Consider the following 142,840-nt stretch of genomic DNA (forward strand, 5'->3'; position numbering starts at 1 on the left):
ATGTCAGAGATTTTCAACATGAGATTACAAAAATACAAAGAAACAGGAAGTGACAACCCAGGCAAAGGAAAAGATTAAAGCATTAGAAACCAGCATTGAGGAGGATAAGACCTAGAGCATACCAAACAAAGACTTTAAAGACTTTTAAAAAATCATCCTAAATATACTCAAAGAGCAAAAGGAAAACATGGGCAAAGAACTAAAGGAAATTAGGAAAACAGCAGATGAATACAAAGAATATCAATTGGAAATTGGAAATTATAACAAGGAACCAAAAATAGAGGTGAAGACCACAGTAACTGAAATTACAAATTGCCTAGAGAGGTACAACAGCAGATTGGAACTGGCAGAATAAAGAATCGGTGAATTTGATGATAAAACCATTGAAATCATTCAGTCTGAGGAGCAGAAAGAAGAAAGAATGAAGAAAAATGAACAGAGCCTGAGGAGCCTGTGGGACCATCAAGATAACAACATTTGCATTGTGGGAATCCCTAAAGGAGAATATTTACTTGTTCAAAACTTCTGAATCAGAATGAGTGAGGAATGAAATAGCTTCCCATTCTCTCACATATATAGATATAAAATTTATATTTCATTATGGCAATATATATATAACATAGAAATCATTTTAACCATTTTAGTGGACAATTCTTTGACATTAAGCACACTGCCATTTCTGTGTGACTTTCCCACTATTTCCAGACTATTTTCATTGTCCCAAACCAAAGCTCATATTCATTTAGCAATACCACCCTATCCTCCTCTTCCCCCACCGCTGGTAACCACTATTCTGTTTTCTGTCTCTTTGAATTTGCTTATTCTAAGATTTCATTGAAAAGAAATCATGTAATATTTGTCTTTTGTGTCTGACTTATCTCACTCAAAATGATCTCTTCCAGGTTCATCCATGTAGCATATAGCAGCACTTATTTTTTTTATGGCTGAATAATATTGCATTGTATGGATACACGACATTTTGTTTATCCATTCGTCTGATGATAGACACTTGGGTTGCTTCCATTTTTGGCTATTGGGAATAATGCTGCGATGAACATTGGTGTAGGAATAACTGTGTCCCAAGTCCCTGTTTTCAGTTTGGGTGTATACCTTGAAGTAGTATTGTCAGTCATATACGGTAATTGACTTTCTGAGAAACCACCAATTTTTTCTGTAATGGTGGCACTATTTTCTGTTTCCATGAATAATGTTTGAGGGTTCCTATTTCTCTGCATCCTTACCAATAGTTGTTATTTTTCAGGTTTTTAAAATAATTGCTATCCTTGTGACTTTAAATTGTATCTCACTCTAGTGTTAATTTGCATTTCTCTAATAAGTAATGACATTGAGCATCTTTTCATATACTTAATGGCATTTGAATATCTTCTTTGGGGAAATTTCTATTCAAATCCTTGGCCTATTTTTTAATTGGGTGGTTTGTCTTTTTGTTGTTTTGGATTCTTTATATATGCTGGGTATTAAACCTTTATTTGAAACATGGTTTCCAAATATTTTCTCTAATTCTATAGGTTTTCTTCCCCCTCCCACTTAATCTTCTATTTATTTTTATTAATACACTTTTTAAATTAAAGGTAATAGATCACATAGAACCTTACATTAAAAAAACTTGAGGTTCCCATATAACCCACTCACCACTCCCCACCCCCATCATTTTTGTAAATTGTATTTTTTTGAAGATACATCACAAAAATTATAAAACATCACGCATTATAAAAAACATAAGAGGTTCTTGTATACCCCCATCCCCCCACCCCACTCTTCCCACACCAACAACCTTCCCCATCATTGTGGCACACTCATCACACTTGGCAAACACATTTTGGAGCACTGCTGTACCACGTGGATAATAGTTTACCTTGTAGTTCACACTCTCCCCCAGTACATTCAGGGGGTTATGGCAGGATATATAATGTCCAGCATCTGACTCTTTAATATCATTTAGGACAACTCCAAGTTCCAAAAATGTCCCCTCATCACATGTCTTCTTCCCACTCCCTGCCCTTAGCAACTACTGTGGCCACTTTCTCCACGTCAATGATAAAATTTCTTCTATTACTAGTTACAATAGTTTTATAGTAGAATATCAGTAAGTCCACTCTAATCCATATTTTATTCCTCCACCTCTATATCAAGAGGGGGCTTAGATTCCATATGGCTGATGGATGCAATTCTCCTGCTTGCAGTTGTAGGCACTCTTGGTTCCCTGGTGTGATAGTTGACCATCTGTACCTCCCTGTTAGCTGACCTGGATAAGTCCAATGAACCAAAGAGTAGGGGTTGCGACTCTGCTGAGGCTCAGGGCCCAGTTGGTACATGGGCAGTCCAGAGATTAAAGTCCCCTGAGTATACACCATCCCTAGCGCCAACCACAGGTTCAGTGAAAGTGACAGAAAAGGCATGTGTAGAAAGGTCACATCTGAGTCCAGCTCTCAGGAGCACAAATTCCAAAGTAGGGCCCATTGACATGGCACAGAACTCAAAATCCATCTCCCATGACCATATACCCTGTGGGTCTCCGTAGCTTTCAGAAGAACCAGTACCTAGGGTTGTATCTACTTAAACTGTTTCTGGGGTCCTGCTGAGGTGTGCATAAGCATGACCCCTCTGGTGACTTCCTGACTCTTTTTTGAAGACTCTTAGCTATATAAACACATTTCTCTTTGCCGCTTCCCCCTTTTATTCAAGGTCAAAAAGCTGTTTGTAACACATGATCGTACATGTAGGCTGAGATATTCTGCTGATCTGAGTTGACCCTTTTATTCTAGCTGCATCATCAGTTAGTGATTGGTAGTAATCCCTCGGCACCAGGGAAGCTGGTCCCTGGGAGTCATGTTCCACGCTGTGGGGCAGGTATTGCATTTACATGCTGAGTTTGGCTTAGAGAGTGTCCACATATGAACAACATGGAGGCTCTCAGGAAGTAACTCTTAGGCATCCTGCAGTTCTAGGCCTAGTTCATATTTTAGGCACATAGCCTCATAAGCATAATCATCAGTATCAAGGGCTCAGTCATTGGACTGTCCTTCCTTATTGGTCTTTGCTGTTGTACTTGAGGGATTATTGTTGTTCCATTGGGGAATGTGACAGAGCTCCCCTGAGTAGGAACTCAGCACTCTCTCAGTTGTCATTTGTAACTGTAACTACTATGAAAATACCCAACATACATCAGAACATTTTTATGTCCCCTATATACATACCTTGGAGAACTCCTTCCCAACTCTGTGCCCTCCCCTCCCCCCATCAATAACACCTCACACCAGTGTCTCCCCTGCCGTAATTGAACCTCTCTGTGGTCCAAAACTTCTTCAACAATGAAGCCTAATATATTGCCAAATTCAATTAATAGGAAAATGAAATATAGTGATGGGTTTAAAGATTAGAAATATACATACTAATTTAGAAATACTAAGATAAAATAAAAATAAATTGGTGTATTAATAAAAATGAAAAATATTATAAAGCTTTGCCTTTCATCACTGTAATAGTACAGTGTATGTACAGTGGCAAGGCACTTTCTTTGATTTCTTCCTCAGTGTCTACCTCCATTTTTTTTTTTTTTTATTTTGTCTTCCAAAAAGTTTTAGATCACAGTAATTCACATATACAACATAGGGAACTCCCATATATCCAATATCAAACCCTTTCCCCCTTCCTCAGCAGTGAGCTTTTTACATGTTCATGTTGCATTTGCTGCAGCTGATGTACAGATTTTGAAACATAGCTTTCATGCATGGTTCCATTTTGGTTTACATTATGATTTATATTTTATTTTATTCCCCCCTCCCGCCCCCCCCCCATGTCCATTCGCTGTGTGTATTCTTCTGCGTCCGGTTGGATTCTTGTCAAGCAGCACCGGGAATCTGTGTCTCTTTTTGTTGCGTCATCTTGCTGCATCAGCTCTCCATGTGTGCGTCGCCACTCCTGGGCAGGCTGTGCTTTTTTTGCACAGGGTGGCTCTCTGAGGAGTGCACTCCTTGCACGTGGGGCTCCCCTACATGGGGGACACCCCTTCATGGTATGGCACTCCTTGCACGCATCAGCACTGCGCGTGGGCCAGCTCACTACACGGGTCAGGAGGCCCTGGGTTTGAACCCTGGACCTCCCGTGTGGTAGGCAGATGTCTATCCATTGAGCCAAATCCACTTCCCAATGATTTATATTTTAGACTATACAAATTTCTAAGGTTTTAGTTTCCTTATGGTTTACATTTTGGCTTGTAGACTTGTGTACGTTTTTGGTGTACGTTAACATGTCCTATATCCATCATTACATGATCTTGTGGAGCATTTCCATTGCCCCCTAGTTACCTTGCTTCCATCTCTTTTATACCTCTCTCCCCCTCCCCTCTGGGTCCAGAGTGACAATCAATCTTCACTACTTGAAGGACCAGATTTACAGATAATTGCAACAATGCTGAGGGCTTGACATACTAGACTGTCCTAACCCATTGGGAGCCACCGATTCTCTCGAGGGACATGATTTTCTCTGTTTGAGAACATCAGGTCTCCCCAGGATGTGGGTATACCTTCACACTCATTGTATGGTCTTCACCCAATGATTTAACACACTATGACAAACTGAGCACTCACACACTCCCTAGCAGCCTGTCCCTATACCAGATGCCCCCCTCTAAACAACTTAAACATATAATCCTTCCTTATTATATTTTCTTAAGAGTTTTCCCAACCTTATAGTTTCAGCTATAAACCTGACAGTTTCCCATATTCAACTGTTCCCCCTCAGCCTTCCTCCTAATTCCTTGGGCCATCTGAGCCATCCTCCCAACCCTAACCCCCCTCAGGCCCGCAAAGCTCCTCCCAAAGGTATCCTTATGCCCCCATCTTATCCTTTCCCTATACAGATGCATACCTCCAGCTTATCATAGACTTCACCCATGTATGCATCAGCATGCAACCTTCCTCTTGGAGTTCTTTGTACAAAAGTTTTTAATTTTGACGAAGTCCATTTTATCTATTTTTTCCTTTTGTTGCTTATACTTTTGGTGTAAAAATTCAAAAATTCATTGCATACAATCTGCTAATCTCTGCCTTTTAATAGAGAAGTTTAATCCATTGACATTTAAGGTAATAACTGAGAAGGAAGGATTTAGTGCTGCCATTTGTTTTTTCTATATGTCCTGTATGTTTTTTGGTCTTCATTTATTCCACTTCTGCCTCTTTTTTGTACTTAGTTCCTATTTTGTAGTGTACAATTTTGATTCCCTTTCTCTATATTTTTTAGTTATATACAAGTTCACTTTTAATTATAATGAATATCTTAAACAACAGCCTACTTGGACTATTACCAACTTAGCTTCATAGTATATAAACTCTCTACTCTCTTCTTGCACATTCTTCTTTTCCTGTGAATGGATCATGCTTTCCTGTTTCTTTGTATATTTTGTAATTTTTTGTTAGGAACCTGGACATTTTGAGTATTATAACTTTGGAAATGTAGTTCTCCCCACTTCTCTAGGATTCTTAGGTTTTGTTGTTGTTTAGGGCTGGAACCATCAATCTGTGTCTTTTCCGTACTATTTTTCTGTTTTCCATGGGAGAAAAGAGAGAGGGAAAATAGGTTCTGTTTCTTTAAGGTTCTGATTCCTCTGCACTTTTCCTGGAGGGGTCTGGAACAATGCTTCTGCCTCAGAGCTAGCTGCAGCAATCTGAAGTAGCTGATCTAAAGCTGTGATGAGCAATCAGACCACACATCCCTGTGTTTTGGATTACCCTGGCACCAGCAAGTAGTACCAGGAGCCGGGCTGCAGTCTTCCCTGCTTCCTGCTCTGAGGTTGGGGGTTGGGGGTGGTAGTGGTAATGTGGAAGGGTGAAATTCACTGGTATTTACCATAATTTACCACAGTGTTTCACTAGACTCCAATTTCCAAACGGTCGTTTCAGACATTTCCTGTTTGTTCAGTACTTGTATGGGTGGGGGTACTGATTCTTGGGGCTTATTACTCTGACATTTTTCCTCAGTCCTCTGGTTCTGCTTCTTCGGAGATTCAATGTTAGTGGGGTTTAAAGAATACTTCAGCCTGACTGAGGCATGTGAAGTCAAAGGTCCTGGAGAAAGCCCTGGGGGGTGGGCGCCTCATCCCATCTCGAGACCCCAATGGAGAACCTTCTCCATTCCCTCTTGAGTGAATGATTCTGATAATTTCCATAATCTTCGTTCATGTTTCCAAAAATAAGATCACAATATTAGCCACTAAAAATTGCCTTCTAAAAGTTAAACATAACCTCACATTTTTGTGGATCGAAAATTACAGAAGGAGATAGGTTTCCTAGTACTGAATTCTAGAACATTTGATGATTGAACTCAACAGAAAATGTAGAATTACTACTTCAGGCAGAGTGCAGTCATGGAATTGAAGCCTCATACACAGGAAGAAACACATTAATAGTCTATTAAGAAGTACATTTTTGTGGCCCTAAGTTGGTTCTCCTGTCAACTCAGAAACAAAGCTTGAGGTGTAGGTGGGATAAGGATTTAAAGGAATTTATATAGAACAATATGGATTTTAATTGTGCCGTGTTTAGATTGAATCATACTAAGAAAACTTACAAAGAACGAAGCCTACATTTCCACTGTGAAATTGGCGATGAATAGTTAGGAGCTAATTGAATATATGCCGCTCAATTTAAGAAGTATGTGAACCTGTAGGAGAAATCACAGCAGGGATACCACTCTGGATGTGTTCACCCAGCTCTCCAGCAACGAGAGCAGAGCAAGCAGTGGACTTCTACCAATGTCCCAAGAGCAGTGTTGCTTCTCTGGGAATCCTCCGAAAACAGACTGGGCTGCTCCAGTGAAAATGAGTTCCCCAACTCTGGGCTCTAGGTCATTTTCACCCAAATCATGAAATTGCTGAAAAGTATTACAGTTCCTTAATCTGCTCCTTCTAGGAAGGCTGTTTAGTCGCATTGATGGCAGGGTGAGGGAGGGATCGTTGCAGTGAGGGTGGAGAAATCTAAAACTAGGGGATGAAATTTCACTAATTTAGCAATTTAGTCTTTGTCAAATTGTTAAATTGCTTATGACATATTAGCCTGCCTTCATGACTTTGAAGAGAGCAAAAGGATGGGATGGAGGATTATAAAGAACCTGGAGAGAGAGGTAGAAGAAAATTTTAAATAGGTAACCACTAAGATCCTTTTTAATGCTGAGAGTCTAGTCTCTTACATCATTATCTAGGGTGTCTTTTTTTTTTTTTTTTTAATCCAAATGAGGGTTTTCCTAAGTGGAAAAAAAATTGGTACCAAGGGAGCTTCTTAAAAGGCAAATTTTGATTATCTTAGATAAAATTTTTATTATCTCTTGGATCTATACTAACCACTTTGTGACAGCATTAATAGATGTTCAATAAATATTTTGATTAATTTGCTTTCAGTTTAGTCTGCTTATTTATAGGCTTAAGAATTTAACTACTTGAATGGTATCTCTCTGCACATCTGGGACATATCCTATCAACTACACCTGTTCCCTGTTATTGCCCACCACTCATTCATAGCAGTAGTTTTTTTTCTCTCCCCTTCCCTCCCACCCCTGTTGTCTGTTCTCTGTGTCTGTTTGCTGCGTCTTGTTTCTTTGTCTGCTGCTGTTGTTGTCAGGAGCATGGGGATCCGTGTCTCTTTTTGTTGCGTTATCTTGTTGTTATGTCAGCTCTCTGTGTGGATGGCGCCATTCTTAGGCAGACTGCACTTTCTTTCGCTCTGGGTGGCTCTCCTTACGGGGCACACTCCTTGCGCGTGGAGCTCCCCTGCGCGTGGAGCTCCCCTACGCGGGGACACCCCTGCATGGCAGGGCACTCCCTGTGCGCATCAGCACTGCGCATGGGCCAGCTCCACACGGGTCAGGGAGGCCCGGGGTTTGAACCGCAGACCTTCCATGTGGTAGACGGACACGCTAACCACTGGGCCAAGCCTGCCGCCATAGCTGTAGTTTTGATTCTCTAAATTTGTCTCTTTTCAGGCTCTGGATGGTATCTACACCGGTGCAGGTCCTAACACACAACGTAGTCTTATGTAATTTACTTATTGTACAACTGGCATTATTACCTACTTATAAGTGCTATTTTATAAATCATTTTAGCATATTTTATCTCATTTGGTCCTAAAGCAAAATATAGACATTGAGTGCTGACAGAGCAAGGCACAGCACCAGCCCTACTTTAGATATGTTCTCAGTCCGTAGGCTTACAAGCTTATAAAATAGGTTTTATTTCCATTTTACAAGAAAATTAGACTCAGAGAGATTTAGTAGCTTGACCAAAATCACTACAGAGGCATTACAGCCTAGTGGTTAAGTGCCCCAGACTCTAGGTCCAGACTGCTTAGGTTTGAATGCCATTCTCTTATCTACTAGTTACATCACCCTGGGCAAACTTGGTCAACACATCTCTGCCTCAGTTTTTTCATCTGTAAAAGGGGAATAATAGTGTCTACTGCACAGGGTTATTGTAAGGAGTAAATGAATGCATATACCTGTAGCTCTTAGGATGCCGGTACATGCTAAGTGTTATTATGAGGCTAGCAATTATTATAGTCAGTAATGTATTCAGATTCAAATTCAGATCTAACTAAAAACAATACCATGAAGTTTAAAAAAAAAAAACAGTTGTTTCCATTTCAGAGGTTAGCTGAAGTGCAAAGTAAAGTAATTTAAATGGCAAAATACAGTGTTTTTCACACTGTAATACATTAAATGAGTTAAGAAGTAGTAAGTAATATTAGATCTATAAAAAATATAAAATCTAATTCAGCAATAAATAAAAAAGAATAACATCACAACCAACTGGGGTTTATCCCAGGCATGCAAGGCTGATTCAGCATTCAAAAATCAATCAGTATAATTCAGCATTTTAGTGAATAAACAAGAAAAACCACATGATCCCATCAATAGATTTATAAGAGGTATTTGACAGAATTCAACATCCATTCATGATAAAAATGTTAAGTCAACTAGGCATATAAAGAAACCTCCTCACTCTGATAAAGGGAATCTGCCAAAAACAAGGAAACAAACCCTATAGCTAGTGTTATATTTAATGGTGAAAGACTACATGCTTTCCTCTTAGATCAGGAGCAAGGCAAAGATGTCCACTCATACTATATTCAGTATCCTACTGGAAGTCTTAGCAAGTGCAGGAAGACAAGAAAAGAAAAGGCATTCAGACCAGAAGGAAAAATAAAATGGTCTTTCTTCATAAATGGCATTGTTGTCTCTGCAGAATTCCCAATGAGTCTACCAAAAAAGCTCCTAAGACTAATAAGTCAGTATAGCAGCTTATAGGATCCACTTTTTAAAAAAAGTTACTAATGAACAATTGGAAACCAAAAAAATCTTAAAGTACCATCCTTATTGAACGCCCCCCAATAAAAAACGACTACCAAGGTATCAGTCTAACAAAATATGTACATGATCTATAAGCTAAAAACTACAAAGCCCTGATGAAAGAAATCTAAATCCTAAATAAATGGAGAGACATACTCTGTTAGTGAATCAGAAGACTGAATATAGTTATGGTGTCAGTTCTTCCCAGTTGATCTGTACATTTAAAGTGGCCCCATTCAAAATCTTGGCTAGATTCATTATAGCTAGAGGCAAGCTGATTCTTAAATTTACATGGAAAGGTAATGGAATACTATTAAGCAAAAAGGGAAACTTTTTTATGCATGTGAAAAAAAATGGATGACTCTCAGGTGCATAAGCTAAATGAAAGAAACCAGTTTCATATTTACATACTGTGTGAATTCATGTGTATGACATTCTGGAAAAAGCTAGCTCTAGGAAGAGAAAACAAACACATCCCATGGGGTGCCAGGGGTTAGGAGGCAGGGGGAGGGTCTGGCTCCAAAGGGCCACCCTGAGGGACTGCTTTGGGGTGTTGAAGTTGTTCTGTATCCTCTTTGTGGAGGTGCTTACAAGATTTTATGCATATGCTAAAACGTTGTATCTAAATTTTTAAAATTAGTCAAAATACGCAGCTTTTATGCACTTGTCAATATTTGTCTAATGCAGGAGTTCTTAACCTTTTTTGTTCCATGGACCCCTTTGCTAGTCAGGTGAAAACCACAGGCCCCTTCTCAGAATGTAGTGGCAGATAGTTTTATGAGTCAACGATGACAAGTCTTTAAACTAAATTTTAGGATTATTCAAAATTACATTTTACAATTTCCCTAGAATATCAGTACCTGATACCCTAACATGGTTCAACATCTGTTCAGTCATTTTTGGCAATTAGAAATTTGACGGTGTCATACATCCGTCTGTATTAGTCAGCCAAAGGGGTGCTGATGCAAAATAACAGAAATTGGTTGGTTTTTATAAAGAGTATTTATTTGGGGTAGGAGTTTACAGATACCAAGCCATAAACATAAGTTACTTCCCTCACCAAAGTCTATTTTCACATGTTGGAACAAAATGGCTGCTGACGTCTGTGAGGCTCAGGCTTCCTGGGTTCCTCTGGGCTCAGCTCCTCTGTTTTCTCCACAAGGTCAGCTGTAGACTATCAGGGGAACGGCTCTGTCTCTCTCCCTGGGGCTCCAGCTTCAGCATCAAACTCCAAAACTCCAATATTAAAAGCCCCCAACTCTGTCCTTTGCCATGCCTTTTATCTATGAGTCCCCACCCTCACTCGAACACCCTACTGGCACAAGAGGTTTACACAATTACTTGATCAAGGAAACCTCTGAATCCAATATAATCTAATATGCCCAGAGGAAAAGATGAGTTTACAAACATAATCCAATATTTCTTTTTGGAATTCATCAATAATATCAAACTGCTACACCATCTTTGCCACCCTTACCAACCTTTTTGCAGGCAGTTATCCACTGCACTCAGAACATGCTATATCAAAATAAAAATCTTACTAAGTTCACACTATACTGTGCATTATTTAATAAATATATCACACCTACACCAAAACACATCCCCACAAGAATGTTTTTTTTTAAAGATTATTTATTTCTCTCCCTTCCCCTCCCCCTCCCCCGTCCCCACCCCAGTTGTCTGTTCTCTGTGTCTATTTGCTTTATGTTCTTCTTTGTCTGCTTCTGTTGTCAGTGCACGGGAATCTGTGTTTCTTTTTGTTGCGTCATCTTGCTGCATCAGCTCTCCGTGTGTGCAGCACCATTCCTGGGCAGGCTGAACTTTCTTTCGCTTTGGGTGGCTCTCCTTATGGGGAGCACTCCTTGCGCCTGGGGCTCCCCTATGCGGGGATACTCCTGCATGGCACGGCACTCCTTGAGTGCATAAGCACTGCTCATGGGCCAGCTGCACACGGGTCAAGGAGGCCCGGGGTTTGAACCGCAGACCTCCCATGTGGTAGACGGACGCCCTAACCACTGGGCCAAGTCCGCTTCCCACAAGAATGTTTTTAAATGCATAAAATAAAATTGCAAAGGAAATCAGGTTCATATATTGAAATACAGTTACTAAAATTAAAAAAAAAACCATGATATAGTACTATATATATGTGCTTCTTTCTTAACACATTACTTGGCCCAGTGGTTAGGGCGTCCGTCTACCACATGGGAGATTCAAACCCCAGGCTCCTTGACCCGTGTGGAGCTGGCCCACGTGCAGTGCTGATGCACACAAGGAGTGCCGTGGACGCAGGGGTGTCCCCCACATAGGGTAGCCCCATGTGCAAGGAATGCACCCCATAAGGAGAGACACCCAGCGCAAAAGAAAGTGCAGCCTGCCTAAGAATGGCGCCGCCCACACGGAGAGCTGACACACAAGATGATGCAACAAAAAAAGAAACACGGATTCCCATGCCACTGACAACAACAGAAGCAGACAGAAGAACACGCAGCAAATAGACACAGAACAGACAACCGGGGTGGGGGGCAAGGGGAGAGAAATAAATCTTCAAAAAAATATATAGGAAAGTTATATTTTATTTTTTAAAGACATGTCAGTATGCAAACTATTGTTGTTTATCTTTAATGAGAACATTAAACTGTGGTGTAGTATTTGACAAAGCAGCACACATATCATGTGGACAGCTAATCGAGTTGATTTTTTTCAATTCAAGCTCACAGACCCCCAAGGAGTCTGTGGACCCCTGGTTAAGGAGTTGTGGTGTAAAGGTACACTTAACATTTGTGCATTTCACTATGTCTAACGTTTGCCTCCTCTAAAAAAAAAAAAAAAAATTGTAAATCAACCAAAAGAAGTGTTTAGAGGACAGGAGAAAGACACTTAGGTGTTCTAATTAGAAAAACTGTACCCTAAAGTGAGAAAAAATAAGTATATTTCTTATGGCAAAGATCCATTTATTTTTGTTTCAGCAGAGAACCATGCTGTTTTCTTGATAATTTTTGATTGATTCACTAATTGTTTCTTCCTAATAATGAGGGCTAGTTTCTGGCCACAAGCTAGATAAGAACTCTTTTGTAATTTTTTTCCTACTCTGTCAATTCAGATCCATCCCATCTACCTGCTCTTTGCCTTTTACTGACAATTCTTTCTCTCTTCTCATCTCCTGATTGGGGGTGGGGGTGTCAAGTTAGGGAAATATCTGATCTGAATGTTTTCCATGAATATTTCACATTTAAGATTTAATCATTCATAAATCAGTTCTTGACTAGCAGGAACAATTCACACTGTGTTGGTTGTGATCATCCTTGGGCCTTATAAAAACAAACTAACAGGAGTTTTGTCTTAAACTTTATAGACCATTTGCCATTCTGTGGAAAGAATGGGTGTACTTTAGCACTGTGCAATGGGTGACAGTAGATGATGTCAGATTAAATTTAAATTGATCTCCTTCAGTGTTTATCTCTGGTGCATGTGCAATTACTTCAGCACCAGAGAACCTTTCAGAGGCGTTCTGTCAATACAGCTACCTGACAGTCATTTGTATTTGTAAACTGTGCATTTGGCACCTGCTGGTCTCTGTTGCATTGCAGCTAGTGGGGAGCCAAAGTGGGTATACAATGAAGTTATTGGTTAGCACATCTCAGTGGGAGTTATTGAAGGGAAGAAACAGCACTTGCAGGACCTCAGGAAAGGATAAAAAGAAACTGGTAATACTAACACAGTCTACCTCTTCTTTGCTACCAAAAAATGATGATTTTAAAATCCAAGGAATTAAGGTGTTTATGAAACTGCCTATTATTTCTTTGAAAAATAAGATAATGCGAGAATTTAAAAATATATAACAAACCTGACAGGACTAAAACACAGGCAGATGTCTTTTGTAATAAATATGTAAACAAAGGTGGTCTATTTAAAACATGATAATGAATTTTAAAAATACCAAGGTCTTGATAGAAGGCAAAGTCATATGAGCAGAAATGAAAATTAAAGCAGACAATAGGAAAAAGTCTTGATTTCTGAAATGTAAATGTAAATACAGGTGTCTTTTACTTATCAAATTAGCAAAACAAAAGAGACAAATGTGTTGGCTAGACTCAGAAGAACAAGCAGGTAGACAAGTAGCAGCAAAAAGTGACCGGTGTTTTAATGGTGTATCAGCGACACTATGTCAAAAGTTCTTATTCTTTAACATAATAATCCTACTTCAGGGTATACAACTCAGGGAAATAGTTACAAAGAAGAAAGCTGGATTTGTAAATCTGTTTAGCTCAATCTGTTAAATGCACATCTCTGTACTGCAGATTAGCTCATTAGTGACTGGTTATTAGGAGGACAGTGGCAATACAAAGGGGAAGTTGTGTGGGTTCCTCTATCATTTTCCTCCAAATGTATGCAGGCCATCAGAGTATGCTTTTTCACAATTGAAAAGAATGCCTTGGAGAACCAGCAAGATGGTGGCGGAGTAAGGAGCTCCTAGAGTCAGCTCCTGCTACAGCGCAGTTATTAAACACCCAAGCTATCTGGAGCTAGTTGAAGCACCTGTTTGGGAGCTCCAGGAGACCAGAAGAGCATCCTGCCACATCCTTGAAGGAATGGGAGGAGGAGACTGCCCATCTGCAAAGTCTCATAAGTAGAGTGCACCATGCCCTGGAGACCGGTGCCCATCCTCCACTGGAGGCATAAGCCTCCTTGGGAGCTGTTTCATGGCTGGAATTAAAGCTTCACTTCCCAAAAACGGGGGAGGAAGAGACGGTTGGGCACCAATTTCAGCTACTGGTGAGTAAATTCAGCGGGCTAAAGTATAATCCTGAAAACACCTAAAGTTGGAGCCTGTCCAAGCCAGAACAAAGATGGGATCTGCCATCTTAACTCTACACGTGGCCTGAGGGTTATCAGGGCGGACTGAAAATCCCAATGCTGGTGGGGACCAGCTTCTTTTCATCTGGGTCAGATTGTAGCTCCAGCCTAGGCCCCCGTGCCACCTCCAGCAAGGAAGAAGCTTCAGGGACCTGCGCCAGCCTCTCTGGTAAATTACTGGCCAAGCTGTGGAGGCTGGTGATTGTCTTCCTCTGGTGGCACGAGCCACCCCAGGAGCTATTCTGTGGACTGGAATTGGAAGCTCTATTTCCCAAAAACAGGGGAGGAGGAGAAGGTTGGCTGCCAATTTCAGCTACTGATTAGTAGACTCAGCTGTCTAAGACATAACTCTGGGAACAGCTGGGGTATGAATCTGTCTAAGTCAGAAAGAGGCCAGTGGCCACCATTTTGACTCTGCCCCTAGTCTGAGGGGAAGCCAAGACCAAAAATCACAGCCGTGGTAGGAACCAGTTTCTTTCACCCAGATCGGCCTGCAGCCCTAGCCTAGGCTTCAGCCGTACCTCTGGCAGGGAGGAGGCTGGCAGGCCCTACACCAGCCTATCCAGGTAACTGCAGGTACCTTTGGCTGGCACAGACTGAAAACCGGACATCTACCAGGGCAACTGTGGTCATCTTAGACCCATACTGCATAGATTGATGCCTACACCAGCAGCTCCAACCCTACCCCAGGCAGGGGAGAAAGGGGCATGAAGCCTCATCAGTCTCTCTGGGTAACTACAGTCTAGCAATGCATGACATGGATTATTCCACACAGCTGTGACTTTGTCCCTAGCCCTGGCACAGGAGAAAGTTGGGAAAAGTGTCATTGGTCCCTGGAGCAATGAGGGCAGCTTGAGCCTCCACAGCTTACAGCACCAAACACATCCTTGGCTCCTACTGCCCAACAGCAAGGGAGAAAGGGCTGGAAGCCCTAAACTAAAGAGAAAAACTGCACCCAGAATAAATACTCTAGTAAGCCAGATGCCAAGACACCAACAAAAGATTACAATCTACACCAAGAAACAGGAAGTTATGGCCCAGTCAGAGGAACAAGATAAACCTCCAGATGACATAAAGGAGTTGAGACAACCAATCATAGATGTTCAGACAAATCTTAATAAATTCAATGAGTTGGCTAAAGAGAATAAGGATATTAAGATGATACTGGATGAGCACAAAGAAGAATTTGAAAGTATACATAGAAAAATAGATCTTATGGGAATGAAAGGTGCAATAAATGAAATTTTAAAACATTGGAATCGTTTAATAGCAGATTTGAGGAGGCAGAAGAAAGGATTGTGAACTTGAAGAAATGGCATCTGAAAGTGAACATACAAAAGAACAGATGAAGAAAAGAATGGAAAAGATTAAACAAGATCTCAGGGAACTAAATGACAGCAAAAGGCGTGCAAACATACATGTCATGGGTGTCACAGAAGGAAAAGAGAAAGGAAAAGGGGCAGAAGGAATACTTGAAGAAATAATGGTAGAAAATTTCCCAACCCTACTGAAGGACATACATATCCATGTCCAAGAAGGAGAATGTACTCCCATCCAAAAAAATCCAAATAGACCAATTCCAACACACATTCTCATCAGAATGTCAAATGCCAAAGACAGAGAGAATCCCGAGAACAGCAAGAGAAAAGCAATGCATAAGATATAAGGACTATCCAATAAGATTTAGTGCTGATTTCTCACCCAAAACCATGGAGACAAGAAGACAGTGATTTGATATATTTAAGATACTAAAAAAGAAAAACTTCCAGCCAAGAACTTTATATCCAGCAAGACTGTCTTTCAAAAATTAGGGCAAGATTAGAAGATTCACAGATAAACAGGAACTTAGAGTATTTCTAAGCAAGAGACCAGATTTTCAGGAAATACTAAAGGGTATGCTAGAGCCTGAGAAGAAAAGACAGGAGAGGGAAGTCTGGAAGAGAGTTTAGAAATGAAGATTATATCAATAAAAGTAACTGAAAGTGTCAAAAGAGTGATGAAACTAAAATATGACAGATAAAACTCAAATAGGAATAAACTTAACCAAAAATGTAAAGCACTTGTATTCAGAAAACTGCCACTCAGTGTTAAAAGAAATCAAAAAAGCCCTAAATAACTGGAAGAACATTCCATACTCATGGATTGGAAGACTAAATATCATTAAGATGTCAGTTCTACTCAAATGGATATATTCAATGCAATCCCAGTAAAAATTCCACCAGCATTAAAAAATTGAAAACACTATCATCAAATTTATTTGGAAGGGTAAGGGGTACTGAATAGCCAGAAACATCATAAAAAGGAAAAGCGAACCCTCATCTCCAGACTTTAAATCATATTACCTAGCTATAGTGGTAGAAACAGCATGGTACTGGCCTAAAGACAGACACATAGAACAGTGGAACCAAATTTATGATTCAGAAACAGGTCCTCACATATATGATCAAGTGATTTTTGACTAGCCTGTCAAACCCACATAGCTCAGGCATAACAATCCATTCATCAAATGGTGCTGAAAAGTTTGGATATCCATAGCCGAAAGAAGGAAAGAGGACCCTTATCTCTCACCTTATCCAAAAATTAACTCAAAATGGATCAAAAACCTAAGAATAAAAGCACAAACCATAAAACTTCTAGAAGAAATTGTAGGAAAATATCTTCAAGACCTGGTGGTAGGTAGTGGATTCTTAAAGGAGATAGGAGGAGGACTGAGATGGACTACTTATGTTTAATGTATGTAGAAGTTTAATTAGCTTTACTGTAAAAGTGTAGAAATGTATAGAGTGGATGGTAACACATAGTAACAGCTGGTTTATAAATGGGGATGTGGCTGAAAATGGTAGTCTAGGTATGTACATGTCAATTGACAGAATGCTAGAGAACAATCTAGAAACTGAATAACACAGTAAACCAAGAGGTGGATGAGAATTGTGGTTGATGGTACAGATGCAAGAGTGTCCTTTGTGAGCTAGACAAATGTACATCACTACTGCAAGGTGTTGGGAATGTGGAGAAGCATGGGAAAAATACAGCTGGAGTGACCTATGGACTGTGGTTAGTAGTAATATAATATTCTTGCATCTATGCGAAAGATGTACTATATTGATAATGAGGCAGTATGGAAAATGTGAGCCATATGCACACTATGGTAACAATCAGATGATGATATCTGTAGCAAGTGTTCCACCACAGTGTGGTATGTTGATGGAGGGGTGTTGTTTGGGAATTCTGCACATGTGCATGATTGTTTTATAAGTTTACAACTTCTGTCATAAAAAGTATACTTGAAAAACAATAGGGTGGGTTGGGGGGAAAACACACCACATGTAAGATAAGGACTATGATTAATAGTAAGATTTTGACAATAATCTTCCATAATTTGTAATAAACATCTCACTATAATGGAAGGTGTTTGTGGAGGGTTGATGTATGGGACCCCTGTATGATGTTATGTATGTTTGCTTTGTAAGTTCCCAGCTTTTACTATATACTTAATTGTTTATGTATGTTCATATATAAATGATATAATAGGATTGGTTGGGGGAAAATTCTTTGGTTAGTAGTAATATTTTGACAATGCTGTTTAATCATTAGTTTAAAAGGTTTAATAACAATGCAAGTTATTGGTGGTAGGATGAGTTATTAGAGTCCTGTATGATGTTATATGTTTGTTTTGTAAGTTCACAACTATTATTATTATAGCAGTTTGATATGGATATTAATTCCAAAAATAGATATTGGATTATGTTTGTAATCTGATCTGTACCTGGGCATGATTGAGTTATGATTAGGGCATTGAGTCCCCTTGGTGGGTGGGGACTCACAGATAAAGGGCATGGTAAAGAACAGAGTTGAGGGTTTCTTTTTTTCCTTTTTTTTAAGATTTATTTATTTATTTAATTCCCCCCCCCTTCCCTGGTTGTCTGCTCTCTGTGTCCGTTCGCTACGTCTTGTTTCCCTGTCCACCTCCGTTGTCCCCAGCGGCACGGGAAGTGTGGGCGGCGCCATTCCTGGGCAGGCTGCACCCTCCTTCGCGCTGGGCGGCTCTCCCTACGGGGCGCACTCCCTGGGGCGCACTCCCTACGTGGGGGACACCCCTGCATGGCACGGCACTCCCTGCATGCATCAGCACTGCGCATGGGCCAGCTCCACACGGGTCAAGGAGGCCCGGGGCTTGAACCACGGACCTCCCATGCGGTAGACGGACGCCCCAACCACCGGGCCAAGTCCGTTTCCCGAGTTGAGGGTTTCTGATGTTGGAGTTTTGTTGTTAAGAGTTCGATGCTGAAGCTGGAGCCCCAGAGAAAGAGACACAGCCATTTGCCTGATAGTCTACAGCTGACCTTGTGGAGAAAACAGAGGAGCTGAGCCCAGAGAAACCCAGGAAGCCTGACCCCTTGCAGATGTGAGCAGCCATCTTGCTCCAACATGTGGAAATAGACTTTGTTGAGGGAAGTAACTGTAAGCTCCTACCCCAAATTAATACCCTTTATAAAAACCAACCAATTTCTGGTATTTTGCATCAGCACCCCTTTGGCTAATACAATTACACACTTATTGTTTATGTGTGTTTATGTATGAGTGATATACTTCAATGAATTTAAAAAGAAAATGCTTTAGTCATATATGAAAACCTCAAAAAACAAAACAAATCCTGCAGAGGTATCTACCTTTGGCATAAATAAAGGTTACTTTAGTTACTTTGAGAAAGTGTTAGGTCGTTTACAATGTCAGGCTCTCCAGTGAAGCTGTATGTGTGGTTGAAGAAGTTGTGAAGACATTTTCTCATGTGTATGGTTGAAAGTATGAGAAGGCTGCACCCCAGTTCAGATTGATTTGATGAAGGTGGTTCTTATGGGCAGTGAATGCCCTCAAGGACCCACACCTCAGAGGCCTCACAGCTCCAGGTCAAGGCTACAAAGGACCCCCTGGCAGGCCTGGATGTTAATACTTTTTTGTGGTTTGTAAGAGTGCTCTGGCTTCAGGGCCCCCAATACTGTTTTGCCCCTGAGCCCTGTTACTGTCCATGTGAATTTGTAGAACATAAGTTTTTCAGTTACATACATGTACTTAGGAAAAATATGTAAATGCCTGACAACATGGGATGGTGAAGTATGTTTCAGACAGCATCTTGGTAGACTGTGATTATCTGTTAAAATGTCAGGCATGGGAAATTTCAAATAAAAGTGCAAGCAGCAGTAGAACACTAAACTGGATATTTAGATACCATGACTACAGCTGTGTAAAAATGTTCAAATATACCTGGTCTGTAATAGATACTGTAGGATGGTGGGATTGTGGGTAAAATTTTTTAAAAAATTAATGTTGTGGGAAGCCAGTGCAGTTCGACCGATTGGGCTCCCGTCTACCTTATGGGAGGCCCTGGATTCACTTCCCAGGGCCTCCTTGTGAAGGCAAGGTGGCCCGCACCCACGGAGAGCTGATAGCCCGCACCTGTGGAGAGCTGGCGCAGCAAGATGATGCAACAAAGGGAGACACGCATGACACAGAACGCACAGTGAATGGACACAGAGAGCAGACAGCGAGCAAGTTGCAAGTGGGAGGATAAATAAAATCTAAAAAAAAATTTAATGTTGTAAAGTTGTTAAAATAGACCTAAGTAAATTTTAGGAGCTTAAGCTAATTTAATTATTTGACTTTTGGTTTTAGAATTCCTGGAAAACTCAAGCAGTTTGTATTTGACTTACATTCTGGAAAACTACATCGAGAATTCCATCATGGGCCTGACCCAACCGATACAGCCCCAGGACAGGTAGGACTCTTGTCTGTGTTTCAGTGGGAACTTCTGTTCTTTTTCTCTTAGCTTCGAACTAACACGTAGGCCTGTGTTTCACTCTGGAATGTCTTTGTAGAGAAATTCTGAGCAGACTCTTAAAAGATACAAATTGCACTGCTTTGATATAAATTTGCAAAATTTTAGAGCTTCAGAGAAGTTGCAAAAATGTTACAATATAGTTTCCTGCCTGTATAAACTCAGGTGTTCTGAGTATGTGGAATATGGCTGTGAAAGGTTTAAATACATTGGCTTCATATAGAAGTGGCAGGTGGATGTCAGTGAGATCAGCAGCTTCCATTAGTTGTTCATGCCCCTGGGTGGCTGGAAGATTGCCCTCATTGTAAACAGTCAAGGATTTGTTGACTTGCTAAATCCTCCTTAGGGCCCTCATGAATCCAGTATTCATAATGCTCAAAACTTAGGCTGTAATGCAGCTTTCCCATTTGGGATTTAGGATACTTGGAATTCCTAAAATTTCATGCATGTTTTTTATTTTTTCTTTTTGTGGCTTTTTAACCTTAATTTTCCTCTTTTAACTTCTGTTACATTTTATTTTTATTAAATGCTCCAAAGTTTGCATTTTATTTGTAATTAATTATTTATATCATGTCTATTCCCATGATACTGAGAGGGAAGATGATACATACTCAAACTATTTCATATGCCCAGAACTTGAATCCACTATATTGCCCAAAGAATTTCCATTTATAAAAGAAAAATAAAAACAGCAAATTTTTCTTTACCCTATTTAAGATTTGAATTATGTTCACAGTCCAGAGTTCTGTTTAGGAATGTGACAGCATGCTTTTTTCTTGAAATCTAAGGTCAGATTTTTCCTGCATAATTAAGCAGCTAATGACACAGGCAAACTTTGGTGAAGAGAAGGGCTGCTTCACTTCTTACCAGATTAAGAAAAGATGCAGTTTGTCATTTTGTACTATCCTTGTCTCATTTCCCCACTAGGCAATGAATTCCTTGTGTTTTATTTACTCATCTCTGCATAACAAGACACAGTAGGCACCAAATACATGTTTGTTTTTTAGTAATACAATTTCAGCGTAATAATCCAGAAATTGTCTCACGCACACACACACAAAAAGCGTTTTCGGGAAAGGGAACATGACAAATTAAAATGCAAAGTGTCAGCACATTGCTTCCCATGTCACAGTGGGAATGCCCCATGGTATCCATGTATAACACACACACTGTGTGCCTCTCTGTTAATTATGGGGCCATTGGAACAACCACAGTCCTCTCCTGTCTGCCAGTGGGGCGCTCACAGGGTGGAGATAGACAGGATGGACTGCCTTTTCTTTAAAATTCTTGGAAGTCACGCTCATTTCACTGTGCTACTGAGCGTGCACAAATAAAATACGACAGAAATTCACTTCTTGCAGTATTGTAGTTTTTGTTTTTCTCCTTATTTTAGTTAAGTTCAAAATAATTTCTGGCATCCAGGTAATTGATAAGTAAGAGCTGTATCTACTGAGTAAGTGTCTTTCATTCTCTCGGCAGTCATTTGGGGGAGGCAGGGTTTGGGCTGCCTTAGCTAGGGTTGCGCTGCCTCACTGAATGGTGTAGGGAAGCACCCAGGTGCCGGGCAGATGGTTTCTTCCACCTCGCCTGAGCAAAGATCAGCAGGTCCTCGGCTGTGGAGTCCCCGTGGTAACCTGCCCTGGAGCATCTGAGCCAGGGCATACGCCACAGAGGAAAGTACGATTATACCCAGTTGCTGTTTTTAATTGATGACTCAGTAAATACTTATAGGGCAACTACTATTCATCTGATACTCCTAACATATTATAACTCTATAAAATATATTGATGTGAAAATGTTCTGTTTTTTTTTTCTTGTAGCAAGTCCAAGATGTAGCAAGCAGTCCACCTGAGAGCTCCTTCCAGAAACTAGCACCCAGCGAATATAGATATACCTTATTGAGGGATCGAGATGAGCTTTAAAAACTTAAAAAACAATTTGCAAGCCTTTCAACAGCAGCATCCACTTACGTGGTGGAAATAGTAAACCTATATTTTCATAATTCTATGTGTATTTTTATTTTGAATAAACTGAAAGAAGTTTTGGGTTTTTAATTTTTTTTTCTCCCCCTGACTCAAAATGCATTGTCATTTAACATAGTCTCATTTTAAACATCTGCTAGGGTTTTTAAAAAAAGGCCTCTCTTTGCTTCAGATCTGTCCTGTAAAACTTTTATAAATCAAGTAGGAGGTGGCATTGCCGCAGCAGACCATCCACTTGCACTTCTAGGTTAGGGAGGACTTTGGGATGCTTCCTGTGTGGTATGTGCTTTTCTCTTTTTTTCATGATCGATTCTGTTAGTATTTCCAGTGTCACATCTCTCAAAGCCAAGGGGGGGTATATATTCTGGACACTTGGGAGGGGAATAAATTGAAATTTTCACACTGTGTACTGTGTTTTACTGATTGGTTGGAAATTGCTATGAAAATTTCCTTGTTTTTTTTTTATTCTCAATGTGTAACTTAAACATACTATGAAGAGGAGGAGAGCCATACGCCAGAGCATTTGGCAGGAATTGTCCTTATGAATTGAGAAAAAGAAAATGAAAAGTGTTATTAAATTTCTATGTGTTTAAAAATGTGGCATATGGATGGCATTTAAAACTTTGAATGAATTTTACCTAAATCTGGGAAAGGGAGATGCTAGCAGAGCAGGTTACCAGTAATGAACCAAATGACTTTTAAGGCTCCTCCTACCATGAGATTAAATTTCCAAAGAGATAAACCAGCAAAGAAAAATGTATTTCATAATTTCTAGCCTCCTCCTGTGTTGTACAGTCTTATTATAGTTGTATAGATAAAAAACAAAGACAAGGAACATAAGCTTTTATTGTTTTCCAATATAATACTGTCAGAGGACCCTACCCCTCTGGAGTCCCTGATTTCCCAGGCCTGCAGCACGCGGTCAGCTGGGTCCCTGTGCCAGGCCTTCATACTGCTGGGGAACAAATCCAGAGGAGGGGCCCGTTGGTGTCATTTCAGGAAGCCCAAAGCCAGAGGACAGAGAGGTTCAAAATTGGCTTTCCTCTGGGCTTGGGTTGGTGCTAAAGGCCAAGAGGCATTTTATACTTGGGGCATAAATCAATCCCAATTTGGGGAAAGATTATTTTTAACCTTAAAAGGCTGACATGTGCCATTATATGTAGTATGTAATAATATATGTAACATCTTCTAATCCTTTTAAAAATAAAATGAGTATTAATGGGTATTTGATTGTTCTTAAAAACTCAGCCTAGAATTCTTAGTTATGCATGATTTATCCATAGTTTTTTGTTGAGAAAAATAAATGTTAAGATGGTAAAGGACATGTTTAGTCTGTTTTATCAGAGGGTGAACTAGAAAAGCAGGCCAGAGCCCCCTAAAGGTTGGTTCTTGGTCCTGTTGTCTTTATTGCTTTTAATCAGTAATTTGCATGAACTCAGAATGGACCACAGCTGAGCAGGTTAGAATGAAAATTCACATTCAGCAAAGTAGTGCACAAGACCAAAAGCAGCACATGCAATTAACTGAAAGAAATTTGTAATCTTGTAATTGAGTTAATAAAAAAACAGCTATCACTATTGGATTGCAGGGCCCTGGTTTGAGAGTAGTTCTTAGGAGCCTCATGGAGCACATACTCAGTGTGATCTGAGAGAATGCAGTGATGGATAAAAAGTGGATGGATAATGAGAATACATTATTTGGTTTTGTGCTTATTGAGAATTGGGCTCTAGGCCTGCCGCTGTCATGGTTGTCTCTAGACAGTGAAGCCACTGAAGGCAGGCACTGAATTTTTTCCCCAGTGCTTAGCATTTCTGTACACTCAGTAGCTGTCATCAAATGTTTATTGAAGGAATGAGAACCAGCACGAACTTGGGCAGTTGTTGCATCCAGCACCTCATCTGAACTTGCTGCCCAATCTTAAAAAAGGTCATTGACAAGTCACATGCATTCCATGAAAAGACAGCTAGGATACTAAGACGTTTGGAAACACAGGAGTTCAGGCTGTTTTACTTGGAGAAGACTAGTCTGATGGCAGTCTTTAGGTACTTGAAGGGCTGGCATTTATCTTACTGGACTCAGGGATGGAGCTAGGATTGGATGGCTATCATGGAGGGGCAGCTCCCAGCCTGCCATTTTTTCACATCTGTTAGTGCTGCACTTTATGATAAAGGATATAAGGATGAATAGTGCATAATTTCTCCCTCAGGCAGGTGGATGTCAAGACAGAAGAACAGAGGCTAATGGGAGCGTAGAGGAGCAATGGGTACCAGAAGCTTTGTTGTGAAGATTACTTTGTATGCTGAGTTCTATAAAAACAAATGGGTGTTCTTCAGGAGGTTGGGATCTGGGCAGAGGGAAATAATCTGAGCAAAGGTAGCAATCAGGGTAAAGCATCAGGGAAAAGAAGTCCTTGCAGTAGGATGGTGCATGGGTGGAGGCCTGTGGCAAAATGAAAAAGGAGGTTGGAGGAAGAAAAGGGAGCTGCTGGTACAAGGCTCGATCTGCCCAGTTAAGGGCTTGTACTGTGTCTTGGAGAAAGCAGAGAGCCACTGACAGATTTTAAGCTGGGAAGTATGTTCATATTTAAGTTTTGGAAAGAATATGGTGGAAGCAGGTCTAGATATAAAGAACAAGGTCAGCAGATGATGATGGCCAGAGATGATGGCCAGAACTAAGACAGTGACAGTGGGACACACGAGATGGCAATGATGCAGAGTGCACAGGGATTTGTCACCAGCTGGGTGTACAGTGAGAAATTCTAGGACTCTGCATAAATTCAGTAAGAACTCACCATTTGGGACATTTTTACCTTGGAATCATGAATGGGAGAACATTGTGGGAAGTCTCCTTAGTCTGCTGTGAGCCTTGTGCCCCCCATCTGTGAATACAGGGGGTGCAAGTCCAGACTGAAGATCATAGTTCAGGTATAAAACCAAAACTAGAAGCAGGCCTTTTTGCTTCCTAGCCCACTGCCTCTTCGATTGTTCCAGTAGTGGGGGGGTGGGGTGGGGCTATAAAAGGATAAAAACTTTCTTTACATGAAATTCTGAAAAAATTTTAAAAGTTAAATGAACCTACAGAGAAGGTAGCAAATGGGCATCTGAAGCCTCCAGGGCACTTGCTTACTGAACACTGAAGAAGACTGTTGAAGATGACATACCAAGGCCCAGAAGTGGAGAGTGGAATATCATAAAACCATGTTTGGAATGTTAAAGTTCAGAATGAGCTTAAATTTGCAGAAGATACATCTCTAACAAGACTTTTAAAAGAAAAAAACGGCAAAACAAAGACTAAATGAAGTAATGTAATAGATTGAGAGAATTAGGAAAAGCAGAATGGCTCAAGTTTCCTTTTCTCTGACAAAGAGATCTAGTCTGACTAGAAAAAGATAAAATGGCATAAACAATTGCAAAATCGAGGAGTACAAATGCATCTTGCCACCTTAAATGATTTCAAGGTTCTTAGGGCCCAGACTTCCATATACCTTGACAGCTATGCTGCAGAGGTGCAAATGCTTTCTGCTAACTACTGTTGGGAATTTTGAGAAACCATGGAGAGTGAAAGGTGACAGAAGATTGCAAAGGGCCAAATAGTATCCCAGCTTCGAAAATATACTGCAATGTTAGTCTGTATTTGAGGGAAAGATTTAAATAAATGTAAAGGAAAAAAAAAAAGCCAATTTTTAAACTCTTTTAAACCTAATGTTTAAAGACCCTGAAGACAGTAAGTTGTTTAAGGACTTAAGTTTTTTTTTATGCTGATTCTGTTTTATCTGTTCATTAAAACAGGCTGGATAGAACCTCTGCTTGACAAATGTTTTAAGCTGTGTTTGAATTTTTGTATATATTTCCCAGTAATAAAACTATATTTATAAAATATTTATGTGAGACTTTTTTAATCCACTTTGTCATGACTAATATTGCATAGTGAACATTTTACTCAGAATTCAGATGATCAGGGTCTCAGCTTTTCCAGGTTTAGTTATTCTCTGGATCCTGCCATTGTGCATGAGTTAGAATGGGCAGCTAGGAAGCTGTGTTGCTAACTCAAAGGAGCCTTCAGCTCCAACAGCAGGTTCCTCTTAAGACTGCAGTGGCGAAGGACCCTTAGGGGAAAGGCTTTGGGGTCATTGGAAGGACAAAAAAATGCACCTTACAAATTACTTCTCTGAAATGCCCTTTTCTTCCCCCACTGCACCTTGTCAATTCCTCCTATTCACACGTCAGTGCCCAGGACAATTACCACCCCTGCAAGTTCCACAGCACTTTTTTGGAAGCACACATACCCGTTTTCCTTTTCACCCAAGTGAATGCCCTCAAAGCAGGAACCCCTCCATCTTTGTATTTCCTGCTCCTTGGTGCACTGAAGGTGCTCAGTATGTTGCTGACGAAAAAAAAAAAAAGCAAAATAAGTGAACAAGTGAATGAATAAAAGAAAGAAAGCATCACCATAACTGGAATGGACTCTGCCTTCTTATTTACAAATCCCAATTATCTGATGACTGTCAGGGTTTGGGTGAATCCAGTCACCTTCAAGCCTATATCCTAAACTGGCTTTGGGGTCCTAAGAGCCTCTAAGTAGATGAACATCTGATAGCGTGCCCCTACTCAGAATGCCACCAGAGTGCCCACTGGGCCGTCAGTCCTGTGGAGGTGCTGGGGACTTCCCCAGGAGCTCTGCAGGGTGTCTGTGCAGTAGACCTGACAGTTACTCTGCCTTGTGGAAGGACTATGGTGAGTGTGTTTTTTTTAAAAAAAATTTACATACACCATACATTTACCATTCAGCAAGGCTTAGTGACTGACAATGAACGAGATCGCCCCTCCTCTCATGGAGTTCAGAGTTGTGTGAGGGAGCACGAAAGATGCAGAAAAGCTGTTTACTAGAGAATGCTGTAGGCACTAGGGGCTGGGCGAACCACAGGGACACAGAGACTTCTGTGCAGGCTGGAGGATCAGGCTTCCTTCTGAAAGAGGAGGTAACTTCTTAGCTAGGATACTAACACAAAAGAGCTATATTCTCTTAACACACCGGGCTCCCTTCCCCTCAAAGAGAATTTCATTAGTAGAGAATGTCATACATTATTCTATTAGTATCTTACTATAATAGCAACGTTATACAAAGGGGAGGGCAGATAAAATCAGTGAAAAATGAATTATTTGTATGTGACAAAGTATTTTAAAACAATACATGTAAAGATTAAGGGACTGTGGAGTGGGTAGTACTGATTAGAAGGGGAATAAATAATTTGGAAGAGAGGAAGGCATCAAGACTAGTTGATAGAAAGGGAATGTATACAGGTCACCAAGATCTAGTGGAAAGACCTGCTAGGTATTGCTGACCTGCTGCTTCTCAACTCTGGTCCACCCAGATGAAAGATCACACACTTGCATGTCTACGTTGTGTTTCATGTGTTTTGCTTCTTGGGATGGCTGTCAGGAAGGAAGCTAGCCGCCCACTCTGGGTGCCCAGGCAGGATCAGACCAAACTTAGGAGCCGATATTTATTTTGTTTTCTTGCCCTAAACACTGCCCAGCAAAGGGGCATAGAACAGAGCACTATCAACACAACTTCAGAATGAGCATGGCTTTCTGATTTAAACATCGTTTAATAATCCATTTCAGAAATTTCCTAGGATTTGAAGGCAAATTCCCTGGCTTCTAGAACCTAACTTAACCACTTAAACTTTAGATTTTTGCCCAATGTGTCCATGTTTTTCTGTTTTCTGGTTCCTCAAAGATTATTGATTGTTCTTTCACAATCACATCTACAAGTTCCCACTAACCTTAGGATTTTCTTTTATCTGAGCCTAGAAACATAAATTCTTTTAAAACAATGCTTTTTTTTTAATAGCTCAACACTTATTTCATTGCCCTTCTGACTATGGTGGCCATGTAATTTTTTAGCTCAAACCAGTATATTTGAGAGTGAAAAGAGTATTACCAATAACTTCACTAAGACAACAGATGTAAATCAGGACTGTCCTAGACAAATGGGGAGACCTCATCAGTCTCTTCTTAACCAGAAATTATAAATTTCTATGTCTGAAAATCATTCTTGGTAGAGAGGAAAAACATTTTCTTTCTACTAGTATCTGTGAGCATCATACCATCTTCTTAGTAAGCTTTTTTAAAATTTCACTTGAAGAATTCTCAGTATTTTTCTCAGATCTCCACTCTTTCTAACACTATTCTGGTAGATAGGTGATACTTTTTCAGTCCTGTGCCTTTCTGTTAAACGTTGGGGAAGGAAAAAAAACCCAAACCACTAACAGCTAAAAGAGCAGCAGTAGCAGCCAACACAGGCGCCGTGAGCCCTGCACCATTCTGGGCACTCAACAGGTATCAGTTCCTTTAGTTCTCGTGACCACCCTATGAGGTAGGCCAGGTATCAAGGGGATACCTGAGTTGTTGCCCTCACCCCACCCCAGACAAGAAGGCAGAGATCTTTTGTGAACAATAAAATCTGGAGAGGAAAACGAACAAACATCTATGAAGAATTAGTAAGTACCGGGCATTTTCTTCGTCTTAATTCCTATCAGCTCACTGAGAGGCTGTTGGTTGGAATCAATGCCTGAACCTCAGCCCTAGAGAACTGGGCTCAAATCTTGTCAAATGCCTATCTCTTAACTTCAGCCCTGCTCTGGACTAATTCCAACCTCTGCTTGGCTGACAGAGCCATTAGCTCCATTCTGCAGTACCTGGTTCAACGGTAGTCCATCAGATACAAACCCTTCTAGGTGCCTCCTGTCCTGTCCCCACCAATCCTGTGGAGGAGAGAAACCAGCAATTTTGTGGCAAGTGCTTCAGGTCCTATAGCCTCTCTTTCCCAAGTCATAACTTTTAATTAAAGAGAGAGAAATAACTTTACCTCCAAATTCTGAAATGTTCATGTCATCAAAGTCTCAATGTTTTCCAGATTTCTTCTGTTGCATCATTCATTCCTATACTAAATATGCTGAAGTGGGTACTGAGCAGAAGTTTGGTGTCTTTGGAAGATTTTTCACAGTTTGATGTATCTTAGCTCTCTCATCCATATATATCTGAGAGTCACTAACAGTGGGTGTAGCTTCCTTTTCCCTTCTCATCACTGTATTTCATACCAGAAATACACCAAGAAGCAGATGATATGGTCCCTGTCTGGAAGATGCTGCCACTCTAGCTGGGGAGACCACAAAAGGAGGACTTTCACAACTATGAGGTTCTAAAACATTGCCAAATTGATCACGAGTGAAAATGGGAACCACTGAATTGTAGTGGTCAAGAAATTGTGTAGAGATGGAAAACTGGGCCTTAAGGGGCTTGGACACTAAAAGATAAATTTCATGTCTGTTCTCTCAGGAGGTTTTCAGTAAATACTTATGGAACGAATAGAAGATGGTAAGAAAGCGGGCATTCGCTGTTAAGCAGGGAATCTCACAAGCAGAAGCAAGGAAGCACAAATAATTTTTTTTTTAAAGATTTACTTTTTTATTTATTTCTCTCCCCCTCCCTGCCCAGCCCCCTTCCCCACCCCCACCCCAGTTGTCTGCTCTCTGCATCCATTTGCTGTGTGTGCTTCTGTGCCCGCATGTATTCTTGTCAGTGGCACTGGGAATCTGTGTTTCTTTTTGTTGCATCATCTTGCTGTGTCAGCTCTCCATGTTTGTGGCACCATTCCTGGGCAGGCTGCACTTTTTTCACACTGGGCAGCTCTCCTTATGGTGCACACTCCTTGCGCATGGGGCTCCCCTATACAGGGGGCACCCGAGTGGCCTGGCACTCCTTGCACGCATCAGCACTGCATGTGTGCCAGCTCATCACACGGGTCAGGAGGCCTGGGGTTTGAACCTTGGACCTCCCATGTGGTAGGCAGAAGCCCTATCCATTGGGCCAAATCCGTTTCTCACAAATCATTTCTTATACATAGAAAAGGAAAGCAAATATGCAGAGGTACCGAGAATCCAGGGAAACATGAGGCTTTATTACTAACTTTCCTGGTCACAGAGTCAACTTGGGAATTCTCAGGGTTATAACAGTCTTATGCAAAGCAATACACTGATTCTTTTAAACAAAGAATTTGACAAAAGATATGATCACTCTAGTCTCTATTTCCATTTACACAGTCTCTCCACTCAGAACAACATGTAATTCCTTGGTTTTCTCTAAGCACACTGGGCTCTGTCGTGCCTTGAACCCTCTGAACATGCAATTCCTAGGATGCTGGAAAGTTGTGGGCTGTCTTCAACCAGGCAAACTCTTCTTTGGGGTCTGGCTTAAATATGACCTATTTCTCCTTTTGCAGGCAGTCACCCACCCCCATTCTCTGTGCCGTCCTATTACTTCACTCCTCTTTTAGGGTACTTACTATGTTGTACTGCAGAGCAAGGAGTTACTTGCTTTAGGTATCTGAGTTCATTAGTCTGAATGTTTTACAAGGGTAGATTCTACAGATGTTACTTTTCTGTGTATGGCCCCAGCAATTAACACATAAAAAGCATTCCACTAAATATTCATTGAGTGAATGAATTTATTGCATATTTCCCTATATAAGCACCACTTGACAACATGATAATCAAGGAATTCAATATAGAATTTGCAGAAATTCTCACCATTATTAGGCCTTTTCTTATGCCGACCCTTGTTAACACCACATAGTTAAAAAATAAAATGTAGAACACCTTTAGTGGGCTTAATTAAAGAAGCCCAGGTAGACATGTTTTTAGTGATTAACCATTTTTAACACAAGAAAATAATTTCAAATACTTTGAGCAATGTATGGAAAACCTGTAATGCTCACTGTCTTTCTCAAATATTAGCCAAGTTTTTCATGGAAGCTGGACAATGGTCCATTCAAGGCTGGAGTAAATATACTGCCAAAGAAAAATCCTTATGCTTTGGCTATCAGATGCACAGGTGACAAGACTGACATTGTTCTGAACGTTAAGAAACTGAATGCAATTTCTTTCTTTTGGAGGAGAAAAGCTTTCTTCTCCTTAAGAAACTACTTTAGGCATGTTCAAGATCTTTAAGAAATTGTCGCTGACTATATAGTTTTGGAAAATTAAGTATTATAGAAATTATTTTAACCTAGAAAAACATAAAGTTTATTACCAGTTTGACTTTAGCCAAAGAAAAATCTTCAAGTTGTTCCTGTGGAATATCTGATTTTTAGTGGCACTGTCAGAGGGTGAGTAGTGAATGTGAAGAGATGAGGCTGGGACCAGAACGCAGAAGGTCAGAATGCCAACCTAAGGCATCTGCCCTTACTGGGGTTCAGTGGGAGCCCCTGAAAAATCTTAAGCAGAAAAATATAAGATGGACCTGGTTCTCATTCTTGTGGTAGTGACAGGAGGAATGGCTTACAGTTGGGAGGATGAAGTAAGGGATCCTCCCTTAGTAGAGTGATGGCATGAAAATATTTAGAGATGGAAGCAACTGACATTCAGAGTAGAACTGACGGCCTGGTGAGAAGTGAGATGAGAAAACTGGAGGGCAGCAGATGGCAATGACTAGGGTTTATGGCTGGGAAACCCCCGGCCAAAATGGGAGACGGCAGCTGCCACAGGAAAGAGCTGCCTCCAAGAGACAAAGGCAGAACCAGAACTCAAGTCTCGCCTCCCTGCCAAGCTCCTTCCGCTCCAGCTACTGCCTGCTGTGGAATGTTAAGGCCAGTGTGAAACGGCCTTAGCAGGCAGCTTGACAAGCTGTGACAAAAACTTAGCTGAATTACTTTGAGGGCTTGGTTGTCTTAGACCTCATTTATAATCCTACTCCTGTGCTACCTGGTGATCTCGGACAAATCACTTATCTTTGCACTTTTTACATTTTTAATTTCAATTTATTTCTTTGGTTAATACTGCTCACATGTATTTCTTATCTCCCGCAATAAACTAGTTTCCTTGAGGGGAGCAAAGAAATACTATGAGGACCTTTTATCAGTGAGTGTTTATAATACCCAAGAAGTTACTCTGTCAAAGGGCCTTAAATTAATGAATACAGTGAGAATCAACTATTAGAAATAAAATGAAGTGTTAAAAAAAGAAAAAATAGCCAACACAGAACCTGACCTTTGTACATTAATTTAGCCTGGAGAGGAAGTTCTCCTACCTTTTTAGGCCTCTGATTGCTGAGGAACACGGTTTAACACTCAGAAGTACCCGAGAGAGCCACAGCCACGCTGCACTTTGTCGCGTTTCACAGACTCCTTCCCCCAGACTCGCACACGCTTCCTTTCACGGTGCAGCGCAGTGCAGCACTCGGCCTCAGCACCACACCATGTGCTTGCTCCAGGGCCCCTGGCCAGGTCCAGGCAGCCCAACACCAGAGCAGCACAAGCCCTCTCTGGGCTCCAGCCAAGGTGGGCAGGAGCACTAAGTCAGCAGAAGGAAAGCAGAGCTGAGGAAGATGAGAGCTGAGGCCACAAGGACAGATGGAGTCGGAGATGGATAAAAACTGAGATGGCTTTTCTTATGTGGTTTGCAAAATGTCACTGGAGGCAATTCCAAAAGGAAAATTTCAAAAATGTTCCTAGCGTCATCACAGCAAGTACTTGGCTTCCCTAGGGCACTATGTTAAAGGAGAATAACCAGCAAGAATAAAAAGCACTGTATAACCCATGAATAGAACAAGATCTGTAGGATGTGTGGATGGGCTGGGAACACTTTTAAGCTGAGAGTCCACATCAAATTCTGGATTAGGTACTTCTAGATCTAGCAACCATTAAAAACTTTGAGGCTGCTGGACACTGAGACGCTCAGTAAAGAATGAGAAGATAAAAACCGAGTGTGGATAACTGGCCGGTGTAATTTCAAAGGAAGCAGAAGCCTGCCTCACAGGAGGGGGTGGGTGGAGCAGGTGAATGGCCCACCTCGGTTTTGTGTAGAGAGGCAGCACAGCATAAGAGAAAGGACAGCCTCTGTCGTTCAGAAGACCTAGTTAATGTCCTAGCTTCATGCCTCTGGAGCTGAAAAACCCCTCAAATGACTGAGCCTCTTTGAGACTCAGTTTCCTTATCTATAAAATGCCTCATGATGGTCTAGTAAGAGAAGCTATCCAGTAAATATCAGTTCCTGTATAAGGGTTGCAACCCACTGGTATATTATGGAATCAGTTTAGTGGGCTGCAACCAACATATCCTAAAAACTGAAAGAGAACTTAACAAAATGGAACAGCATGCCCTGCACATAATGGCAAATACCATTATGTATATGTTGAATTCTGATGTAAATATTTTTACTGTGGGTTACAGATCACAAAGTTTAGAAGTCTCTGCTCTACAAAGAAATCCTTGGATTATTAGATCAGAGAAGTTCTGAGGAGTGCAACCTTTAGGGCCAAATGAGCCCCTATAAATTTTAAGGCCTGAATCAAAGTTTTCCTTACTTTTTCCTGTTACAGTAAAAAGATATGAATGGAAAAGATCAATTTAATCTGATACTGTAGGACATTCAATTCAATTTTGAGATTGGACTCTGTTGTACTGGCTAATTTATACTTCTAAGCACTTTATATTTTATAGGAATATCATTCATAGTTGATTTAAAACTTCTAGCAATTTCTACAAAAAGTTGGCTATTACAGTCTATTACAGGGAAATCTGATAAAATTTCTAAATAAATTCCAGTTCCAAGGGCTTTTTAAAGGACTGTAACTTGCCTAAGTGTGAAGACTGCTAGAGCAATAGTCTAAACCTGAGGAGCCATAAAACTCAAAGGTCCTCCGTGAACACACAGCAGCGTTCCACACTGGCTCGGTAAAAGGTCTCCGTGAACACACAGCAGTGTTCTACACTGTCCCGGCAAATGTGAGAGACGCCCAACACTGTGTGAGCTCCCATCACAGGCCTCCTCACTCTCCTTCAGATCCTGGTATAAAGTCAGCCTGGAAATACAGTGGGTCTCCAGTGCTGCTGAGATGATGGGCCAAATGCATGCCAGTTAAGGGTTGGCAGAGGGGGAAATATGCAGTGCTCAATATTGGGCCACGCTGAAGGGCAGAATACAGGAAAGCATGGAATTAAACAACTGAACTTTGTTGGAACTATTATCTTAAGTGTTTAACTTTGGTTGAACAGGCTGGGTTGGCTACACCAGAATCACCCATGGGACTGAGTTTTAGAATCTCATTTTAAAGAAGCAACCTGAGCTATTCTGCTGATCACCTAAATTTGAATACCTTGCATGAAAGGGACATCCAGAATCAGAAAACAGTAATAAAGTAGAGTTCAAAAATAATTATCCCAGCCTTACAGTATTCAGTATCAAACACTGGATTAGAATCTGACACTTATTCATATGATTACCTTCTTGGTAGATATTAGAGGTGCAAGCCAGCAGATAACAATACTAGATACTTTCCAATTATTTACTAATAGCAAGAATGCTGCTTTCTTTCATTGGAATTCATTGGTGAGATTCAAAAAGTAAAAATGAGAAAGGTCTCTTTAGATTTGACACAGAAGTAAAAGGTAGCAATCAATAAAAGTTATTAAAAATAAACTCAGCAAGGCAGAGATGATAAGCCATTCACCCGCCCCCTGTCCCTGCCCCTGATGACCTGTCTATCCTGGGGAGAGACACAGCTCTTGAGGTACGGGTGCCCATTCGTCTGTCCTCAGAGAAGAGGAAAGGAGGGCAATGAGTGGTTCCTTCCTATTTAAATGATGGGGGCAGAAGGTGAAGCTGCCTGTAATCTTGCATTCTTTTTCTTTTTCGCCTAAATTTAAAATCTTTTTGCTATTTGAGATAGACAGTAAGCTGGACTGGACCCCCCATGTGTTGAGACTAGCACGACGAATCCTCCATTAGCCCAAGTCCAGCCCTGGGCCTTTACCATCTTTGTCTTGAATGTGAGAAAAGGTTAAGTATGAATGCCATTCGGGAGAAGATGTGGCAGCTGTGAAGGGTGAAGGAGCACAGGAAGACAGCAGAGGCCGGGAAAAGGATGGGAGTACCCGGAGTGAGGTAGAAGGCAGGCTATCGGCCCTACCCGAGGCCCGTGAGAAGACGACCAGGCCAGAGTCTCCTTGTGCGGCAGGTCTCTCGGCCGCTGGAAACTGGAGGTGCCCCAGGAACTGAATCTCCTCTTAGCCCCTGCTCGAGGCGCAGCTAAATGCTAACAGTGCTGGAAGGACTGGGGGTTTTTTTAACCTAGAGGTTACTGAAAGGATGAACAGAGATAGGAGACAGTAAAAAAAGGCGGATTATGAGGAAAGTCCTCATTAGGCATGGTTCCACCCCGCAAACCAAAGGACTTTTTAAAATAACAAAGGAGAGAAGCAAAGGGCGCTAGAACTCTGAGGTGCTCTGAGACAGGCTGACAGAAGGAGCTGGGTGACTAGCTTAATAAGCCTCCTACCACTTGAGATTCAGTGTTCTCTACTTAAGGAGCAGTGAAGGAAGAGTTCAAAAAGAAGCCACTGTCACAAATGAAGCTACTTGGAAGAGAAGCTGGCTCTCACTTTGCAATGTCCTGCACTATTCATTTCCTTCACTGAAAAATGTAGTTGGACCAACCTACAAGAGGACTCACCAAATACACCCCACATCATGTAGCCCATCTTGCTAGCCCCTCATTTCCCTACTGATAAGGGTCTGCAATTCAGAGTTATGGAAGAAATCCCTCTGCCACAGCCCAACATTTCCTCACAGCCATGTCCTTCTTAGACTAAGGGGTTCAGTTTTCACATGTCCTGGCAGAAAATTTACTTCTTGGCAGCCTTTAAACTTTACTTTACCTGACACTAGTACCTCCACAAAATGTATCCACTTATCACAGTTCAATCGCACTCAAGTACCTACAACTACCACCTTGAGATAGCCTGGTTCCGAAAGTGACTGAGAGTCCAGCAGCAGCAACAGAAGTCAGCATTAGGATGCATAATGCTGCAGTTTGAGTCTAACTGCACTTTTTGTCCCTTTGGCTGGGAAGATCTGGACAGCTGGAAGTGAGCTTCTCCATCATTTTCTGTCTCTTTCTTTGTATCAGTTTTCCACCTGTGAAGCCCAACACCCCACCACCAAGTGCAGCTGCAATTCCTGCCACTTTGAAGCCTGCAAGGAGGCCAATCGGACCCCCCACCACTCCTCCGATGAGTGCACCTGCCACAGGCAGAGCTGCCAGCTTGTATTTTGCAGCCTGTAAAAAAAAATTCAATTTAGAAATTGAGTTGAGAATATCTGCCTGTGGTGATGTGCATTTTCCTCTCATTACTCTTGGCAATGCCTCTTTAACTCCTGGTACATAATTAACCTGAGAGATTGTACTTGTGGGGAAAAGGAAGTATTCCACAGGTACTACAATGATGCCACATCTTAAAACCTAGAAAATGAGCCACAAAGAGTAGGCCACTACAAATGGACTTCACTTGCAAAGCCATCAATCCACAAACTATCTACCTGACTATTAACTACGTCAGTGGCCACAGGTTCCTCCCAAAGCTTTTATGCTACACAGAGGCGATTCTGTACTGTGTACCTGGGATTAAAGACCATACTCTGTGGAAAAAAGATGGTCCTACTTCACACGTGTGCCATGTCCTGACATGTCTGCTCCTCCTGGATTCTGGCAAACCCTCTTTTTCTCCCCAAACCTCTGCAAATGTTCTCTTGTAATGCCAAATGCCTCAGAGTGGGCATTTGGTTTGGTCTCTCTTTGAAAAAAATTCTCTCCTGACAGAATGAATCTTGGAGTAGAATGGTACGACAGCCATTGATTTCCTGCACTACCTACGTGTCATTTCTTCCTTATTTCCTTAATTGCTGGTTCCCTCAACATTAAAGAGAGCAGATCAATTGGGTTAATACTAGAGATTCCTGGGAGCCAGAGTACCATTGATTTGTCAGCAGGAGAGGAATCTTACCTTCCCCAAGTTTTTGGTTCCCTCTTCAACATTCACAGCAGCACTGTTGACATGGTCTTCAATGCTGTCAATCTTCTCCTGCTGGGACTAGATGCAAAGGAATTATGAGGGCACAGGCCTGCTGGGAGCAGCAGTCAGCCAGTACACACTATTTTAATTCCTGTAATCATGGCCCATGTACTGCAGCCTTGCAGTCTTAATAGTGGTTCATTAATAGCATCTGATAAACCATGCCGAATGTACAAACTCCCTTCTATGAAAAAAAAAGAGGGGGCCTTAATTATTAGGTAACAAAAGGGTGGCACCTCCATAGCACAAAGCATCTCATACTAAAATTCATTCAAACATAAAAACATTTTATTCTCCAAGTGATTCTACTTTCCAGGAGAAAAGAATCCAAATAAGCATTTACATGTCATAATGGGAGAAAAAAAAAACAAAAACCAAAATCAAACGGGAAAAACCTAACTTCTTTGAAGATTCAGAGTAAAAGAGGCAAATTTATCTTAGGAGTAAAATGCCTTTGAGCTATTCAATACAAACTGTTATGTTTTAGGAATGAGAATATAACATGGTCTGATCAGCCACGAACTCTTTCCACTAGTGATATGCAGGAGGTAGCAGTAAATGGATTTGCTGTCCTGGGTTTTTACACCTGTACATTTAATACACTTTAAAATTATGACAAGTTGAAATGTTTCAGGTCAAATCTATTAATTAAGCATTCTACATAAAATGGTAACACCTGCATAAACACAACAGAACATGGGCATCATGGAACCTCGGGCAGAGGGAATGTTTGGTCATTGCATACAGTGTTCTCTGCAGATGTGTGAATTAACACCACATCATTTCTGAGAGTTGTCACAGGACCTCTGCCCAAATACCTCCAGGAACAGGAAATCATTACTTCTCTCCCACAGGAGCAGAGTCCCATTTTTAAAGCACCTGTATTTTGACAGGATTTACATGTAATATTTTACATGCATTTTAAGTGCACAGTGTGATGAGCTTTGACAATTGTATAAACCCATGTAATCATGTCACAATCAATATGTAGACCATTGTGTGCATTTTTCCTGCACAGAAAAAAGAAGAGAGGCTCTTTCACCCCATCTCTAAGCCACCTCCAGAATGACTGTGAAATAATTTAACTTTCATCCTGAAATGCATGATTGCCCTCTGACAAATACACAGGTTCTCTTGGTGTCAGTTTTCTCATCTGTCCAAATGAGGATAATGATACTTATACCTCAAAGAGTTGAAGTTTGGATAAAATGAGCAGACGCCTGAAAAATATGAGGGGAAAAAGAGAAAAACTCACTCTGATCTTCCCAAGAAAGCAGTAACTCCCATCTTTCCTTTCAAAATAATATATTAAACTTTGTCCTGAAGATGACTGAAAATTCTAGGGCACTAAAACGCTAGCTCTCGCCTAGCATTCAATAATTCCAATTTTATTTGCTTCAGACAATAACACTTCTTTAATGCTAGCTTTCTTTTTCTGACCCATAGAAGTATATGAATGAGCACTAATAACATCCAACTTGTCTGGATTTCTGACACCCTATCATTGTTTCTCTCTGGGACACACCCCAACACTTTCAACTTTTGATGAACTGAGGGATAGATAAGAGCCAACAACGTTCCCTTCCCTCAGCGCCAAAACAATCCCAGCCAAGGGGGGGAGGGCTCCCAGGATTATTACCATTCACATACTCAAGGCTTCAGGGAAATATTTTTTAACAGTCCTCTTTAAAGAGGTTTGGATGTTGCAGCTCTATGAACTTTTAAAATTATTATTAAAGTGAACATTTTAGGTAATTTTGAGAGTTTTTAGAAAAAATCCTTAGAAATAATGGGAGAAAGGGCCCAGAGACAAAAGCAAGCCTAGGAGCACTGATCAGGTGGACAGTAACACTCCCCCTTCACCGCATCCCCAGCCCTGGATGGGGCCTGTCTCAGCCTGGGCAGCAGCCCCACCTGCTGGCACTTATCCACCTGCCCCAGGAAGCACGCTTAAACTTGGGCATGAGGGAAGGCAGAGGTGGGCAGCGCCTGCCCTGGGCACAGCCAAGCCTCGACTTGGCAGAGCTGCCTTTCTCTTCCTTTTCCTCTGCTTGCTTTGAACCCTCAAACCCTGCCCATTCCTTCCAATTCTGTTTCTTGAGTAAGGAGGACTCAAGGACACCTGCCATGAGTAGTTAGGCAGTGAACTGGGGTCAGCAGAACGCTGACCTAGACTCCAGTCAGTGCCGAATCTGGTCGCTGCCTGTCCACCGTGCCCTGGACTCTTTGTGTAGGGCCAGACCAAGCACACACCACCTAGCCCTAGCCCGCGGAACAAGCTCCTGATAGGAGCAGTTGCTCAGGAGCCTCCTACCCTCGAGCTACTGACCACCCTTGTGCTCCTGCTTTGCTTATGTTCCTTTTCATTTTCCTGGGCCTCCCTGATGTGACCTTCTTCAAACTCCTTTCCTGACATTTTATACTTTGGCACCTCTTGTATTTTCTCAGCATCCCTTTAACAATGAGTTAAACCTTTATGAGAGACTGTGTGGTAGTTCTCAAACTAGAGCAATGTACATAGCCCCCTCTGAAGGAGAAGTCTTTAAGAATATATCTAGGGATTTCATTTTAAGAAATATTGAATTAGGTCCTCCTATTAGCCTGAAAAATATGACTGAAACTTAATGAGCGGGTATAGGACCAGCTAAGATTCTGAAGAAAATGTGGTTCATTAAGTTAATACCTGCCAAGCAGAATGCAATTTGGGCCATTGAATTCAAAACTAATGAAGAAGTAGCTTTTCCTTGAAAGCTTTCTGTGGACACTTGTAGGCCCAGCATCCCCTCTATCAAGCAATAGTAATACATTCAAAGGATCTAGCCCCCAAATCCATTCCCATCACTAACAACGCCCTCCCTTGGAGGGTTTGCTGTAGTTGTGCAGTTCTGTTGATGTGCTTGAAGGCTATGAGGGTCTGAAAGAAGATACAGTCAAAGCTCTCGGTATTTTCCTTTATTCTTGACTCTCATTTCCAGCCAAGCTTCAAGGCTAAGCTCTAGTCTTAGATCTTGACCAATCCAGTTCACATCTAGTTATTCTGGTTTTGAACCCCTAGGGTTTGTAATCTCTTCTCCTTAATTATTCACTATCTCATACACAGAGAAGCCCAGAAGCAGACATGCCAACACTATGATATAGAGGCAGAGTACAGGGTTACAGTGGCCCTGGTCAGTGGGATGTTGGCATCAGGGGATTCCACAGTAGGAAAGGGCCAGAAGGAACTCCTGTCTTAAAATGCCTAAAGGGTAAAGGTGGTGGCAAAAGTGGAATTCCAAACAAGGAGCCAAAGAGGAAATCGAATGAAAGACAAAAACAGGAATGCAGTTGGGGTCCCTAGAAAGGAAGGAGGTGGGAAAGAATAGACATTTAATTCTCCCATCAAATTTATGAGGCTCAATGTTGTCAAATGACATCCTGAAGGTCACATAAATGGAGGAATCTGATCTGATTCCTGGGTTTTATGCATTCAGAATAAAACTGATTACAAAAGCACAGAGAATAGGGCAAAAGAGTGACATGCGGCTGAGCTACTGGCCCAGGGTTCTTTAAATTCCCATTGACTAGGAATTGGGCTGATTCCAAAGTAACAAGAAGGGAAGAGGAAATTTGAATGACAGAGCTTGAAGAAAACTGGAGCATGGCAGATAGTAGATATTAATTTATTAACATTTATTGGACCATATCTTGGCCTCTCAATGACTTTGTAGTTTCTACCTTTTATATTATTCTCTATTCTCATTGAGCTTAGCACAGTTCTATGCACATAGAAAGTGCTCCATAAATCCATGGCTAATTTGACCAGATACTATCATGTCCATGTGATGATAATGAGAGGATGTGGTCATTCTGGTTATGTTCCCAAGTCATTCTGTGCCTAAATGGAGCTTCTGTGAGTCCTTGGCCATGTGGTCATGAGAACTCAGTCCCCTGGAAATAATAGTCAGGGATTCTCTTTGAGCTTTTGCCTAACAGCAATCTGTCTCATGTCTTTACACATTATTATAAATAGGACATTTGTATAGCACTACAGCTTTAGCCAGACTCTTCCTGCATGAATCTTCCTTAGATTAGGAGTTAACAGCTGCCTATGTAACCCAATTGGACATATAACAGTAAATAGCTACAAACCCTTAATTTTCATTTCATGTGCCTACTCCACTGAAGGCAACTGGATTTGTCTTGAGTAGGAAGAACTTTATACATGCTTAGTTTGCTTTTTAAATAAATTTTCTTTAAGTATAATTCATATACATAAAAACTCACCCACTTTAAGTACAGATCAATGACTTTTTGACAAATGCATGTATTTGTAACTATACATGTATAAATTCTACAAATTGCATTAGATTCAGAGATTATTAGTTACAACTGAATAAAGCCTGATTTTAAAAAAAAACATATAATTTGGGATTCTGCTGTATTATTCCCTTCTATAAGCAAATCTATTAATAGACTGTACAGATACCTCATCTAGAGACTTCAAACATTTTGCTTATTCTGACTTGTTTGCATCAGAAAAGGAAAGTGCTTCAAACAATTTAGTGCATTCAATTTTAGGCAACATATTTCAAGAAAATATCTACAAACTAGAACATAGGTAGAATAAGGGAGAAGCCTAGAAATATTGCAGATGGAAGACATAAAAGACTCAACGGTTCTTAGAGAAGAAAATATGGTGGGTTGGAGTAAGCTGAGAGAGGATGACAACGGTCTCAAAGCCCTGAGAAAACTTATATATGGAAAAAACAAGATTTTTTCAGTATGTCACTACAGAAGGCAAAAGTATTAGTGGATTTACTTCATATGAAGAATTTTTTAGAACTAGAGCCTCTGAATGGAATGGTTGAAGTACCAAGTATCCCTGCACTATAATTGTTCAAAAAGAGGCTAAAAGACCATCTACTAGGGCAATTAGGGCAAAGTAGGGGGATTAGATTAATACAGCCTTTCAAGTCCTCTTTTTTTAATATATTTTTTATTTGTTTTTAATCAAGTCCTTTTCAATTCCAATTCTGAGATTATATGATCTAGGACCTTCTTATAATTTAAAGCCAGATCTCAGGGAAAAAATAACTCAAAGTGTACAACCCCCAAATCATGGTTTGATCAGGAACAAAGAAATAAACCTAGATGGCAGAAACAGGCTTGACCCTGTGCACACAAACTCGCCTGTGCACACACACACATGCAATATGCTCATATACTCCACCTTCCCATAATTCCTGAGAAGGGAAAATAAGAACAGTTTAGAAAAATAATGATAGGAAATACATTCTATCTTCCTCACTCTGTGCAACCTAGTCTATATTAGTAGTATCACTGGGATCTGAGCACAGAATAAAGCCTCACTGTCCTCATCTTTGACAACCCCATCTTCCTTGGCGACCAATTTCCACTGAAGGCAGTTCCCTTTCGACTGCTATTGCTACTGCTCTAGGTGAAACTCTCGCAACTGATCCCTGACCAGCCCTCCTGCCTAGAATCCCCCTTCCTAGATAATTTTAACACTAACTGTCATTTTGTGGAGTCCAGCCTGGACTGTGCCACTCTACCAGGCTCAGAAATCTATACTGGTGCCCTAGTATCTATCAAGTGAAGTTCAAGTTCTTTAGCATGGCACTCAATGTGCTGTGATCTGGCCCTCCCCCACCTCACCTGCCCAGACACCTTATGCTTTGGTTACTAGTACTTGTTATTCCTGAGTAGGCCGCACACTTCTCTACTCCATGTCTTTGTTCACTGCTCTGAAATGGACCCCCTCACTCCAATTTGTGGACATTTTACTCATTTTTCAGGGCTTAAGTTAATGCTACCTATCAGTGTGGAGCTATGTTAAATGCTAGGCCCTCCAAGCCCTCCCCTCTCCCTCCCCACCGCCCCCTGGAATTAGATGCTGTTCCTAGGAGCTGATAGTACTTCTTTTCACATCTTATTTTTACATTTAACAATTATTCTTGAAATTTCAGTTCTGGGGGTTCAAGTCTATCTCCACCCACTGGAGAATCCTTGACGGCAGACAACAAGCTGCATTTATTCCTGTATCCAACCTTGTCAGACCCCCTATGCCAAGTATCTAATGCAGTGCCTTTCACATAATGAAAGTTTAATAATGGTCACTGCATTGATCTGGAATGTGAGGAGAATTAGACTTTTATTCATGATTCAATACCAATCTTAAAAACTAAAATTTCTAGTTAACATTATAATAAAAAATTTAGTGATTGATAAAAATTCTAATAATCTTAATAACTCTGAACAAAAAACAATTATATACTTACATTCACTAGGAGAGAGAAATCAGTGACCAATTGGCTAAGTTCAATTAAATCCTTAAAAAGAGAGAGAAAAAAAGTTACTTACTTTTATGCCTCATAGCAACCAAAAGGAAAATAATTTTTAACATACCGCTTCTAAGGTTTCCCATGATTCTGCAGCATTTTGATCTCGAGGAATTTCAGGCAATGCATATATCTGAGTCAAACTCTGAGGACTTGCTTCAGCTTCAGTAGTATGAAATGTTCCTGGATGAAGATGGCCCCATGTTTAGAGTTTATTGGTTTTGTTAGAAAGGAGATAGCATGAAATGATAGATTCCATAAAACAACTGCCATGTAAAATGCTTACTAATTGAGTCCAGGCCAAAAGTGAACAGATTATTCTGTAAAAATAAAATTATTTATCCACGGACTGCTTGTTCCCCATGTTAGCTAACAAATAATTTTTTCTTTATTTATCCCAGAAAGTTGTCTCAAAAAATGGCTATTATGACTATCTGTCTGATCTGAATACCTAGGGATAAATGTGGAAGAAGTACCAAAGGCAAACTCTTCTATTTGGCCAATGTTCCATGAAGAGACACCAGTAAAACAGAGGTTTAACACTCTTCATTGCTAAATCTTTAACCTTTTCTTCACCTATTTTAGCCATAAATATCAGATTCACAAGATTTTAAAAGTAGGACAGTAAGGAGTTTTCATGATTGAATATCAGTTTATCATTGGTGACAATAAATTTGTCAGTAAAGTAGCACCTCTGACCATATGGATCTTTTTTGTATATACTATCACCCTTCTTCTCCTAAGAGTCATTTTCTGACCTAAGCATCCATTGCTTCTTCTATGTCTTTTCCAAGTTTTAAAACAGTCATCAACCCATTAGGACTTTGCTCATTAAACACTGCTATGAAGATGAATTAACTGACACTCCAAACCCCACCTTCAAATCTTTCTTACTTATTGGATTTACCGATCATTCATTCATTCAACTGTTATTTACTAAATGCCTACAGCATGCCAATCAGGTTCCTGTGGCACCAGGAATACATGGTAAACCATAAAAATATGGAGGCAGCATAATGCAATGGTTAGGGCCAGGACCTGGTCAGAGAGACCTGAATAAGAATCCCGGGCTGGCTATATACTAACTCTTTGACTTGGGAAGGTATTTAATCTCTTTGACTTATTTTCCTCGTTGGTAAAATAAGGTGATAGTCACCTTACTCTTTACCTGAACATAGAGTGCTGGAGAGGACAGAGGCAGCTAAGGCATGAAAAGCATTTTGCACAGTGCCTGGCATCTATATCAAGTACAAGTGCTCAGTAAATGCTTAGTACCACTACTTCCCCCTGCTGCCACTAGTATTAATAGAGTTCACGGGGTAAAGTGGGATACAGAGCTGCTGACAGGTACATTCAAAGTGTGTCTGACAAAAGCCATGCTATGGGTTAGTATAGAGTGTTAGGTGAGCACAGAAGAGGGACACTTAAACTTGTCTTGGGGAAGCGAGAGAAGTCAGGGAAGGCTCTGAAGTTGAAACCTGAGGTTGGTCAGAAATCATATAGGTAAAGGGATGGGGGTCAGGCAAGGGCGGAGAGTCCTCAGGTCAGGGAGACCAATACACCCACAAGCTTGGGAACTGACAGAAGTTCAGTGTAGCTGAAGCAAAGACTGTTAAAGAGTTTTGTCTTTCTCCTCAGATCGACCGGGAACTATTAAAAGGAGACCACTGGGAAGCTGAAGAGCACAGAATCAAATTTGAGATTTAGAAAGGGAACCACAGCAGCAGCATGAAAAAGAGATGCAGGATGGAGCTGAAAGGTGAGAAAAGGAGAGAGGGAAAAGCCAGTCGGGAGGTTGTGCAACGTGTCCAGTGCAGTGTATGAGAGCTGCTCTAGGGCAGTGGCTGTGGAAATGGAAAGAAGAGATCTGAAAAATCTACCTTCCTTTTTCCCCCTTAACTTAAAGCTCAAAACGCCTACCACTTTAACACTTTCTGAGCAGCCAGAAAAATGAATAATACAGAGTGCCCACCTCAGGGAATGGCTATTCAAGGCATCAGACACACAGAGACAATCCTAAAACTAGAGCAGAATGCATTATCTATCTAGATAGGCAGCTAGAAACAGACATATATAGTTTCTTGTGGGAATTCTCAAGTGGGGTGACACCTGACACTGCTTGGTGGGATGGTGCAGTGGAGGGGAAGGCAAACTAGAAAAGAAGATGGAGCCAGCCAAGAAGAGAGGAATATCCATTCTAGGTAGAGAGACCAGCATGAACAAAGGCCCTCAAGAAAAAAGCCACAGAGCTTAACATAAGATGAGCGTCTGCTGCCACCAAAGCATCACGTAAAAGACGTAGAGTTACAAGGATAAGACATTCCAGAAGGTGAGGAGGGGCCTTGCAAGGCCAGCTAAAGACTTTGAGCCTTATCTGATGGCCAATGGGGGGCTAATGAAGGGTTATGAGGAGGGAACTGACATGGTGACATGTGACACCTGATCTGTTCCTCAAAGTCAGTCATCAGAACTCACCTTCTCTCTCAATTCCTCTTTTTTCTTAACCTAGACTTTAACGGAACAGTATTTTATAAAACTGCACTACTGTTTTACCTTCATAGTTTACGGAAATTTTATCACTCCAGGAAAGACCAGTTTGAATTGCTTGGGAAGGGCATGATCATCAATTAGTTGATTAAAAAGTAATTGTAAGCTTATCAGAACGGACACTGTTCTTTTAATTTTGAATCTTAACTTACCTGAATATATTTCTTTATCTTAAAGGAAGGGCATAAACATCAGATACATAGAAAGTCTGACATTACAACATTATGGCAAGTGTCCAACATTTTAAAACCTCTCAATGGTTTTTGCAAATGTTTAAAAGAGTTGTTTACCTAATACCCTAAGTAATCATACAAAGACACTTTCATTTTCACTTCAACCAAGATAAATTACACTATGACCTTTCTTTCACTTAATATTTCTATTATGATATGTACTTCTACTTCTTTAATATGGTGATGTGTAAGGATAACTTCATTATTATAACAAATAGAATGTAAAGCAGAACTTTATAAACAGGCACCCTCTAGAGATTTTTTTAGGCCATAAACTCTGAACTATTTAAACTGGGAGGATGTGAATGAAGTATGCCAGACTATATGACAAAATGAGGAGAGATTATCATATATAAATTCTTCCTTTAAAAGTGAAGACATGGGAAATGTTTGACATTTTAAACAAACATAAAAGATTTTTCTCGATAAAAAATAAGTTTAAGTCATTTATGTCTCATTTGAAACCAAATTGCGTATGCATCTTAGTTCAAACAGAGTCTCAGAACAAAGAAGCCTGTTCTCTTCCATGGAAACAACCTGCTGTGAATTTACAACTCTGCACATCACTCACAACCAATGCAAGGCACGGCTATCAGATAAGGAAGCAGACCCTGAAACTTATACAACTCCCATAATTAATTTATTCCAGCTTACTCTTTGACTTTGAACTTTTACAAACTGCTATGGACATGATGACGCAACATGCTGGGAAAGATTATAGCTGCAGGAAAGAAGCCTGTTCAGAGAAGTCAAAATTGCAACTGTTTTATATACACTTGTGGGCAAGCAACTACAAGTGTAACAGGCATGTGGAAAACACACCTTCACCACTATTTTTAAAACTCCAGGATTTGTTTTAAAACTTTATTATTGGCTATGACTTTATAAACATTAAGATATTGTTAGTTCAAGTAAGAAATAAGCTTCATAATATGGGTACAAGAGAGTTTTCCCTTCCCGTCTCTATATCCAAATATATTCTCTCTTTCTTTCTCCATACTTCATGAACAGCAAGGATTCCACAAAGTGGTACAACACAATAAGTAAGAATCTCCACTAAACTTTACTACATTAGTAAAAGTTTCATTATAAATCTAAATTAATTCAAAAGTATTCCTTGAATTTTTTTCCAATAGTGAAATTAATTTACCGTGATCTGCATAAACCTGTCTATCAAAATAAAATGACTTCTAAGTCATGGCTTAACTTAGCTGCAAGAGAAGACTTTTGAGAAAATTAAAACCAAAAGAAAATACATCTTCTGAATAATTTAATACCAAAATCATCTGCAGGTTTCACAAAACTATTCCGTAAGCACACGCACGTACGTGTATGTACCTATTAAGATAAAACCTAATACTTCACCAAATTCAGTATATGGGTCTAAGGTTCCCAACAGTTTTAAGATTGGATTCTTTTCTGTTGTAAGCATTTGTTAAATGTAGTAAGGTTTGTTCCTATTACACTGGTGAAGTGTGTGCGCTGATGGGGTGTAAAGGAAGACAAAGATGCTGAGAAGCACCGATTTACTCTGTGCCTTGATGTTCCTTTCTAAATACAAATCAAATTGTTCAGCTTATCCACTTCTCTTGGTGGGAAGCAATATGCTAAAAATGAAACTAGATATACGAGTGAAACAGACAGGAGCTTCGCAGATCAAGCAAGATTGGCAGAGAAGATGTGCTTTAGGAACTCTCAGGATCAGGACCAAAAAAAAGGGCAAAATCATCACAGTTTCCCTCTAAACTTATTAATAAGCTTCTTTCATTCTCCAGTGAACATGAAATGATGCCCTATTCTTGTTATTTCTATCTGTAAATGAAAAACTATTTTTTGTTTTTTATCTTACTCATGGAAATGTGATAACATTGCTCCTGAATCTCTGATGTTTCCTACCAATTTATCTGGACTCAGACTGAATTTTCAAAGGAAAATGTTTTTCAAAGGCTCTTAACTTCTATGCAAATAAAGCACACTTTTCTGTATAGGCTGTCAACTAAGCAGCTAAAACAAAATAAGGACAAACTAGAGGCAGGGTAAAAACTTGGGAGACTGACACAAAAAAGCCCATAGCCAGTAGATTACAAATGCAGCAAAGTAATTCCAACCCAACGATTAAAGTCTTATGTAAATTAGTTACTTGCTTTCTTCTCACCATTCTTCTCCTTTTCTACCCTCTTGATGATTTGTTAAAAGTATTTCTGGATTTAAGGTCACCGAGTAGAAACTGACACTTGGCGACATACTTAGGCATTTGGTGAGACAGTTACTTAATCTTAACTACTTTATGTACGCAATGGATTCAGTCAGAGCACAATCTGACCAGGAGACCATTCAGAGTTTGAAATTCTATACCTCATTTTAGGTATTATTTGGGTAGGTGATTTTATAAAATTTGGATATGACTGTCTCAATCAAATCAGCTGTAGTTGAGAGATGTAATTTTGTAGTTTTCTACTGGTAGTAGGAGATTCAGTCTTTAGTCAGTATTCCATGAACTGAGAAGTTTGAGACTCAATAAAGTTGTAAAATGAGTTTTGCCCACTATTTCTTCTCCCTCATACTCTGGCTCTGTTCCACCTAATCCTTGTCATTTTCTCTGTACACATGCTTCCTCAAATTCTGCGAATATTTTTTTACACTAGTTTTCTATGGAGAAAGTTAACTGCCAGAAAACTGGGTAAACTGCCTTCTAGTAATTACTCACTTCCTATGATGAGACATAAACCCAAGTTTGTGAGCCCAAACATCTACTGGTAGAAGCACAAACAATATAATAATGAAATGCAAATTAAAGCAGCAAGTATTAACATATTATATTGTGAGAAAACTCTCAGACCCCCAAATTTTTGTTTCCTAGGGAATTGTTAGTGATGGGCAAATCAAGCTAAGTAACAAAAGAGGTTGATGCCAGCTTCTCTTTTCCGAAGATCCAGCTTAATCACTGTTACTACAAGTTATCACAACTTTCACAATGTCTGGGTACATAAAATTACCCCTTAATCACACGGAACTAAAGCCTGCTTTCTCCATACACGCACAAAAAGAGTCAGTATCCACTAAAGGCAAAGACAAGCATTCAGCCTCACCAATATGGTAAAAATAACTGTAGATGAACAGAGTCATGAAATCAGTACCTAGGAACTTTCAAAAAACATTCCTCAACCAAAGGTTGAGTGCTAACATTACCTTCTCTCCCAAACATCTGAAGCCCTCATTATTCACAGAAAGGACTGACTGCAATGCATCTAAAATTCAAAACTTGTCTCCAAGATGACATGGATTCAGTTCTTTCTAAAGCATTAATTAATGGCCCACTATGTGCCAAGCATTATGTGAGGTGCTAAGGGGACGATGTAAGCAAGGCTACCCACGAACTCTGCATGATGGTCTAAATGTTTCTTCCAATGTATTTTTTATTTCCCTGGAAATTACTGGATCATCAGCACTGAAAATACAAAATAAAAATAATCTGGCTTTGGCGATAGAGAGCAATGCAGGAGTATCCTGGGGATATGAAAAGGAAAAACTGGGCACATGTAGCATCCCCTCAGGTTCTGTCCTAATTTGTAATTAATTTATGCCATACCCTTCCATAAGGAATCAAGGTAGCTTAGAAGGATATATAAAATGAAACAAGATAGCATAAATTAAAAATAAAAGAGCAACAAAAAAGGAAAAGCAAGGGCAGCAATTATAAAATAAGATCAGGATAGTTCAAAATTTGGCTTTTGGTGATTAAAAAATTTGACTTGAAGCTTACTAGAGTAGACAACTCAAGCTGGGAAATCTTAGTTATGCCACTGCATGCCTGTAAGATAAAAACAGACAACTGCTCAGATATATTACTATATGTTTTTCAGGGTTCCTTATAAAGATGATAATGTATTCTTCAATTATCAATTACATCCTCAGAAGAGATATATGACATATTTCATGGGGCTGTTTCATAGAGTATCACTTTACGAAAGTTGATGGCAAAGCCTCCACTACAGATATTTTTATGTTAAATTCAGAGAACTTGAGCCAGGAGACAGATCTAATAATCACTGTGAAAACCATAACACCTAATTAAAAAGCATGCTTGAATGGTGCCAGAATAGGCTACCCCTCCACCTGGATATAAGCAAGAAGTACTCTGTAGGAAAGGATGACATTTTCCTCAGGAACTATTTTTAAATCTCTTTTCAATACACAGGTGACCAGGCATCTGAGGTCCGGAAGTTCCACTCTACGCAGCATAGCCTTGAAAATTTTATCCTGCAAAATATCCAGGGTAGGCATTTCCAAACACATTGAGGTATCATGGGTCTAGTCAACTAGAATAGCAGGTGATCCCTGGAAACCTACAGATTAATCTGCACTAAATGCACAAGGAGACAAGCTAACGAACAGCACTGATATGATCAAGAATAAGACTAGGAACAATACATACCACCGACAGTCATGGATCTGGTCAAGGAAGGCTGCAGTAAAGTGTCTTCATCATTGAATTGTTTCTTAAGTTCTTCTACAGATTCCAAATGGAGCTGGAGAAATTCTGCTGTTGCTGCTGATGCTTCCTCTTTAACAGGATCTATCATTCTCTTCAGGAGTCCTAGGTCATCCCTGCGGACTTTTAAACAAAGCTTCTCCATTTCTCGGATATTGGAGCGGAGTTGCTAGAAAGGAAAAAAGAAAATCATCAATGCCACCATCTCTAAGTATAAAATATCTTTATTTGCAGAAGTCATTTCTAATACTGGTTATGAATGGAAATGACTCCAAGCATTCTCTACAATAGAAGATGTGCTATAATACTTTACTATTTTTCAGGTTTCTGGTTAAATCCAGCTTCTTTAAAAGCCACAACCTCATACCTTGAATTTATTAATTCCTTCATTAAATGTGATTATTATAAAGATAACAAGTGCTCTTCAAAATAAAACCAACAGCACAGAAACATATAAAGAAAATCTTGATGAGTTCCCAATCAACTTCACCAGTCCTACCCCCCCTCTGAACCCAATCCTTCCACACACTTCTCACTGCTCACACTAACAGTTAACATATACAACTTTCTTTTTACAAAAAATGGATTACATTATGCACAAAAATTTATAATTGGTCATCCTCGACTTAATATTGCCATGGACATCCCTCCTGGCCAATAGCTGTACTGTATTTCATGGCAGGGATGTAGCATAATGTACTCAATTACGCCTCTGGTGATAAACAGTTAAGCAAGTTTTTTCCAGTTTTTAGTTATTACAAATGATGACACAAACATCCTTAAACAGTGACCCTAATGTACCTCTGTATAACATATATTAACTATCATAATAGATGTTAATATACTATTTTATAGGGATGATTCCCAGAAGTGGGAGTACTCAAAGGATGTACTTTTTATTTCAATAGCTATTACCAATTTTTCCCAAAAGGCCATAACAATTCACATGCCCACAAGAGTGCCTGATTCTCACACGCTGTCAGTCCTGTATGCTATCTCACTGCTGTTTGACTCCACATTTTCCTGAGTAAATGCTTTCCTTCTGTTTTTAAAAATCATGATTGGCATTTTCGGGACTTGGAGTTGTCCTGGGTGGTGCTGCAGGGACAACTACCGGACATTGTAGATCCTCCCATGGCCCACTGGATGGAACGTGGGAGAGTATGGGCTATGATGTGGACCATTGACCATAAGGTGCAGCGATGCCCAGAGATATATTCACCAAATGCAATGGATGTGTCACGATGATGGGGGAGAGTGTTGCTATGGGGGGAGTAGTGGGGTGGGGGCGGTGGGGGGTGAATGGGGACCTCATATTTTTTTAATGTAATATTTTTAAAAAATGAATTTAAAAAAATAAAATAAAAAATAAAAATCATGATTGACATAATTATACATTTCCTCTAAATTGTTGACATAATGAATTATGTGTAAACTTCATAGTGTTGAATCATCCTCATATTTCTGTGATAAACACTTCTTGATAGAGATATAGATATATAATTTTTAAAATACGCTGCTGAATTTGATTTGCTAGTATTCTATTTGGTATTTTAGCATATGTGTTTGTGTTTTTACTATCTTTACCAGATTCAAATTCACTTTACCAGATTTAAGGTTGTGCTGGCTTTGTAAAATGTACTGGGGAAGTTTCCGGTTTTTTCAATGGACTATACTTTGAAAAACATAGAAACCCATTATTCTTTGAAGATTAAACAGAACTAATTTGAAAAATGATCTGAGTCTGATATTTTTAAAAAAATTATAGAACTCTACTAATGTGATATTTTAAAATGTCTTCCCTTAAAATGCTTTCACAGATAGTAATATGAAATTCTACATAGTAGACAGGATAAAAAGTATTAATTCTTTAATTTCTCAAGTGCCCATTCTGAGTGAGGTATTACATTATATTCTACATACAGAGAAATCAAAACAAAACGTGTTCAGAATTTATAGGATTTAGATAAAAATTCAGTGAAAACCAAAGTATGTTACAGTTCCAGCACTATTCCCACTAAATGTCAATCATAATACCTATCAATATGGCACCTTTACACAATCTAAAATATCTACTTTACAATTTGATGCAAAATTCTGGAAAAAAGTTTATACACATCCTAAAGCATCTTGTAAGATTTTCTGGGTGAATCAAAGAGCTGTACCTCTATCTTACCATGACTCCATACCTACTCTAACTTCCTATCCATTCTTTCATCATTCCAATGTGAGCCAGAAAACCTAATGACTGGATTGTAGATTCAAGATGTGTGATGCCTAGGTGTCAATAGGCAAAAGCTGTAGAACCCTGATAGGTCTAGGTGCTCATCTAAACCAACCCCATGATTTCATCAGAAGGATCCTGGCATCCTGAGGAACACAGGCAGGACTGGAGCCGGTTCAAAGAACAAACAGCACTGCTGCCGACACATGGCCACCTCATGGCTGTGTGACTCCTTTCTGGACCACAGTTTTAAAGCTTGGTTGTATAGGTGCCAAATAAGCCATAGGGATATTTTAGCCAACATTCTCTTGGAGAAGCATTACAATTTTTCTGCAGCAAAACTTGAAGAGCATTTGTCCAAGACGTATTTCTACTCTCTTCTAGGAGATCTATATCCTATTTAAATTACAGTATACAGCTAAGAACACTATCCTATGGGTAAAGAGTTTTGAGGGAGAGAAAGAAAATGTCTGTTAAACTACAAACTCTGATACTTTCATAATAATAATAAAAAAACAACTAATGGCAAAATTTTAACACTTACTATAGGTTATCCATTGCGCTTAAGTGCTTTATCTTGTTTTACCTTCCCTGTACAGCTTTGAAATGAATATTACTATTATTCCCATTTTATAGAGAAGAAAGTTAAAATAAGAAGTTAAGACACTAGTCTAGGATTACACTGCTAGCAAACAGTAGAGCCAGGAATCAAATTCAGGCTATAGAGCCCATGATTTAACCACTTTGCTATGTAGCAATGCTCTCCAGCAGAAATATAATGTAAGCCACAAATGCAAACCACACATGTAATTTTAAATTTTCTAATAGCTACATAAAAAAAGTAACCAGAGGGAAGCTCAAGCAGTTGGGTGCCTGCCTTCCACATGGGAGGTCCCAAATTCGGTTCCCAGTGCCTCCTAAAAAGAAGATGAACAGGGAAGCGGATGTGGCTCAATTGATAGAGCGTCCACCTACCATAAGAGAGGATCCAGGGAGGCGGACTTGGCCCAGTGGTTAGGGCATCCACCTACCACATGGGAGGTCCGTGGTTCATACCCAGGGCCTCCTTGACTCCTGTGGAGCTGGCCCAGGCGCAGTGCTGATGCATGCAAGGAGTGCTGTGCCGTGCAGGGGTGTCCCCCGCGTAGGGGAGCCCCATGCGCCCCATCAGGAAAGCCGCCCAGCGCAAAAGAAAGTGCAGCCTGCCCAGGAATGGTGCGGCACACACGGAGAGCTGACACAGTAAGATGATGCAACAAAAAGAAACACAGATTCCCCTGCCGCTGACAACAACAGAAGTGGACAAAGAAAAAGACGCAGCAAATAGACACAGAGAACAACAATTAGGGTGGGGGGGAAGGGGAGAGAAATAAATACATAAATAAATCTTTAAAAAAAAAAAGAGAGAGAGGGTCCAGGGTTCAATACCTAGGGCCTCCTGGCCCGTGTGCTGAGCTGGCCCACGTGCAGAGCTGCTGCGCGTAAGGAGTGCCGTGCCACCCAGGAGCACCCCGGCATAGGGGTGCCCCATGCACAAGGTGTACATCCTGCAAGGAGAGTTGCCCCACGTGAAAAAAGCGCAGCCTGCCCAGGAGTGGCACTGCACACACGGAGAGCTGACGCAGCAAGATGACACAACAAAAAAGAGACGCAGTTTCCCGGTGCTGCCAAGGGTACAAGGGAAAACAGAAAACCACATATTGAGTGGACACAGAGAGCAGACGATGAGGGAGGGGGGAGGGAAAGGAAGAGAAATAAATAAAATAAATCTTTGCAAAACAAACAAAAAAATGAACAGCGAGCACAAGGTAGAGGCAGAAATAAAATAAATCTTTTAAAAATATATAAGATAACAAGAAAAGGTAAAATTAATTTATTTTATTTAACCAAAAATATTATCATTTCAACATGTAGTTAATGTAAAAATGAAGTATTTTACAGTCTTTTATTTGTAGTAAATCTTCAAAATTCAGTATATATTTTACCTTCACAGCATATCTCAAGGCAAACCAGACATTTCAAGTACTCAACAGTAATATGTGGCCACAGGTTACCACAGTGGATACCATAGCAAGAGTCTTCCTGAAAGGATGAAAGGAACGCCTCCTCCTTCGAAGTTAATCTTGACATATAAGCAAAAAATAATGAATTGGAAACAAGACCCATGAGAGAAGGTGACTACGCCACCTAACAGAAATTAAATTGTGATAGAAAAGTCTTTTTGAAAAGTCACTGGTGCAGTCTCTAAAAAGTGACATTCTGACACTATAGAAACTAGTAAGACTAATAAGAAAAAGAAAGTGACATCTGAAGAGTCCAACATGGTCATGTAAGGTGTACTGTGATAAGTTCAGAATTTTAAGAGAACTATTTTAAATACAACAACAAGGAATGAACAGAAAGGCATGTGACCAAGGATGAATACAAAAGAATGGTATGAAACTAGGAGAATCATGTAAGTAAAGTAGAGCCCAGAATGAGTGGAGGCTGGTGAAAATGTTAAGAACAATAAAAAGGATTTCAAAAATACACGTTGAGCAAGAAGAACAAGAAAGAAGGTTCAGGCCTACTGCTTGGAGCAGATGGTATAATGTTAACAGATGAAGCAGAACTACTTAACTTCTATTTTGTTTCTGCTTCTCCATTAAGGAGAAATATTCCTAATTGAAAGGGGCATAAGAAATATGCCCAAGAGAAATTTGAAACATATCTTACTTTAAGGATCTAGTTAGGCTTCATGAAGGAGGTGAGTTATGAGCTGCCCCTGAAAGATCCTGTTAGGAAAGAGAGCATATACTCAACAGAAAGAACAGATTGGAAAAGCCAGAGAGGTAGGGTATAAACCTTTTAAGTACTACATTCCATCCATCTTAGGACAAGACTTTTATATAAAATAGATGACAAGAAAGTACTGTGTCAGAGTTAAGTGGCAGCACTTTTTCTTTCCTAGGGGTACACAAAAATAATGGTGTGTCTTACAAATGATGGTGCCTTAGATATAATTTTCTCCCTGAGGTTCTACAGTATCTACACCAATCAGAGTGGAGGTTGAGGATCCTCAAACCTGATTAATCAACTTGTGAATATTTCAAAGATGAAATTTAAGTTATAAATTCCTCTGAAGCCCACAAAAAATAAAACAATTTACCTTCCAACAGCATTCAGTTTAGAATGCTCTTTTCTCTGCCTTTCCATCCTCTACCTGGTTTTGCTTTTCCCAGACCCTTTCTTTTCTCCCAATTTCTGCCTACACCCTCTCTTACCTATTTCCTCCTCATTCCCTCACTTTCTATTGCTTCTCCCTTTTAAATTCACTGTCTCTCCTTTTTAATTAAAAAGTAGATAGCACTAGTGTTCTATATTTCTTGAAATAAAATCATGAAAGTAATAATCTACTTCTACACATTCCATGGCTGATTTTATTTCTGTATGTCTGTACTATTGATGGAATTGGACTAGACTCTTTGCAGAGCAAATGGGATCTGATATCTACTAAGTCAGAATGTCTAAGGTGAGGCTCAGTAATCTGTATTGTCAAAAAGCTCCACATTACCAGCGCTAGGGAGAAAAGGCTAGGCTCATGAGGTTTATATACAATCCAAATTAGTGTTCTTAGAGAAATATTATAGTAGCAAAAATTTCCAACTTTTCTAGTTAAGTTTCAAGATGTGATCACTGAATCCTTAATGCTAACATTTTCTTATCCCAGAGAAGAAAACCATTCAGCCTATTCTTTTTGGAGTTTCAAGACATAACAGATGGACATCTGCTTCTGTCCAAGGTGAGCAGAGTTTGTGGAATGGAATACTGGAGTACATAGGATGAGAGAGCTACACAGAGAACCCCAGAGAGATGCAGAGAGGTTGTCCTCAAGCATTTAGCAGAGAACTGATCAGAACAGTTGTGTGAGGAAATCACCTAAGGCTGGGGATAGAACCATCCAAAAAAGATGAGAGAAAGTCCAGAGCTCACTTGGAGCTAGGAAGCTACCAGCTCCTATAAGCTAGACTGGAAAAACTCAGTAACTCTTAGGTCATTGGGTAGAGCACTTAGAAAAGTTTTGCCTCTTAAATTAATGAGGAATAATTAGTCCCAAACACTACTCTGATTGAGCCTAAATAAATCATAAAAAGTAAGGCCCACAAAGTTTTCCAAATAACTACATTGGAGAACAAAGCTCAAGTAGATTTATAGGAACACAAAAATATCCAGCAAGGTCACCCAATCAAAGATCACGAGACACAGAAGAAATAGGAAAACATGAAACATAATGAGAATAAGTCATCAATCAAATCTGACCCGGAATTGATACAAATAATAGAATTAGCAGAGAAGGATATTAAAACAATTATTAAGATTGTGTTTCATACATTCAAAAAGTTAAATAGTGGCATGGACGATATAGAAAAAGACTAAATCAAAATTCTAGAGGTGAAACCCACAATATGTAAGATGAAAAATGCACTGGCTGGATTAACAGCAGATTAGACATTGTTGATGATAAGATTAATGAATATGAATGCATAGCAAGAGTATGCTATGAAATGAAACTCAGAGAGAAAAAAAGAATTTAAAAAAATGAAAAGTGCACCAGTGAGCTATGAGATAACTTTGAACATACCTGTAACTGGAATTTTGAAAGAGAAAAAGGAGGGAAGAGAAAAAATACTTGAAGAACTAATGGCTGAACATTTTCCAAATTTGATGTAAATCATAAACCCAGAGATCCAAGAACTCAAGAAAAATGGAGAAACTCCACCCAGACATATCATAATCAAAGTATTCAAAACCAGTGTATATTAGTCAGAGTTCTCCAGAGAAACAAAGTATATGAATATGTATATATATTTATGTAAAAATATTAAGAGATTTATTATAGAAATTGGCTCATGTAACTGTAGAGACTGGCAAGTCCTAATTCTATAGGGAAGACCACAAGTTTGGAACTGTGATGAATATTTCAATGAATTCCCAGGAGAAGGTGGCTGGCTGAAATAGAGCTAGAAATTCTTTCTGACTGCTGAAATCATCAGTTCTCCCTTTACGGCCTTTTACTGATTGGATGAGACTTCTCTCCCTGCTGAGGGCAATCACTTTTGTTGATTGTAGATGTAATCAGCCATAGATGCAATCAACTGACTAATGATTTAAGGCCATAAAATACCTCACAGTAACAATCAGGCCAGTGGTGCTTGATCATACAAATGGACACTATAACTTAGCCAAGTTGACACATGAAATTAATCATCACACAGTGACAAAGAGAAAACCATAAAAGCAGCCAAAGAAAAATGACATATCATATACAGAGAGGAAAGATAACAGCCAAGCAGATTCCTCATCAGACACAAGGCAGAAGTGAGAAGACAGTGGAACAACATCTTGAAAATGCTGAAAGAAAAAGGTCAATGTATTAGAATTTTATACCTAGGAAAAGTTTGTTTTAAAAACAAAGGCAGGGAAGCGGACTTGGCCCAGTGGTTAGGGCGTCCGCCTACCACATGGGAGGTCCGTGGTTCAAACCCCGGGCCTCCTTGACCCGTGTGGAGCTGGCCCACGCACAGTGCTGACGCATGCAAGGAGTGCCGTGCCACACAGGGGTGTCCCCGCGTAGGGGAGCCCCACGCACAAGGAGTGCGCCCCGTAAGGAGAGCCGCCCAGCATGAAAGAAAGTGCAGCCTGCCCAGAAATGGCGCCACACACATGGAGAGCTGACACAAGATGATGCAACAAAAAGAATCACAGATTCCTGTGCCACTGACAACAACAGAAGCGGACAAAGAAGACACAGCAAATAGACATAGAGAACAGACAACTGGGGCGGGGCGGGGCAGGGGGGAGAAAAATAAATAAATAAATCTTAAAAAAAAAACAAAGGCAAAAAGCAGTTGAGCCCCTACCTCCCACATGAGAGGTCCCAGGTTTGATTCCTGATGCCTTCTGAAAAAACAAAAACAAACAACAAGCAAAACAAATGAAAAAAAAAACAACTCAGAGAAGGTAATGTGGCTCAGTGGTTGAGCACGCTTCCTACATACAAGGTTCCAGGTTCAACTGCCAGCCCTCAGCACCTTAAATAAATAAATTAAAAAAAGGAAAAATAAAGACATTTTCAGATATACAAAAACTGAAAGTGTTCATCGCCAGCAGAACTGTGTTCCAAGAAATATGAAAGGAAGTCCTTCAGGCAAAAAGAAACCAGTATCAGACGGAACTATGGATCTACACAAAGGAATAAAGAAAACCAAAAATGGAAACAGCACAGATAAATATATAAGCTTTTTCCTTAATAGTTAAATTGCTTTAAAAGATAATTAACTGTTTACATATTATGGGGTTTATAACATTTGTCCAAGTAAAACATCTCACAATAAAAGACTAGGAGGGGAGAAATAAATGTACTGGCAAAGCAGATGTGGCTCAAGTGATTAGGCTCCCATCTACCATATGGGAACCCTGGAGGTCCAGGGTTCGATTTCTGGGGTCTCCTGGTGAAGGCGAGCTGGTCCAAGCACAGAGCTGGCCCACACAGACTGCAGTCCCGCCTAGAGTGCTGGCCCACACAGAGTACTGGCCTGTGCGAAGAACTGGCACAGCAAGATGATGCAACAAAAGAAGAAACACAGAGGAGAGACAATAAGAGACGCAGTAGACCAGGGAGCTGAGGTGGTGCAAAAGATTGAGCACTTCTCTCTCACTCTAGAGGATCCCAGGATCAGTTCCCAGTGCCGCCCAAAGAGAAGACAAGCAGACATAGAAGAACACACGCAAATGGACACAGAAAGATGACAGCAAGTGCAAAAAACTGGGGGTGGGGGGGGGGGCGGCAGAGAAATAAATAAATCTTTTAAAAAAGTATACTACTGTAAGTTTCTTAAATGTATATGAAATACTATATCACTTGAAGATAATGTGATAAGATGTATACTATTAATCCCAAAATGACCACTAAAGTAACAAAACAAAGAATTAGCTAGTAAAACAACAAAGTAGATACTAAAATGGAATACTAAAAATAATTAATTCAAAAGAAAACAGAAACATCACTAATAATTGGGCATATGAAAATTAAAATCACAATGAGAAATCACAAACACACTATGAGAATGCCTGAAACTAAAAAGACTGTATCAAGTGTTGACAAGGATGTGGAAGAATGGGAACTTTCATATGCTGTTGGAGGGAATATAAAGGGGTACAATCATTTTGGATAAGAGTTTTGCAGCTTCTTAAAAAGTTAAAGATACCGCTATCATATAATTCAGCCATTCCACTCCTAGTTACTTTTACCCAAGAAAAATTAAATCCTTTGTTAGACCCTAGAGTAACAGAACGATTTGATTTCATTAATGGTGACATTTGATTATTCTTGATGGTTTGCATGCGTCTTCATTCTGTAGTGTCAGTATAATCTTTTAATTGAAGTGTTGTTATTTTTTTATTTTAATTTTATTTCTCCCTGCCCCCACCCTCCACCTCCCCCACCATTGTCTGCTCCCTGTGTCCATTTGCTGTGTGTGTTCTTCTGTGTCTGCTTGTATTCTTATTACATAGCTCTAGGAACCAATCCTTGGACCTTCCGGAGTGGGAGAGAGGTGATTACTCTCTTGTGCCACCTCAGCTCCCCTGTTCTGCTACATCTTCTTATTTTCTCTCCTCTGTGCCTGTTGTTGTGTCATCTTGCTGCGCGGTGGCCAGCACTCCTGCACGGGATGGATTTCCCACATGAGACAGCACTTCCAAGCAGGGTGGCTCTCTGGTGCAGGGCTGCATTCCCACATGGGGAGTAACTCCGTGTGGGCCAGCTTGCCCTCACCAGGAGGCCCTGGGCATCAAACCCTGACCTCCTATATGGCAGACAGGAGGCTAATTGGTTGAGCCATATCCGTTTCCGATGAGGTGTTTTTTTGTTTGGTTTTAAATTTTGTTTTTCATTAACTTGTTTGAAATTACTGAAATACTGTTAAAGTATTTCTTTGGTTATATCAGACACCTGAGTGACAGCTAAATCTTAGCTATGTTCTTAAATCCAAATGTATCAGGAAGAAGTGGTATAGTTTGCAGTATTGATTTAGATTTTAGAATACCTTAGCAAGAAAAAATGATAAGCCTCAACTTTAATAAGTTATCCTGACCCCAGATAAAAATAAATATTTAGTATTTTGTGGTCACATAAAAAAATAAGTCCTTTGCCCTCACAAAGACTTATATCCAAATATTCACAGCAGCTTTATTTGTCATATTTCCAAACTGGAAAAAATAAAAATGTCCATCAATAGGTAAATGAATAAACAAACTGTTGTATAACCATACAATGGAACACTACTCAACAATGAAAAGGAATAAAATACTGATACATGTTAAACGTGGATGACTCTCATTTGCAGAGTGAAAGAAGTCAAACAAGCAAAAAGTTGATTGATAGAAAATTCCAGGAAGTCTAATCTAATATATAGTGACAGAAGGAGGTCAGGGGTTGCCTGGGCAAAGGAATAAGAGGACAAAGGGCTGCAGAGGCATGAAGTAGGGAAAGGCTAAGAAGTTAGGGTTTCAGGGGCATTAGAAATATGGCGATGACAAATATGATCATGGTTTCATCGTGTATACAAATATCAAAACTTATCAAATTAGACAATTTAAATATGTGTACTTGCATATCAATCATGCTTCAATAAAGCTGTTTGAAAAAAAGGAGAAATGAAAATGCAAAACAATGTCATATATCATTCTATATAGTTGTACACACACAAACAACAAATACCTGCCTAAATCGGGAAAAAGACTCTACTTAGGTGGCGGGCTTGGCCCAGCAGTTAGGGCGTCCGTCTACCACACGGGAGGTCCACAGTTCAAACCCCGGGCCTCCTTGACCCATGTGGAGCTGGCCCAGGCGCAGTGCTGATGCGCCCAAGGAGTGCCCTGCCACGCAGGGGTGTCCCCCGCGTAGGGGAGCCCCACGCACAAGGAGTGCGCCCTGTAAGGAGAGCCACCCAGCGCAAAAGACAGTGCAGCCTGCCCAGGAATGGTGTCGCACACACGGAGAGCTGACACAACAAGATGATGCAACAAAAAGAAACACAGATTCCCGTGCCGCTGACAACAACAGAAGCGGACAAAGAAGACGACGCAGCAAATAGACAGAGAAAACAGACAACCGGGGTGGGGTGGGGGAAGGGGAGAGAAATAAATAAATAAAATAAATCTTTAAAAAAAAAAAAAAAGACTCTACTTAGGTGAAGGAGGGACCAAGGGAAATGGAATCAAGGAAAGGTACAGTGACTTCAGTGGTATTTGTAAAGTTTTCCTTCTTAAAAATAAAGAAAAAGGAAGCAGACAACAAGCAAGATGGTGGCAGAGTAAGGAGCTCCTAGAGTCAGCTTCTGCTAGAGGGAAGTTACTAAACACCCAGAGCTCTTTGGAGCTAGCTGAGGCACCTGTTAGGGAGCTCAGGAGACCAGAAGAGCATCCTGCCACATCTTTGAAGGAATAGAAGGAAACTGCCCATCTGCAGAGAAGATTTGTGAGTAGAGCGGTCCATGCCATGGAGACTGGTGCCCTCCTCCACTGGAGGCACAAGCCGCCTTGGAAGCTGTTTCAGGTCTGGCACTGAAAGCTCCACTTCCAAAATGGGGGAAGGAAGAGATGGTTGGGCACCAACTTCAGCTACTGGTGAGTAAATTCAGCAGGCTAAAGTATAATCCTAAGAACAGCTGAAGTTTGAGCCTCTCCAAGTCAGAAAAAGGCCGGTAGCTGCCATCTTAACTCTGAGCCTGGCACGAGGGGAAGTGGGGCGGACTGAAAATCCCAGTGCTGGTGGGGACTGGCTTTTTTCCATCCAAGTCAGATTTCAGGTCTAGCCTAAACCCCAGCTCCATCTCCGGCAGAGAGGTAGCAGGGGGGGGACCTGCGCCAGCCTATCCAAGAAATTATCGGCCAAGCCACGGAGGCTGGTGACTGTCCTACTTTGGCAGTGCAAGTTGCCCCAGGAGGTATTCTGTGGCTGGAATTGGAAGCTCCATTTCCCAAAAACAAGGGAGAAGGTTGGCCACTGATTTTGGTTGCTGATTGGTAGGCTGGGCTGGCTAAGGTATAACTCTAGGAACAGCTGGGGTGTGAATCTGTCCAAGTCAGAAAGAGGCCAGTGGCCACCATTTTGCCTCTGCCCCAGCCTGAGGGGAAGCCAAGACCAAAAATCACAGCCATGGTAAGAACCAGTTCCTTTCACCCAGATTGGCCTGCAGCCCTAGCCTAGGCTTTAGTCCCACCTCTGGCAGGGAGGAGGCTGGCGGGCCCTGCACTAGCCTATCCAGGTAACCGCAGGTAACTGTGGCTGGCACAGATCGAATAATTGGAAGTCTACCAAGGCAACTGCAGTCATCCTGGACTTGCACTGCATAGATTGCTGCCCGCACCTACAGCTCCATCCCTGCTCCAGGCAGGGGAGAAAGGGGCATGAAGCCTCATCAGTCTCTCTGAACAACTACAGTCTAAGCCTTCATGACTTAGAATATTCACACAGTTGTGACTCTGTCCTACCCACGGCAAAGGAGAAAATTGGGAGAAGCTTCATCAGTCCCTGGGGCAATGAAGGCAGCTTGAGCCTCCATAGATTATAGCACCAACTACATCCTTCACTCCTACTGCACAACCAGCAAGGGAGAAAGGGCAGGAAGTCCTAAACGAAAGAGAAAAACTGCACCCAGAATAAATACTCTACTAAGCAGATGCCAAGACACCAACAAAATTACAACCCACACCAAGAAACAGGAAGATATGGCCCAGTTAAAGGAACAAGATAAGCCTCCAGATGACATAAAGGAATTGAGACAACTAATCTTAGATGTTCAAACAAATCTCCTTAATAAATTCAATGAGATGGCTAAAGAGATTAAGGACATTAAGAAGACAGTGGATTAGCACAAAGAGGAATTTGACAACATATATAGAAAAAGAGCAGATCTTATGGGAGTGAAAGGTACAATAAATGAAATTTTAAAAACACTGGAATCATATAATAGCAGATTTGAGGAGGCAGAAGAAAGGATTGGTGAGCTTGAAGAAATGGCCTCTGAAAGTGAACATATAAAAGAACAGATGAAAAATTGAAAAAAATTGAACATTTTTTAAAAAATGAACATTTTAAGTCTCAGGGAACTTAAAGAAGGCAAAAGACATGCAAACATACATGTCATGCGTGTCCCAGAAGGAGAAGAGAAGGGAAAAGGGGCAGAGGGAATATCTGAAGAAATAATAGTAGAAAATTTCCCAACCCTATTGAAGGACATAGATATCCATGTCCAAGAAGCACAACGTACTCCCATCTGAAAAAAATCCGATACACCAACTCCGAGACACATATTAATCAGAACGTCAAATGCCAAAAAAAGACAAAGAAAGAATTCTGAGAACAGCAAGAGAAAAGCAATGCATAACATATAAGGATATCCAATAAGATGAAGTGCTGATTTCTCACCAGCAATGATGGAGGCAAGAAGACAGTGGTCTGATATATTTAAGATACTTCAAGAGAAAAACTTCCAGCCAAGAATCTTTTATCTGGCAAGATTATCTTTCAGAAATGAGGGCGAGATTAGAATATTCACAGATAAACAAAAACTGCGAGAATTTCTAACCAAGAGACCAGATTTTCAGGAAATGCTAAAGGATGTGCTAGAGCCTAAAAAGAAAAGACAGGAGAAAAAGGCATGGAAGAGAGTCTAGAAATAAAGATTGTATCAATAAAAGTAACCAAAAGTGTCAAAAGAGTGGATAAAATAAAATATGACAGATAAAACTCAAATAGGAATAAACTTAATCAATGATGTAAAGCACTTGTATTCAGAAAACTGCAACTCAATGTTAAAATAAATTTAAAAAGGCTGAAATACTGGAAGAACATTCCATGCACTTGGATTGGAAGACTAAATACCATAAAGATGTCAATTCTACTCAAATTGATATATAGATTCAATGCAATCCTGATAAAAATTCCACCAGCATTATTTTTAAAAACGGAAAACATGATTATCAAATTTATTTGAAAGGGTAAGGGGTCCTGAATAGCCAGAAACATCTTAAAAAGGAAAAGCAAACTCTCTTCTCCAGACTTAAAGTTTATATTACCTAACTATAGTGGTAAAAACAGCATGGTGCTGGCATAAAGATAGACACATAGACCAATGGAACCAAATTTACTATTCAGGAACAGACTCTCCCATGTATGGTTAAGTGACTTTTGACTAGTCTGTCAAAACCACATAGCTCAGGCAGAACAGTCCATTCAACAAATGGTGCTGAAAGAACTGGATACCCATAGCCAAAAGAAGAAAAGAGGACCCCTATCTCACACCTTTCCAAAAATTAACTCAAAATAGATAAAAAACCTCAATATAAAAGAACCATAAACCTTCTAAAAGACATCGTAAGAAAATATATTCAAGCCCTGGTGGTAGGTAATGGATTCTTAAAGGAGATAGGATGTTTATCTCCTTTAAGATGTTTAATGTATGTAGAAGTTTTAATTAGCTTTAATGTAAAAGTGTGGAAATGTATAGAGTGGATGGTAACAAATAGTGAGTAACAGCTAGTTTATAAATGGGAATGTAGCTGAAAATGATAGTCTAGGTATGTAAATGCCAACTGACAGAATGCTAGAGAATAATCTAGAAACTGAATAGTACAGTAAACCAAGAGGTGGATGAGAATTGTAGTTGATGGTACAGATCCAAGAGTGTCCTTTGTAATCTAGAGCAAATGCACATCACTACTGCAGGGTGGTGTGAATGTGGAGAAGTATGGGGAAATACAAATGGAGTGACCTATGGACTGTGGTTAGCAGCAATAATGTAATATGTTTGCATCTATGCCAAAGATGTACTGTGTTGATAATAGGGCAGTATGGAGAATGTGTGCCAATTGTACACTATGGACGTGGTAACAACCAGATGATATTATTTTATCTGTAACAAATGTTCCACCACATTGTGGTGTGCTGATAGATGGATGTTGTTTGGGAATTCTGCATATGTGCATGATTGTTTTATAAGCTTACAACTTCTTCATACAAAATATATTTTAAAAATAATAATAGGGTGGGTTGGGGGAAAAATACACCAAATGTAAGATAAGGATTATAATTAATAGTAAGATTTTGAAAACATTCTTTCATAATCTGTAACAAATGCCTCACAACAATGTAAGGTGTTGGTGGAGGGTTGATGTATGGGACCCCTGTATAATGTTATGCATGTTTGCTTTCTAAGTCCACAACTTTTACTATGCACTTATTGTTTATATATGTTCATATATAAATGATATAAAGATAATAATAATAGGGTGGCTGGGGGAAAATACTTTGGTTAGTAGTAATATTTTGACAATGCTCTTAAATCATTAGTTTAAAATGTTTAACAAAAATGCAAGGTATTGGTAGTAGGGTGAGTTACGAGAGTCCTGTATGATACTATATATGTTTGTTTTGTAAGTTCACAGCTATTACTATATACTTATTGATTATGTATGTTTATGTGTGATATACTTCAATAAATTTTTTTAAAATTAAAAAAAGGAAGCACTTAAATTAAAATGTTCAGATTTATCAAAGTTGGGTATTGTGTACATGTTAGTTATTATTTCCTACATTTTTATATGTGTGTAGTATGTGTATGTTTGTGTATGTGTACGATTTTTCAAAAAGGCATTTCAATAGTAAAGTTGAAGTCAGGGTAGTTCCTTATTACTCTGTCAAACTTGTGAATTCAGGATCACTCACTGGGCATACAAAGAAAGTAGGTAAAAAGCTAATGTATTAGGCCTCTGCGATTCGACACAGAATTGTCCATACATGTGTGTATCTGCACTTTTCTGAAAAGAAGATTCAGAGTACCTGATTATTATCTTAGCTCCCTAACTGGTATTCTTGTTTCCATCATCCCTCCTAGTAATCACTCTTTTGTAACAGTCAAGGTGATCTTTTAAAGTCCTACCAGATGGCTGTCTGCCCATCTCTAGGTTCCACAGCCTGCAAGGTCCCAGTGGATCTCACTAGCCCCATTTTCTACTAGCATCCTTGCTCACACCAGCCACACTGACCTTCCTTACTCCTCCCTGACTGTGCCCAGCACCACCCCACCTCAGCATCTTCGCACCTGGCTTCCACACTGCCTGAAAACCCATTTTTTGGTGAATATCCTCACTTCCTTCAGGTCTCTGTTCAAATGTCACCCAGAGACCTTCCACAACAACCCTCTATAAAGAACCCCCACCACCTTCCATGATCTTTCTTCTTTGTCCCACATTACTTTTCTTCATGGCACTTGTGACCTTCTAGAGTATTATGTATTTATGGACTTTTCTTTTTAATTATCTATTTTCTGTTCTCGCCACTCATCAGTTCAGAATATAAGTTCTATGAGAAAAAGAACTGTCTTCTGTTTTGTTCACAGTATGTCCCCAGTGTCTAGCAGACTCTCTAGAACATAGTAAATGGTCAATGTTTCTACTCCTCTAATGTTCAGGTCAGAACTGCAGATAGTAGGCAAAATTCTGAACATTTTCAGAGCTATTAACAAGTTAGACAAATGGTTCTATAATCAGTGAACTAATTTCAAATAAAAATTTACCAATTCAGAATTTAACAAGCTTTGCACTATACCAGCAGTAAACTGCAAAATTATGGCAAAACTTTTGGTAAAATGAAGGAGACATTTCTCTTTCTCTCTCTTGTTTTTTAATTTTATAACCAAATTCAATAACTAGTTATAGCTTTCTCTTCTTTCAAAAATGTCCCTAAATTTCTGTCTAAAGAAAAAATGATATATTCAAATATATACTTATCTATACTGATAACTATAAAAAGTAATTACTGTAAGTTAATTGAAAATTCTGAAAAATGGTTAATTATGCATTTAATGATTAAAAGAAGAGTGGCTATGCATACATTTACCTTCATTCAATATTGGTTTAAGGATTCCTAATGTGTTTTTATAACATGTAATTTTGAGAGCAAATTGTATATGGCAGAAAACATTTGGTATCATAACAATTAATCTGATTTCTTTACAAACACAGAGCACAAGCCCTCTGGTAAACATTGAAACAGCTTAAAGTAAACACATTCTAGACGTCATTTGATTTATTATTAAGGGCTCAGAGTCACAAATATTTAATTATAATAAATCTGGACTAGTTTTTTTAGGAGGTACCGGAGATTGAACCCAGGACCTCATACATGGGTAGCAGGCACTTAACCAATTGAGTTACACCTGCTCCCTGGACTGTTCTTTACTTGCATTACCTAACTACTGTACAAAGGTACTGACAGCAGTATAATGACTTCTAACTTAATATTTCAACATCAAAAGGCATCAATATTTATAGCTTAAGAAATATTAACTGGACCACCAAAAGAAGTAGAAATCAAAGGAGAAAAGGTTTCTACTCATTTATTCAAACATGTAATAAGAACCTACTATGTGGGTAGTAAGTACAGTACTCCACTCACAAGCCACCTGAGTTAACAGTAAAAATATTTCCAGATTTTAAAAACCAACAACATTAAGAAACAACTTTGGGATTGGTTCTCATTAAGTGTCAGCTAAGAGCACCTGAACTACACCAGAAAAACTGGACTCCACACTATCACTTATTAAGGCCTAGTAACTTTAGACAAACACTAAATTTCTTTGATCTTCAACCTCCTTTCATCTGAAAAGTAACAGTAATAGTGTGCTTATCTGGCTTCCTGATAGCTGGCACTATATAAACTATTGGTCTCTATAGTACTTCACAATATCATCTCTTTCACTAATGCTTTAAACTATTATTTAAATATCTTATGCAAATTTTTGTGGATTCTCATCTAGGCAATTTCATTGAAGGTAGAAAGTGATATGTTTTTCAGAATCTTCTATTATTAACCAATATTGTTATATATGTTACTTATTGCGGGAGGGGTATAGGGAAGATCCAGCCCTTAAAAAATACATACTTTAAATTTTTATATAACAATCCAACAAAGAATGGGGGAAAATGCAATTATATTGTGCTTTAAATTAAACTAACAAGGGAAGCGGATATGGCTCAAGTGATAAAGTTTCCGCCTATCATATGGGAAGACCTGGGTTCAATCCGTGGGGCCTCCTGGTGAAAAAGAAGAGAAGGCATGCCCATGTGGTGAGCCAGCGCCCACGTGAGTGGCCACATGATGAGCGCTGAGTGCCTGCGTGGTGAGCGCAAGTGCCTCTGCAGTAAGCCAGAGCCTGTGCAAGTGAGTTATGCAGCAAGCTGATGATGCAACAAAAGAGAGACAAGGGGAGAGTCAAGGTGAAGTGCAGCAGAGACCAGGAACTGAGGTGGCACAATTGACAGGGGACCTCTTTCCACATCAGGAGTCTCCAGGATGGAATCCCAGTGAGTCCTAGAGGAGAGAAAATGAGAAAAGAAGACAACACAGACAGCAAAAACAGCAGGGCAGAGGAGGGGACAGGGGAAAAATAAGTAAATAAATAAATCTTAAAAAAAAAATTAAACTAATAAAAAGCCAACAATTTTTAGCTTGAAGTAGAAGTTAAAAGTATCAATTCATCCTTACTACTACAAATTCCTTTTATTTCCTGAGCACCTGCTACATACCTGGGGCTGTGTAGGCACTTGACATACATTATCAACAACGTTTACAACAATTCCAAAAGTTAGGTGCTATCATATTAATTTAACAGACAAGGGAAGTGAAGTTTAGAGATATTAAATAACGTGAGTTAAATAACTCAGACAAGCAGTATCACACAATTCAAATGATAAAGGGAATTTTAATTGGAATACAGTAGATTTAGCCTTCAGAAAAATTAACAAGTGTATAAATAGTAGTAAGAATTATTTTTGCAGAAAGCACTGTCATCTTTTTTCAGATTAAAAAAAAAAAAGTTGAACAAGCTTGTTTATAAGCAATTGTTTCTTCCAATAACCAATGAGCCAGACTGGAAAAAAAAAAATGAAGGAATCACAACAAGAAAGAAAAATGGGTAATAAGACAAAAGAATAATAATATTCAAAAAATAGAAAATCTAAGTAGAAAGTCCAAAGCAACTATAGACCTGTTACTAGGTATAATGAGTTGAAAGAGGGTTGGTCATAAGATTTACATACGAAAACCACCTATGTTTCTATATACATTAGGCAAAAGTTAAAAAGTATAATCTAAAAGAAATTTTTTTTAAAGATTTATTTTTTTATTTATTTCTCTCCCCTTCCCCCTCTCCCCCCAGTTGTCTACTCTCTGTGTCCATGTGCTGTGTGTTCTTCTGTGACCGCTTCTATCCTTATTAGCAACACCAGGAATCTGTTTCTTTTTGTTGCGTCATCTTGCTGGGTCAGGTCTCCGTGTGTGCGGTGCCATTCTTGGGCAGGCTGCACTTTCTTTAGCACTGGGTGGCTCTCCTTACGGGGCGCACTCCTTGTGTGTGGGGCTCCCCTACATGGGGGACACCCCCGCGTGGCATGGCACTCCTTGCGCACATCAGCACTGCGCATGGGCAAGCTCCACACAGGTCAAGGAGGCCCAGGGTTTTAACCGTGGACCTCCCATGTGGTAGGCGAAGGCCCTATCCATTGGGCCAGGTCTGCTTCCCTAAAAGAAATTTTAACACCTCTCCCAACACAAGTGTGTATGCACATACACACACAACATAGTAAAGTACCTAAAAATAGATTAATGAAATAGACTGAATTAGATTAACAGTATAAGTCTAAGACCTGTGTTCCAGTCATCTGCTGCTGCATTATCAAATTCTTTCAAATCTTGATGGCTTAAAACTACCATTTTATTTTGCTATTGATTTGTGGACCCCAAATTTTAAAGGCCTCAGGTGAGCATTTCTTGCATGGGTCTCTCACTCAGAGGCAGTCAGATACCAGCTGAGGCTACAGTCATCTAAAACCAACTGTGGGGAAGAGGACTTGGCCCAGTGGTTAGGGCATCCGTCTACCACATGGGAGGTCCATGGTTCAAACCCCGGGCCTCCTTGACCCGTGTGGAGCTGGCCCATGCGCAATGCTAATGCACTCAAGGAGTGCCGTGCCATGCAGGGGTGTCCCCCGCGTAGGGGAGCCCCACACACAAGGAGTGCGCCCCGTAAGGAGAGCCGCCCAGAGCAAAAGAAAGTGCAGCCTGCCCAAGAATGGCACCACCCACACAGAGAGCTGACGCAACAAGATGATGCAACAAAAAGAAACACAGATTCCCATGCTGCTGACAACAACAGAAGCGGACAAAGAAGATGACGCAGCAAATAGACACAGAGAACAGACAACCGGGGTGGGGGAGTGGGGGAGAAGGGGAGAGAAATAAATAAATAAATCTTTAATAAATAAATAAATAAAACCAACTGTGGCTGCTCAATGCCCAAGATGACTCACGTGACTGGCACATGATGCTGGAGTTAGTAAGAGTTCAGCTATGGCTGTGGCTGTCTCCAGCATGGGGGTCTCATGTGGGCTTTTTACATGACATCTAACTTCCCTCAGAGCAAGCACCCTTCAGAATACCAGTGGAAGTTATATGGGCTTTTCTGACCTAGCCTCAGAAGTCAAGCAACATTACTTCTGCCTCAGCTTAGTGTCAAGGAGAAGGGTACTGGACTCCACCTCCTGCTGGAGGAGCAGCAAGGACATAATGTAGAAGACCATGTGGGATAGAAGATACTTGTGGGTATCTTTAAAAAGTACAATCTGTCATAAAGATGCTAATGTTCCCTGTATCTATTAACTCAATGAAATTCTCAAATTCCCAACAAGACTTTGACAAGCTGATTCCAAACTTTATATGGAAGAGTAAAGGGCCAAAAACTGCCAAACTACTCCAGAAAAGGAAGAACAAGGTGGAAGTATAGATCTATCAGATATCAAGCCTTATCACAAAACTGTCATAATTAAGATAGTGGGAACTGGTATAAAAACAGACAAACTGAAGAGTGGAATAGAAAAGAAAGGTCAGAAACTGACCCATGCATATCTGGAACTGTGATGTGTTTCAGAAGTAGCAATGCAGAAATCAGTTAATGGCGAGGGACAACTTGAATAAAAAGAAATTTTATGTAACATACCTTATACCAACAATTCCAGATCAATTAGACCTAAATGTTAAAAAGCAAAACATTTAAAACAGTCCATAGAAAATATATGAAAATTTCTTATTGATTCCTTGAACCAGAAACCAAAAGCATGAACCATAAAGAAAAGACTGATGAACTAGACCACATTTAAGAACTCATTTTTGGGAAGCGGATGTGGCACAACTGACAGAGCATCCGTCTACCACATGGAGGGTCCAGGTTCACTCCACAGGGCCTCCTGACCTGTGTGGCACGGGGGAGCCCCATGCACAAGGAGTGCACCTCGTAAGGAGAGCTGCCCTGAATGAAAAATGTGCAGCCCACCCAGGAGTGGCACCACACACATGGAGAGCTGATGCAGCAAGATGATGCGACAGCGACAAAATGAGACAAAGTTTCCCAGTGCCACCAGATAATGCAAGTGGACGCAAAAGAACACACAGCGAATGGACACAGAGAGCAGACAATGGGGGAAAGGGAAGAGAAATAAATAAAATAAATCTTTAAAAAAAAACCTCATTTTCATCAAAAGACACCATAAAGAAAATGAAAAGGTAAGTCACTAAAATTGTAAGAAGAAATTTGCAACATACATAACTAATTCAAGGTAAGTATAGAGAATATATAAAGAACTCCTACAAATCAATAAGAAGTAAACAACTTGGTTTCAAAATCTGGGCAAAAAACAAAGCATGTAATATGTATAGTTAATAAACATATGAAAAAATGATCAACCTCATTAGAAGCAAGGAAATGCAAATTAAGATCACAGTGACACACCATTTTACGCCCATTAGATTGGCAAAAATTAAGAAGTTGAAAAATATCAAGGGTTGAAGCAGAGTATATCAATGAGAATTCTTAGATAATGCTGGTAAAAGGGTAAATTCGTTTTTAAAAAATCTTTGAAGAACAATTTGATATTACTTTGGAAATGTAAATATTGGCAATATTGGTTTAGTAATTCCATATATACAATATGTGAATATGTATATATATATACATATATATATATATCCTAGAAATATATATATACATATATATATATATTCTAGAAATATATATATATACATATATATATATATATATATATATATCTCCTAGAAAAATTATTTCCTATGTGTATCAGGAGAAATATATAAGAATATTTTTATCAGTATAGCAAAAAAAATTTAGAAATACTCTAAATGTCCAACAAGAGAGAAATACATTTTGATAGAGTAACACAATGAGATAGTATCTTGCAGTAAAAATGAATAAACTAGAGCTTATTTGCAATATGAATGAATCTTAGAAACATATATAAAGTGATAAAAAGCAAGTCCCAGAAGACTTTATAGACAATTTTATGAAGCTCAAAATCAAAGAAAACTAGACAATGTATTGTTAAAGGACAAATACATATTAGATAAAACTATTTTCTAAAAAGGGAAGGGAGGGAAACGGACCTAACCAGTGGTTAGGTCGTCTGTCTATCACATGGGAGGTCCGCGATTCAAGCCCCGGGCCTCCTTGACCCATGTGCAGCTGGCCCATGCGCAGTGCTGATGTGCGCAAGGAGTGCCGTGCCACACAGGGATGTCCCCTGCGTAGGGGAACCCCACCCGCAAGGAGTGCACCCCGTAAGGAGAGCTGCCCTGCGCGAAGGAGGGAGTAGCCTGCCGAGGAATGGCGCCGCCCACACTTCCCGTGCCGCTGACGACAACAGAAGCGGACAAAGAAACAAGACGCAGCAAAAAGACACAGAAAACAGACAACCAGGGGAGGAGGGGAATTAAATAAATAAAAATAAATCTTTAAAAAAAATAAAAAAATAAAAAAAATAAAAAGGGAAGGGAATGATAATCCAAAAGTCATACAGTGGTTACCTTTAAGGCAGGGGTTCTTAACCTTTTTTGTTCCGGAGACCTCTTTGCCAGTCAGGTGAAAACCATGGTCCCCTTCCTAAGTCCACACTACACTGTGTATTATTTAATAAATATATCACATCTGTGCCAAAACATCTCCACAAGAATAATATTTTTTTGAATTTCAACTCAACACCTAAGTTTGGACTTCTGGACTCCAGAACTGTAAGAGAATGAGCTCATGTTGTTTTAAGTGACCCAGGTTATGGCAGTTTGTTGTGGTGCCCCAGGACCCTGAGACAGATAGATGGGGAGAAGCACAAGTACTGGTCATGTTCTAGTCTTGAGCTTGGGTGGTGGGTCCACTGGTATCAATTATATTATATTTTATAACATACTCTATAACTTGCTTGTATATGTAGCATTCTTTTTATGTATCAAATACATTTTTAAAATGATAAAGGAAAAAAGCAATGAACAAAAACAGAAATAAAAGAACTTAAAAAACAAAAATACCAAATCAGGTGATAGTTCCTACTATAAAAACCTAAATATGATAAATCTAGAAAATCTAATACAACTGTTCATCAAATTAATGTCCAAAAGTAAGTCTTATACAACTAGTTAAGAATAAGCTTATAAACAAAATTCAGGGGATACATGAATATAACTAAGCAAATACCTTCACCTAATAGCCCTTTTGATCTCACTATTTTAACAGCACACACAAATCTTTTGTGCCAGATGGAGGTCAATAATGTAAACATATATATATTTTAAAATCAAACACTGATCATAACCATTATCTCAAGAAGATCATAAGTAACTTTTAATGATATATTAAGCAATGAAGATGGTAAGAAATCCAAGCCATAATAATCTCATTGACATTAACATGCTCAATACCATTCAATAAATACTGAATCATGCTGGGTACAAAGCACTATAAAATATACAATAGCTGAAACATGGTCCTTGCTCTTTGGGGGCCTACAATTTAGTGCACAGGCAGTCTAATACCTATCAGAGAGAGTTTAAATTTTCATCTAAATCTCAAATCAACCTGTTTTTCTCCATTCCCACTACTTCTAAGCTACTAACATTTATTGCCTAGACCTCTGTAACTCCACTTATATGATCTCTTGCACTCATTTCATTCTGTTCCAATCTATTCACCACCCTGAAGCTTTAATAACTGTTTTGAAATATAAGAGGACTAGAGATGCAGTTTTTGGAGAAACAGGCTCTAGATTCAGAAACCCAGGGCACAGGGCTAACAGCAGGGATTCAGGTGAAAGGCTATGCTGCAAAGTGGAAGTCCAGAAGTTTTCACCTAAATGAAAGTAAGGTCCCATCTGCCCAGGAGGAGAATAAGGAATCTTCTTTAGAAAAACTAAGTCAAAACTACCTCCAGAAACTGATATTTGGTGGCTCCCCCCAGGGAAAATGCCAGCTTGCCAAAACACCTTCAAGTGAAGTTCACCAGGTAACAAGGAATCTGCTTTCTAGTGCGTCAGACAGGAGAAGTTATTACATCCACAGACAGAAGGCTAATGAAAAAAAGGGAAAGAAAATAAGAAATTAAAAGTCATGAAAGCATAACAAAGAATTCAGTAGAAAGATTTAAAGAGGAAATCTCCCATAAAATTGAAGAAAAATCAAACAGTCCAAGAATTCCAACATCCTAGAATAAGGGTCAGCAGCCTTTTCCTGTAAAGGACCAGAGAGTCATTCAATAGATAAGGCTTCGCAAACCATAATCTCTGTTGCAGTTACTCATCTCTGCTATTGTAGTGTAAAAGCAGTCAAAGGCAATATGTAACAGACAGGGCAGATGACAGCCACATTTGGCCTGTGACCTACAGTTTGTTGACCCTATAATAAAAGATTGGGAAAAAAGTAAAGACAAAATCAGAGGAACGAAAGATCAAATAATCACTTTAGTAAAAATTTCCAGAACTAAAGCACATGAATTTTTAGCTTGAAAAAGTCCAATACAATAGATTAAAAAAGACAGCCCTCTCCTCCAATATACATCAAAACCAAATTTCAGAACACAAGAGAGAAAGAAAAGATTGCAAAAGTCTCCCCCCCCCCACCAAAGGTCCTATTATATAAACTTGAAAATCAGATGATGTCGGCTTTTTAAAGAGCAACACTAAAAACCAAAAAGCCTTCAAAATTGAAAACAAATTCCAACTAGAATTCTATATCTAGTGAAATTAGCAATCACCTGAGAAGGGAGAATAATGGCATTTTTCAGACACACAATGACTTAAAAATTTACCTCCAAAGTACCCCCCCTTAGAGAGCTATCAAAGAATATCCTCCAACAAACAATGGGGTAAACCAAAAATGAGGAAGAAATGACATCTAGGAGAAAAGGAATCTGATGCAGAGCAGCTATGGGAAGCCCTAGAAGAAGAGCTGTGCAACAATCTAGAGCAGGCCCAGACTGGAACTGGGGAGAAGGGCTTGAGGAGGGAGCTCATTAGTATAAAAAATTGAACCAATGTATATGAATATGCGAAAAATATTTCTGATAGCATATGGAAGAATTGTAGAATATTTAGAAAAAATTAACTGCAAAAACACAGGAAGTCAGGCATTAAAAAAGGAGAGAGAGAGAATTATTACCTTCAGAAAAAGCAAAGGTCTGTTTGAAGTTCACTATTTGGCTTAGCAGGAAACATGTTCATAATCGAAATAATGAAATATCAATTACTAATTTAACCAATACATGTAATTTACATAGGGGGAAGGGAAGAGGGAGAGCAGGTGATAAGCTGGCTCTCCACTGACCATGGCAGGAAGTGAAGCAATATTCCTAAATCAGATCAATCAAGAAATAGCAGTCTATACACAATAGAGTATTTAGAATAAGGAGGTAAATATAGGGAAAACAGCTAGAAGGATTAACAATGGTTTCTTCCAAGTAAGACTCAGAGGTGGAGAGGTTAGGATACTATATGCCTTTTAATTTTATTTGGCTTTTTAAACTATGTAAATATGCACATTATTTTAAAAATTAATTTTAAATCATTAAAGTTTACTTTTAATTAAAAAATAATTTGCAAAGAATATCCACAACACATGTTATAGACAGAGGATCACTATCTTCAAATTGTAAGGAGTACTAACAAAAGACAACAAAAGGAGCAAGGGATACTAACAAGTAATTCACAAAAGAAACATTACTACAAGGCACATACAAAAAAAAATTTCACCCTTCAAAGCAGTATTTTAAAAATCCAGATTATTTAAAACAGTTAAATAAAAATGTTTTAAACTATCAATTAGCAAAACTTTGAAAAAATGGATAATACTAGCGTTAGAAAGGTTTGGGGGGAAAGCATTAATTTTTGAGAGTTTAAGTTTGATATATCATGTCTGGAGGAAAATTTGGTAATATGAACCAAAACCTTATAAATACGAGTGACATTTGATTTAGTTAATTCCCACTAGAAATGCATCCTTAAGGAAATAGTTACAAATATGTGAGAAAGGACTCAGATACAGGATATTTATTATAACAAAATTTTCTTAAGGCTGTCTTCGTCATACTGATTTACTGGAAATAATATAATATCCTTACCTGTACTGTACGTCCTGCATTGATATGTTCTTCATGCAACTTGTCCCAGATTCTGCACCTTTGATACTATAAGAAAAGAGAGGGGAAAAGTACTGAATTATACATTACTAAGGTGATTACTTCTTGTTACCATAAAAGTCACCCCTCACGTACCCCTACCCAATCTTAAACAAACCAGCTATATAGAAGAGAGCGACTTCAACGGGGAGGAAATGGAGAGAAATAAATAAAATAAATCTTAAAAAAAAAAAAAAAAGAGAGTGACTTGGTAATGGCAAGTAACTTGAGGAACAATAATAAGGTTTCGAGATCTACCTAGAGACTAGATATTTGGTCTACGTTTTAGGGCTTACCAAGACCCATATATCTATCCCACCAGACAATTGGAAAGCATACAAAGATAAATCAGAGCCTGGGAACATATGACTGGAACGGAACTAAGTGGTTATGAAGAACTGTACATTCGTGTGACTAGTTCACATCTGCCCTCTGTGCTTCAAGTGGGTAGGGGCTACGTCCATTTCACTCACCACTATATTTCTAACTCACAACATGGGGTCTGGCACAGAGCCGGTTATCAATACATATTTGTTCTATAAACAAATTATTGCAGGAATCTTTTTTATAGAATCTTTGGTAATTATCTAGCTTTGACTTCTGTGGCTCTATAGCAGGTATAATAACTGAAATCCTCCATCCTAGAAATGATGGCTAAGAGAAACTGAGCATTCTCTTAAATGCATGGCTGTCGCAAGAATCTGGGGAAAACCCTGCAGATGCAGATCAAAACTAAAGATGTAACTGAATGCCAGCGCAGTGAACCCGAACTGGTGCTGAAGTCACTAATGCCCAGGAGGAGGGGACAGAGGGTACAGGACGCCAGGGTCTTATAACCAAGGTGTCACATGAGGGCAACAGATGAAACCTTTGGATTGAAAGACGTGGGAGCTTGGAATTTAGATTCTCATAGAAACCTAGGACCCATGAAGGGTTATACACGTAGAAAAAGAGGTTTTTTTCCCTAGGAGGAAAAAAAAATCTATCTATCGGCATAGGGAAGCAACAAGAATGTGACAGCCAGGCCCTGAGCCTCAACAGACTTGCAACTCCTACACTCTGGGGACTTACCCCACTCAGCTAACATGGAGTAGAAGGTCAACCACCACACCAGGGAGCCAAGAGTGCCTACAACTGAAAGCAAGAGAACTGCATCCAGTATCCATGTGGAATCTAAGCCCCCTCTTGATATAGATGTGGAGTGGACACAACCATTCTAAGGTCCACAGGATGGAGGAATAGAGTATGGATTAGAGTGGACTTACTGATATTCTATTCATGAACTATGGTGATTAGTAATCGAAGAAAATGTGGCATTGGTGTGGAGAAAGTAGCCATGGTGGCTGCTGGGGGTAGGGAGTGGGAGGAAGAGATGTGATGTGGGGACGTTTTCGGGGTTTGGAGTTGTCCTGGGTGGTACTGCAGGGACAGTTACTAGACATTGTATGTCCTCCCATGGCCCACTGGGTGGACTGTGGGAGAGTGTGGGCTATGATGTGGACCATTGAACATGAGGTGCAGTGGTGCTCAGAGATGTATTCACCAAATGAAATGAATGTCTCATGATGATGGAGGAGGATGTTGTTATGGGGGGAGGAGTGGGGTGAGGGGGGTGGGTACATGGGGACATCATATTTTTTGAATGTAACATTAAAAAAATAAAGACAAAAAATAAAATTAAAAAAAAAAAAAAGAAACCTTATCTGTCTTGGTCTAGGTTTGTCATAAGAAAAAAAGATTAGACTTATATGTATCTTCAAGGTCAAAAGTAGAACCAAGGGTCAGAATTTACAGGGAGATGGAATTGGGCTCAGTAGAGAGGAAGAACTTTTTGTTTTGGCACCTGTTCATAAAAGCAACAAATACACACCATTCTTAGTTTAAAGAGACGCTACAGATCTGTCTTTTCCTGATAGTCTTGTTCTTTTTACATGTTTTCAAGTGTTTCATTTATGTCTTCAATTATTTTAAATATGGATATAACTTATAACTTGATCTAATAACTTTTATTAATGCAGCCTAAGAACACATTGTGTTTTGTGGGCAGCTTTCTCAAAATTTGTGACAGACTAAAACCTTCTAGACTTTTTTACATGAACTTCTGTTAGGTCAAATCTTCCCCACCTTTTAAGCTTTTAAAAATTACACAAAACTACACATATATAATAACAATAAAGACAGTAAAAATATATAGGGAAAAACATTAAATCACCTATTGTTTTACTTCCCAGGGCCAACTACTGTTAACATATTGATGAGTATTTTTCCAAATAATATGCTATGCATTACAAAGGAATACTATTCATTCTGTTTTAAAACTTGTTTCTTTCATTATTATGGTATGAACAATTTTCTATGTTAACAAATATGTAATTGAATATTTTGTAGGATACTAACTGTGATACTTAAGCCTGTAAATTTTTTCTTGCTTGGTTTCTGTGGCTCTCTTTTTGAATCCTGTCTCTTTCCATTTTTAAATCAAGTGCAAATTCAACAGTATTTGCTAAATACCTATTGTATGTATGGACTGCATTACGTAAACCTGGGATGCTCTCAAGGCCCTTATGGTTCAAGCAAATCCTTCATAAAATATAAAATTCTTTGGCCAAACACTTCAGGTCTCTACTGACAACCAGTGGCATTAAAGAATACTTGTTAAATGTAGTTGCCAATATTCACCGACTATTTATCGCCAATTTGTCAAATAAGTATTGGAATCTGAACTTGAACCAATAATTGATTGATTCCAAAACTTATGCTCCTACTCACTACACTAACCAAAGGACCAAGCTAGGCAGGGAACTCTGATAATGAGGTAGGTTTTCTACCAACCAGGAGTTTTCACACATTTTATCTTAGAGTTTGTTACAAGATCAGGGGGTAGAATAATGAAGTAAATGGTTTAATAAAAATAGAAAGAAAAAGAGAAAGAGTAGTAGCACAGATGAGTTTGGATCATCAGGAGCTTTTCAGCTCCATAAAGCTAAGGATTTGAGTTGTGTCCACTGATGGACATATGCCTATGACTATGTTTTGGGGAGCATAAAGTAGGTGTGTAATAAATATTAATATCTGTGTTATGAATGAATGAGTACATTTTGGGTGGTGGCAGGTATTGTAGCAAAGTTTTATTTATATATACACACACACACATATATATACACATACATACATATATATATATGACTTGAATAGGAACAGAAGTAGTTAAGATGTTTCTTTAGGGAAGCGGACTTGGCCCAGTGGTTAGGGCATCCGTCTACCACATGAGAGGTGCGCGGTTCAAACCTTGGGCCTCCTTGACCCGTGTGGAGCTGGCCCACGCGCAGTGCTGATGTGCACAAGGAGTGCTGTGCCACACCGGGTGTCCCCTTATAGGGGAGCCCCACGCGCAAGGAGTGCGCTCCTTAAGGAGAGCCGCCCAGTGCGAAAGAAATTTCAGCCTGCCCAGGAATGGCGCCGCACACACACAGAGCTGACACAACAAGATGACGCAACAAAAAGAAACACAGATTCCCGTGCTGCTGACAACAACAGAAGTGGACAAAGAAGAACATGCAGCAAATAGACACAGAGAACAGACAACTGGGGCGGGGGGCAGGGGGAAGGGGAGAGAAATAAATAAAATAAATCTTAAAAAAAAAAAATGTTTCTTTATACCGCTTATCTTTTCCTGGCATTTTTTAAATTTCCTACTTAGTTCTTTTTTTCCCTCTTCTCTCTTTATTTTTCCTTCTGAGGAAAAGTGATAAATTAAAGATATATGCTCTGCATCTTTAGATATAAAGCAACCACTGGGGAATAAAAATAAGCAATCACTTAAAAATAAAAATAATAAATGAAGAGATAATATGCCCCCAAAAAGAAAAAATAGACTCATAAAAAATTCAATTAATCCAAAGAAAAAGAAAGAAAAAAGGGAACCAAGAACAGATGGGACAAATAGACAAAAACAGCAAAATAGTAAAGATTTCCCTTTGACAAAACTGAGTATCTATTTATTACAAAAACTCTCAGAAAATTACAAAACAGAAATTAACCTCCTCAAGCTATAGAGAGCATCTACAAAAACTCTCCAGTTATCAGACACAAAGTACTACAAATTGTATGATTCCATTTATATAAAATATAAATATAAATAAATCTGTAGAGACAGAAATAGATTAGTGGTTATATATATGACTGTGGAAGGACAGAGGGATTGAGAGGTGACTGCTAAGGGGTACGGGGCTTTTCTTTTTGGAGTATTAAAAATGTTCTCAAATTGACTGTAGCAATGAATGTGCAACTCTTTGAATATGCTAAAAGTCAGTGACTGTACACTTTGGGTAGAGTTATGGTATCTGGATACATCTCAATAAAAATGCTATAAAAAGCCAAAATAACTCTGTAGTTTACATTATACTAATTGGTGAAATGACATTCCTTAATATTGGGAACAAGATAAGGTTGTCTGATCTCTTCCTATTCAACACTGTCCTGGAGGCCCTAACTAGTGTGATAAGATTTTTTAAAAAGGGGGAGTGGGGAGAGGAAAGGAGGGAAGTAGAGAAAAAAAGAAAACAGTTTGTCTTCACAGATGACATGACTGTCTACACAGAAAATATTAATATCAAAGAATCTACAGGAAACCATGTAAAATTAAAAGATGGCCCAAGGGCTGCAGGCCACAAACTTGAGATTACTCATATTATGAAGATCAATAAGAATATTTACCCTATAGGGTAGGTAAAAGTGATTTACTTCTCTGTATCTAATAAATTATCAAAAATATAAAAACTAAAATAAACACAAAGGATATATCCCAGGAATGCTGTGAATCTCCTAATAGATTAGAAACACAAACATTTGCTGTTTACTCATGAATAATCAAAATGGTGACAATTAAATGGGTGGCCCTTAAGTCTACTGCACAGTATGAAGATGGATATTTATATCTGAGTAGGGATGGACTCCATTAGGGCATGTTCCAGAGGGAGTAACTGAGCTGGGATTTCAACAAAAAACAATGGATGAAAGGTGACCAGTGATGAGATGGCTGTTAAAGAGATGTAGAAGAGAATGCAAAACTATGCAACTCTGTGTGTTTTTCCTCCTTCCTTTTTTATTGATGAAAATCATTTTCAAAATAGAAAAGTCTACAATAAACATGACTAAGAGGAAAATGAAAACCAAGAAAGAGCAAACTTAGACACCCCAAATGAGTTCAAGTCAACAGGCTCAGAGAACTGACATCCCAGTGAACCAAAAGATCTTGCAAATGTGATCACAGAATCATTTTCCTTATCTGTGAGGAACTGTGGAGAATTGGAAAGGCTCCTAGAGACTAGCAAACATTGACCAAATTTTTACAAAAGAAAGTATATTTAGAACACTGAAGACTGTAGATCTTACTGTAAATTTTTGGGAAAATTCTAAACTAGATTATTAGAAATAGTTTGTGAGAACTTAGAAAAATGGTGATAGTATTATTCCAGTGTGCTCTGCCCCTTTCCTGGCCAACATTTACATCAGTAACTTAAAAATTAAAAAATACATAGTCGTCAAATTTGCAGATAACATAAACTAGAAAGAATAATTAAGGTAGATGAAAGATCACAATTCCATAAGAACAAAGGTAAAAATGATAAATGTAAAGCCTAGCACTTAAAAACAGCAATTGTACAAGTACCAGAATGGTCTGATCTGGCTCAAGAGCGCAGTTCCTATAAAAAAAAGTCCTAAGGATTTTATTTAGTTGACTACAAAGCCAATTTAAAAAAAGCCAGCAACAGAAAGTAGCTTCTAAAACAAGTGATGCATTATTAGGCTCTAAGCGTGCAAACATATATTCATTCATTCAACACACTTTTATTACGAGCACATTATGCTTCAAGCAAATTAGAAGTTTAACACATTTATTAACAAGATACCTTAAGCAAGTAATTTAACCACTCTAAGTCTGCCTCCCCACCTAAAAACTGAAGACAACAATACCTTCCCTACATCATGATTTTAAATGATATTATATATATATATATAAACCCTGACATAGCATTCAACAAATAAAACTATCTTTGCTATTAGTATTTGCTCACTTGTCAAGAGAGCACTGTCTTGGGTGGAGAACAAACTAGATGACTTATCTTTTTTTTCCTCTCCATTTTTTTTTTAAATGTTACATTAAAAAAATATGAGGTCCCCATATACCTCCCACCTGACTTATCTTTTATAACAATGAAATTCTAAGGAAAATAAGGAGTAAAAGAGTTCACACTTCTACTGCTTGCTACATAATTTTATACCTAAATTAAGTAATCCTATGAAAGACTACTATTCCAAATATTGGGAGAGGAGAAAAAACCTTAAAGTAGATTTTAAAATATGTGAAAAAATAAATAAATGACAAGTAATAACCCCTTAAAAATTAAATTAGGACCATGGACAAGTATTCCCAAACTGTACTGTTTTCACAAAATGTTGCTTCTCTAATGTTTATTTGCACAGTGGCAACAGAGAGATAGGTGAAAGCAGTGCTGTAACTTGAACTAATTAGGATGTTTTGGTTTAGAAAGAACAGAAAACTCCAAATTACAAAAGGTTTTAATAAGAAGAACATTTATTATCTCACATGAGCAGTCTAGAAGTAGGGTGATAATTCCAGAGTGGTTTCATTCAGAAGCTTATCAGGACATCAAGTTCCCAGTTTCTAGTTTTCTGTTTACTTTCTTGAACAGGGGGTCTTTGTCCTCAGACTTGTATCCTAATGGCTGCAGGAGAACTGGCTACAGTTCCAAACATGACAGGGAGACACAAAAGACCAAGCAGAAGTGGCACTGTTCCTTGCCTTGTTTACCTTTATTGCACTGAAAACCTTTCCCAGAAGCTCATACTCCAAACAAGCTTTCCTTCAGATTTCATTGGCCAGAACTATCAGATGTATGTATTGGTCATTGCTAACCAAACACCAAGCAGAATGGAATTACCATATTCATTAGACCCACCGTCATTCACCACCTGGGCTGAGGCTCACCTATCCTACATCGCAGAGGAGGCAAACTAAAATGAGGTTCTGTCAGCAAAAAGGAAGGGGTGGAGGCATGCAATTAAAAGATTAAAATGAACAGTCAGACTAAAAGGAGAAATGGCAAAGACTTTTGATATTAATCACGTTAAAAAACAAGTAAATAAGAACAAATAAATCAAACAATGCTAATTAAGTCTAATTTTTCCTATACAGTTTAGGCTTCACACTGCTTGAATAGTCCATCCACTCATTTTCATACCTAGTTATGTTGCCTTTTATCATTCCCTACATATTTCCTAACTTATTTCCTCAATAGGAATGTAACCTTCTTGAGGGTTGGAACTTACCTTTTATACATTTCTCAGTGCTAAAAAAACAATAAACAGCAAACAACAATAAATACTTTTGAAAAGCTAGCATATATTTATTTCCTGTGAAAAACAAAGTCCTTCTCATTAGACTTGGCAGATTGAACACAAACATTTACCTCTACTCCTTTCTAAAATTCTACTAAAATGACAATACAGAACTTTAATAGGTATAGACTAGCAAAAATAGACTAGAACAGAAGACATCATTTACAAGAAATTTTATCAAAATATTGGAAACTGGAAAGAGTATGAACATATTGCAACTGACCTCAAAGATCAGAAAAAGCTGAAACACTGTGAGTGGTGGGGAGAATGGCAATGAGAAGCAAGTCAGCAGGGGAAGCACTAAACCAGAAAGGCCCACAGACCAGAGGCAGCAGGTACCAGGCACCCATGTAGGAGCATACAGCTGGCTAAAAGCAGGGGGATGCGCTGAAAATTTATAATAGCAACCGGTGGCCTACCAGAACCCCTCACCACTTACCCAACCCAAGCAACTACCCTGCCCCTACCCCGATGGAAGACAGTACACCAGAAAGCAGCCTCTCGAGAGGCCGAACGAGAGAAGCTCGGGACTCCTGGACACCACGACAGCTGAGGGCAGGGATGAACTACGTCAGGGAAGACTAAGTCCAAAAAGGAATTTCTGAATGGTGGATGAGCCTACCCTCCTTCCTGCCTACCTTCCTTCTGCTGCTGAGAGGGCTGGTTACAAAATTTATACTATAACCCCCCACCCTCCCCATCTCCACCGCCATCATAACCACCACCTCTGACACAATAAACACACCCTAGCAGGTAGGAGACTGCAGGATCGCTCGCTCTGGAAACTGAAGAGCTAAGACCTACATGATCCAGCGGTTCCCATTTAAATAGATCATTACCTGTTCACACTCCAAGCAACAAGGCACCGACTACTACTACTACTCTGCCACACAACTACATACACACACACACCTGCCAATTAGCACTCTTAAACAGCAATAGGCAGTCAAGGAAAGCCCATCCATAGGCTGAGATGAATGAACAAATGAATGATGAAAGAGGAAGGAAGGGAGGGAGGAAGAAAAGGAAAAAAAAAAGGGGGGTGACTCAAGGAAAATAAAGACAAGGAAGCAGAAGAACACTTTTGAAAAATACCATCATGAGATGAGGTAATACTGCATTCATGAAACAAGAACAGGATTCTCTTTAAAGGAAAAAAGAGAGCATTGAGAAGAAAATGGAGAATATAGTTAGAAAAAGTACAGTTCTGTTATTCTATCTTAGTTGGAATGTTGATATGAAAGCTGGTGCTGGAGCAGCCATCTTACACACAAAATAGAAACTTGAGGCTTGTAGAAGATAAAAAGAGCTTGGGTCTCACTGCAGCCCAGGGCTGTCTCTATTACTATGAGAGATTAAAAACAAAAACAAAACAAAAAACTTTTATTTATTTAATATACTATTTTGGGATTTTCTGTCACTTGCACTTTAACTATATACTAACTAATACAGTATGTGCTTCACTAAGTTTTCTCCAAAACCCCTATAACATGAAACAAAGAAAAGTATGGTCCAGCCTTACTATCTTGTCATTCATATCAACTACTCTTAAGGCCATCTATCTCATACTTGCCAGGAAAGCTTGAGTGCTAACACTTCACATTTTAGGATTACATTCTAATCAAGTCTATCATGTGTAAGAAAATGTAATGCTGAAGGACCTATGGAATACAGGTCCAGGTGTCCACAGCACACTGCTCCATTGTTTTCTGATGTTGCCGAATCACTCCCCTAAGGCTTACCTTCAATTTCCCTTCAGTCTGACTTTCTTCTTTTAAATTCATATTGGATGACTGATGGCCAACATAATAAATATTTTATCTTTCTACACCCTTCCCCCGGGAAGAATATGCCTTTTTGAAAGTAAGGCACTGTCAGACACCTGGAGTCCAAATTTAGTTCTTAACTCTTCTGTTCAGTGAATACTGCAGCTTTAAAATGTTTTTATACTGTTATAATGTACTTTTTAAATATGCTATTCAATCTTATACAGATAAAAAGCCACTGTGATAATTAAATTAGAAATCCTAGAGAAGTAGAATAATCTGAGATATGGAATAAAACATTGGTCAATATGAATTTAAAGTGCTTGGCTTAAGATAATACTACCTACATTATAAACTATAATTCTTCTGATATTTGGCTAAAAATTTTGCAATAAGCAAAAGTTACACAATGCTAAAAGAAAAATAGTCAGGCAGAGAGGGATCAATATAACTCTGAAATAATTTCCTTATGAAGTCTGACACACCTAATCAAATCTGCAATAGACCCTGTCCTATCTCTGCCCCTTCCCCCACTTTCTCCCCGGGTTCTGGCTTCTCCACTGAGGAGCACTGGGTGGTACATGTGGCTTGGATCCCAGGTAATTAGGCATTATTGTTTAGAATAAAAACAAGAAAAGGGAAATCTAAGACAGGAAACCTCAAAGGTAAAATAGGACAATAAAGGAAAGAATGACCTTAACAAACCACATTTCACCAGCTTCTGCCTTTCAAAATCAATTCATCTGCCAAAATCTTGTTATCTTTGTAACTGAACACTTCAGTGTGAGCTTAGAACTTTGAAACACACTGTATCAAACCTCCTGTCCTGAGAAGACCAATCAGAAGAAAACAATTCATTTTTATATTGTTATAGTGCTAATAAGAGAACCAGCCCTCTCATTAAGCAAAGCACAGAACCATTCACTTTTTTCCCATTCATGATAAGAATACACAACCAGTTGCCAGACAACTCTTTCTCCATCCTTAAAAGTCACAGAATTATTGCTTCTGGGTAAAGAGGGAAATCAAAGGATGACAAATACTAATCCTGCTCTACAGACACTGTCATATTTGTACTGAAATTTCTATCTTAACTTTCTTGGCATTTATAACATTCTTGGCATTTATTTTCGATACTTTTTAAAAGGACTAAACTACTAGGGAGATAGATGGTATCTCTGGGGGGAAAAGCTGCTCTTATCTTACTTATACAAGCTACTCAGTTAAAAAGCTTAAGGACAACAGCCCCCTTCACACACACACACACACACAAATCAATGGACAACCACACAGCTTACAAATTATATTGGGTGGAGGTTCTTTTGAAGGAACAAATGTTACTGACCTCTCCCACAGCAAATAAGACAATATATACCTTGCCAAATCAAGGCTCACTCCACCTGATGTTCCCATAAATGCCACAGCCACTCCTTCAGTCCCTGGCCAGTCTAGGCTCTATGCAACGTCTAACATGGCCCCCAAGACAGGTCTTCCTTTACTTACCTCCTCAACTGACTCTAGGCAATATTTCTCAAATTTGGACTTTCCTCAAAGGGAAGTAGTGAAGAAAGGAAATTCTCTCACATAGCACAAATTGATTCACTTATTTAATATATGTGCGCCTGAAGAGGGCAGGAGTTACTGCTGGATACATTCTCAAAGCTCAGAAAACTTGCTATGGAGTAAATGAAATTAAGCCAGGTCCCTTGCTCACACTTTCACACATTCACATTACAGTGCAGTACAAATAGTCTATTTTTAATTATCAGTTGCCTAACATATTGTGACAATTTGAGATTATTTATGAATCTCAAAGAATAAGATTATCTTTGTAAACTAACCTATTCCTCTGGCTGTAATTCCCTTTGATTGTATTGGATTCAGCTGAGAGGCCCTAGATTAGATTACCTGTTAGGATTGCTTCGAGGGCTTTCTTTGATTCGACCACTTGAAAACGGTGTGACTCAGGCTGAGTCCCCACCCCCTTGGTGGGTCTGATATAAAACAAAAGACACACAGAGGAGATCTCTGTCATTTTGATATTTCTGTGTGACAAAAAGGAGAAGGTTTAAGCAGCTAAAGCCCCAGGGGAGATGGACCATTAGCTGAGACTGATATAGGGAGCTCAGAGGGGAAGGCTGAAACCTGGCAGAGATCCCCTGCTATCCTGCTTCAACACGTGGCTACTGACTTTTGCGAGAAAGTACCTCTTATGGTACCTTTCAGTTGGACTTTCCATGGCCTTGGCACTGTAAGCTTTTACCACAAATAAATACCCTTTATAAAAGTCAACAGATTTTGGGTACTTTGCATTGGCATCCCTTTGACAGATCAGTACGTACAATTAAAAAGATAAAGACTCTGTCTCAATATCCCTTCCTAAAAAGGAATATATAAGAGATGTATTTGCAGAACCAGATGAAAAAAAATTGAATATTGCTAAATCAATAGAAGCTAGGTATTTTAGAAAAAAGTCTCTTATCTAGCACTTGAAAGCTGACTGAAATGCACAACAAATACAAATCAGGCTATGCAACTGCTTCTTGTGGTGGAAAACGAAAAAGCTCACCTTCTCAATATTTATCTGGTGCTTTCTTAACCTTTCCAGGTCAGTTGGGATTACTATCTTAACAAATTTCTGGATAGCTGGTTCTAGGCGACGTAATTTCACTTTTTCTTCATCTTCAGACATCCTAAAAATGTCGTGTAACTTCTACTTGCAAAATTTGTCTTCTCCACACATGAAGTAAAAAACCTTTAAGAGAAATATTTCATTCAGAATGTTTTTTGATCAGTTTCAATTATTTTTAAAAGCCAACAATAAAGTAACTTTACAATTTATTTCAAATAGGTATTCAATACTGAACCTGAGTGACTCACTTTTTATCAAATCATTTATTTAAAAACATTTTTCAGGAAGTGGACCTGGCCCAATGGATAGGGCGTCCGTCTACCACAGGGGAGGTCTGCAGTTCAAACCCCGGGCCTCCTTGACCCGTGTGGAGCTGGCCCATGTGCAGTACTGATGGGCGCAAGGAGTGTGTGCCACGCAGGGGTGTCCCCCGCGTATGGGAACCCCACGCGCAAGGAGTGTGCCCTATAAGGAGAGCTGCCCAGCGCGAAAGAAAGTGTAGCCTGCCCAAGAATGGCGCCGCACACACAGAGAGCTGACACAACAAGATGACGCAACAAAAAGAAACACAGAATCCTGGTGCTGCTGATAAGGATAGAAGTGGTCACAGAAGAAGACACAGTGAGTGGACACAGAGAGCAGACAACTGGGGGTGGGAAGGGAGAGAAATAAATAAAAAATAAATCTTAAAAAATAAATAAAAACATTTTTCTCTTTACATTCTCTTCTACAACTTTAGAATGCATAGAAAGTATAGAAAAGCTAAGAGAATAAAATCAACAGTCATTTTCTCACTCAAACTAATTCTCTTCACATTTATATATATGTCTTTCCAGGCCTTTGTTTATGTACATATGTATGTATATATATATACCTTTCTTAAAAACTAGGAACATATTGTCCAAGTTTTCATTTCCAAATATATTTTGGACACTGAAAAACCTTAAAAAAATATGTCAAACTTCAAAACTCCAAGAAAAAATGGCATTTGTAGAATCTCTGCTCAGAAAAATATTACCTCATATCAAACACCACTTCTGTTGTCATCCTAATATAACTACGTAATTATGTACTTCCAATATAGTACAACATAATATGCACCTCTACTCAATGATGTCCTTTAAACAGCCTCTTCTCTTTCTCACAAAGTGATTACTATTGTCTATTATTTGATACAAATAACCAGTGGCAGAGTTGGAGTAAGAACCCAAGTTTCCTGAGGATATAATCAAATCCCTATGTCACCAGTAGTTTTCTATTAGTGTTTCCATTAGTTCACAGGCATGCCTTTGTGGCCAGGGTGGAGGTAGGGGGGAGGTTGGCAAGTAAGCAGGCTCCAGGACCCAGCTCTGCTTTGACTAGAGAAAATCTATATACATCTATTTCATAAATTAGAACTTTTTAGGTCTTATATGAATAAAGGAGTCCTTTTCACAACCAAGCTTGAAAATCACTGTTGTAACCATACTTTCATGCCATCTCATGAGCTGCAACATCTCCCATATTTTAAAAAGCTTTAAGGGCACTACATTGATCCCATTAGGTTATGGTGTCTTTGCTGAGGGTCACATAGAGACCTCTGAAGTCTCTGAAGCTTTATAAAAAATTGTGAATGGATGTTTGCATTATTTTGTAGGGTAAGAGTCCACTGTGTTCACAGATCCAACAATATAGGGAATCCTAGCGAGGACTAGAGGTAATAATCTAAAAACAAAATGAAAATAAGTATATTTTAAATATTCAAAGATGTAAATGAAGGAACAGAATTCATGTTTAAAAGTAGATAATATTATGAAACAATGGCTGGCCAATTTGAAAATAAATAAAGTCAATCCTAGAAATGAACATCTTAAAAGATGGGTTAAATATTAAACTACATAACTTAAAAGAGAAGTATTGATTGGAAGACATTACTCACAACACAGTGTAATAAATGTTGAAAAATATATAAAAGATAAGGAGCATAAAGGAGAAAATGAGAAACTCAGTATCAAATAGGAGTCCCATAAGGAAAGAATAAAGGAAATGGTGAAAAGGCAATTTTCTTTTTTTTTTTTTTAAAGATTTATTTATTTATTTAATTCCCCCCTCCCCCAGTTGTCTGTTCTCTGTGTCTATTTGCTGCGTCTTGTTGTCTTGTTTCTTTGTCCACTTCTGTTGTCGTCAGCAGCACGGGAAGTGTGGGCGGCGCCATTCCTGGGCAGGCTGCACTTTCTTTTGCACTGGGCGGCTCTCCTTACGGGGCGCACTCCTTGCGCGTGGGGCTCCCCTACGCAGAGGACACCCCTGCGTGGCAGGGCACTCCTTGCGCGCATCAGCACTGCGCATGGGCCAGCTCCACACGGGTCAAGGAGGCCCGGGGTTTGAACCACGGACCTCCCATGTGGTAGACGGACACCCTAACCAGTGGGCCAAGTCCATTTCCCAAAAAAGGCAATTTTCAAAGAGAATATAATGAGCAATAAAACATAAGACCTCAATTTGAGAAACAACATAAGCCCCAAGTAGGATAAATAAGAAACAAATTTACCTAAACACATGGAAGAGAAATTGCAAAACATGAAGGACAAAGAAAAAAAATCTTAAAAAGCAACCAGAGAAAAAAGACAGATTAACTAAAACAACAATCAGACTGGCAGCAAACTTTTCATCAGAGCAAGAGAGCAAATGACCATATCTTAAAGGGGCTGAGGGAGCTGGTACATACTCAGGTAAATCATCATTCAGAGGTGAAGTCAAAATAATAATTTTCAGACATGCAAAGACCAAGAGAGCCTAACACCAAGTCCCTCATTTTAAGAACTACTAAAAGGAGTACTTTAGAAAGAGAGAAAATAAATCCAGAAGGCACAGAATAGAAATAAACAACAAATACAATAAAGTTAACTGTTACAAAATCAATGAAGAAAGGTTTTTTGAAGACTACTTAAATTATAATTATTTTCCATGTAAATAATTTTTTAAAGATTTTTTATTTATTTCTCTCCCCTTCCCTACCGCCCCCTGCCCCAGTTGTCTGCACTCTGTGTCCATCTGCTGTGTGTTCTTCTGTGTCCACTTGTATTCTTGTCAGTGGCACTGGGAAACTGTGTCTCTTTTTGTTGTGTCATCTTGCTGCGTCAGCTCTCCGTGTGTGTGGCGGCACTTCTGGGCAGGCTGCACTTTTTTCACGCTGGGCGGCTCTCCTTACAGGGCGCACTCCTTATGCGTGGGGCTTCCCTACGCCGGGGACACCCTTGCATGGCACAGCAATCCTTGCACACCTCAGCACTGCGTGTGGGGGAGCGCATCATGCGGGTCAGGAGGCCCTGGGTTTGAACCCTGGACCTCCCAGGTGGTAGGGGGAAGTTCTATCCATTGAGCCAAATCCGCTTCCCCCATGTAAATAATTTTTACAGTGCAACTTGTTTTAGCACAGAGTGCTACATGTTCCACAATTTAATGTATCATCTATTATTGGGTTATTTCTTCCCAATTTTCCACTATTAAAATAAAACTACACTGTTCTAACTCTCCTTATACATAAATACAGACTGCCATCTATCATTATATATTTAAAATAAATATTTTAAAATAGAATTATCTGGTAGACGCATTCTTTAAAAGGCTTTTAGATACATACTGCTTTGATATATATTGGCAAATGTCTCAAAAAAGGTTGTACCTATTTACACTGCCACCCACAATACATAACAATGTCCATTTACTCATACCACAACCAATTCTTGGTTACTATCATTCTTCTAAGACGTTCAATGGGTGAAAAGAGGTGTCTCAGTATTGTTTTATTTTTGTATTATCATTCTTCTTAGACAGCAATTGGTGAAAAAAAGGTGTCTCTGTATTGTATTTTTGCATTCCTTAAATTACTAATGGGATTGACTTTTTAGCTATTTGCATATTCTTTCATGAATTGTCTGCTCATGCCATATATGTTTTACTCTTTTTCTCATTAATTTGTAAGAATCTAATATATGCTTATTTTAACAATCATTTTTCTAACATTAATGTTCCCCAGTTTATCATACTGTCTCATGTTTTCTAATACTATACAGATTATAGATTATAGGAAGATAATCTTACATCTATCACCATTCCTATCAAAATGTTTTTTAATAGACTTGGTGCTTCAAAGATGCTGACTGAATTAAAATATCTCTTCACATGCCCCCTTCTTTGTTCTAGTCAAACAGTATAACACACTTAGCACATAATAGCTGATAGCAGAGCCCAACTGGTCTGCCTTTAGGCTCTTTCTCCTCTCCAGTTTTTCCCAAAGACTATCACCAGTCAAAATATCTAAAACATCATTGTGACATGCTACACCTCTGAACAAAATCCTCTAGTATTCCCTATTATCTGAATGAGAAAATATAACCTTCATTATTAGATCCACTCTATCTACCCATCTACTATATCCCAATCTCTGCTTCTGGCTTTGCAATGCTGTTCCCTATTTCTGGATATTCTTTACCTACCCTCTACCATTTGAAATGCAACTCAAACAATTCTGCCTTCCTTTCCACTACACAATAACTGAATTTCTGGCTTGTTTCCAGTTCCCTTGTAATAGCTTTCTGTTTTTTGAGTTTCAAAAATGATATTTCCAGAATTTTTATGTCTGACTCTGCTCCTCAGCTTTCTGTGCACCAGGAAAACCTGATATCCCAACAAGGGACATATAGCAGTTTGGCATTGTTTATGAATTCTAAAAATAGATATTATCTGGTGTTTGTAAACTGGTCTGTTCCTCTGGGCATATTAGATTGTATTAACTTCAGAGGTTTCACTTTTACTTAACTAAATTATGATTAGGGCTTTGATTGGGCCATACCAGTAGACCAAGGGGGCAGGGACTCACAGAGAAAACAACAGCAGAGAAGAGAGTTTGGAGTTTTTGCTGCTGGAGCCCTGGAAAGTAAACATACAGAGGAAGAACAGAGAGGAATAGAGATGGCTACATAGACATGGCAGAGGCCCCGAGAAGTGAGAGAGCCTGATTATCTACAGCTGGCCTTGTGGAGAGAACAGGGCAGCTGAGCCTGGAGAGAAATGAGCCATGGGAGAGAGACAAAGCCTTATGCCAGCCTAAAGCAGAGACTGGAAGGAGCTGGACCACTGAGCCTTAGGAGAAAGAGGAAGGCTGAACCCTCTCAGAGACCAGCAGCCATCTTGCTCCAACACATGGCAAAATACTTTGGTGAGAGAAGTAACTTACGCTATATGGCCTTGTGACTGTAAGCTTCTACCCCAAATAAATACCCTTTATAAAGTCAACAGAGATCTGGTACTTTGCATCAGCACTCCTCTGGCTGACTAACAGAGGTCACCTCTCAGGGAAAATATTCTGCTCTAAGAACCTTCCAAGAAGACTATACTAACTCTTGGTTTCTTAGCCAGTATTTCTTTTTTCTCCTCCCCCCCCCATTTTCTACATTTATAAAATTAGAATAAAATGCCTGTGTAAAACTAAGATAACAAGATAACATTCTAATAACTACATAGACAGTGGTGTTATTAAAAAGTTGTCTAGCAGTGGCTGTGATCATAAAATGGTAAAATAATGTTTGTAAGCTGGTATGGAAGGTCCTAATTCAATACAACAAAATGTGGTTTAAAAGTGTGATTGAATGATGAGTCAAAGTGCATTTCTGCATTTCTTGACTTTTTAGTCAGAAAATTAGGATGTATTTCTGATATAATCAAAACAGAAGGATTAAAAATGCATTTCCATGAAGATCACAACCATGTAAAAAATGCCTATTAAAAAAGACAAAATATACAAAAATGCCTATTTTCCCAAAGTTGTGCCAAGTTGTTACAATACTTTTAATATTAAATTTTTTAAAAAGTGTAACTGAATATTTTGGGTGACTGAATTGTTCTGAATGACTGGTGATGGATACACAGCTATATGAATTCTGTCAAAATCCATATAGAACCATATACCACAGAGTGAATTTTACTGGTATATAAATTTAAAATTAAAAACATAATATGGGGAAAACCCACAATGGAATACAAATTATATTTTTAAAATTTTAACCTAAATGAATAGCATAAACACATTGAAAAGAGACGGGAAGAAAATAATTAAAGCAATGTAACTCTGGGAAACAGTATTTTAACTAGATACCGCAAAGACCAAAAGAACTGCATAAAACTACTATACTCCAGTTAATAAATTTGTTTCTCACAGGGTATGGGTTAGCAATTCTGGACTAAACAAAAAAGGATATATTTTGTAGAAAATGAGACTAGATTTCTCACTTTAGTGAAAAGTTACACATAAAGGGAAGACTAGAATAAACTTTGTAGTATAAGATTAGAACCAGAGGTAGCAGGATGAATTTATGTTTTATAAAAAACATATATGCAGATAGATAATTGTAGAAATAAATATAGATTTTTGTGTATGCATGGGTTAGTTACATATGCACATATTTTCTAGCTGTCCTCTGTGAGGTCCTAAAAGCAGTGACAACCTAGTAACAATGAGCACACTTAGCATCCAGATCTTGTTTTCTAAATACCATTCTCCAACCACAGGTCCTTGGAGAAGTGGTTTATTTCAGGGAAAATGTGAATATAAACTCCCAATGGTCAAAACTGGAATAATATGAGACACTAATAACAAAAGTACAGGATTATAACCAACAAAGAAATAAATATCTGAGTTCAAACTGATATAAATAAATAACTGAAAGAATGAATAAATAAATGGACAATAAGAATAGCTCTTCTTTATAGATCTCCCATTAATAAATGACAAAGGAATGAGGTAAATAGCAAACCATGATTAGAACATCACAGTAATAACTACTGAAGGCAAGATCCACCAATGAATGCTAAACATCGCTGGCAAAAGCTTGAGAAGAAACAGCGTATCTGCATAGCTTAAAAATCCTGCCTCAAATGTACCACACTAATGAAAGATGTTAATGGGGAAAGTGTAAGGGACAGAGGGGTGCGGTATTTGGGAATACCCTATATTTTCAATGTAACATATATGTAATTTAAAGCTCCTTTAAAAATAAAGAAAAAAATGCTAAAAAGAAAATACACACACAAAAGAAGCCAAAAACTAAGTATCCAGACTAAACAAAGAAGTTCTCCCTCAAGATACAATTAATTACAAAGGAAAAAATAGTAACTTTACATTGGACCATCCCAGCAGATACCACCTGAACCCAGTGGTCAAATTAACATTATCACAAGCAATAAGTCTTATCAGATACCTCCTGACACAATGAACTGAGAAGGGTATATTCATTTCTGGGTGTTCTTGCCAATAATCCATAACCTTAATATAATAATAAGAAAGCATTAATTAAAACCCCGATTGAGGTTTTAATTACTCTACACTCTACAAAATAGTGACCAGGACTCTTCAAAAGAAAGACAGGAAAAGACAGGATTGGAGACAAGACTGGAGAATAAAAAGACCTAACAACTAGATGCACTGTGGCATCCTAGATTGGATCTTGGAATAGAAAAGGGCCATTAGTGAATAAAACGGTGAAATCTAAAGAGGTCAGTAGTTTAGTCAGTAGTACTGTATAATTGCTAACGTCTTGGTTTTGATAATTGTACTATGGTTAATTACGGAAGGTGTTAACATTAAGAGATGTTGTACAGAACTCTAATATTTTTGCAACTTATCTGTAATCAAAGTTATTTCGAACTAAAACGTTTAAGACTTGATGTTTCACGTAAGACAAGGAAAACATACAGACGTCAAAGTACTTCAGTCATATCCTCTGCACTAATCTTTGCAGCAAGGTCTGTGCCAGATGTTTCACAGACTTCATCTAGTGCGCACAACTACTACGAAATGAGGACCATAATACTCAAGTTTCCAATGAGGAAAAAGGTATGAGAGGTTAACCAAATCACTTATGGGGCTATTTTTCAAGTGAAAAGCCCCATTTCCCAGGGAAGTCCCAAATCGCTGGCCATATACTCTCCAAAAGTGATTAACACCTTCCACCAGCCTACTGTGAGCATTTGGGGGCGCCCGACTTCCTCGGGCTTGTCGCCCTGTCTGGCTGCCAGAAGGGAAACTGAGTTTGGAGGGAAAGCCAAGGCGCTTGCCCCGCCTCCGCGCCCCCGCCCCGCCCCCTCCGAGGGTCTCCTCTCTGAGCCTCAAATCCCACGTCCATGAAAGGCCCGGGAGTTCCATGGGGACCTTCTGGAACCACCTCGCGGCCTGGCCGGCAGGAGTCTCCGACCCCCGAGCGTCGTGTCACCGTCGCAGGAGTCACCCACGGCGCCCCTGGGCCACACACCCCCAAGCGCCCCCACGAGTGAACGTATACGGGGCCCGTCCGGGAACCGAGACGCCGGCAGCCCTGACGACTTGGGGCCCAAGTGCGTCGCGGGCCGGCGGGCGCCGGAAACTTTCCCACCCCGCCACCGGGAGCCCACCCAGCCGGCCCGGTGCGCGGCTTCCCTGAGCCCGCGGGAAGCCGCTCTTCCAAAAACGAAACCCGGTGAGGCTCCGCGGCTTCTTCCGAGCCCGGAGGAGCCTCCTCGTCACTCGCACGTTCGAGCCGAGGCCCCGCTTGGGGGCGCCTCTGGAGTCCGGACCACCGCGCCCGCCTGAGCCTGAGGCCCCAGCGGCGGCCCGGAGAGTCCCTTACCTCCCGCCGGGGGGCCTTGAGGCCGATGGTGCGCACGGCGCAGGCGCGGGCGCGACGGGGCGGGGCATCGCGAGGGGCGGGCCTCACAGGCCACGCCTCGTCCTCGCCCCGCGAGGTCTCCAGATCCCGGCTGGTTCGCTGGGGTGGGCGATCGCCGCCGCCGGGTCCGCGGGCGGGGGCCTGGGACTGTCCCACGCCTCTTCTCCAGCTAGGAGTCGGGATTTTCGCCCTTCTGAGGATTTCTTCGTTAAGAGCCCTGCTAACCCCAAGCCCAGAACAGTATTAGACTCTTCTTAAAAAGTGGTCTTAAGTTACACGTTGTGAGCCAGGAGGAAAAACACGCTCGAAAGCTTTTTAGGTCTCTTCAGGTCTTTTGTGTGTATACGACAGTCCCCTTTTGTATAGCCTTCTGCATTGTGCGGCGTTTCCCTGTCCTTTTTCCTCTGTGCTTCCAAGAATGTTATAGACAGATGGAGAAACTGAAGCTCAGAAAGCCCTTGAAGCCTGTGAGGTGACAGGGCTGGGGTGCTTACCCTATTTCACCCAATTTTGTAATGACACTAAGGATCAAAAAAGTGAAGTGACCTACTCCAGTTCAGGCAGTCAGTGACTGAGCTGGAACTTCCAAGCTATTCCAGTTGTACCAGCTGCTACCATGTAAACACGCAGCGGATGGCTTTGAAGCTCTTACCAGGTCACAGGTCGTCCTACTGGATGGCCGAACTTCCTGACTCAGCCCTATCTGTAAATATTCAGTGTCTGTAAATATTCAGATGACCTGCTTAGAATTTACCCACAGGCAGTATTGTCTTCAGAAGCCCTAAGGGAGGTCAAACCAAAGAGAAGGAAACTCTATTCTTAGGAAGGGAGCGGTGAGTGGAGGTACAAAGTATGGACCAATGAAGATTAGGGGACTGTGAACTCCAGGAAGGTCTTGAATTCCTAAATTTCTAAAATGTAAGCAATTTGGATTTTCTTTATTGTTTGTTTTCTATATTGTTTTACAGTTAGCCCTAGGAATGAGGTGCATAAAGAATTTTAATTTGAAGGAGAAAAATAAAAATATTAGGCAATACCATGTGAAAATATTTTTTATGCAAAGGTCAGTTAAAAAAGATCTTTTGAAGTAAAGTTTTGAATAAAGCTACCTCAAGTACAATACAGAAGCAAGGTATTCAAGGATCCTGAATTTTCAGGATCCTAAATTTTTAGGATTCAAGGCTCCTTGAATTTAAGTTTGTTTCCTTTTTTTTTAAAGATTTATTTTTATTTATTTCTCCCCCCCCCCCCAGTTGTCTGTTCTCTGTGTCCATTTTGTTGCATGTTCTTATTTGTCTGCTTCTGTTGTTGTCAGTAGCACAGAAATCTGTCTCTCTTTTTGTTGCATCATCTTGCTGCGTCAATTCTCCATGTGTGCGGCGCCATTCCTGGGCAGGCTGAACTTTCCTCCGTGCTGGGCGGCTCTCCTTACAGGGCACAGTCCTTGCGCGTGTGGCTCCCCTATGCGGGGGACACCCCTTTGTGGCAGGACACTCCTTGTGCGCATCAGCACTGCACATGGGCCAGCTCCACACAGGTCAAGGAGGCCTGGGGTTTGAACTGTGGACCTCCCATGTGGTAGACAGATGCCCTAACCACTGGGCCAAGTCCGCTTCCCTAAGTTTAAGTTTCTTAAAGAAAAGTGTATATTAAATCAAATTTTCACCTGGCCTTCTAGGTTGTTATATATCTGTTTGCTATAATATATGTATGTCAAGGTAGGAGGAAAGAGCTTTTTCCATCTAACAGTTTGTTAGCTTGATTCATAATCTTAAAGCTAATCCATTCCTGTGAGTGTGAACCTAGTGTGGATGGGAACTTTTGATTGGGTTACTTCAGTTAAGGGACTTTTGATTAAATTACTTCACTAAGACATGGCTGGCTCAGGGTAGGCCTTAATCCTCTTACTAGAGTCCTTTATAAATTGGATGAATGTGGAGAGAGAAAAAAAACCAGAGGAGCAGAGAGAAACCCACAGAAACAGAGAGAGGAAGACAGAGGAAGCCAGAAGTTAAAGCTACAAAGCCCAGAAGAGAAGGGAGAGACCAGCAGACTCCACCTTATGCCTTCCAGGGTCACCCACAACCAGTCTTTGAGGAGAAAGCATTGCCTGATGATGCCTTATTTTCATGGCCTCAGAATTGTAAGCTTGCAAGCAAATCAATCCCCATTGTAAAAGCCAACCCATTTTTTTACACTTTTAAAATTAAAGTTAATAGATTACAAAGAACGTTAACATTAAAAAATATGAGGTTCCCATATAACTCACTCCCCACCCCTGAGCCCCATCATTTTTGTAAATTGTATTTTTTTAAAGATATATACATCACAAAAAATGTTACCTTAAAAAACATAAGAGGTTCCTGTACCACCCCCCCTCCACCCTCCTCCCACACCAACAATCTCCTCCATCATTGTGGCACACTCATCACACTTGGTGAACACATTTTGGAGCACTACTGCACCACATGGATAATAGTTTACCCTGTAGTTCACACTCTCCCCCAGTATATTCAGTGGTTTATGGCAGGATATATAAAGTCCAGCATCTGACCCAGCAATATCATTTAGGACAACTCCAAGTTCCAAAAACGCCCCCACATTACATCTCTTCTTCTCTCTCCCTGCCTTCAGCAACTACTGTGGCCACTTTCTCCACCTCAATGCTACAATTTCTTCTATTACTAGTCACAATAGTTTTATAGTAAAATATCAGTAAGTCTACTCTAAGCCATATTTTATTCCTCCATTCTGTGGACCTGGGATGGTGATGTCGTCTCTACCTCTAGATAAAGATGGGGCTTAGATTCCACATGGACGATGGATACAATTCTTCTGCTTGCAGTTGTAGGCATTCTGGATTCCCTGGTGTAGTGGTTGATCCATTTTTGATATTTGGCATTTTGGTAGCCTAGCAAACTAAAACACCAACCTTTCAATTACTTATATGCTCATATAGTAATTTATGCTTATCCTTGTAATAGTACTTAACATACTTAGTAAAATTGCTTACCTTCTTACCTCTCTTACCACTAGATTGTAAGTTTCTTAAAGAAAAGTGTATATTAATTTACTTAGAACACACTAGCAAAACAATGTATATTCACTGAATGAATTAAGAGATAATTTTTCTAGTACCATTGACCAATATATGGAGAGGCTGAGAAATAAATTCAGGTTTGGCTTAATAATGGAGACCTATTAGTATCTCTTCCCAGCCTCCATGCCTTTAATTTTTTTTCTTCTTTTTAATTTTTTTTTTTTTTAATTTTTAGAGAAGCCTTAGATTACATAAATGTTACATCAATAATACAGGGGATCCATGAACACAGAATGTCTTTCCATTTAGAATATATATATATATAAAGATATAAGAGATGCTCATATACCCCACCCCTTGCCCTCCCACACTTTCCCCCATTAACAACACCTTTCATTAGTGTGGTACATTTGTTACAACTGATAAACACATATTGAAGCATTGCTACTAACCATGGTCTATATTTACATTACAGTTTACACTTTGCACCACACAATTTTATAAGTTTTGACAAAATGTATAATGGCCTGTATCCATCATTGCAGTGTCATGCAGGACAATTCCAATGTCCAAAAATACCCCATATTACGCCTTTTCTTGCCTCTCCCCTCAGAACCTCTGGTGGCCACTGCCTTTATATCAATGATAAAAGTTCTTCCGTAATAATGTCTACTTCAATCCATAGTTGCATTCCCCTTATATTTGTTCATTCCTCAGTATTGAAGATTTTGGGATGGTATGCCCACTCTGCTTCCAACTGAGATGGGGCTTAGATCCCATGGGGCAGATGGATAGAACGGTCTTGCTTGCAGTTGTAGATTTTGTTTTTTGGGATGGGCGTTGTCCATCATCATCCTTTTGTTAGTTGTCCTGGGTGAGTCCAATGAACTGGAGAGTAGGTGTTGGCTGCTACTCTGCTGAGATTCAGGGCTCAACCAGCATAGGAACAGACTGAAGATTTAAGTCTCTGGGACATATATTTAATGAGCATAGTGCTAATTATAGGTTCAAATAAGGGGGCAGAAGAGTCATGTGTAGGGAAATTATGAATGAATCTAATTCTGATACATTGGGCAGCATGTATTCCAAGGTAAGGCCTACCAACAGGGTGCCAAATTCCTGAGATTGTTTGCCCTGCCTGTAGTGTATAGATGTCTCTAGAGCCCTCAGGAGCCCTGCCGTTTGAGGTACTGTTTCCTGTGTCCTTTTCTAGGAACTATTTCCCCCCAGTCCCTACCCCACCTTCAGATCTGCTTGCTAACAGTTATGAGCTTCTGGTGGCCATGTTGTGCAAGCATGAACCCCCACCCCTGACCGCAGTGAAGTGGTTCAGAAGCAGAATCTTCATTCAGGCTGAATAAATAAAATACCTTCCGCATGAATTTGGAATTGGGACAAACATTCTAGCTTCAGTGTGGTTGGTTTCTTGAATGGAGGAGATGCTCTTTAGTGAGTTGAACTGCCCTACCCTCCCCCCCCCCCCAAAAAAAAGATATGTCTAAGTCCTAACCCCTGGTACCAGTGAATATAACCTTATTTGGAAATAAGATCTGTGCAGATGAAATTAAGTTAAGGAGCTCAAAATGAGGTCATCCTGGATTTAGAGTGGGCCCCAAATCCAAAGACAGGTGTCCTCATAAGAAAAGGGGAAGACACAGAGGACACACACATGGGAGAAGGTCATGTGAAGACAGAGGCAGAGATTGAACTGATGAGTCCACAAACCAAGAAATGGCAATGATTGACAGCAGTCAGAGAAGCTGCAAAAGGGGCATGAATAGGTTGTCCCTCAGAGCTTCCAGAAGAAACCAAGCCTGCTGAAACTTGGATTTCAGACTCTCAGCCTCTGAGACTGTGAGAAAATACGTTTTTGTTATTTTGTGGTTGTTACAGCAGCTAGGAAACGAAGACTTGCTTGCTGTGGTGCCTTTGGGGGGCCATGTTTTTCACTCTATACACAGGTGAATCAGAGGACTCCAAGTTCCTCACAGAGCCCATTTAAAAGTGTGGAGGGTGAGCATATGTATTAGGTCATAGTTTTATAAAAAATAGTGTACTACTTAAACTATAGGTCATGTTAAAAAAAAAAAAAGGGAAGCCATTGCTTTCTCCAGGTTCTTCCTCTAGCCCTGGATTATGTCAGTATCTACTGCAGTTTTGAATGCATTCTATTTTTTTATGCACTCTATCATGCCAAACATCTTGTGAACCAAGACAGAGAAAGGATAAAAACAAAGTGGTAATAATGGTTACCTTTGGGATGGGATTAACTGGGAGAGGGCACAAGGTAGCTTTCTGGAATGATGGAAATGTTCTATATATTGATCTGGCATTGCTATATATGTGAAAATTCATCGAGCCATACACTTAAGATTTGTGTACTTTATGTAAATTATACTTCAATGAAAAGGAAAATAAATAAAAGGCTAGTTATTCTTCAAACCTCTTGGCTCTTAGTAAATAAGGAATAGCTACTTCCTTAATATTATTTCTCCCTAGTACCTCTCTCCAAAACAATAGTGAAACAGTAGCAGTAATTCCTAATTATTTTTAAGCCCCTAACCCCTTTGAGAATATATATATATTTTTTAAAGATTTATTTCTTTATTTATTTCTCTCCCCTTCCTTCCCCCACCCCAGTTGTCTGTTCTCTTTGTCTATTTGCTGCGTCTTCTTTGTCCGCTTCTGTTGTTGTCAGCCGCATGGGAATCTCTGTTTCTTTTTGTTGCGTCATCTTGTTGTGTCAGCTCTCCATGTGTGCAGCGCCATTCTTGGGCAGGCTGCACTTTCTTTCGCGCTGGGCGGCTCTCCTTACGGGGCGCACTCCTTGCGCGTGGGGGCTCCCCTACACGGGGGACACTCCTTGCACTCACCCATGTGCATGGGCCAGCTGCACACGGGTCAAGGAGGGCTGGGGTTTGAACCGCGGACCTCTCATGTGGTAGACGGATGCCCTAACCACTGGGCCAAGTCCACCGCCAGAGAATTTTTAAAAAAGAAAAAAAGCTATGGAAAAGGGAGGGGAGGAAGAGAGGAAGGGAAAGAGAGAGGGAGAGAGAAGAATGATTAGATGAATATTAAAAAAAAAGATTTAGGAGCACATTCAAATTCCTGGGTCCAGTTCATTCTGCATCCTTACACTTAGGTTCTGGCTACATCTCAAAGCATTTTAATAAAATGCCTCCCCTTTTCTTTAATTGCTTAAAATGTGAACTTCTACTTTCAGTCAAAAGAATTCTGTTGTAGACTCAAAATCTTACTTATTTCTACTGCCCTATGTTACCATTTTAAACTTATATGTAGGGAAGCGGACTTTGCCCAGTGGTTAGGGTGTCCGTCTACCACATGGGAGGTCCGCGGTTCAAACCCCGGGCCTCCTTGACCCATGTGGAGCTGGCCCATGCGCAGTGATGATGTGCGCAAGGAGTGCTGTGCTACGCAGGGGTGTTCCCCACGTAGGGGAGCCCAATGCACAAGGAGTGCACCCCGTAAGGAAAGCCGCTCAGCACGAAAGAAAGTGCAGCCTGCCCAGGAGTGGTGCTGCACACAAGGAGAACTGACGCAACAAGATGACGCAAAAAAAAAAAAAAGACACAGATTCCCGTGCTGCTAACAATAACAGAAGCGGACAAAAAGAAGAACATGCAGCAAATGGACCCAGAGAAGAGAAAACTGGGGTGGGGAGTTAGGTGGGGGAGGAGGGGGGCGGGGGGAGAGGGGAGGGGAAGGGGAGAGAAATAAAATAAAATAAACTTATATGTAATGTGTTCAACTGACTTTAGAACTTAAACCTCTCCACTGTCTGGCCTTGTTTCATAACTCTATAGGCCAACAGGATCAGTAGGATTCTCCACTCATCCCCCATTCACCACTTAGGAATTAGATAATCATTTTAGCCATGGAGTGATTAAAATGCCCAGACATCTTATAGACCTCCTTTTTTCCCCTTCTCTCACTCATTTTTGTTCTTTAGATTAGCTTATTCTCTGAACGTAACATGTCTAAGAATTATTATATAGGGTAATATTTATGATTGGATCCTTAGGCTATTTAAAGAATTTTCAAGGGTAATTTTGACTATGTAATTTTGCTTATTCACTAACTTTAATTCCTAATACATACACCCCTCATCATCCCAACTCACCCGAAAGATGCAACTTTACACTGTGCCTGCAATTAGAGCACAACATACTTAACCATTAAAATTGAATTAGGGAAGCGGACTTGGCTCAAGAGATGGAGTGTCCGCCTACCACATGGGAGATCTGCAGTTCAAATCCAGGACCTCCTCAACCCACGTAGAGCTGGCCCATGCACAGTGCTTATGCGAGCAAGGAGTGCCCTGCCATGCAAGGGTGTCCCCCACGTAAGGGAACCCCACACGCAAGGAGTGTGCCCTAAGGAGAGCCATCCAGCATGAAGAGTGCAGCCTGCCCAGGAGTGGCGCCACACACACGGAGAGCTGACGCAGCAAGATGACACAACAAAAAGAGACACAGATTCCCGGGCTGCTGACAAGAATAGAAGCGGACACAGAGGAACACACAGAGAATAAATAAATAAATAAATAAATAAGTAAGTAAGTAAATAAATAAATGGAACTACAAGGAAAAAATTGCAGACCAATATTTTTTAAAAAAATTGAATTAAAGGCCATTTAAACTTTGGTAATTTACAAGGGTCTTTGGATTTTGCAGTATCTTGAGTTATTATGATCATGAGTGTTGATTAACACCAGGTGATAGATGTTAGAGTACACAAGTGTTGGGAGAGGTGTTAAAATTTATTTTGTGAAAGCAGACTTGGCCCAATGGATAGGGCATCTGCCTACCACATGGGAGGTCCACGGTTCAAACCCAGGACCTCCTGACCCGTGTGGAGCTGGCCCATGCGCAGTGCTGATGCGCGCAAGGAGTGCCGTGCCACGCTGGGGTAGGGGAAACCCACGTGCAAAGAGTGCGCCTCATAAGGAGAGCTGCCCCACATGAAAGAAAGTGCAGCCTGCCCAAGAATGGTGCCCCACATACAGAGAGCTGACACAACAAGATGACACAACAAAAAGAAACACAGATTCCTGGTGCCACTGATAAGGATAGGAGCCGTCACAGAAGAACATACAGTGAATGGACACAGAGAGCAGACAACTGGGCGGGGGGGGGGGGGGGGGGGGGGAAGGGGAGAGAAATAGATGAAAAATAAATCTTTAAAAAAAAAGAGCACATAGGTTGATAAAAATTTCCATGTAGGCTTCTTGCTTTCTAACTTAATCTCCCACAAGTCCCCTTCACACATCCTCTGATGTAATCAAATGAACTCAGTATTCTTTATCCCAATTCCATCTCCATCCTTACCCTGTACCTTTCACCTTGAATTACTCCTACCAATTGCCCCTCCCCTCTCTACATGTCCATAACCTACCCATCTTTCCATATTGATCACAAATGGGGCCTCTTCTAATAGATCTAGAATTTCTAGATTTAATGCTTCCCTCCTCCAAACCCCTACCTTATAATCTGATCTTTTTTTTTTTGACACACCACTGTCTACATTCTAATATAGTAATTTGGTATTTGTATTGTGGCCATGTCCAGTAACTTTCAGCCTTTTCTCTGTCATGGCACAAGTAGGAATGATGGCATTTGTAAAGCAAAGCACAGAGAAAGCTGCTCCCAGTCTCTTCCTCTGACCCGGTGGCCCTAGGGCATAGGGGAGTTAATATACCCATACACCTGTAACCCACTCAAGTACTGGAATTGAGAAGCTCTATATTGTACTATCCTGGAGGGCCTGATCCATGTTTTCTTATCTCTGTATCCCCTCCCAGCAGCTAGTCCAATGCCTCAGACTTATAACACGTGATTGTTGGTTGAATAAATGGAAAAATGATATTTAAATTAGCTTTTACAAAGTTTTGAGAGCTGTGAGCTACAGTTCTGACACTTAAAGGGCTTGGAAGTCATGGTGAAGCCAGGGAAGTGTGGGATTCCTCTAGGTTCTTGGCTATGTTGCATAAAAGAATTCAAGAACATGTCAGTTTAGTTAGGCCAGTAAAAAGAATTTATTGAAAAATTGGGGAAAAGAACAGAGCTTGCTGAGAAATGGGAGAGAAGGACGGAAATATGCACTGAGATTTGATCCGGGCTTCTCTAGACAGAGAGAGCAAGCCCTGGTTTGTGCTTACCTCTTAAACTATTAATTATTCCTCCCTTTGCTAATGTTAAGGGGAGGGGCCCCAGCTGTTATTGGTTACCCCACCAATGGTGGGGGCCAATGGCAAGGCCTGGTTTGAATATCTGGGGCCTCCCCTTGGCCCCAGAAAGAGTCCCAACTGGGACCTCAATGTTGAGATCAAGATCTCGGCAGGGTCTCACAGCCATGTTGTCTGTCCGCCATGTTGCCTGCTGGGCCAGCCACCTTCCCCCATCACTATATTAACCTGCTTCAATTGCTGGTATTCCTACAACAATAAAAATGCTTAAAAAACTGAAATTAATTAATTTTCTTGGACCCAACAAACTGTCACCCTGAACGGGAGAGACTGACAAATATTAAAGAATCACTGCCAAGATCTGCCTACCTGAAGCAGAAGTTTCTGGAGCCAGTAACTGGTAGAAATACTTCCAACTAGTAACTTGGACAAATTACTGGAAGTAGAGCATGGGCTAGTATGAGAATGATAAATTCCTGGGGGCTGCAGTCTTGGGGGCCCCCTCCACTTTCCTGGGTTTTATCTCCAAGAACCCCACCAAGTTCTCATGATTGAGTGCCAAGAAAAAGCCCTCATGATAATGGAGGGAGGGAGCTGTGAGAGGAAGTAACAATTTTGAAATAGGTCCAGAACCTTCACCATAACAAAGACTGACTCAACAGGGGAAAAGACATTATCACAGTCTTATCAGATCTGGGGGAAAGGAAATTACCCAACTCCAGTCCCTTCTAGCATGCCTGCCTCAGTGAAAGGTAGTGAAGGGAAGCTGAGAAACACTTGTGAAGGTCACACCCAGAGATAGACACACTAAAAGACTGAAGCTTAATCATAGGTTTATAGAATGCTTCTCCTGCCCCACACTTTACTACCATATTAAGAAGGCTCCGGTAAAATACCTGTGTTTTAACAGCTCTATTTAAGGAGTTCTTAGAAAAACCAAAGACAAGAGAGGAGGAAAAAAATAAGGATATAGGCATACCTCACTTTATTGTGCCTAATGTTATTGTACTTTGCAGATAGAGCTTTTTTTTTTTTTAACAAACTGAGGATTTTTGTGGCACCCTTGAGTCAAGCACCATTTTTCCAACAGCATGTGCTCAATTCATGTCTCTATGTCACATTTTGATAATTCTTGCAGTATTTCAAACTTTTTCATTATTATTGTAGCTGTTGTATTAGTCAGCCAAAGGGGTGCTGATGCAAAGTACCAGAATTCTATTGGGTTTTATAAAGGGTATTTATTTGAGGTAGAAGCTTACAGTCACAAGGCCCTGAAGAGTCCAACTCAAGGTACCATAAGAGGTACTTTCTTTCCCAAAGTCATTTGCCACGTGTTGAAGCAAGACAGCGGGTGATGTCTGCAAGAGTTTAGCCTTCCTTCTTCCCCTTAAGGCTCCAGGGTCCTAGCTTCTTCTGATCTTAGCTGTAGGCTGGCAAAGGCTCCTCTCTCTCCCAGAGCTCATTTCTTCCCAGCTCAGCTGCTTTGTTCTCTTGACAAGGTCAGGTATAGATTATCAGGCTCATCTCTCTTCCCAGAGCCTCTGCTGTGTCTAATGAGCTGTCTCTTCTCTATGCATCAACTTCCACGTGAGAGCGTGTTATCAGACCACCAAGGGGGCTGGGACTCAATGCTGAGTCACACTCTAATGATGTGGTTGTTGAATCAAAGCCCTAATCTTAAAATAATTTATCAGATGTCTCAGCTGAATCTAATATAATCAAAGTGTATCACACCCAGAGGAACAGACTGTTTATAAACAATCAAGACCTCTTTTTTGGAATTCATAAATAATATTAAACTGCCACATTTGCTATTGTGATCTATGATAGGTGATCTTTGATGTTACCATTGCAATTGCTTTGGGATGCTACAAACCATGCCCATATAAGATGATGAACTAAATCAATAAATGTTATGGGCTCTAACTGCTCCACTGACCTGTCATTCCCTCATCACCCTCCCTTTTCTCAGGCCTCCCTAGTCCCTGAGACACAACAATATGGAAATTAGGCCAGTTAATAACCCTACAATGGCCTCTAAGTGTTTAAGTGAAAGGAAAAATTGCAAGTGTCTCATACTTTAATCAAAGGCAAGAAATGATTACAATTAGTGAGGAAGGCATGTTGAAAGTCAAGATAGCCAAAAGCTGGGCCTCTTAAGCAAACAGTTGGCCAGGTTTTAAGTGCAAAGGAAAAATTCTTGAAGGAAATTGAAAGTGCTACTCCAGTGAACACACAAATTATAAGAAAGAGAGACAGTGCTGATACAGAGCAAGTTTTAGTGGTATGGATAGAAGATTTAAAAAGCCACAACATTCCCTTAAACTAAAGTCAAATCCAGAGCAAGTCCCTAACTCTCTTTAATTCTATGAAGGCTTGGAGAGGTGAGCAAGCTGCAGAAGAAAAGGTTTGAGGAAAGAAGCCATCTTCATAACATAAGAGTGCAAGGTGAAGCAGTAAATGCTGACGTAGAAGATGCAGCAAGTTATCCAGAAGATCTAGTTAAGATCATCAATGAAGGTAGCTATACTAAACAACAGATTTTCAGTGGGGACAAAACAGCTTTCCATTGGAAGAAGATGCCATCCAGGACTCATAGAGAGGAAAAGTCAATGCCTGGCTTCAAAGCTTCCAAGGACAGGCTGTCATGTTAGGGGCTAATGTAGCTGGTGACTTTAAGTGGAACCCAACACTCACCATTAAGAAAATGCTAGGGCCCTTAAGAATTACACAAAATCTCCTCCTCCTGTGCTCTCTAAATGGAACAACAAGCCAGAATGACAGCTCATCTGTTTATAACATGGTTCACTAAATATTTTAAGGCCACCATTGAGACCTGCTGATCAGACAAAAAAGATTCTTTTCAAAGTATCACTTATTGACAATGCACCTGGTCACCCAAGAGCTCTGATGGAGATGTACAATGAGATGAATGTTGTTTTCATGTCTGATAACACAACATCCATTCGTAGCCCATGAATGAAGGAATAATTTCAACTTTCAGTCTTATGATTTAAGAGATACATTTCATAAGACTGTAGCTGCCATAAATAGTGATTCCTCTGGTGGATCTGGGCAAAGTAAATTGAAAACCTTCTGAAAAGGATTCACTTTACAGATGCCATTAAGAGCATTCATGATTCATGGGAGAAGGTCAAAATATCAACATTACTAGTAGTTTGGAAGAAGTTGATTCTAACCCTCATGGATGACTTTGAGGGGTTAAAGACTTCAGCGGCAGGAGTAACTGCAGATATTGTAGAAATAGCAAGAGAACTAGAATTAGAAGTGATGCCTGAAGATGTGACTGAATTGTTTCAATGTCATGATAAACCTTTAATGGATAAGGAGTTGCTTATTATGGATGAGCAAAGAAAGTGGTATCTTGAGATGGAATCTACTTCTGGGAAAGATCTGTGAACATTGTTGAAATGGCAATAAAGGATTTAGAATATTACATAAATTTAGTTGATATAGCAGCAGCAGGGTTTGAGAAGACTGACTCCAATTTTGAAAGAAGTTCTACTGTGGGTAAAGTGCTATCAAACAGCATCACATGCTACTGAGAAATCTTTTGTGAAAGGAAGAGTTGATTGATGTGGCAAACTTCACTGTGGCCTTATTTTAAGAAATTGCAACAGCCACCCCAATGTTTAGCAACCATCACCCTGATCAGCCAGCAGCTATCAACATCGAGGCAAGACCCTCCACTAGCAAACAGATTATAACCCACTAAAGGCTCAGATGATGGTTAGCATTTTTTTAGCAATAAAGTATTTTTAAATTATGGTATGTACATTTAAAATATATACATAATGTTATCCCACACTTAATAGACTACAGTATAATGTAAATAGAACTACAGTATATGTACTGGGAAACGAAAAAGTTCATTTGACTTACTTTATTGTGATATTAGCTTTTTTGAGGTGGTCAGGAACCAAACCTGCAACATCTCTGAGGAAACTGAAGCCTCTGACACCTACACCTACAGCAAACATTCAACACATCCCAGCTCCTAGTCAGAATAACATACAACTTACTTTAAAAGCCTATTTATCTCAGTTCCTACTACCCCATACATCATAATCGGCTTTCAACAAAAAATTACAAGGCCAGACACAATCTGAAGGCAAAGTAAGAATCAGAATCAGACTCAGATTTAGCATAGATTTTGGAATAGGTAGAGAGGGAATTTAAAATAACCATGGTCAATATGTTAAGGGTTGTAATAGAGAAAGTTAACAACATGCAAGAACAGATGGGTACTGTAAGCAGAAGACAAGGAACTCTAAGAAAGGATCAAAAAGAAAATGCTAGAAATATAAAACACTATAACAGAAGAATGCCTTTGGTGGACTCATCAGCAGACTCCATACAACCAAGGAAAGAATCAGTGAATTTGAAGATACATCAACAGAAACCTCCCAAGCTAAAATACAAAGAGAAAGGAAGAATGAAAAAAAAAAAAAGAACAGAATATCCAAGAACTGTGGGCTAATTCAAAGGGTGTAACATACTCCTAGTGGGAATACCAGAAGACCAAGAGAATGGAGAACTATTTGAAATAATAATGGCTGAGGATTTTCCAAAATTAGTGACAGATACCAAACTACAGATTGAAGACAATCAGGGACCACCAAGAAGGATAAATACCAAAAAAATCTCCACCTAGATATATCATATTTAAGCTGCATAAAACCAAAGACAATGAGAAAATCTGGAAAGTAGAGGAAAAATATACCTTACTTATGAGGAATAAGGATAAGAATTACATTCAACTTCTTGTTAGAAACCATGCAAGCAAGAAAAAAGTGGAGTGAAATACTTCAAGCGATGCAAGAAAAAAAAAATCTAGAATTCTGTATCCATAGAAAATTATCCTTTACAAATGAAGAAGAAATTAAAGTCCTTCTTAGATGAACAAAAAAATCTGAGGGAATTCATCAGCAGCAGACCTGCCCTGCAGAAAATGTTAAAGGAAGGGAGAAAAAAAATTACATAGGTCAGAAACTTGGATCTACTTGAAGAAAGGAAGAGCTAGAAGAAGGAATAAGTGAAAGTAAAATAAAATCTTTTCTTTTTCTTATTCTTAATTGATCTAATAGGTAACTGTTCAAAGCAATAATAGTAACAGATTGGGTGCTGATAGCATATGGGTAAGTGCAATGAATGACAGCAAGGTATAAAGAGTAGGAGGCAGGAATTGAAAGGATCTAGCTACAAGACACCTGGACTACCCCTGAAGTAATGTCATGTTCTTTGAAAGTGGACTTCGATTGGTTGTAAATATATATTTCATATATGAGGTTAACCACTGAAAAAAAATTAAAAAGAATTACAGTTGATATACCAGAGAAGGCAGAAAAAGAGAAAAGGGAAAAAAGAACAATCACAGTGAATAGAAAACAGATACGAATCTGGTATATATTAAACAAACTATATCAGAAACAACTTTAGGGAAGCGGATGTAGCTCAACTGATAGAGTGTCTGTCTACCATATGGAGGGTCCAGTGTTCGATCCCCAGGGCCTCCTGACCCACGTGGTGAGCTGGCCCATGCGCAGTGCTGCCCACGCATGGAGTGCCGTGCCACGCAGGGGCACCCCTGCATAAGGGTGCCCCATATACAAGGCACGCACCCCATAAGGAGAGCTGCCCTGTGTGAAAAAAGTGCAGCCTGCTCAGGAGTGGCACTGCACACACGGAGAGTTGATGCAGGAAAAAGATGCAACAAAAAAGAGACGCAGTTCCCCGGTGCTGCTGGATAATGCAAGCAAACTCAGAACACACAGGGAATGGACACAGAGCAGACAAAGGGGAGGGGGGGGGGTGGGAGGAGTGAAGAGAAATAAATAAAAATAAATCTTTAAAAAAAAGAAATAACTTTATATGGAAATGGTCTAACTATGCCTATTTTTTTGGTCAGAGTGATGATTATCAGTGTGGATTAAAAAAATATACTACAATAAGACCCAACTATGTGCTGTTTATAAGAAACCCACTTTAAATATAAAGACATAGAGAAGTTAAAAGTAAAGGGATGGCAGGTGGACACAGAGGAATGCACAGCAAATGGGCACAGAGCAGACAACTGGGGGTGGGGTGGGGAAGGAGAGAGAAATTAAAAATTTAAAATAAAAAAAACAGTAAAGGGATGGGAGAGCAGATGTGACTCAAACAGTTGGGTGCCTGCCTACCACATGGGAGGTCCTGGTTTGATTCCCAGAATCTTCTGAGAAAACAAAAACAAACAACAAGCAAAAAAATAAATAAAACCAACTCAGGGAAGCTGATGTTACTCAGTGGTTGAGCACCAGCTACTCATATACGAGGTCACAGGTTCAATTTCTGATCCAGGGTACCAAAAAAAAAAAAAAAAAAAGTAAAGGGATGGAGAATGGTATACCACGCTAATATTTATCAAAAGAAACTAGTGGGAAGTGGATGTGGCTCAAGTAATAGTGCTTCCAGCTATCATATGGGAGGACCTGGGTTTGATCCCTGGGGCCTCCTGGTAAAAAAGAAAAAGAGAAAGTATGCTTGCACAGTGAGCCAGCGCCCATGTGGCAAGCTAGTGCCCACATAGCAAGCCAAGTGCCTGCATGGTAAGCCAGTGTCTGCACAAGTGAATCATGCAGCAAGATGATGATGCAACAACAAAAGAAAAAAAGAGAGAGAAAGGAAGGGGAGAGTCAAGGTGAAGCACAGCAGAAACCAGGAACTGAGGTGGCACAAGTGACAGGGAACCTCTCTCCACATCAGAGGTGCCCAGGATCGAATCCTGGTGAATCCTAGAGGAGAAAAATGAGAAGAGAAGCAAAAAGAGAAATAGATACAGAAGATCACACAGTGAATGGACACAGACAGCAAAAACAGCAGGGCAGGGGGAGGGGAAGGAGAGGGGAGGGGGAGGGGAAGGAGAAGGGCAGAAAGAAAAATTGAAAAAAAAAAGAAAGTAGGGTACTATATTAATTTCAAACAAAGCAGACTTCAGAGCAAGGAGAATGATCAGTAATAAAGAAAGGTATTTTGTAATGACAATGTTCTCCAAGAAGACATAACAATCCTTAGCATGTATGCATCTAACACCAGAGTGTCAAAATGCGTGGGACAAAAACGGACCAGCAAGGAGAAATAGACAAAGCACCTTACAAACAGAGTAGAAAAGCAACTGGGCAAATATTAAGTTCATGAATCCTGCCATTTTTTCCAGGAGCAGCATGACTGTCGTAGAGGATCCAAGTGAGCATAACAATAAGGCAAAATGATTTCCAAGATACCAAATATTTCTAGGTTCCTGTAGGAAGAGCTGCCGGAGTTCTCTTTGAGAGGATTAAAGAATCTATCCTCAATCCTTTGACAAGGGGCACTCTCACCAGTAAACCTTTTAATCCCCCAACTAGTGGAATACATTTAAGGAACTGGAAATCATCAAAGTTCACAAACGCCCCACCCTCCCTCTTCCCAGCCCAGCAAGCCCTCAAAGCCCATTGTCACACACTCTGGGGGATTTTTTTTACCCCCTTCTATAGGCCTCAAGAGATTGCAGGGGTTTTTTGAGTGATATTTATATTTCCTTTAGCCAAAGGCACATTAACTTTAATATTTCCTTGGTAGATTATTATGCAAGAAAGAAATGTTGCTTGCTCCACAGAAAAAAATGACAGGTTCAGCAAATGTCACTTTACTTATGTACGTGAACACTGCAGAAGAGAAGTATTCCAAACCTGGGCAAAGGCTTTTAAGTAGGAGAAAAGTTTTTCCTGAATCTCTGCACCCCAATATTAAAAGGCATAATTGTTAAATTCGAGTCTTTCCAACATGACTTGTGTGCTTCTGTTCATTCAGTGGGTCACTCCAAGTCCAAGGAGATGCCAGTCACTATGCCGAATCCTGGTGATTGAAAGTTAAAAAGATCCTAGTCCCCCATGGTGGATAATGGACTGTGGTCAACAGTACAAATGTGAGAACGTTCTCTCATGAACTATAACAAATATACAAGGCTAATATATGGTGCTAATAATGGGGTGGTTTATGGGGAAAATATACCAAATGTAAGCTACGGACTTAGTTAGCCTAATATTTTGTTCTTTCATCATTTGAAATAAATGTTCCCCAACAATGTAAGGTGTTGGTGGTGGGGTGATATATGGGAATCCTATATGCTATGCATGATTGTTCTGTAAATTCACAACTTCTCTAAAAATTTTTAAAAAAATACTGTTCCTGCCCTCCAAGGCCTCACAGTCTGGAAGGAAAGACGGAACACATCAATAAGCACAATACAATTAATAAGTGCCAGGGAGCTGGTATAGCTCAGTGGTTAAGCATCTGCTTCCCATATACAAGGTCCTGGGTTCAATCCCTGGTACCACCTAAAAAAAAAAACAGAATAAGTGTCATGTTATCTATCTCAACAAATGTGCTTTAAAAAGAAGCACAGAGAAGGAGGCTTAATACTTTAGTCAATAAGTAGGAGTGGTAAAAAAAAAAAAAGGAAAAGGGAAGAAAAGAATGTATGTGAAAGGCCTGACAAATGCAAAAAGGGGCGTGTTCAGGATCAGTGACATCTTTATAGGGCCAGCAAGAGCAGCAGCTGGACTCTGAAACCCCACTTGACACAGGATGAGTAGTTCAAGTGGCTTGTCCCTGCAGCCTTATGCCTGACGGTGCAGCCTCTCAAAGTGCTACAGGATAAGCAAGAGAGGAGGGTGCCCGAGGATGAACGACTGCCGACCTCGGACGCCTCCCTCAAAGCCCACGCTCGGCATGCTCCTGTTTCTTTCACATCTCGTCAGGGCACTTTTTATTTTTAGACCTTTGTTGTGACCTCCATCTAAAACACAAATCATACAGACTCACATGACACCTACCAATTCTTGGTGGGGGTTTCTGAGGCCCTCCACCAAATTTTGATTTAAATGTCCAGACTCACAGCCCACCATTTCTTCAAACTCCACAGCCAGGTTCCTCTACTTCCCCAATACCCCCTCCACTCTCTTGTCTCTATGCTTTGCTCAAGCTATTCCTCTTTATGGAATGCCTTCTGCTTCTTTTCCATTTATCAGAAATTTACTCTTCATGCAAGACCCACTTCAAATCCTTGGACAACTGACACTTTCCCAAAACCTTCCCTCATTCACCCGGTCTTTCCAAGTAGAGCAGAAGCTTACTGAGAGTAGAAATCTTGTCTTATTTATTTTGTGTTCCTCAGCACCTAGTCCATGGCCTGATAAATATTTGTTTTAGATGACATATTTGTCTCATCACCTTTATGATTTCATTGTGTCTTCTTTTCACAGCTGGGTTCCTCCAGCTGGACAAACCTTCTGAGGCTCAGTTGGTCACAGAGTCTGAGTGAGTTCAGAGGCTGAATAAGAAAACCATCTAGGCATAGGCTCTCAACCCTGGTGATGCATCAAAATCTCTTGGGAACCTTTTAAAAAAACACAGTTGCTTGTATCCCATCTTCAGATTTCCAGATTTGATTAATCAAGAGTGGAACATAGGCATTGGTATATTTTTTCAAAGTTCTATAGACAATTCTAATGTCCAGTCAGTTTTGAGAATCACAGACCTAAGGGTAGGTGGAAATAGTCACCAGACATGAACTAGAGTAATTCCTAACTTGCTTTTCTCAAAAGTTGATCCCTTCCCAGAAAAATGGAGGCCACAGGGTCTGCAAAAACTCAACCTTGTTCCAGAGAAACCCTTGCCACAGGGAGCCTGAGTTGTGCCATGGGAGGAATCCCACATTTGGCGTGACACCTTCATCGTTCCACACTTGGCGTGCCTATTAAAAATCGGTACCCCTTCCCCAATAGTCATCTTTAACATGAAGTTACACAAAGCCATGAAATGAACTGAAAACACCAAGCACCAAATCATCAAATGAGATATGAAATCTTGAGAGCTCCCAGTCCCCTTGTATCCTAGTATCCTGGGGCCTCCATGACAAATTACCACAAACTGGGGGAGCTGAAAACAGCAGAAATCTGTTCTCTCACTGTTCTGCAGTCTGAACGTAATCAAGGGGTTGTTAGGACCGTGCTCCCTTCAAAGGTTAAGGAAGAATCCTCAGTGGCAGTTTGAGATTATTTATGAATTCCAAAAAGAGAAAGATCGTGTTTGTGAACTTATCTCTTCCCCTGGGGGTGACACCCTTAGATTGTATTAGTTTCACCTGGGATGTCCTTGATTAAATTACCTGTTAAGATTAAGGCTTTGAGTCAACCCTGTCAGTAACACATGACTCAGATTTAGTCCCTGCTCCCTTGGTGGGCCTATATAAATTGATACTAACTCAGGAAGATACACAGAAGAGGAGAGAACTTTGTCATTTTTGATCCTGTGGCCCAGTGGAGGGAGAGATGAACAATTAGCAGAGATCAGCGACCATCTTGCTTCAACACATGGCAACTGACTTTGGTGAGAAGACAACCTTCAGTTGAACTTGTTAGGGCTTCGTAACTGTAAGCTCCTACCCCAAACAAATACCCCCTATAAAAGCCAGCAGATTTCCGGTGCTTTGCATCAGCACCCCTTTTGCAGACTAATACACCTTCCTTGCTTCTTCCCAGCTTCTGGTGGGCGCCAACAATCCTTGGCGCTCGTTGGCTTGCTAGCTGAATGACTCCAGTCACTGCCTCTATCACCCCATGGTCGCCTTCTTCATGGCAGTCTCTGTGCTGCAACATTCATTGGATTTAGGGCCTGCCAAATCCCATATGACCTCACCTTAACTAATGACATCCAAATAAGGTCACATTTAGAAGTTCCAGGTGGACACGAAATTCAACCCAGTACAACTGGAAAATCTCCAACATGGATGCGCTCTATAGCATGCGGGGGAATGGGAGGACAGGACTGGGCACGAAGTGGCAGGACTCTAAGGGCACCAGGCGTGTAGAATTCCATGTGAAGGGCGCCCCCTGGAATTGTGCAATGATGTAGCTTGGCACGGGGATTTTCCTGTCCTCAGATTAGGCGCTCTCTGGTGGTGGCCTTCACCTTTGCTCTGTTCCCCAGCCCTCTTCTGGCATGGGATTGTCATCCAGAGCCTCTGTGAAGAGTAAAGAGGCTTCTCACCTAAACACCCCTGGCTGGAGCCTTTTTCAGAAAACCCCCAATGGCAGATCTTGTCAATACATCCTTGAACCTCCTGATGGGTTACACTGTCTTTCTGAGCTCCAGCCAGACTTGATCCCTACGTTGGTCACTGCATTAAGCTTTTTGTTTTTTTTTTTGAAATGTCCCAGTTCTCATTCTTCTCAATGACAGTTTCTAATGCTTTATTTATTTATTTAAAGCTTTTTATTATTTTTATTTATTTCTCTCCCCTTCCCCACCCCCGCCCACCCGCCCCAGTTGTCTGTTCTCTGTGTCTATTTGCTGCGTCTTCTTTGTCCGCTTCTGTTGTTGTCAGCGGCACAGGAATCTGTGTCTCTTTTTGTTGCATCATCTTGCTGTGTCTGCTCTCTGTGTGTGCGGCGCCATTCCTGGGCAGGTTGCACTTCCTTTCGCACTGGGCGGCTCTCCTTACGGGGCGCACTTCTTGCGCATGGGGCTCCCCTATGTGGGGGACACCCCTGCATGGCAGGGCACTCCTTGGGCGCATCAGCACTGCACAGGGGCCAGCTCCACACAGGTCAAGGAGGCCCGGGGTTTGCACTGTGGACCTCCCATGTGGTAGACGGGCGCCCTAACCACTGGGCCAAGTCTGCTTCCCTGCATTACATTTCAGAAAGGGTTTCAGTTCCTTCTCAGCACTGCCACCTTTTTTCTTTTTCCATTAGTCAAAGTATCCCCAGAGAAGGGATTACATATTTTATTCCCAGATTTTGTTTCTTACTGTGGGGGAGGGGTATTGTATTGAATACTCTAAGAGCAAAGAAGGTGGAAATTGAATCAGTATTGTTTATAAAATATTATCCCAGCACCTAGCAGAGTGTAGAGACATAAAAAATATTAGTTTCTATTGGTCTTGGGAGATTCCAGAGCAGTGTCCTTAAGGAAAGAGGAAAATGATTCTTTCTCTAAATGTTGTTGTGAGAAAGAACAAGAAATAATAATTTAGCATGAGAAAGTATTTTACAAACCATGAAGCATTCTATAAAATATATGGAGCTATTCCTAAGTGTTATAAGAAATGTGTAAGCCAAATGCCATGAGCGGTGAAAGGAGAAGAGACCACATCCGCTTGTGGAAATTGGGAGGAAACAGCATTTACCATTTGCTGAGGACGTGACCTCGTACGAGAGTTGGCTGCTGTGCCAACAATCTTGGCTGACTGAGAGGCCTTCTATATAACAGTTATCTCTGAGCATCTGTTGACACCCGTGCTGTCACCCGGCCTGTGATAGTGCTGGAACACAGCTCCCTGTCTGCCTTCAGGGAGCTTCAGAGAGGATGGCCTCAAACATCAGCTCAAGAAGTTTGCAGTTAATTTATAGGCAATGGAGAGCCACTGAAGTTTACAGAGGAGTGACATAGTCCGAGTTGCATTCTAGTTCCTCTTGACAAAATAATTAATTCAGCTTTCAGCCAGCTCAGGAAGTATTTTAGGTGAGCAGGTGACTTAGCTCCTCAAGCCTCAGGCTTCAAAACCTAGAATGTTGCACCCCTCCAAATATATATATATATATGTATATTTTACTTTATGAATCATGAATCATGAAATTGATTGTTTCCTTCATTGCAATGGCAATTAGAAAACCTGAGCCAAATTTAGAAAGTATATAGGACTTCAAAGCAAGGGTGAACATCACTTTAGCCTTGGTTTATTTTCCTCAAGTTCATTTTCTTTAAAGCCTTCCCTTGCTTCTAAAAAAATCTAGTTGAATTATATGTATTTTTAATATCACCTTTAATCCTTTTTGGAATAGGGTATATTATAAATAGATAAATGTATGTATTTTTTATTTCTTAGACAATTAACCTCTGGTGAAGATTCTTTGAAATGTCCCCTGGGTAAATGTGCATGAACGAGGCATATTGGGAAAGGAGCGTTCCAGACGTTACTTTCTCGCGCTACTGCTGGCCTACCAACTTTTAAAATTCAGCTGAAGTCCTGTATGGCAAACACTTAAATATAATGTGTTATCGGTAACTGAATTTTTGCATTTAGAGTTAAAATTTGAATTTGTTTTCAAAAGAATTTAAGACACATACTTAAAACCATAACTACCTAAATCTTTGTTCCTGTATGTTTTAAGAATTCTACTTAAGTTTAAATTAAAGAGCTAATATTTATACTCTATCAGTACATTAGAAGATACAATCTGTTGCCCTGATTTGAACAAAATCATACATATAAAAATGCATTTGAAATGGGATGAGATCTCTTCTGTTACTAGATGGTGTTTCTAATGCTTGGATTACAGTGCTGTACCAGAAGAAAGGAAGGCGTAGAAAAAGACTGTATGTATTCCTATATTCAATCTACCTTATTAAGTTTGTGTTTTTAAACATTTGAAAGCAAGAAAGTCTTTAAGTGTTTGAAGTATTAAGCACATTTTTGTCTATTAAAAATCCCGTTTTAGGGGAAGGGATGTAGCTCAGTGATTGAGCACTTGCTTCCCACGTACGAGGTCCTGAGTTTACTCCCCAGTACCTCCTAAAAAAAAAATCCCTCTTTAGACATTAGTTTGAGGGCCAGCTTACAGGATCCACAACCAAGCAGTTTACCTGGCTCATGTGCATGCCCTTAACCTTTGCCTTGTTCCCCTCTCTCCTCATTCATTGACTAGGTGATCAAAGTTCATCTTTTTTTGTTTCTGATAGATTTGACTGTTTCTGAAAAAGTTTAAGATCCACTTTACAAAGTGCAATAACTTTCTACCTGTGAAGAAAGAAAGAGAACTTTAGAAGGGAAGTCTAAGAAGAATTTGGGGATGTTCCAAACAGAAACAATATTATTAGAAATAAATATTTTTTCTTCAGAGTGATTGCAAGAGGCCAGTGGTACCTGGTCAGGAAATACTTGCTTCATGGGTTTATCCAGACTTTGATGAGCAAGTAATTGCTGCTACATTAACTGAATTGGAACACAGAAAGAAAATAAAATACCACCCATTTGTTTGATTTTATGATTAGAATATGGGCTTGAACCTCAATCCTGAAAAATCAGCAAATAAATATGTCGGCTAATAACCCCGCCTAGAAAGTAACTGAGCTTGTGCCCCTGATGCTTGCGTAGGGAACTTGTGTTGCTTCCCAGGGATCACTGCATTCTTTTCTGTGCTCAATAACCTGCCAGAGGTTACCTACCTGTCCTTTCAGGCATGAATCATTTCTTTATTTAGAAAATCTGAACGTTTTCTTGTATCCCAGCCCCTCTTCTCTTCTCCTCTCTGTGATGTCTCAAAATGTCTCCGAGGATGAGGAGCAGTATCTCTGTTTCTCACGTATGGTGGGAGAACATTTATCCATGTCCAGAGATTTGAAGCCATGCAAAGCAGTTAAGGGCGCTCTTCCTCGTCATCTATCTTGAGCCACAGTTCTCTACTCCTGTGGTTTGCCTGACCCTTTCTAGTTCCTACTATGCTTCCACCAGCAAGAAAAATGGAAGTCAAGTTGACACTGAGTATAAAATGTCAGCACTAGGAAAGCTATTAGATCAAGTTCAAATAAAGAAACCAGCAAGAGACTCAAGTTGCCTTGTCCTGGATGGAGACAAGTGCATTAGGTTATATCAAAGATAATGCTATTGAACACTTGGCTCCCGCACAAACGCCCCTTGTTCTGAGCCTAAGCTTATATGCAGCAGATTTCTGATAACAATTTCCTTTCTGTGAGGATTTTTTTTTTTAATGTTTTTTTCTCCCCCCACCCCCTCATTGTTTTGTGCTCGCCATCTGCTTTCTGCGTCCATTTGCTGTGTGTTCTTCTTTGTCTGCTCATCTTCTCTTTAGGGAACAGATTCTGGGACCTTCCGGAGTGGGAGAGAGGTGCTCAATCTCTTGCACCACCTCAGCTCCCTGGTCTGCTGTAGCTCTTACTGTCTCTCCTCTGTGTCTCTTTTTTTGTTGTGTCTCTTGCTGCGCCAGTTCTGCACATGGGCCAGCACTCTGTGTGGGCCAGCATGCCTCACGCATCAGCACTCTGCACGAGCCAGCATGCTGCACGGGTCAGCTTGCTGGGTGGGCCAGCTTGCCTTCACCAGAAGGCCCCAGGAAACAAACACTGGAGCTCCTATATGGTAGATGGGAGCCCAATCATTTGAGCCACATACGCTTCCCTTCTGTGGGGATCTTATCGCAGATGGAGAGTGTACTTACTAGAGGACCCAAATCCCCAACAATAAGTTAATAAACGGGCTTCCTAGTTTATACGTTAGAGCTTGTTAGTGGGTGTCTGTCTTAGATTTCTAGAATTGCAATGACAAATACCACACACTGGATTGGCTCCAACAACAAGCATTTATTGTCTCATAGTTTGGAAGGCTAAAAGCCCAAAATCAAGATGTACACTAGGCCATGCCTGCTCTTGGAGCCAGCAGCATTCTGGAGATGGCGGTCCTCCGTGACACAGCTCTCTTCCTCCTCTCTGGCTTCTTTTGGTTTCTGTTTCCTACTGACTGTGTCTGAATTTCCTCTCACTACAAGGCCTCTGGTTACTCAGGTTTAGGCCCACCCTGGTTCAATACGGCCACACCCTAACTAATAACATCTTCTGAAGGTTCTGTTTACACATGGCGTTATACCCACAGGAACTCCAACAGTTCCGTCTGAGAGAAAGAGAAAGAGAGAGAGACAGAGTGAGAGAGAGCAAGAGAAATTCACTCTCAGCATGCTGTTAAACCAGGTTCCTGAAAGGGTAGCCCTGGAACGTGGGGCCTCTCTGGGCAGCTAGCCATCCTTCCCCATGGGGTACTTAGACTGCACCTTGTGGCTAGTTGTCCACAAACGCCTGCTCTGGAACGACAGTTCACCTCTTGGTTTTCAAGCCCATCTCTAAACACAGCTACCTCTCAAGAGGCAGTTACTGACCACAATAGGTTTTTTCTTTCTAGGAGCCAAACTCAGAATCCTCCTACCTGTTAACATATGTGAATCCTCTGAAATGCTCCATGGGACAAAAACTGTTATTTCTTCTTGAGCCATATGTGGTGGTTTGAAGACTTATGTACCCCGGAAAAACAAGTTCTCAAATTTAACTCATTCCCTTGGGTGTGGGCCCATTGCAAGCAGGGTCCTTTGATGAGGTTTCTTCAGTTAAGGTGTGACCCGCCTCATTCAGGACGGGTCTTTATCCTATTACTGGAATCCTTTATAAAAGGAATGAACACAGAGAAAAAAAAGCAACATATGCAAGAAGCTGGAAGCAACAAAACCCAGAAGAAAAGGGAGAAACCAGCAGACGCCACCATGTGCCTTGCCATGTGGCAGAGGAGCCAAGGATCGCTGGCAGCCAGTCTTTGGGAAAAACCATTGCCTTGATGATGCCTTCATTTGGCCATTTTCTCAGCCTCAAACTGTAAGCAAATAAATTCCCATTGTTTAAGCCAACCATTTCATAGTATCTGCTTTCAGCAGCCTAGGAAACTAAAACACCATAAAACATGGAAATTAATTTTTACAGCCATACAGTGAAATACGAAGCTGTGTGGGAAACATCATACATAAAGAAAGACTACAATAGACTCTTTCCAAACTTGGTAGGGATCCTTCAAATGAATGAATGATGGTCTCTAATTTGAGGGTTTGATACATGTTCCAAGGACTGACTTCTGAGTCTTTGCAAGAAGTAGGAAAAAGGATTGAAAGTGCCTAAAAGCCCTAACACCCGTTTTTAAAACATGCTTGCAAAATATAATTATTGAAAAATACTATTTTGAACTATTTCATGATTAAGGAAGCATCTACAATCAAAGTCAGTAGGCAATTTTGAGGTACTCTCCAACTAAAAATCTGTTTAATGGACTTTAAAATGATTTTGTGTCTATATTTAAAAAGTATATATCTCTATTCAGTTTGACAGCTTAAGTACAAGGCTCTAGTCAGATAACGTCTGAGTGACTAAGGCAGCGCTTTTTAAATAAGAGCAAATTGGAACTGCCATCCCAAATCACTACCATCTTCTCTGGCAGGACTAGCTTAGCATTCCCACTCGGATCTGATGAGAGAGTCATCTCAAGTTTGGAACAGACATACATAAGACTTGTGCAGAACTTTACAGTTTATAAAGATCACCCAGCAAAAAAACCAGAAAAGGATCCTAGAATTCAGTTCTTTGGCCAGGCTATATAGAATGGAGAATCTTATGGAGGTGATGAATTCAGTACTTGGATACATTTAAGAACAAAGTAGGATTCTAGTTTCTTCTCTCCCTTTTTTTCCCCCTTAAATAAGCATTGTTTTTTTTAATTTTTAATTTTAATTTTTAAAAAAGCTTTAGATTACATATACATTACATAAAAAATATAGGGGATTGGGAAGCAGCTGTGGCTCAATCAGATGAGCTCCCATCTACCATATGGGAGGACCTGGGTTCGTGTCCCGGGGCCTCCTTGTGAAGGCAGGCTCGCCCACATGCTGTGGAGTGCTGCCTGGCCCGCAGACACCACGGAGAGCCAACTCAGCAAGGTGACACAACAAAAAGAAGGGAGACAAGCGAGAACACAGAAGAGCCTGCAGCAAATGGACACAGAGAGCAGAGAGCAAGCAAGCCGCAAGGGAGGAGGGGAAATAAATAAATACAGACACAGAAGAATGTACAGCGAATGGACACAGAGAACAGACAGCACACAAAAAGCCACAAAGGGGGAGGATAATAAAAATATATATATAGGGGATTCCCCTATGCCCCCCTCCCTTCCCCTCCCACATTTTCCCACATTAACAACATCCTTCATTAGCGTGGTATGTTTGCCTTTTTAAGCCAGTCCGAAATAACCAAGGACCCACCCTCTCTGACCTCTAAAGCGAAGAGGCTGTTACGTTTCTTTCCCGCTCTAGCTTTTCTATTTTGTCTCATTCTGTCACCTGGCCTGGGTTCTGCCTTTGATCCTTCAGAATTGGTGTTGGAAGTTGCTCCCTGTTCTTTTCAACTCTGGCTTTTCCTAACAGGTCACAATTTAGCCTATCCTGCGGGCTTGCTCTGCAATGGGCTAGCCTAGGCGTTGCCCTACTGAGCTCACTTCCAGCACAGTCCACCTGGCTGGCTGGCACTTCTCCTTGCCTGCCAGAGGTTTGTGAGTACATTAGGGGACTGTACGTACAGTTTGGATAACCATTAGAAGGGCAGTGTGTGGACGGGGCGCGGGGGGAGAAAGAGAGACAGAGAGAAATCTAAATAGAAACAAGAGAGAAGGGAGATAATGTTTTGCTACTTCTTATTGACATTCTGAAGTCTGAGGTACAGTCTTAATTAGATGTTTATTTCCCTGCCAAAGATTTTATCCCAGCTCTCAGATTTTGCACCACCTGGTGCTAAAATGTTCCAGGTAGTGATGACTAAATAGCTTGACAAACTCCAGAAAGTGTAACCTAGATTCAGAGATAACATAGTTTAAGCTGCTGGATACATAACATAATAAAAGAAACAATATCTTAAAAATAAGCAAAACCCATTTAACATAGTAAGAAATGGAAATGGTATACCCATCACAACAAATTTTGAAGTTTTAAATCACTGGGAAGTTCTAAGCTACCTCCACCTCTTGGAAGTATGGCCCACATCGGACCACCATTTGAGCTAGGGCTTCTGGATGTGTCAGAGTGTTTAGTGGTAAGATACATAAACAACACATCATTATCTCTCAGCACATGATCCCTGCCCAATTGAACAAATTTTGCTGCCTACTCTTAAATTAAGACTGGCTGATCTTGCCCAAGGTTTATTTATATGTCACAGAAACTATATTTTTCCTTACATGGCATTTCTCCTCACTCTCCAAACTGCCATTGCTCGCCATTCCAGGGTCGGCCTCCGTTGCTTTTGATCACTCCACAACTATGTTTGTCCTTATTCTGCCACCTCCTATGTTGGAAGAGATTTTTTCCTTGCAGGTGATTGCACATTAGTCAGCCAACCTTTACCAATCTAACCTTTAAGGGAATACTGCTGCGCAGGACCGCCAAATACAGAAATCCTCTACTTACGTAACTTTGCGGTCTTAGGTGTTGAGGAACTTAAAAAGAAGTCCCCAAGAGCCAAGAGAGAAGTTCAGCAGGGCCATTCAAGTGTGGCAGAGTATATTTTCCAGGCATGACCACAAAACTAACTCCCATCGCATAGGCTCTTTCAACATGACTTTGATCTTCCTCCCACAGAAAGGTGGAATCTGTGTTCCCTTCCCTGGAATCTGGGTGGACTCGTGACTCTGGAAGAAGTGATACTATGTGCCTTCCAAGGCTAGATTATAACACGTGATATCCTTGGCTCTCTGGGGATGTTCTCCTTTAGTATCCGGCCACCAAGCCATGAGGAAACCCAAACTAGCTCATGCAGAGACGCCACATGGAAACGCCCCTTGTACATTGTCCAGCTGGCAGCCCAGCCGAGACCCCAGCCACAGCCCGCGGGAGTGAGACAGCTCCAGATGATCCAGCCCCCAGCCTTTGTGCCTTCCCAGCTGAGGCTCCTGACATTGGAGAGCAGAAACAGTCCAAAGTCCTGACCCACAGAAACTGTGAGAATAATAAAATTGTTGTTTTTATGACACTGAGTTTCAGGTTGCTTTGTTACACAGCAATAGTGACAGAAACAGCATCCTAGTTAGTGTGTTCCTCAACAATCGTGAAAAGTACCTAAGCTGGGCACAGATCCCAATTCCCCTCTGATTCATAGGTAAGTTGCGTGTCTCCCTTTACCAGCAGGTGAGCAGGTTTCGCCTCTTCTTTTTTTGAGGGCCTTATTTCTGGCATCCCAGAAAGCCTTCCATTAATCTCAGAGACTTCTTCCCTATTTTCCCCAGGAGATCACTGTAAATATTTCTGTCTCACTCTTGCTGGCCCATTGCTCCCATTATCTGTCCTTGGCTTCTCATCCCACCATCTGCCCCTGGGCTACACATCTTGAGATGAATGGCAGTGGGACTCTCACTCCTTCTGAAGAAACTCTACCCTACACAGGAGTGTGACCTCACCTCCTAGTTCCAACAGAACAATTATATCATTAATGGCTTGATATCAGTATTTTCTACATTATTCTGTCTTAACACTAAGATAACACTATCTAAAATATACCGACATTTTCTGTGTGTTAGACATTGTACTAAATTCAATTCTCCCAACAACTTTATAGAGTAATAGCCATGCCTCCCCCCACCTCCATTTTAAGACAAGGAAAATAAAGAACAGAGAAGTGATGTAATTTTCCCAAGACAACACAGCCTATAAGTGGTAGAGGGGGAATCAGATGGAAGTGGTCTAATTCCAGAGCCCATGCTCTTAACCACATGCTCCATAGGCAGGATATTTTGAAAAATTTATCCAGTTGGCATGCACTTAGCTGAGCCCAGACTTTTTACAGACTCTTACAGACTTACATGTCCCCACTGCATCCTCTCCCTCACAGCTTCCCTTTTCTGCACATAGGGCACGTAAGTCTCCAGAGAAACAAGCAACTGCTTCTAGGTGGGAAGCATCTAGTTTAATTCTATACAGAGAAGAGAAATATTTCGCTCAAAGAAGCAACAAAGTCTGCAGGTGCATCATTTGGCTGCTAAAATCTAACCAGGACAATTTATATTATACCACAGTCACTCAGCTTTTTAGGCTAAAATATCTTGCATTCAGGTTATATCGCAGATCTTCCCAAGAACAATAGTTGAAAGGGTGTTTTATGCTCGTGTAAAGGGTCAGTTCAGGGCTTTATCCCCCTGAAACAAAGAACAATAAATTTCAAAGTGCCTTATTGCAGGGCAGAGGCTGCTCACAGCTCTTTAATAACAGGGTTTTGGCTTATCTTTTTTTGCCAACCTAGCTGGGCTGCAGTAGGCTTCCTCAGAACAGTCCCAGCTCTTGCTCCAGGCTTGCTAATATAGGTCTGCATCCTCCATGCATGGATAAGAAATGGATATTTTGCTGAAAATTCCATGGGACTAAGGGAGGAGTTTTATATTTTCAAAAACCATATTTCAAAACATAATAAAATCCCTTTTAAATACCTTTGTTCTTTCCCCAATTTTCCATTGTGGATCTTCCTCCAAACTCAAACTCCTCTTTGGCCTCTCGTTCCAAATCTTTACCTCATCCTTACCTCTCGGCTCTCCCGCTTGCAGGCCCAGGCCCATCTCAGTACTCAGAAGAGGACTCCCGAAAGAGGGGAGAATACGTTGTAAGGAAACATCATTTTTCCCAGTCACAAATAATGTTGTTTATTAGAGCATCAATATATCAATTCTTAGTTTAGTTTTTAAACCTTTTTGAATTGTGACCTCCATTATACATGCAAAAGAGTGAACACAATGTGTATATCCAAGTTAAAGAAAAAAAAATATTAACAAAACCCAAAACCCAGTGTACTTGATTATGCTGGGTCAACTTGGCTAAGTTAGGAACTCTGTTTCCCAGATTTCCACTCATTGTTGAATTCAGGGTCAGAATTGGTTAAAAAGGAACTTGTACAAATAAGGAAGGTGGAAGTGAGGTAGATGACCTCTGAGGGTCATCCTAGTCAAGTGTGGTGGGGGACAGATGTACAGATACCCAGCTAGTTCCAGTTTGTCTTTGCTCTCCTCTGTTCTGTGAACAGATTTTCTTCCCAATCTGCTGAAGTTATAAATGTGATTTCTTTGCTTCAGCAAAGCAACATAGCCTCTGGCACTTGCTATTGATGTGGTAGATAACTTTTTCTCAGTGCCCATCAGGAAGGACCACCAAAAGCCATTTGCTCTAAGCTGGTAGGGACAATGAAATGCCTCAGAGAAACTAGTCCACAGAGAATTTGATAGTCTCTCCATTCCACAGGACATCATACTGATCTGCTACAATGATGATATCGTGCTAAACGGAGCTGGTGAGCAGGAAGTAGGAATATCTCTAGATCCTTTGGAATGATATTTTTATGACGGAGGGTGGGAAATAAATCTTGAAATTCAGGAGCCAAGTGAAAATTTCCAGGGTCCAGTACACTGGGACATGTTGAGATATCTTTTTTTCTTTTTCTTTTTTTTATCATCAAGGAAGATGCACAATGCTTAGTTGGCTTCTTTGGATTGTGGAGGCAACATATAACCCATTTGGGTGTGTTACTCCAACCTAATCATCTGAAAGACTGACAGTTTTAGGTAGGACCCAGAACAATATAAGGCTCTGAAATAAATCCAGCTGTACATGCAAGCTCTCAGCCACTAGGCTATCTGACCCAGCAGATCCACTGGTTCTTGGAGTGTCCTGACAGATAGAGATGCTTTCCAGAGCATTTGCCAAGCCCTCATGGGTAAATCATAGTGGGATTTTTTTTAGCAAAATCATGCCATCCTCTGCAGATAACTATTCTTTTGAGAAACAGGTTCTGGCTTGCTAATGAGAACTAGAATAGACTAAACACTTGACAATGGGTTACCAAGTTACCATGCAACCTGAGCTTCCCATCACAAAGTGGGTGATGTCTGAGCTAACAAGCTATCATATTGGATGTGTGCAGCAGCACTTTATTATCCAATGGGAATGGCATGCATGAGATTAGGCTCAAGCGGGTCCTGAAGACACAAGTAAACTGCCCCAGCAAATGGCTTAAATCCTATGTATCCACTACTGTGCCTCCCTTCTCTCAACCAGCACCTGCCCTGATGGATGTTTCTTATGACTGTTTGATTTAAGAAGAAGAAAAAATGGACCAGGTATACTATTATTTCTACAAAAAATGTTGGTATTTTGCTGAAATTATATGCCTTGAGCACTGCAGCCCCACTGAGGTGTGGCCTTGAAGGACAGTATTGAAGAGTAATCTTCCCGGTGGGCAAAACTTCAGGTAGTGCACTTGGTTGGTTATTTTGCCAGGAAGGACAGATGGTAAACGGCATGTCCCTACATTAATTCATGGGTGGTGTTCAAGGATCTGGGTGACTGGTCAGGTGCTAGGGAGGAAGATGACTGGACACTTGAAAACAATGAGGTCTGGGGAAGAGATTTGAGGCTAGACCTCTCTGAATGAGCACAGAATATGACAATATTGTGTCCCATGTGACTCATCACTAAAGAGCAAATTTACAAGAATCTTAATAGTCAGATAGACATGATCACCTGTTCTGTGGATAACAGTCAGCCTCTTTCTCCTGTCACTCTGGCCTTGCTCAATGCACTCATAAAGAAAAAGGAGACACGGCTGCCAGGAGAGAGCTGATGTAGCAACACAGACTTTCCAAAACTAGCGATTTCCACTGCTGAGTTCCTAACTGCTAGCTATAAAGACCAACACCAACTAGAGATATGGCACTAATTTTCAGAGGGACCAGTCAAGCCCCTAGTATTTTGGGTCATTTCCACAATGTAAGTGGCAATAGATTGTTTCAGTAGAATAGATAATTGTACTTTGGATATGGATTTGCCTTCTCTTGCTGCAGTGTTTATGCCCAAACCACCTATTCACAGACTTACAGAATGCCTTCCTTACCATCATGGAATTCCATACAGACTTGTATGTGACCAGAGAACTCTTTTTACATAGAATGAGTGCAGTACTGTTCTTCCCATCACCTGGAAGCAGCTTACCTGATAGAATTCTGTAACAGTCTTTTGAAGATTCCCTTTAGAGCCACAGGGATGACAAACCTATTCAGGGCTATGATATGTCTTCCAGGAAGTAGGTTTTGTGTGGCCCATTTTTATGAGAAGGTTAACATGTTTCCAGTAGTATGAAGGATAGTTGAATTTTATTTGGAAATTAACCATGGTCAAAGAAGTGTGTGGATTTCAAGTCAACAAGAGGTGGATTGTGCTGGATGGTGCTGTGCCAGCTTGGATAAATCTGGAACGACATTTCCTAGAATTCCATTTCTTAAATGATTCTGAGTTAGAGTTGGCCAAAATAGGAACTTGTGCTAGATCTGAAAGGCAGAAGTGAAGCAGTGGCCATTACTCCCTGAAGGTTATTGTGATCAGATGCAGTGATGGACAGATCCAGACGTGCCCAGCAGTTTCCAGCCTGTCCTTTCTCTCCCATTTGCTTTTAAACATGTCTTTCCTAGCTTTAAAAAGTCTCTCCCTTTACTTCATGTCCCCTTCCATACTACCTTCCCTTCTTTCATGCCATTTTTACCTTTCTCCTCGATCCTCTGCTACTGGTCTCTGCCACATCCGGGCCCCTAATCTGCTCTCACTGTTGTTCTTTCTTGGTTTCTATTACCATTATTGCTGATGGCTCTCAAGAACATGGCTACCCAGGGGTCCCCTCTGAATTTCATATCTTCATATCCAACAGTCTACTGAACATCTCTGCCTGAATGCCAGACAGGCCCAATTCAACATGACCATAGCTAAACTCATCATAATTCCCCTCAAAACTGTACCTCTTCCAGGTCCTTATCTCAGGGAATATCATCCACTGTTGCCTAAACCAGAAACCTTATTTGAAAGCTTCCCACGTTCCTCTATCCTACTTCTACTCTCCTTGTTTAGGTTTCCTTTATTTCTTGCCTAGACTAGAATGAACCATACAAATGTAATGACTTATCTTCAGGGTAGACACATACTGACTCTGAGAATGTGAGATAACAAATGGGAGAAGTTGTAGTCAACAACTGGTTAAGATGAATAAAAGGAAAATACGTTTGTACAACAGTGGGCATTTTCAATGTGTTGGACCTAGTGGCAATGCTGTTCATTCTATAAATATTTATTAAGCTCCTAGCAAGCACCTAGGAACTGTGCCTGCAGGAGGCACTTCCAAGGCATTGATTTGCTATGTGTGTTTTCTGGACCCAGCGCTAGGTGACATGCTGGGGATACAAAGATGAAAAAGTCATGGTGCCTATTCTTAGGGGCTCTCAACTCTCTTCAGTCACTACGCATGTTGAATGATGTCTCAGATGGCCCCACCTAATGCTGAGCTTCCCCATAAAGAATATAGCAGTGAAGTTCCTGCCATGGGCATAAATTAAGTCTAGAGGAAAAGCAAAAGTCCCCATTTTAAAGCCAATTTAGAGACATGTAGACTGTTGTCTAGATGCAAGGATTCTTTTCTGATGACACATAGGGACCACCTCCTTGAGACCTGAATTAAATTGCAAGCAATCTCAGTAATGAATTCAGCCAGCCTTGTGTTCAGCCCATTCCCAGAACCTCTGGCTTAATTATGAGAAGAAAAAACTTATTTATTCTGGGACATTGCCATTTTTCGGATGAATTCCTGGAAGCCATCCGAAAAGCAGAGGGAAGATCTTTCTCAGTGTCTTTTTTCTGGATTTCTGAGAAAGAAGTATTTCATGTTAGGCCTGTCAAGTTGCTTTTAATTTCAGTTCATGGATTTGTCTCTTATCTAACTCTCTTTGAATTTAGAGCCCCACTTGTCCAGAAGTCTAGGTATCTTGCGGGAGAGTAAGGCAAGCTTTCTTGTGTCTTTCTCAAATAACCATCATTCTCTGAGCACATTCTTCATACTGCTATTTTAAAAAGAATACAATTAACAATCCTAATAGAGTACTTTGCATTTTACAAAACTCTTTTGATGTGTGTTAGTTCATTTAATTCTCATAGAAACCCTGAGAAGCAGAATAAGGAGAAATTTGTGGCTCAGAGAAAAGTAACTTGTCCCAAATCACTGGAGGACAGACTCATAAAGAACCCAGATATTCTAACTCCTCTTTTCACTACTTCTTCCTATATCCATCCTGCAATCAAAGTAAATTCTAGCCCTGACCCATTTCAAAATGACTCTGAAAGCTGAATAAAGCTATGTTGATGCTGGGAGCCAGAGAGCTGTGAGGGCTGTCCTGGGGAATAGGTTAGTTGTTGGGACCCATGCAAGTTCTCCATAAGCCAGAGCCCCAAGTAAATGCAAGAGAAGTTCTCCTGGGGCAGTGCCACACACTGAAATCCCCCTCCAGGAATTTAAAAACTACTGCTGCCTGGGACCCAACTGCAGAGATTGGACTTGCTTGGTCTTGGATGCAGCCTGGCCATCGAGAGGTTTCAAAAGCTCGCAGGGTGAGAGGAGCACGCAGCCAAGACTAAGAACCACTGCCCCGAGGGCATCCACAGGTTTCTTTGTTCCTCTTTCTCTCTCTTTTTAAAACGCTTATTATATGAAGCATATATACTCTAGTGTAGTCGCTTCCTAGGGCTGCTATAACAAAACGTTACAAACTGGGGGGCTTCACACAACGGCAATTCATTCTTTCACAATTCTAGAGGCTAGAAGTCTTAAAGCAAGGTGTCAGAGGCCTATGGTCCAAAGAAAATCCTTCCTTGCGTCTTCCCAGCTTCTGGCTTTTGCCAACAATCCTTAGCATTCCTTAGCTTGTAGATACATCATCCAGTCCCTGCTGTCACATGGCACATGACACTCTCCCTGTGTGTGTCCAATTTCCCCCCTCTTATAAGGACACCAGTCATTGGATTAAGGCTCACCCTAACTGAGCACGACTTCATCTAAACTCATTTACATCTGCAAAGACCCTGTTTCTAGAGAATGTCACATTCACAGGTACCAGGGGTTAGGACTTCAACATATTGTTTGGGAGCAAACAATTCAACCCATAATTCAACGGCATTGACAAAAGCCCAAAAATACAGATTAATTTTTGGAGATTAACTACAATCATTCCACTCAGAAATAAGTACTGTTAACAATTGGATGTGTATCTTTCTAGACTTTCTTTTCTATGTGTATGAAGAAATAAACCTATACTATTTTTTAATAAAAAAATAACGAACATGCTGCTGTGTAACATGCCTATCTTTGCCAATTTCCCATATCAATAAGTCAAATCAATACCATTTTCAAAGACTTTATCGCATTACATGGTATGAATATACTTTATTTAGTCTTTAATAACAAATGGGAGGTTTTTTTTTGTTGTTGTTTGTTTATTTTGTTTATCTCTATCCACTTCCTTTCAGACAATGAAACACTTGAAATCCTGGAACATAGTAAGGATGACCCAGATTTGTTGTTTCTCTTGGCTTCTGAACCAACCCCAATTTAATGGGAAGAATTGCAATTAAGCAATATGTACCAATGTGGGAAAAGTCTGTTTTGTGGGAAGTTTGGAAACTATTATTAACACTCAAGCCTCAATATTGTAAAAGGATGAAACTCTGGGCTCTATCATCCTCAAAATTCTATCATGTCTTCCACTATTTGCAGTCTTTTCTCACATTGTTAAAGCCTGATCAAATATCCGGGAATTTTGTTGAGGGAGCCAGTGAAATAATGCTAAAAATAACAAGAGCAGCAGCAACAACTAACATTTGCATAGCACTTAAATGCAGGTAATTCTAATATAAAAATAGTCAGAATGAATTGCCATTTATTAAGTATCCTTTATTGAGTATCAGCAGGTCAGACATTGAATTAGGCACTTCATACAAACCTCTGTTTTAGTTCTCTCATAAACTCTGTACAATGGCACTCATTCTTCCCACTTTAGAGATCACACAGTAGAGGCTTGGTGAATTGCCTGAGCTCAGCTCTTAGGACTAGAGTGTAAACATGGACTGTGTTGGGGTTTCACCCAGCACTGTATCCCAGAGCCCAGCACAGTATCTTGACTGAGCCTAGCAGAGAGTAGCTTCTCAAAACATAGTTGATAGATGAAGGAATAAATAAGTCACATGTTGTTTCATTAATTCATACTGCCTCTGGCTGATACAGAAATGGCCTCCTCCGGGGAGATGTGCTTCCCAGGCCTTCATTCTCCAGCAATGACGACTTACATAGTAGTCCTTAGGTGGCTCGTGGAAATGCACCTGCATTCTTTGCATTCTCTAGGGCAATGGCTCTCAAAATGTGGTCCCCGGACTCATAGCATTGGTGACATCTGTGAGCTTGTTGGAAATGCACATTCCTAGGCCACAGCCCAGACCACCGGAACAGAAACTTTGAGCATGGGACTCAGAAATGCTCATTTTATTAAGCTTTCCAGATGATTCTGATACACTTTAAAGTTAGAGAAACATTGCTCTGGGTGGGGAAGAAATAAACACATTCATGTCCTGAGAATCAAAACTGTAGTTTAGTTTGGAGGATTGGGTGGAGGGAGAACTCATTTACTGAGATTGGAAAGGCAGGAGGAGTGGCAAGTTTGGAGGGAGATCATGAATTTGGGGCTGGCACGTTGAACTGGAAGGATCTGTGGGAAATCCAGGTAAGACACCTGAAGGCATCTTGAGCCTCCACTTCTGGAGCTCAGGGTAAACGACTGAGTTAAAGGTATAGATTTGGGAGTGGTAGTTGAAGCCATGGATAACAATTCCCTTAGTGGTGGGGAGCATTAGAGTGGGGGGGGGCAGGCACTGACATAACCCTAAGTAATAGCATCATTTAAGGAGGTGAGTATGAGCGACGGTAGGTGGGTGGGTGGGGACTCCGTGAAAGAAGAACCTGAGGACAGTTGTCCTTCCTTGCGAGTGTCTTGAATTGGAATATTTGTATCTACCCCTCTGGGTTAGAAGTTCCTCAAAGGCAGGGACTGTGTAAACCCTAATAAGTCCCTCGAACAAAAGTACATTGCTGCGAACAGTCTGAATAATCAGTGAATTCCTACCAGGATTCTGCTCTGTGGAAAGCCAGTGTCACCAGAGGCACCAGCAAGACGTTTTGCCCCAAATCAGTTATATGATTCCCCAAAGGATAATATGGATGATTAAAAATAAGTGAATACATAAAGGGCATCGTGTGTAATCCACTGATATCCATGCTAACCACATTAATCAGAGTGAATTAATTACACCTGAAAATAGATGCAACGTTAAATTCCTTAGAAAATCCATTCCTTAAACTCACATTGGAATGCACAGCCAACACCCCCCGTGTTTAGAAACTATCAGCGCGATTTGTGGCAACTTCTGATTTACCAACGAAACTGCTTAAAACATTTTTAAAGGCAATTACAATTACTGTCTGGCATTTGATGGAAAGAAATCTCGTCAGCATTGTCCCTCGTGTGTCAACTGTCACAATTTTCTAAAAATTTTGAGGAGAAAAATAGGCAGGCTCTACTATTTGCTAGCCTCGATTAGGGTTAATTCAATGTGTGTCTGCAAATAATAGTGTTTAATGTAATCCCTCTAATTACAGATAAAACGCATTTCAGTCATGCTCATCACCGACAGTATTTTGGGATAAGTTAAACTGACAGCTGCTTTCTAAAGGAAAGGAAAAAACAAACCTTCCTTGGGGTTGTGTTGATTTTTTTCTCATCTTTTTTTTCCCCACACTGACGTTCAGAAAAATATGACACTAGACACTTTGGTTCTAGATACCAACTTTGGAAATCTTGACACAATCTATCTCCTGGCAATTTGACATATTTCCTACCCCCTGCTCCCATCAATGAATATCTGACATGAATTCACCCACCTGGCATTCAACCAGTGAATCAGGCATGGTGGTGGGTACCAAGGAGAGCTAGAAAGAATGATTCTACCTAAGCTACCCCCCCCACAGCTGGCCCCATGGGCCAAGTCCAGCTTCTTACTCTCCTACGCATGATGACCATAGTGCACGATACGCACAACCCCTTCAGAGTGAAACTATCACACCACAGTGTTTTCTGAAGTGTCCGTGCATGTGCCTCCTCATGCATTGGACCAGAGTAAACCCAAAGGCACTATGGGGCTTAGGCTTCTGGGTCCACTTGCCCAGGCGATAGTCCTCAGTTAATGAATCAAACACTAGACTAAATGTTGTGGTGAAGTTATTTTGTAGTTGGGGTTAATATCTATAATCAGATGACTTTAAATAAAGGAGATTGACCTAGAAAATGTGGGTGGGCTTCATCTAATCAGTTTAAGGCTTTAAGAGCAAAAATTGAGGTTTCCCAGGAAGAATTTTACTTCAAGACTGCAGCATCAAATCCTGCCTGAGCTTCCAGCATGCCCGACTGCCCTATGGATTTCAGACTTGCCAGCGCCTGCGGCTGGGGCGGCTTGCACCCCGATGCTGACGGGGGGGGGGGGGGGGGCGTTTGGAGGGGTCAGACTAGACCGCAGTGGCGTCTGATGCTACGGCAGACAGCATCAGAGGGGCTCTCAGGAGTGGAGGACGCACGGCAAGGGGAGGAAGAAAGCCGCGGAGACCAGGTCTGTGCGCAAGTCCGGTTTATTGCGGAAGGGGACACAGCTTTATAGGGTTAGGGACTGCGTGGAGGGATTTGATAGGTGCGGGCGGGTACTGCTTCCTGATAGGTGATTGTAAGCGGTTGCTAGGCAGAGGGCTGGCTGAGAGGTTTGGATTAGGGGAGGGGAAAGGGGGAGTGAGAGCTGGCCGGATGTTGGGCTAGGCGGGAGATAAAAAGGGGGAGGGCAGCGCCGGCCAGCCGCTAGCAGCAAAGGCCTAGTCCAGCGTGGTCACCTTATCTAGGCCCAGTGGGCAGAGGCGGTATCACTTCTTGCCGCACCGTTTGCTACTGTGGCAAGCCGGGCGCCCTTCCTTCCACAAGCGCCCACCCACATCTGAGCCAATTCCTTAAAATATACCTTAAAATAATCTTTATATATACTATATACATGTTTGTATACATATATACACACATGTTCATGTGCATCATACACATATATACGTATCTCACACACACCCAAATATATATACACATACACACACATATATACACTCACACAATTGGTTCTGTGTCTCTGGAGAACACTGACTGATATTGGCACTGAATTCACAGATTGGCAGGGACTTACAAGGTGGCTTGGCATGAAAAGTTGAACTAGAGTAATTAGGTTCCCTCTTCAGGATATGAACTGGAAAATTCCATAAAGATAAAAGGAGAGAAACACATTAGATAAAAATCAAGATTATGAGGTTATGAGAAAGCAAAAGCAAAGTGCCTGACTCAAAGTTTGAATGAATAAATGACCAAATAATTGTGATTTAAGACATCTTTGGCTCTTTGGTAACTTTGAAATACTGCTGATCAACACTGAGTCACTATTTTAACACCCCTGATTCTCTCTTCACTTATGCCTCTGTTACTGGTTGAACTGCGTCCTTCAAAAAGATATATTGCAGAGTGACATCACCAAGATGGCAGAGTGAGGTTTCTCTTGCTACACAGAGGTTTTAAACAACAAGCAAAAACAGGCAGAACCATCTTTCTCAGAGATTCTGAAAACAGAAGGTTGAAGTAACAGGGTTGGTGTGGAAACAAGTACAAGGAAACTTAACTATGCCCTTCCGTCACCCCTCCCTAGCTCACTGCAGATCCAGCCCATGTGCTCAGTGAAGGGCCCTGGTCACAGATACAGAGGAGCAGGAAAACCCTTATACACATGCCAGGGAGAACGTATGTCTGTACCAACCTGTCTGATGGCAGGCTGAAGACAGGACTACGACACCTGCCGCAGGCTCACTATCCTAGAACTCATCCAATATGCAGAATCAGCCCACAGGGCAGCTAGTACACTGGAAGAAAATGACCAAATCACAGCTGCTTGGGACAAAGGACTACTGACCGTAAGACATAAAAATAGCAGCTGGGACCTGGAGGAAAAACTATTGCAGGAACAGGGGACATTTGGATCACTGTAAATGGGGGAATTCCTAAGGTCATGTGGGCAAACCCAGGTCAAGATGCATGTTCACAAAAGGCTGGGAGGACCCTACACTTTCACCTCAGGCTGTTCTTTAGAGCCATGTTTAAGATGGATAAACTCCGAATGATAGCATTCGCAGAGGTTAATCTCCACCCAGGAAAGGTCTTTTCTTTCCTCTTCTCTTCTCTGTCCTCTTTCTTTCTTCCTCTCCCCTCCTACTTTCTCTCCCCTCCTTCTCTCCCTCCCTCCCTCCCGTTCTCTCTCTTTCTCTCTTTCTTTCTCCTGGCATTTAGGGAAAGCTCAATCATAAAACTGGATGGATACAAGCTTAAGGAACAGACACCTCAATGACTGAATTATAGAGATAGTATATAGAGATAGTATATTAAAATATTAAAATAGGGGAGCTGATATGGCTCAGTGGTTGAGTATCAGCTTCCCACATACAAAGTCTTGAGTTCAATCCCCAGACTTGGTACCTAAAAAAAAAAAAAAAAAAAAAATTAAAATATCCAATGAAGAACAAAAGATTATAAGGAATGCAAGAAAAAAGTATTAAAAACCAGTAAGAAGAAAGTCCAGACTTTGGACATACCAAAGACTTTTTAAAAAATTGTCTTATATATTCTCAAAGGGCTAAAGGAAAACACAGATACAGAACTCAAGGATCTCAAGAAAATGATATGTGAACAAAAATAGAATTTCAATAAAGAGATAGAAATCATAAAAAGGGAAGAAAAGCTATATCGGAGCTGAATACCACAGTAATTGAAATAAAAAATTTTTTGTTGGGATTAAATAGAAAATTGGAACTGGCAGAAGAAAGAATTAGGAACATAGTTTCTGTATGTTACTGAGGTTAATTTCATATGAAATTAAATGAGATTGTTATATATTTAGGATGTTAAATTTAAGCCCTATGGGAACTACAAAGAAAATATCTGAAAAATGTACACAGAAGGGAATGAGAAGGTATTTCAAAGAGTTCATTACAAAACAGTAACTAAATACAAAAGAAGGCAGTAATGAAGAAATGAGGGGCAGAAAGAAAAGGTAAAAGATTTACAAAAACCATATAGCAAAATGGCAAAGTAAGCCCTGAATTACCAGTAGTTATTTACTTTAAATGTAAATGGGTTAAACTCTCCCATCAAAAGGAAGAGATTGACAGAATGGATAAAAAAGCATGAACCAACTATATGCTGTTTATAAGAGACTCACCTTAAAATCAGAGACACTAGTAAATTGAAAGTGAAAGGGTAGAAAAAGTATTCTGTGAAAATAATAACTAAAAGAAAGCAGAGGTGGATAAACTAATATCAGATAAAATTGACTTAAGTCAGAACAGTTCAAGGGAAAAAGAAATACATTATATTGATAGAGGGGTCAATTCACCAAAAAGACATAATATAAATATAAATGCTCTTAGTTTCCCAGATGCTAAAACAAATACCATACACTAGGCTGGCTTAACCAATGGAAATTTATTGGCTTATGGTTTTGACGTTAGAAGAAGTCCAAAATCAAGGCATCAGTAAGGCAATGCTTTCTCCCTAAAGTCTGGCATCTAAAGAGAATTGCCTGCTAGTAATTCTTTAGTCCTTGGTTTTTCTGTCACATGGCAATGTGTATGTGGCATCTTCTCCTTTCTCTTCCAGGTATTGTTGACTTCCAGCTTTATGCTCTTCCTGTGTCTTTTGCTAACATGTCCAATTTCCTTTGGTTATAAAGACTTTCAGTTGTATTGGATTAAGGCCCATCCTCATTCAGTTGGGCACACCTTAACTAATAACATCTTCAAAAGTCCTATTTACAAATGGGTTCACACCCACAGGACCACAGGATAGGATTTGAACATACTTTTGTGGGGGGCATGATTCAATCTTCAACATTCTCTCAAGAACAGAACCCCAAACTATATGAAGCAAATATTGACAGATTTGATGGGAGAAATAAATAGTTCTACACCAATAGCAGACATTGCAATATAACACTTTCAGTAATGGATAGAACATCTAAACAGAAGAACCATAAGGCAATAGAGGACTTGGATAATAGAATAAATCAGACCTAACAAATATAGATCGAACACTTCATCCAAAAAACAGCAGAATACACATTCTTCTCAAGTGTACCTGGATATATGTTAGGTCACAAAACAAGTCTCAATAAATTCTTAAAAGACCTAATAAATTCAAAATATAAAAATATACATTTTAAAGGATTGAAATCATACAATGTATCTTCTCTGACCACAATGAGATATTAGAAATCAATAAGAGAGGGAGACCAGGAAAATTCACAAATATGTGGAAATTAAACATTACATTGTTAATGAGTCAAAGAAGAAATTACAAAGGAAATTAAGTAATATCATCAGGTGAATAAATATGAAAACACAACATATAAAACCTTATGGAATGTAGGAAAGGTAGTACTTAGAGGAAAATTTATAGCTCTAAATGCTTACATTAAAAAAGAAAGATGTCAAGTCAGAGACCTAACCTCATGTCTGGAGGAACTAGAGAAAGAAGAGTAAACCAAACCCAAAGTATTCAGAAGGAAGGAAATTATAAAGATTAGAACAGAGATAAATGAAATAATAATAAAAAATAATAGAATTAACAAAACCAAAAGTTGGTTCTAGAAAGGATCAATAAAATTGACAAACCTTTGTTATACCAGTGAAGGAAAAAAGAGAAGGTGCAAATAATTGAAATCATAAATCAAAGGAGGGACATTATTACCAACCACGAAGAAATAAAAAGGATAGTAAGAGAATACTATTAATAGCTGTACATCAACAAATTAGATAACCTGAATGAAATGGACAAATTCCTAGGAAGACACAAATTACCTTAACTTACTCCAGAAGAAATAGAAGATTTCATCAGACCAATAATAAGTAAATAGATTGCATCAGTAATCAAAAGCCACCCAAGAAAGAAAATCCAGGATTAGATAGTCTCACTGGTGAATTTTACCAAACATTCAAAGAATAATTAATACCAATCTTGTTTGAGCTCTTTCAAAAAAAAATTGGAGAGTAGGGAACACTTCCAAACTCATTCTACAAGGCCAGCACTACACTAAGACCAAAAACAGATAGAAAATTACAGACCAACATCTCTTACGAATATTGATACAAGGATTATATATTATGACCAAGTGGTATTTATTCCAGGAATGCAAGGATGGTTCAGTATAATAGAATCAATCAATGTAATAGACCACATAAATAAAAGGGGGAAAAAAACAACAAGATATGACCAAGTCAGTTGACACAGAAAAGGCATTTGACAAAGTCCAGCACCATTTCTTGACAAAAATACTCAGAAAACTAGAATAGAAAGAAACTTCCTCAACAGAATGAAGGTCATGTATGGAAAACCCACAACTAACAACCTACTATCATACTCAACTGTGAAAAACTGAAAGCTTCCCCTATAAGATCAAGAACAATGTGAGGCTACCAACTTTCACCACTTCTATTAACATTGTAGTGTAAGCCAGAGCAATTAGGCAGGGAAAAGAAATAAAAGTCATCCAGATTGGAAAGGAAGAAGTTAAACCATCCCTATTTGCACATAAAATCCAGAAAAAATATACAAGAAAACTACTAGAGCTAAAAAATGAGTTCAGTGAAGTGGCAGGATCAAAGATAAACACTCAAAGACAATCCCAAAAGGAATCAAGAAAAATTCCATTTACAATAGCAAGTAAAAGAATCAAATATCTAGGAATAAATTTAACCGAGTATGTGAAGGATTTGTACACAGTGAACAAATATCATTGCTGAAAATAAAGAAGACCTAAATAAATGGATTTGAAGACAATATGGGATTTGAAGACAATATTGCTAAGAGGTCAATACTAACCAAGGCAATTTACAGATTCTATGCAATCCCAATCAAAATTCAAACAGCCTTCTTTACAGAAATGAAAAAGTGAATTATTAAATACATATGGAAGAGCAAGGGACCCTGAATAGCAAAAAACATCTTGAAAAGGAAGAACAAAATTAGAGGTCTCATACTTACCCATATATAAAATTCATTAGA

At 40.1% G+C, this 142,840-nt stretch overlaps 2 protein-coding genes across 3 annotated transcripts in view; one reads left to right on the forward strand and one right to left on the reverse strand.

Moving 5' to 3' along the window:
- ERP44 (endoplasmic reticulum protein 44) overlaps positions 1-22,431 on the forward strand; it is a 125,097-nt gene extending 102,666 nt beyond the window's left edge. For both annotated transcript variants that reach the window (XM_058302615.2, XM_071217108.1), the window contains 2 exons: positions 19,882-19,984; positions 21,865-22,431. In XM_058302615.2, the coding sequence (XP_058158598.1) occupies positions 19,882-19,984; positions 21,865-21,966 (205 nt within the window). In that variant the 3' untranslated portion in view covers positions 21,967-22,431. The remainder of the gene's footprint in view (positions 1-19,881; positions 19,985-21,864) is intronic.
- A 7,536-nt stretch (positions 22,432-29,967) lies between these two features.
- STX17 (syntaxin 17) lies at positions 29,968-97,934 on the reverse strand. The gene is made up of 8 exons (XM_004457491.4): positions 97,841-97,934; positions 89,136-89,321; positions 77,322-77,387; positions 50,490-50,715; positions 43,342-43,457; positions 43,215-43,265; positions 36,868-36,954; positions 29,968-36,143 (listed from the first exon to the last, which is right to left on the reverse strand). Exons 2-8 carry the CDS (start codon positions 89,256-89,258, stop codon positions 35,904-35,906), a joined length of 909 nt encoding a protein of 302 aa, XP_004457548.1. The 5' UTR covers positions 89,259-89,321; positions 97,841-97,934; the 3' UTR covers positions 29,968-35,903.
- Positions 97,935-142,840: the final 44,906 nt, after the last annotated feature.

This window comes from Dasypus novemcinctus, chromosome 8, assembly GCF_030445035.2.
Source record: "Dasypus novemcinctus isolate mDasNov1 chromosome 8, mDasNov1.1.hap2, whole genome shotgun sequence".
NCBI classification, from domain to species: domain Eukaryota; kingdom Metazoa; phylum Chordata; class Mammalia; order Cingulata; family Dasypodidae; genus Dasypus; species Dasypus novemcinctus.

Bases quoted from the DNA above. Each gene is read 5' to 3' on its own strand.
- STX17 (XM_004457491.4), bottom strand. From the start codon at position 89,258: ATGTCTGAAGATGAAGAAAAAGTGAAATTACGTCGCCTAGAACCAGCT. The intron at 77,388-89,135 runs GTGAGCTTTTTC...CTTTTCTTATAG, and splicing joins ACCAGATAAATATTGAGAAG to TATCAAAGGTGCAGAATCTG. The intron at 43,266-43,341 runs GTATGTTAAAAA...TCTCTTTTTAAG, and splicing joins CATGGGAAACCTTAGAAGCG to GATTTAATTGAACTTAGCCA.